Below are 128,762 nucleotides of genomic sequence, written 5' to 3'. Positions count from 1 at the left end.
ACTCGCAACCTTCCTCTTACGACAGCTTCTCGTAAGTTGACTCCGCGGTTCATTGGTCCGTTCCGTGTCTCCCAGGTCGTCAATCCTGTCGCTGTGCGACTGCTTCTTCCGCGACATCTTCGTCGCGTCCATCCTGTCTTCCATGTCTCCTGTGTCAAGCCCTTTCTTCGCACCCCCGTTCGTCTTCCCTCCCCCTCCCGTCCTTGTCGAGAGCGCACCTATTTACAAGGTACATAAGATCATGGACATGCGTTCTCGGGGACGGGGTCACCAATACTTAGTGGATTGGGAGGGTTACGGTCCTGAGGAGAGGAGTTGGGTTCCGTCTCGGGACGTGCTGGACCGTTCACTCATTGATGATTTCCTCCGTTGCCGCCAGGATTCCTCCTCGAGTGCGCCAGGAGGCGCTCGGTGAGTGGGGGGTACTGTCATGTTTTGTCATTTATTATCTTGTCTTGTCCCTGTGCTTCCCATTCTATTCGTTTCCCTCTGCTGGTCTTATTAGGTTCTTTCCCTCTTTCTATCCCTCTCTCTCCCCCTCCCTCTCTCACTCTCTCGCTCTCTCTTCTCTCTATCGTTCCGTTCCTGCTCCCAGCTGTTCCTATTCCCCTAATCAATCATTTAGTCTTCCCACACCTGTTCCCGATCCTTTCCCTGATTAGAGTCCCTATTTCTTCCTTTGTGTTCCGTTCCTGTCCTGTCGGTTCCTTGTCTAGAATTCACCGTGCTGTGTTTGTGTATCGCCCTGTCGTGTCGTGTTTTCCTCAGATGCTGCGTGGTGAGCAGGTGTCTGAGTCTGTCTGGTTCAAGTGCCTTCCCGAGGCAACCTGCTGTTCACCTGCTGTTCAAGATCGAGTCTCCAGTTTGTCCTCGTCATTTCGAGTGAAAGTTGTGTTTTTTGTTTGTATTTACTTTACTGGATTAAAGACTCTGTTTTCGCCAAGTCGCTTTTGGGTCCTCTTTCACCTGCATGACAGTATGTAAACTTCCGACTTCAACTGTAAATTTTTAAAGTAGTGGAGTATGACTTGCTATTGTGTTATTTCTGTTGTTTATTCTGGTACATTACTGCCTGCCTTCTATCTGATAATACACAGTAACAGAGAGGCCTATTCCCTTGCTTTCCAGAGGGATGGAGATCATTTCAATATTAATTGGAGGAGGGTTTGGAAGAGCTGTGGCATGGTGCGTTAACGTACAGAGCCTGACGTCATTCCCAGAAGCTTTGTAATTCTATACGATCACACAAAGATCTGCTGTGGCCTTGCTATTTGTGTCTGAATGTACATGACCTTACACTGTCCAGTTCATATTAGCATAGAACAACTTTGAGAGGTCAGGAGATAATATGTATATTTGTATTGTTAATATGTCATCTTTATGTTCTCCTTATATCTTGCAAGGTCACATAGAAATATAAGGTGAAAAGCCTGCTGTTTTTATGACAATGTTAGCTACGTTTTGATGTTCTACATCTGCATTGCTTGCTGTTTGGGATTTCAGGTTAGGTCTCTGTATCTGCTGACGTAAAAAGGGCTTTATAAATATATTTGTTTGAATGATTGATTGATGCTGGTCTTGGAATAATACACGCTGCAAAAAATGTACATCCTTTATTTGAGTCTGAAATAAATGTTGATCCAAAAAAAAGAACGCCTCTCCTCACGCACTGTTTACCTTTGAAGATCTTGTTTTTTACTTTGGTAGTTGTTGCCGGTATTTTTGACGTCAAAAGTGAAAGAAAAGCAGTTGACACTGTTTGTGTAACAGCAGGTTAGAACTGTGAACATAGGTGGCCTGTGCTTTGCGGGAATAAGCACAACTTCTTATTGAAATCCTGTTCAACAACAGGAAGAGATGACAACTCTGCTATTCTCCTCAGCTCAGCCCACCGCTCAGATTAGCCTTGTGCTCTGTTTGAGTCAGGTGTTCCCTATATCCCACCCCTCACCTTTCCTCTTCCCCATTCTTTATCGCTCTCCTCATCCCATCTCCCCCATCTCCCCCCTCCTTACCCCAATCTCCCCCTCAACCAGATGTCCCCTCCCTTCACCCCCATTTTCCCCTCTTCAACCCCATCTCCACCACACACCCTTCCTCATCCCATCTCCCCGTCTTCACCCCCACCACACCCCATCTTCCGCCTCCTCGCCCCTGTCATACACGTCAATCCAGTGCATCCCAAACATGCTCAATGGGTGACATGTCTGGTTAGTATGGGGCATTTGCACCTTCCAGGAATTGTGTACAGATCCTTGCAACATGGGGCAGTGCATTATCATGCTGAAACATGAGGTGATGGGGGTGAATGAATGGCACGACAATGGGCCTCAGGATCTCGTCATGGTATCTCTGTGCATTCAAATTGCCATCTCTAAAATGCAACTGTGTTCGTTGTCCGTAGCTTATGCCTGCCATACCATTACCCCAGTGCTATCATGGGGAACTCTGTTCACAACGATGGAACATTTTTGGGATCTTTTATTTCAGGTCATGAGACTTGGGACCAACACTTTACGTGTATAGTTTTGTTCAGTGTAGTTAGCTACCCGGACCATCTGCATTCACCCTTTTTACACTAACTATTTTGACTCATCACATACACTGCTGCAACTGTTTCTTATCTATCCTGTAGCCTTGTTACTTTACCGCTATCTATATGTACATATCTTCTTCAATTACCTCATATTACAGAACTCTCTCTCCTTGGCCTCCCTGGGTGATCGTGCCTGTGTTTTCTCACACACTAATTGTTCCCATCATGTCTCAGCAAGTTATACGCCACAATGCCTTTGTTTAACCTGTGTGTGTGATGTGCACAAATTGAACTGGCATACAGTGATGTGAGTGATGATGACTTCCTTGATTCGCATACTCATCACAGCCCAATTTAGCCTTGTTATTTTGAACAATACCTACTGAATTATACAGTTGTTGAAGAGTTGAAGCTGTGTTTGTGGTGGGGTTAGGCACCGGGAACTATACGCACTTCAGGATAATCTTTCTGGTCGCCATTTTGTCATATTTTCTTTGTATTTGCCCCTCCCAAATCCTTGTTAGCGCACTGATCAAACAGGAAACTCCCTGACAGGTAAGTCTACAAGTCTTCTGTAACCGTAAAAGCCTTGGTTTCATGCATGTTAACATCAGAAGCCACCTCCCTAAGTTTGTTTTACTCACTGCTTTAGCACACTCTGCCAACCCTGAAGTCCTTGCAGTGTCTGAATCCTGGCTTAGGTATCCCACAAAAAATTCTGAGTTTTCCATCCCCCATTACAACATTTTTCGTCAAGATAGAACTGCCAAAGGGGGAGGAGTTAGTCTGAAAAGTTCTGTCATACTTTCCAGGTCTATGCCCAAACATTTCGAGCTTCTAATTTTAAAAATGAATCTCTCCAGAAATAAGTCTCTCACTGTCGCCGCCTGTTATAGACCCCCTCAGCTCCCAGCTGTGCACTGGACACTATATGTGAATTGATTGCCCCCAATCTATCTTCAGAGCTTGTTCTGTTAGGTGACCTAAACTGAGATATGTTTAACACCCCAGCAGTCCTACAATCTAAACTAGATGCCCCCAATCTCACACAAATGATCAATGAACCCACCAGGTACAACCCTAAATCTGTAAACATGGGCACCCTCATAGATATTATCCTGACCAACTTGCCCTCCAAATACATCAATAAGGATTTCAGCGATCACTGCCTCATTGCCTGCATCCGCTATGGTTCCGCGGTCAAACGACCACCCCTCATCACTGTCAAACGCTCCCTAAAATACTTCTGCGAGCAGGCCTTTCTAATCGACCTGGCCCGGGTATCCTGGAAGGATATTGACCTCATCCCGTCAGTCGAGGATGCCTGGTTGTTTTTAAAAGTATTTTCCTCACCATCTTAAATAAGCATGCCCCTTTCAAAAAATGTAGAACTAAGAACAGATATAGCCCTTGGTTCACTCCAGACCTGATTACCCTCGACCAGCACAAAAACATCCTGTGGCGGACTGCACTAGCATTGAATAGTCCCCACGATACGCAACTTTTCAAGGAAGTCAGGAACCAATACACGCAGTCAATTAGAAAAACAAAGGCTAGCTTTTTCAAACAGAAATTTGCATCCTGTAGCTCTAACTCCAAAATGTTTTGGGACACTGTAAAGTCCATGGAGAATAAGAGCACCTCCTCCCAGCTGCCCACTGCACTGAGGCTAGGAAACACTGTCACCACCAATAAATCCACGATAATCAAGAATTTCAATAAGCATTTCTCTACGGCTGGTTATGCTTTCCTCCTGGCAACCCAACTCCGCATCCCCTGCAGCTACTTGCCCTGCAGCTACTTGCCCAAGCCTCCACAGCTTCTCCTTCACCCAAATCCAGATAGCAGATGTTCTGACAGAGCTGCAAAACCTGGACCCGTAAAAATCAGCTGGGCGAGACAATCTGGACCCTCTCTTTCTAAAATTATCCACCACCATTGTTGCATCCCCTATTACCAGTCTGTTCAACCTCTCTTCGTATCATCCAATATTCCTTAAGATTGGAAAGCTGCCGCAGTCATCCCGTTCTTCAAAGGGGGTGACACTCTAGACCCAAACTGTTACAGACCTATATCCACCCTGCCCTTCCTTTCTAAAGTCTTCAAAAGGCAAGTTAATAAACAGATCACTGACCATTTCGAATCCCACCGTACCTTCTCCGCTGTGCAATCCGGTTTCCGAGCTGGTCACGGGTGAACCACGGCCTCGCTCAAGGTACTAAACAATATCATAACCGCCAACGATAAAAAACAGCACTGTGGAGCCGTCTTCATTGACCTGGCCAAGGCTTTCAACTCTGTCAATCACCACATTCTTATTGGTTTCTCAAAAGATTGCCTCGCCTGGTTCACCAACTACTTCTCTGATAGAGTTCAGTGTGTCAAATCGGTGGGCCTGTTGTCCGGACCTCTGTCAGTCTCTATGGGGGTACCACAGGGTTGAATTCTCAGGCCGATTCTTTTCTCTGTATATATCAACGATGTCGCTCTTGCTGCGGGTGATTCCTTGATCCACCTCTACGCAGACGACACCATTATGTATACATTATGTATACATGTAGTCCATCTGTAAATAGCCTACCCAATCTACCTAACTCATCCCCATATTGTTTTATTTACTTTTCTGCTCTTTTGCACACCAGTATCTCTACTTGCACGTCATCATCTACTCATTTATCACGCCAGTGTTAATCTGCTAAATTGTAATTATTCACTCCTATGGCCTATTTATTGCCTACCTCCTCATGCCTTTTGCACACACTGTATATGGACTTTCTTTTTTTTCTACTGTGTCATTGACTTGTTTATTGTTTATTCCATGTGTAACTCTGTGTTGTTGTCTGTGTCACACTGCTATGCTTTATCTTGGCCAGGTCGCAGTTGTAAATGAGAACTTGGTCTCAACTGGCCTACCTGGTTAAAGAAAAATAAAAACATTTAAAAATGTAGTCACAGTCAAACTGGTCAAAACACCGGACTAGATCTGCATAACCGCTCAAATTCCTCCAAAATCCTGGCATTCTGTATCTCCTAGTGATAGACTGGAAGCATTTCATGGTACGTTGTGCAGGTGATTGATCAGAATAGTGTGTCTAAATCTATTTGATCCAGCCTTTTGTTCTTTCCCTCTAACTGGAGGGAAGAGCATTGACACGCACCATGCCACTCTAGGCCCTGTCATTATAGCCTAGCCTTCTTAATTTACATGAATTATTCCTGTTGTTGAAGAGTTGAAGCTCTATTTGCGGTGGGTGGTGGGGTTACCCACATTAAAAAATACTACAGTTTACTCTAGAACACTATAGTACTTACTATAGAATTCTGTAGTAAACTATAGTATACTGTAGAATACTATACTCCACATTGTAGTATCCCTGATCACGTGTGGTACTTACTATATCATTTTGTAGTATACTGTAGAATATTATACTACTGTGGTATCCCTCAATTGTGTAGTACTTACTACAGAATTTTGAGGTACACTGTAAAATACTTTAGTAAATACAACAGTATTATCTGGAAAAAAAACATGAGTAACTGCTCCAGTAATGTCCAAAATAGTATAGTCCACAAAAACACTACAGTGTTTTTACTATTGTAATGCTACAGTATTTAATTTGCATATATTCCACCCATTCCCATCCCCCATATCCCAATTTGCGCCACCCATGAATGGCAAACCTACATGCCAAGTGTACAGCATGTACTGTATTATGCTCAATACAAGTTATGTAAAAGAGCAGAAGCACTGAATTATCTGTACAGAATCCAGCCTCACCCAAGCGCCACAGTAAATACTACAATCCGCAATAACAAACCATTAACTACATTGTTTAGTTTATCCTCTTATCCAGAGCAGTGTCTTGGTCAGGGCACATCTCCAGATGTTTCACCTATTCAGCTTGGCGATTTGGTTACTGGCCCAACACTTAACCACTAGGCTACCTGCCGCCCTAATACTACGGTTTTCTTTCACTACAGTATTTAACTATAGTTAACTTAAGTCTGCAAAAACAGCACAGTGAATACTACAGCAAAGTCTGCAAAAACATATAATACTATAGTATTTATATCATAGTACACTATAGTATTTGTTCATGTGGGTAACCCGAGGGAAGTGGATTGGCCCCGTCGTTCAGTTTAAGGGGCATAAAGAGCAGCATGTTCAAACAGGGAGGAGGAGAGAAAGCAGAAGTAATAGTAGAGTAGTACTGATTGTGGTTTCCAGTATTTTATTGCCTAGCAGCAGAGTTATATGTGCTCAGGTGTAATTGAAGCTGAACTGTAATTGTCTGATGATTAAAGTGTAGCTTCTACCTTCCAGCTGTGCTGAGAAGAAGGTTAGTAGGGGACTCTCCCTAGCAAGGTGTGTTTTGGAGAGAGGGAGGTGGTTGAGGCAAATATATTGGGTTTGTTTAGGAAACCATCTGTTGCTTAGGCCCTATTGCCTCTCTGCCATTGGCTACTGTACTATTGCCTCTCTGCCATTGGCTACTGTACTATTGCCTCTCTGCCATTGGCTACTGTACTATTGCCTCTCTGCCATTGGCTACTGTACTATTGCTACCTGTGGGAACAAAGACATATACAACAGACACTCCCCTCATCCTGCTGTTGACTGGAAACACTGTAATACCACCCCAGAATGAATGAATCACTGTATGGTACAACATTTTCACAATATGGCAAATAGAGTGAAATAAAGTTTGGGCTATTCCATTCATAAACACATCAAATACAGTCAATAAATACACTATATCATTCGGTTGTCTTTGTAAACAGTCACACAAAGCATAGTTTAACCTTATGTTGTCAGCCCTGTGTCTTTTCCCTGAACCCAAACTACAATTATGCTACCTTCTAGCGTTGGACTTATTTCCTAATTAAATGAATGTCATTGTATATAATGGGATAATCAATTGTCTCCTTTCTGGTGGGATCAATGTCCATCCTTTGAGCGTGTGTCAGTGAGGGTTGTGGGACAGGCACGGTAGCCCACTCATTGTGTGGTCGCCTGGTCGCTTGTACAGTCCTTCATCAGTCTCTGGGAAACTTTGGAAACATATAAAAGTCAGCCAACACCCAAAACATGAATAGAAAGGGTTCAACAAATCATAACAGGCAGGATCTAATTACGGAAAGACGCTGGAATACGCCTTATGGCAGGGGTAGGTAACTAGATTTAACCGCAGGACGATGTTTGTTGGAGTGAATGGTCGGGGGAGGAAAATATTTATAATCATTTGTACACTGCAAATTCATTACAACTAAGGCCAAAAAGAGACTGTATTTGAAAATAACAATTTAATTTCCTGATTAGGTTGAGACACGATCACTTCTGTTTTTTTTATAACTTTGGAACAGATATCCAACATTTCTTTTAATGAATTCCTGGTGATTATTTAAAAAAAATCAAATGTTTTACTCGCAGGCCGATTTGGCCCACGGACCACTTGTTGCTGAACCCTGCCTCATGGGTTTTTAAGTGTTTCATTGTTAGACAGTTATGGGGATAGATAGGAAGTGAGTCAAATCAAGTAAAAGTTGGGATAAATATAGACTCAAACAAGTGAATAGTTATTGTATCAACTGCGTTGTTTACTTTAACAGCATATACAGTGCATTCGGAAAGTATTCAGACCCCTTGACTTTCCACATTTTGTTCCGCTACAGCCTTATTCTAAAAGGGACAACATTGTTATTTTACCTCATCAATCTATACACAATAGCCAATAATGACAAAGCAAAAACAGACTTATAGAAATGTTTGCTCATTTATAAAACAAAAATCTCAAATATCAATATCAAGTATTCAGACCCTTTACTCAGTACTTTGTTGAAGCACCTTTGGGAGAGATTACAGACTCGAATCTTCTTGGGTATGACCCCACAAGCTTGGCACACCTGTATTTGGGGAGTTTCTCCTATTCTTCTCTGCAGATCCTCTCAAGCTCTGTCAGGTTGGATGGGGAGCGTCGCTGCACAGCTGTTTTCAGGTCTCTCGATAGGGTTCAAGTGCGGGCTCTGGCTAGGCCACCCAAGGGCATTCAGAGACTTGTCCCGAAGCCACTCCTGCATTGTCTTGGCTGTGTGCTTAGGGTTGTTGTTCTGTTAGAAGGTGAACCTTCACCCCAGTCTGAGGTCCTGAGCGCTCTGGAGCAGGTTTTCATCAAGAATATCTCTGTATTTTCCCTCAAAACGTACTAATCTCCCAGTCACTGCCGCTAAAAAACATCCCGACAGCATGATGCTGCCACCACCATGCTTCACCATAGGGATGGTGCCAAGACATAAAGACATAGAAGCATAAGCTGAAAAATGAGCTCCTGTATATATTGAGATTTAAATGGTTTTTTAGAGTGAAGTACATCAAAAAAATCAAGAGAAAACTGCAAGACTCAATAGAAGACAAAACAAGGAACAAACCAAAAAGACAGGCTTTTGAAAAATTAACTATTTTTCATAAAATTGTACAGTTATCTTAGCTAGCTGAATTGCTAGCAGAATTGTTTACTTGTTGCTAAGCAGTTGCTAGGGACTCTCCTGGAAGAAGCTAGCTAGCTTACAAAGAATAACAACAAAAAATATCTAGTTAACAGAAGAAAGGAAGACAAAATAAGGACAAAAGAAGGACAGAAGAAAAAGGAAAAGAAAGAGGACAACATAGTGAAACAGTACTTCTATTGCAACTTGTATTTCGTCGTCCTAACGTAGTCTACACTGCTATCTGCCCAGCAGCTAGCCAGCTAGCATACGTCCACCGTCTACCGAATTGCAGCACTGTAGAAACTATTACACTCAACTGAACGACTTGATTAGTGTAGTGTTAGCTAGCTACATAGTTGTCTTTGCTGTCTTCGTATCCAAGATAATTGTGTAGTTTAGAGCGTGTAGTCTTAGAGTGATTATCTTAATTTACTGAGGTTAGCTAGCCAGCTATTTGTCGTCCTTAACGTAGGAGACACTGCTAGCTAGCCAACAGCTAGCCAACGTCTACTGAATAGAACTTCCGCACTCAACAACCCGGTCGCATTCCGCTCGCTCCACAGGTAGTATCACATTTTTCATTTCATTTCATTACAGCACAACGGTTTGATTTGTTTGATCGTACTAGCTACATAGCTAGCTACATAGCCGTCTGTGTATCAAAGATAATTGTTGTCGTTCTTTTAACGTAACATAATCAACACTGCTAGCTAGCCAGCTAGCCCCGAATAGCAGCACTGTAGAAACTATTACACTCAACGGAACAACTTGATTAGTGTAGTGTCAACAACGCAGCCACTGCCAGCTAGCCTACCAAGTCAACAACGCAGCCACTGCCAGCTAGCCTACTTCAGCAGTACTGTATCATTTTAATCATTTTAGTCAATAAGATTCTTGCTACGTAAGCTTAACTTTCTGAACATTTGAGACGTGTAGTCCACTTGTCATTCAATCTCCTTGCATTAGCGTAGCCTTTTCTGTAGCCTGTCAACTATGTGTCTGTCTATCCCTGTTCTCTCCTCTCTGCACAGACCATACAAACGCTCCACACCGCGTGGCCGCTGCCACCCTAATCTGGTGGTCCCAGCGCGCACGACCCACGTGGAGTTCCAGGTCTCCGGTAGCCTCTGGAACTGCCGATCTGCAGCCAACAAGGCAGAGTTCATCTCAGCCTATGCCTCCCTCCAGTCCCTCGACTTCTTGGCACTGACAGAAACATGGATCACCACAGATAACACTGCTACTCCTACTGCTCTCTCTTCGTCCGCCCACATGTTCTCGCACACCCCGAGAGCTTCTGGTCAGCGGGGTGGTGGCATCGGGATCCTTATCTCTCCCAAGTGGTCATTCTCTCTTTCTCCCCTTACCCATCTGTCTATCGCCTCCTTTGAATTTCATGCTGTCACAGTTACCAGCCCTTTCAAGCTTAACATCCTTATCATTTATCGCCCTCCAGGTCCCCTCGGAGAGTTCATCAATGAGCTTGATGCCTTGATAAGCTCCTTTCCTGAGGACGGCTCACCTCTCACAGTTCTGGGCGACTTTAACCTCCCCACGTCTACCTTTGACTCATTCCTCTCTGCCTCCTTCTTTCCACTCCTCTCCTCTTTTGACCTCACCCTCTCACCTTCCCCCCTACTCACAAGGCAGGCAATACGCTCGACCTCATCTTTACTAGATGCTGTTTTTCCACTAACCTCATTGCAACTCCCCTCCAAGTCTCCGACCACTACCTTGTATCCTTTTCCCTCTCGCTCTCATCCAACACTTCCCACACTGCCCCTACTCGGATGGTATCGCGCCGTCCCAACCTTCGCTCTCTCTCCCCGCTACTCTCTCCTCTTCCATCCTATCATCTCTTCCCTCTGCTCAAACCTTCTCCAACCTATCTCCTGATTCTGCCTCCTCAACCCTCCTCTCCTCCCTTTCTGCATCCTTTGACTCTCTATGTCCCCTATCTTCCAGGCCGGCTCGGTCCTCCCCTCCCGCTCCGTGGCTTGACGACTCATTGCGAGCTCACAGAACAGGGCTCCGGGCAGCCGAGCGGAAATGGAGGAAAACTTGCCTCCCTGCGGACCTGGCATCCTTTCACTCCCTCCTCTCTACATTTTCCTCCTCTGTCTCTGCTGCTAAAGCCACTTTCTACCACTCTAAATTCCAAGCATCTGCCTCTAACCCTAGGAAGCTCTTTGCCACCTTCTCCTCCCTCCTGAATCCTCCCCCCCTCCCCCCTCCTCCCTCTCTGCAGATGACTTTGTCAACCATTTTGAAAAGAAGGTCGACGACATCCGATCCTCGTTTGCTAAGTCAAACGACACCGCTGGTTCTGCTCACACTGCCCTACCCTGTGCTCTGACCTCCTTCTCCCTCTCTCTCCAGATGAAATCTCGCGTCTTGTGACGGCCGGCCGCCCAACAACCTGCCCGCTTGACCCTATCCCCTCCTCTCTTCTCCAGACCATTTCCGGAGACCTTCTCCCTTACCTCACCTCGCTCATCAACTTATCCCTGACCGCTGGCTACGTCCCTTCCGTCTTCAAGAGAGCGAGAGTTGCACCCCTTCTGAAAAAACCTACACTCGATCCCTCCGATGTCAACAACTACAGACCAGTATCCCTTCTTTCTTTTCTCTCCAAAACTCTTGAACGTGCCGTCCTTGGTCAGCTCTCCCGCTATCTCTCTCAGAATGACCTTCTTGATCCAAATCAGTCAGGTTTCAAGACTAGTCATTCAACTGAGACTGCTCTTCTCTGTATCACGGAGGCGCTCCGCACCGCTAAAGCTAACTCTCTCTCCTCTGCTCTCATCCTTCTAGACCTATCGGCTGCCTTCGATACTGTGAACCATCAGATCCTCCTCTCCACCCTCTCCGAGTTGGGCATCTCCGGCGTGGCCCACGCTTGGATTGCGTCCTACCTGACAGATCGCTCCTACCAGGTGGCGTGGCGAGAATCTGTCTCCTCACCATGCGCTCTCACCACTGGTGTCCCCCAGGGCTCTGTTCTAGGCCCTCTCCTATTCTCGCTATACACCAAGTCACTTGGCTCTGTCATAACCTCACATGGTCTCTCCTATCATTGCTATGCAGACGACACACAATTAATCTTCTCCTTTCCCCTTCTGATGACCAGGTGGCGAATCGCATCTCTGCATGTCTGGCAGACATATCAGTGTGGATGACGGATCACCACCTCAAGCTGAACTTCGGCAAGACGGAGCTGCTCTTCCTCCCAGGGAAGGACTGCCCGTTCCATGATCTCGCCATCACGGTTGACAACTCCATTGTGTCCTCCTCCCAGAGCGCTAAGAACCTTGGCGTGATCCTGGACAACACCCTGTCGTTCTCAACTAACATCAAGGCGGTGGCCCGTTCCTGTAGGTTCATGCTCTACAACATCCGCAGAGTACGACCCTGCCTCACACAGGAAGCGGCGCAGGTCCTAATCCAGGCACTTGTCATCTCCCGTCTGGATTACTGCAACTCGCTGTTGGCTGGGCTCCCTGCCTGTGCCATTAAACCCCTACAACTCATCCAGAACGCCGCAGCCCGTCTAGTGTTCAACCTTCCCAAGTTCTCTCACGTCACCCCGCTCCTCCGCTCTCTCCACTGGCTTCCAGTTGAAGCTCGCATCCGCTACAAGACCATGGTGCTTGCCTACGGAGCTGTGAGGGGAACGGCACCTCAGTACCTCCAGGCTCTGATCAGGCCCTACACCCAAATAAGGGCACTGCGTTCATCCACCTCTGGCCTGCTCGCCTCCCTACCACTGAGGAAGTACAGTTCCCGCTCAGCCCAGTCAAAACTGTTCGCTGCTCTGGCTCCCCAATGGTGGAACAAACTCCCTCACGACGCCAGGACAGCGGAGTCAATCACCACCTTCCGGAGACACCTGAAACCCCACCTCTTTAAGGAATACCTAGGATAGGATAAAGTAATCCTTCTCACCCCCCTCCCCCCTTAAAATATGTAGATGCACTATTGTAAAGTGGCTGTTCCACTGGATGTCATAAGGTGAATGCACCAATTTGTAAGTCGCTCTGGATAAGAGCGTCTGCTAAATGACTTAAATGTAAATGTAAATGTGCCAGGTTTTGGTTGGTTTTGCTTCAATCTTGGTTTCATAAGACCAGAGAATCTTGTTTCACATGGTCTGAGAGTCTTTAGGAGCCTTTTGGCAAACTACAAGCATGCTGTCATGTGCCTTTTACTGAGGAGTACTCTACCATAAATGTCTGATTGTAGGAGTGCATTTCCGCAGAGATGATTCTCCCATCTCCACAGTGGAACTCAGGAGCTCCTTCGGAGTGACCATCGGTTTTTTGTTCACCTGCCTGAACAAGGCCCTTCTCCCCCAATTTCTCAGTTTGGCCAGGTGGCCAGCCATAGGAAGTGTCTTGGGGGTTCCAAACATATTCCATTTAAAAATGATGGAGACTAGGGTGTTCTTGGGGACCTTCAATGCTGCAGAAATGTGTTAGTACCCTTCCCCAGATTTGTGCCTCGACACCATCCTGTCTCGGAGGTCTATGGACAATTCCTTCGACCTGGTGAACGGAAAGGCTCTGGAGCAACGAACCGCCCTTGCTGTCTCTGCCTGGCCGGTTCTCCTCTTTCCACTGGGATTCTCTGCCTCTAACCCTATTACAGCGGCTGAGTCACTGGCTTACTGGTGCTCTTTCATGCACCCCTAGGAGTGGTGCGTCACTTGAGTGGGTTGAGTCACTGATGCGATCTTCCTGTCTGGGTTGGCACCCCCCTGAGTTGTGCCGTGGCGGAGATCTTTGTGGGCTATACTCGGCCTTGTCTCAGGATGGTAAGTTGGTGGTTGAAGATATCCCTCTAGTGGTGTGGGGGCTGTGCTTTGGCAAAGTGGGTGGGGTTATATCTTTCCTGTTTGGCCCTGTCTGGGGGTATCATCGAATGGGGCCACAGTTTCTCCTGACCCCTCCTGTCTCAGCCTCCAGTATTTCTGCTGCAGTAGTTTATGTGTCAGGGGGCTAGGGTCAGTTGGTTATATCTGGAGTTCTTCTCCTGTCTTATCTGGTGTCCTCTGTGAATTTAAGTATGCTCTCTCTAATTCTCTCTTTCTTTCTCTTTGCTGATGACTCCTTGCTGTCCGCAGTCCACCTGGCCGTGCTGCTGCTCCAGTTTCAACTGTTCTGCCTGTGGCTATGGAATCCTGACCTGTTCACCGGACGTGCTATGATTTGATTTGATGACAAGCATACTCATAACATGATGCAGCCACCACTACGCTTGAAAATATGAAGACTCGTACAAAGTGACGTGTTGTTTTGAATTTGCCCCAAACATGACAATTTGTATTCAGGACATGGTGTTTATTTCTTGAGCAGTTTTACTTTAGTGCCTTATTTCAAACAGGATGCATGTTTTGGAATATTTTTATTCTGTACAGGTTTCATTCTTTTCACTCTGTCAATAGGGTTAGCATTGTGGAGTAACTACAATGTTTGGAATATTTTTATTCTGTACAGGTTTCCTTATTTTCACTCTATTAATAGGGTTAGCATTGTGGAGTAACTACAATGTTTGGAATATTTTTATTCTGTACAGGTTTCCTTCTTTTCAATCTATTAATAGGGTTAGCATTGTGGAGTAACTACAATGTTGTTGATCCATCCTCAGTTTTCTCCTATCACAGCCAATAGGTGCCCTTCTTTGCGATGCATTGGAAAACCACCCTGATCTTTGTGGTTGAATCTGTGTTTGAAATTCACTGCTTGACTGATGGACCTTACAGATAATTGTATGTGTGAGGTGCAGAGATGAGGTAGTCATTAAAAAATCACGTTAAACACTATTATTGCACACAGAGTGAGTCCATGCAACTTATCATGTGACTTGTTCAGCACATTTTTACTCCTGAACTTATTAAGGCTTGGCAGTGTAGCCTAGTGGTTAGAGCGTTGGACTAGTAACCGGAAGGTTCTGAGTTCAAACCCCCGAGCTGACAATCTGTCGTTCTGCCCCTGAACAGGCAGTTAACCCACTGTTCCCAGGCCGTCATTGAAAATAAGAATATGTTCTTAACTGACTTGCCTGGTTAAATAAAGGTAAAATTTTAAAAAAAAGAACAAAGGGGTTAATTACTTATTGACTCAAGACATTTCAGCTTTTCTTAAAAAAAAAACATATATATATATATATATATATATACAAACATAATTCCACTATGACATGATAGTGTATTGTGTGTAGGCCAGTGACACAACATTTTAAATTCAGGATTTAACACAACAAAATGTGGAAAAAGTAAAGAGGTGTGAATACTTTCTGAAGGCACTGTAGTAGTACAATGCAGACGTGGTTTATAGTTTCCTGCTGGGCAATAACTAACGTTAGCGCACCAACAGAGCGCAGCCGTGAGTCGCAACCAATGGTAGTGTGGAAGAGGGAAATTTAATTTGTTATTTTATATGGCCTGAAGAAGGGACAGGTTATGCTGTTCCTCTTTCTGTAAAATTGCTCCGTTCGCTGATATGCTCTCAATCGCACTGTTTCAAGTCACCCTTTTCTTTGTCACCAGTCTATAACTGTTTCTAAACTGCGCTGTTCTAAAGTTCTGTGAAACAATGCCTGATAAGAATGACTGATCGATGTAGGCTACGAAAAGTTAGGTGATATGATGAAACATGGTCTATAATATTTATGATATATATTAAAAAGGCTAAATTACCCATAACAAATGCTATATGAAGCTGCATAGACAGGAACACACAGTAAATAAATAAAAAACGAACTATGCACTTCAAGAATGTACTTTTTCCCCTCAACTTCTGAATGCAATAATGTATTATTATAGTAAAGTCGTTATCGGCCATAGGGCTACATTCATTATCGGTGTTCAATGTAGTAAGATATAGCCTACATATTTGTGGTGCAATGTTGTTGATTGCTCCGCCCTGTTCAGTAGTTTCAGCTGAGCGAAACTATGCAACTTGATCCCAAGCCCAGTGACGAGCTATGGGGGTTTTCACTCCTGCCTCCAACCATGTGTGATGTGATTGAGTTCCCAATCGCTGAGTGCATTGAGAATACGAGCTAGAGTGAAGAGAATCACATAGAGAAAGACAGCTGCTCTACAGAGAAGCAATGGTAGTTTTATAATACATTGACAATCGTAGACAACCGAAATCAGTGTTTTATAGTATCGATTTCTAATTGTTGTTTTAGATAGCTTCCTGGGAATGCAAGCAATGGATCCAATAACGAAGTGGACACCAACGCAAGTTGTCGACTGGATGAAAGGTAAATTTGGAACACTTTCACTCACCGCCCAATTCACAATAATTGTCCATGTTAACCGCTATCTGAAACTTGAAACAACTCTATCCGCCTCATTCGCGGACCCCTGCAATGCATGCGTTTTTTGTTAAAGCTCATGTTTCGTAGAAACTGCCTCTGTGCTGCCGCCAACTATCGTCGTTGTCAACTTCTTGCACAGAGAACAAAGGGAAATAATATATTGCTAATGTTTGTGAGTTTAATTTAAAAGTGTTAACACGTAACAGCTGTGTGATCTTTGACAAACACTCAGAATTATGACAGGTGGACCAACGTTTCCAGACAAATTGCCTCTGCTGTGCCTCTTGCACTGTTCTTTAAGGAGACAACTTTTGCAATAACAGTATTAACCAAAAACAGTGCAGTTATTTTTATATATCTCTATTTGGCAAGCACAATCTGTTACAACAGTTTTTTACTGGAGGCACAATGGAGCTGAAGATTATAAACGGAATTAATTGAATCATAATTGTCTTAATTTTGTCTGGCTGACAATAATCTCTAACACTGGAAACCACAAACTATTTTCCTGTAATATTTGGTTAAACACACAGCACAACTCGCACACTGCTGTATTGGTACACCAAGCATATTCTTAATGTGAGAATCAAACCTGGAATGCCGGTTATGGAAATGAATGACAACACCTAAAGACTATTTTCTTTTAACGACCTGAACCCTGTCACAGCATTGGCATGCAAAGTGACTCTGCTACTACTGGCATGAGAAGTATCGGCAGTCACAGATACACAGCAACACTCCCCTATATGAAACATCATAGGAGGATAAAGTGCCTCTTCTGAATAATCTTTGTCAAAAGAAACAGCATCTGAAATGTTGTTTGATATATCCTAGGGCCTTCATTTTCCAGAGTAAAGTAATTTGATAGTTCCTACATATTTCATTGCCCTAGACTGAACACCCACATCCGTCTACTCTTCAGTAGTTGCTGAATGATGCAAACCTGGTGTGTAGGCCTTCTAGTGTTTCTGTTCAGTGCCTGTGTGTAGATAGATGTGCTAAAGGGATTGTGGGGGGTTACCCTGTGTGCCCAGTGGATGGAGGGACAATTTGTTCAGTTGACAGGCCCTACTCGTCAGTCTTCACTTTGGCTATCTGACTAGGCAGTTCTCTATTGGAGGGTCTTACCACTGGCTCTGTTCACTGGACTGCCATAAGACAGCCTCTGTGCCTAAAATGACAACAGGCCATTGGTGCTTCACATGCAGTATAAATTCAGCAAACACCAATGCTGCCTGTGCTAATCGCCCTACGGTTGTTTTCTTCGGAGGGATCATGGTTACGTTTGTGTGTGTTGGGTCAAAAGTAGTCGGTTGTCTTAATTTTATGAAGCTGATTAGTAATGGTCCATTAATCTACACTGAACAACACTATAAACACAACATGTAAAGTGTTGGTCCCATGTTTCATGAGCTGAAATAAAAGATCCCACCAGAAATGTTCCTTACGCACAAAAAGCTGATTTCTCTCCAATTTTGTGCGCACATTTGTTTACATCCTTGTTTGTGAGCATTTCTCCTTTGCCAAGATAATCCATCAACCTGACAGGTGTGGCATATCAAGAAGCTGATTAAACAGCATGATCATTATTCTGGTTCACCTTGTTCTGGGGATAATTTGCAGTTATAACATAACACTATGCCACAGATGTCTCAAGTTTTGAGGGAGTGTGCAATCGGCATGCTGACTCAGGAATGTCCACCAGAGCTGTTGCCAGATCATTTATTTTCTCTACCATAAGCCGCCTCCAACATCCTTTCAGAGAATTTGTCAGTATGTCCAACTGGCCTCACAACCACAGACAACATGCATGGCATCGTGTGGGCGAGCAGTTTGCTGATGTCAAAGTTCCCCATATTGGTGGAGTTATGTTATGGGCAGGCATAAGCTATGGGCAATGAACACAATTTCATTTTATCGATGGCAATTGGAATGCACAGAGATACTGTGACGAGACCCTGAGGCCCATTGTCGTGCCATTCATCCACCGCCATCATTTCATTTTTCAGCATAATGCACGGCCCTATGTCGCAAGGATCTGTACACAATTCCTGGAAGCTGAAAATGTCCCAGCCTGCATACTCACCAAACATGTCAACGATTGAGCATGTTTGGGATGCTCTAGATTTACATGTACGACAGCTTGAACCAGTTCCTGCTAATATCCAGCAACTTAACACAGCCATTGAAGAGGAGTGGGACAACATTCCACAGTACACAATCAACCTGACCAACTCTCTGCGACGGAGATGCATGAGGCAAACAGTTCTGATCCACGCCTCTACCTTTTTAAGGTATCTGTGATACATAGATCTGTGATATACAGATGCATATCTGTATTCCCAGTCATATTAAAGCCATACATTAGGGCCTAATGAATGTATTTAAATGAACTAATTTCCTTATATGAACTGTAACACAGTAAAATATTTGAAATTGTTGCAATTAAAAATATTTGAAATTAATATTTTTAAGTATATATATATATATATATACACACAAACATGTTGTATATACATACAACACAATGTAACTCCAAGTCAATCACACTTCTGTGAAATCAAACTGTCCACTTAGGAAGCAACACTGACAATAAAGTTCACATGCTGTTGTGCAAATGGAATAGACAACAGGTGGAAATTATAGGCAATTAGCAAGACACTCCCAATAAATGAGTGGTTCTGCAGTTGGTGACTACAGGCCACTTCTCAGTTCCTATGCTTCCTGGCTGATGTTTTGGTCACTTTTGAATGCTGGTGGTGCTTTCACTCTAGTGGTAGCATGAGACGGAGTCTACAGCCCACACAAGTGGCTCAGGTAGTGCAGCTCATCCAGGATGGCACATCAATGCGAGCTGTGGCAAGAAGGTTTGCTGTGTCTGTCAGCGTAGTGTCCAGAGCATGGAGGCGCTACCAGGAGACAGGCCAGTACATCAGGAGACGTGGAGGAGGGCAACAACCCAGCAGCAGGACCACTACCTCTGCCTTTGTGCAAGGAGGAGCAGGAGGAGCACTGCCAGAGCCCTGCAAAATGACCTCCAGCAGGCCACAAATGTGCATGTGTCTGCTCAAACGGTCAGAAACAGACTCCATGAGGGTGGTATGAGGGCCCGACGTCCACAGGTGGGGGTTGTGCTTACAGCCCAACACCGTGCAGGACGTTTGGCATCTGCCAGAGAACACCAAGATTGGCAAATTCGCCACTGGCGCCCTGTGCTCTTCACAGATGAAAGCAGGTTCACACTGAGCACATGTGACAGTCTGGAGACGCTGTGGAGAACGTTCTGCTGCCTGCAACATCCTCCAACATGACCGGTTTGGCGGTGGGTCAGTCATGGTGTGGGGTGACATTTCTTTGGGGGGGCCGCACAGCTCTCCATGTGCTCGCCAGAGGTAGCCTGACTGCCATTAGGTACTGAGATGATATGCTGGTGCATATCATGGTGCGGTTGGCCCTGGGTTCCTCCTAATGCAAGACAATGCTAGACCTCATGTGGCTGGAGTGTGTCAGCAGTTCCTGTAAGAGGAATGCATTGATGCTATGGACTGGCCCGCCCGTTCCCCAGACCTGAATCCAATTGAGCACATCTGGGACATCATGTCTCGTTCCATCCACCAACGCCATGTTGCACCACAGACTGTCCAGGAGTTGGTGGAAGCTTTTGTCCAGGTATGGGAGGAAATCCCTCAGGAGACCACCTCATCAGGAGCATGCCCAGGCGTTGTAGGGAGGTCATACAGGCACGTGGAGGCCACACACACTACTGAGCCTCATTTGGACTGGTTTTAAGTACATTACATCAAAGTTGGATCAGCCTGTAGTGTGGTTTTCCACTAAAATTGAGTGTGACTCCAAATCCAGACCTCCATGGGTTGATAAATTTGATTTCCATTGATAATTTTTGTGTGATTTTGTTGTCAGCACATTCAACTATGTAAAGAAAAAAGTATTTAGTAAGAATATTTCATTCATTCAGATCTAGGATGTGTTATTTTAGTGTTCCCTTATTTTTTTGAGCAGTGTATATTGAGTGAAAGGTCAGTTAAATCTCTCAATTTAACATTGTTTTTGACTGGATGTCCTGCAGCACCTTTCTCGCCAGGTCTTCAAGCAGGCTATCCTACTATGCACTAATATTGTGAAATTCACTTTAATACATTTTTATATTTTCCTTAGCAATTGTTCCCAATAACACTAGCAGGACCACACTGGGTGTTGAAGTTGATGGCAGACTAGTCATTTCCCAAATATAATCTTGAATCCATTCACATTACATTTAAGAAATTTAGCAGACACTCTTATCCAGAGGGACTTAAAGGAGCGGTTAAGTGCCTAGCTCAAGGGCACATCGACAGATTTTTCACCTAGTCTGCGCGGGGATTCTAACCAGCGACATTTGGGTTACTAGCCCAATGCTCTTAACCACTAGTCTACCTGCTGCTCCTAATGCCCAGACTGAAGAGAGCTAGTGCTGTTCAGAGAATGTTTAGTCCAAATCTCAGCTGAGTAGTTTCTCACTTACAAACTCACTTTATTTTTTTATCCTCCTACTCACAGCAGAGTCTACCAGGTTTGCTCAGGCATTCCAAATATGCAATCACAACTACTGTTCAAGTTGGTGAGTAAGAAGAGTCTTTCATAGTAATGTGAGTTTTACTGACTTTAGTTTAAGAAAGACATCAGCAGGATAGTGTTACAGTATGTCTGATGTTTTCAGTGTTTGACAATACAATACTCCAATCACAAAGACTCTTGCAAGCAGACTGTTGTAATTGGTGTGAGAAATGTAGCGACAGGTTTGTTCTTAAGCAATGGACCACGATTAGAGAGCAGATGATCTAGTGGCCTACATCTGTCCCAATGTGGTCACAGGATGGAAGTGTCAAATATCAGGACTGTACCAGCCAGAGGAGGGTGTCATTTTTTTAGAATAGCACTGACATGCCAAATTGGTGTTGTGTGTGTGTGTGTACTTTAGTGTGAAGTGCCCATTGCCCAGTGGCTTTGCCTCTGGAGGATGTCCGAGGCCTTATCTTGTGAGGTGATAGTGAGGTGTTGGCATTGATCTTCATGTGGCGGTGTGAACAGACTCGGAACAGAGAGCTTATTGAGCCATGTGCCTCTCTCTACTACACATGATAATGCCTATATCTACTCCACATGATAATGCCCCTCTACTGCACATGATAATGCCTATCTCTCGCTCTTCTGTACCAGCATGGCTGCATAAAAAAAAAAGTCCTCACAATGACCTATGCTTTATTAATCCCCTGTAATAACCTGCATCGACTATGTATACAGCCAGTAGAGAAGCATGTGTTCATTTGAACTAAACTGGTCTAAGTACCACAGGACTGCCCCCCCCCCCCCCCACACACACACACACACACACGCGCGCACACGCACACGCCAGGGTGCATGTTCAAAGAAGGACGTAAAGAATGAGGCAGGTTATTCCATGGAAATCATTAAGATAACTGTAATTTTGGCAGAAACGAATGTCCAGTAATCCTCTCATTCTCCTTTTTAGGGTGGACCTATTGTAATCTGTTGATCTAGAGATATGTGCAACTTCCCTTTTTTTAAAAGGCTTTTAGACTTCAGGGAAGCTGTGTAAGGGGATTCTCCCTGAGGGACAGGAACCTGAAAGTGGTCGCAGTGGTTTCGCCCTGCCTGTCCTGTTTCTGACAAGCCCATGTGTTAACCTGATGTGGAAGAGCTTGCAATATGGGGACTTCTCAATCAGTCGCCAATAGATTCTATTTCTCCATTGTCCAGTTTATTGTGTGCAACAGTATTGGGTTGGTGGTTAGGCCAAAGATTTGAATTAGAACGTACACAATGAAGACTATATTGTCTGAGAGGCTCATAAAAGGTTCCAAACTGTAAACCAGGATTGGTTGACACTCATTTTATAATGCTTTGGAAGGTTAGAGGGGGTCACCTTCCTTGTGCCTCTGTCAAACTGGGCAGGGCAGTTAGCTTTTCATTCAAATCCCAATGTGAATTGCAAATCTCCCAGATCATCTGAGCTTAGTGGTGCTTCTAGAGGTTTGGCCCCAGTCTGCCCTAAGAGCATTGGCCTCTGAAACACACAGAGCTTAACATTGTGGGAATAATCGCAACCGTAGGTGGCACTGCTCTGGGCACAGATGGGTCACTGCAGCCATAGTGGCTAACTGCCCATGCAGAGAGCTGTGAGAGAGATGGTGTACCTCAACTCCGGAATCATATGAGTGATATTCCTGGACTGTTGTAATCAGAATGGTTGGTATTTATTTTGACCTCACCGTAGAAAGTCTGTGTTAACGACATGTTTTGTATCGGCATGATTTTGCTGCGCCAGACAATTTCCACGTTGTGGGCGAACTCTTAAGTTGCAAACAATTGTCGTGGTCTTTGCTCGTTCCTCGTGACGATTTTGAAGTACCACTACGTACTGTCATAGGCTCCGACAAAGTTCCGTCAGCCATTTTGAGCCTTTATGGTGTAGCTGGTGTGAGGAATCCAACGTACAGTGCAGGCAGGCCTGTAAGGCCTCAAAATGCTCACTACTGTGGTGGTGGTGTTGGTACTATTAAAGCACTATGGAGTGAACTATGCTCTAACAGCCACTGGATATGACAGGAATGTGTTCTGCTACTGGACCGAACTACTGCCTCTGTGAATCAGCAGTGAAAACAAGAATGATGTCCTTTTATGCACTTATGCCACCAGTTTCATTTTTTAAAAGGATTTAAATGCCTGAGCTAGAATGACTGTTCAGCCTCTCTCGGTTAAGGACACCATAACCTGTTGGTGTTAGCCCATTTATCTTAGGTGTTCTCATGCTAAAACAAAATGAGCACGTTGTATAATTGAGAAATATTTTGTAGTTCTAAAATAGGCGTAAACAGTCATTCTTTCACCACGGTTGTATGTGATGTTTAACCGCATGTTAAAGGGGCAATCTGCGTTTGCTTCATCCATTGAAGTCAAACTGTCGGACCACCAGAACCTAAAATATAAGCTGGTTTCACTCCGATGTTTGTAAGGAAAGGAAATGTCAATAAACACTAAAGCCTCAACATGGTTAACTGTCATTTTGATATCATGGGATGGTCAGTCATTGCATCCATAGCTCTGTCTATGAATTTGAAAGTGATTTACATTTCTCCAGCCCCATCTCTCTGCTTTTTACCGGAACAGGGGTGGGGAGATGCATGGTTATTTTTTAAATAGTGGATTACTGCTTTAAGGGCAGATAGGCACATCTACATTCTACCAAACACAGGCAGTAACCTAGATTGCATTCCTCAGGTTGGTTGACATTAACCCATGTAATGTCTGCCTTTGTAGTATCACATGTAATGTATTACTGCTCAAACTACTGGTATCTCCCATCTCAAGGAAAATAGTCCAACACAATCCTATAGCTAGGACTCTTTTCACCTAGTTTTACCTCTGTTTGTAATTTTAGAACAATTTCCAGTCAACAGTACATTTTATGTTGACAGGATTTCTGTGGGTTAAAATGACAGTAACTCGGTCAGTCACTCTTATTCACAACAGTATTGGGTGACGCGGAACAGGAAATGAACAGGGTGTGTTTTGTTGTGAAAAAGGATTGCTGTGTGTCTGTCCTGCCGTCACAAGGAACTACTCAATCATTCATGATTTGTGAGAGTATATATTTTTTTGTCACTAACATATCATAAGAGATCCAGAAACACATTATTGTGTGTGTGTGTGTCAAAGAGGGAGAGAGAGACAGGTAGGTCATTAACATGGCAGAGTAGGAGTCTGTGGTGCGTCACTGCCTTGCAGTGGGATAGCTCTCTGCGTCGTGCACTGTGGGTGTCACACTGGCTGGTCACGCTGTCGCTCACAGATGACATCCCACTGAAGATGACTCACCTTCAGTCTCTCCCACACGGAGAACAGGATCGACTCATCTCAACGCCCCGCTCTCTTTTGAACTCGTTCTCTCTGTTCCACAGGATCTGAGTGCTAGCTGCGGGGGATTCCTATTGCGTAGTTTCTATTCAGCTGTAATGTACAGCATGTAATCTGAGGAAGAGAACATTTGGGTGGCTGCGAAATCTCAATGAAAGCAGTACAACCATTGTGGTGTGTTGGTTCTCAGCTTATTGCTTGTTGTGTTTGTGTGTGTGTATGTATGTCCTGTGTGTGCTAATGACTTAATGGTCTTCAGTGGGTGGGACGACAGAGTAAAGTTACTCAATCTCTTTGACCCTTGTCTCCTTCTCTGACCTGGATGCGTGTAGGCTGTAAATCTTTCTAAACGGAATGTCCGTTCTCTTTCCACCACCCCCCGTCTCAAGTCTCCAACTCCCCACCAGATCCGTTATCATGGCTACTCTCCCGTTGTTTGTTTACCGGGGCCCAGCCGTGGTTGAGGGCTGCGCTGGCAGTCATTGTGAGTGTTTGGGACCGGCACAAAGAGCAGGGTTACTGCTAAAGCCTGGTTTAGCTGAGAGAATGCACATCGTGGCTAAAAACAAATAGTGTGTGTGCCTGGGCTAAGCGGGAGGCAGGCGTGCCTGATTATGGGGAGGTCAGAAATGGGATGCCAGGTTCATTTTTAGATTTGGTTGAGGAAATACTCTCTTCGCTTGGCAGTTAATGGCAGATATTTTTTCTTGTCCTTTCTGACTGTTTAACAGCCTGTTAGAACTGAACTAAAAGCCAGATTTGGAGGTTTGGAAAGTTGTGTACTCCCTTTGTTCCCCTTCAGAGATAATCTTAAAGGTACTCCCATGACAACCCTGTTAAACTTGCCAGGCCACCATGATCATACACCTGACATGAGGAGTGAAGATCACTCACTCACTACACAGCCAGTCTATGTCTGTCTATAAATAAAGGTCACTCACTATACTGTACAGGCAGTCTGTCTATTGTCCATAAATAAGGGGCAGGAGTGTTTCCTGGTCAGGTCCCTTTTTACATGGCTGGGCATGATAGGTTTCCTCTGGCTCGCTGGGATGCGACATGGTGTTCTATCTCTGTGAAGACTGAAGAGACAACCTCAGCGAAGAATACTACATATGTTTTAGCCAGGCTATATAGTGACAGTATATAGGTGCCTTTTTGGGGGAGGTGGGGGGGTTTGAGTGAAGTTGACTTAAGATGGTTTTTCAGGTGACTTTGGCAAGCTCTGGGAGGTGAGTTACAATTGCACAAAGACTTTGTTAAAAAACAATCGTCCCAGGACAAACAAACACAAACAACATAAGCATGGAGAAAGCTGGGGCGTGGTGGAGTGAAAGGGAATTTCTGCCATTTTTGTGGCCCTTTGTTACTCTCTTTAGTGGTTGTTTACGTGCGAGGTAATGAGCAGCGTGGCTAGCTGGCTGGCTGCAGTGCAGTGTTTAGTAGGCGGGAGAGGTAGTTCTAGAACCACAGCATTACACACAGCTCCTGCTCCAGTCCGAGACCCAGACCTCACTGAATAAGAATGCCCATAGAAATCATTCTGCGCATGGACGTGTATGACCTCTGATTGTTGTACACAAGCTTATGCAGGGGCAGCCTCTCTGAGCTGTGAGAAAGGACTTCGTTGGATCTCCATTACAGGAAGCAACTCAGCAACCCATAACTGGTCTTTCCGTTTATGTCCTGTTGAAACGTGGATGTGACTGACTCGTTTGGTGCTTGGGAACTCAGCCAGGAGTGACTGTCAGTTTATGAGCCTGTGGCACTTTCTGTTGTTCACTCCCCTTGGTGTAGTTCTCTATCGTTCCATCTTTGTCACATGCCTGCAGGTCAGCAAGTATATCCACAGGTCAAAACTCCCCTTCCTTTTTCCCATCACAGCCCTATAATCCAACCTCCTTGACCTCTGTCAGTGTCTCGCCACCTTATCTACTGAGTGAGGTATCCCCAGTGTGACTGGAGCCTGCATGGGGAGTAGGGCCAGGATGAGGTTGTGTTTATCTTACCACACGAAAGGAGTGTGATCTCTGCGCCGTCATCGTCCATCTCCCCTCGACAGACGGCTTTTTTTTTGTCACTCTCCTTAAGACATGTATCATGTTGGAGAACCAGGTTAAAAGTGTAATCTTTGTTCAAGATAAGCCCTGCAAGGCAAAAATACACTTTGTTAAACTTAGGACCGTACACAAATAGCCTACAGAAACACACCAATGAATTAACTGATGAGGGCACACATTTGCTCCTGGTGATGGTAACTTCTAAGCTTACAGACAGTAAACAGGATGGGCCATAATGTGAAATTGTACTCTTGGATAAAGTCCTCCCCAAAAATGTTCTTTATAGCCCAGGGGGCATAGCTTATAGATAGATACTCAATGTGCACAGTTGGTTAGATGCTCAGTGAGGATGGTAATGTTGCACAACTGTCCCTTTCACACTAGCTACTGTCTTGTGTATGGACTTTGTCTTGCTCATGTGAAGTAAAGTCCTGCATCAGAGGAAGGCTTAGCACTTTTCTTTGAGTTTCTTTTCTAATTACAACCCAGGCTGCCCAGAGCCATTGTGCTGGAATGTTGGAATTCCCACAATGGCTCGGCTCCTGAGAACAATGGCTATTCCTCTGATTCCCCACAGGTTTGCCGGGTTAAATAAAATGGGGAGAGTTACAGTGGCACTGCTATTGTACGCCCAGCAGCTTTCCCGTTGCCCAGGCAAGGTAGGACCAGGGAGGAGACAACAAGGGAACAAACAGATGGCCAGAGCCTCCCTGGAAAACAGTGAGGAGAGGCAGGGCTTTTTCTGTGGGAGGTGAAAGACTCTTCTCTCTCATGTAATCAAACCCCTGAGAACCCAAGCTAAGCCTGCCAGAGTATCACCGGGCTTGGTGGCGGATGTGAGCCTGGCGTTGGGAGGAGCGAGAGGAGTGCGGCTATGTGCATGCAAGTGGACGTGCACCAGTGTGTTTATATACTGTTGTAAGGAACAGATGTGCATGTCATCCTAAATCTGCAGCACATAATCAATTATGTAGGATTAACCGGTGTTTTGATCAAGGTCTGCTTCAGATAAGAAAAAGATGTAGTGTTCTCTTGTAATAGAACCCACAATCTAAGGCATTTGGATTTCATTGTAAAGCAAATAACCTTACACATGATATCTGCTTCCAAAAGTGTTGCAGTAGTATACTAGCGAGTCTACATGCTGTGGGGCTCTGTGCAGCCTTTTTCTTCTATACTTGTTAGCATTTCCAGTGTCTGACTCACCTGATTATTCTTTGATTCCCCATGGACTGTCATGTTCTGGCTTCTGAAAGGAAACCTGCTGTTTTTTGTGCTTCAGTAAGGATGTGAACCAGGAATGTTAGGATTATCACAGAACTAGCCAGGCTGTTGGCTGCCAAAATGACAGTGTTTACATGGCCAAAAACTTGTGCTTAGAGCCTTAAAGGGATACTTAGAGATTTTGTCGATGAGGCCCTTTTATCTACTTCCCCAGAGTCAGATGAACTTGTGGATACCGAGTGTATGTCTCTGTGTTCTGTTTTGAGGTAGTTTTTGAGTGAATGCTAACTAGTGTTACCCGTAGACTTCCAGCCATTGCGCTAACGCTAGTTAGCAACTTCCTTCAAAATGCACGCAGAGAAATAAAAATGGTATCCACGAGTTCATTTAATTGCCAAAATCTCTAAGTATCCCTTTAAGAATGCCTTATATTTACGTTTTAGTCATTTAGCAGCTCTTATCCAAAGCAACTTACAGTAGTGATTGTATACAATTCCGTACTGTGTCCTCCCCCCATGCTCTACCAACTGAGCCACACAGGACTTTCAGTGGAATCCAGATCTGTTTCTAAAGTCCAAACTGAGCCTCAGCCTCTCTGCTTTTCCCCAGCTGTCCAGAATCATGCCTGTCTGTGTCAACTCCTGTCACCTCTGGACTGAAGCTGTTTTGTTGATAACCTGTTGTACATAGTTCCAGGTCTGAATGACTGGATGTAGTGGGTGACAGCAGGATCTGCACAGTAACAGCAGGTGCCCGTCCATCCTGCCCCCTGCTCCAGAGTGGGTGGGGTAATGATAGACTGTGGGCATCAGGTCGAGCTTTGTTACTCATCCCCCATATTGTGAAAATAGATCACTCAGTCTAATTGCTTTGAAATGGAACTTCCTCCTATTATGTTACATTGAAAACACACTTGGCTTCAACCATATGTTTGGCCTCTCGTGTAATGAGTCAATTGGATTGTTGGCTCTAATACATACACACTGATGTTCAAATTAGGAGAAACCTGGGTTAGTGAGACAGAATTAGTCAGTTTATGCATGTTGCTTCTCACTTCATCTCAGCTTTTGCATTTAAGTGTGTGTTAAGTGTTGATTTCAGGATGGCAGTAAAACATTTCTAAAGCATTTGAGCCTGGTTACCCCTTTGAAGAGCTTTCACATACTCTGAAAAGACACCCCCACTCATCTCCTTCGTCATTTCACAATGTGACATCCAACCTCCTCACTTGTTTTTATGTCCTTAATGGAAATTGATAGTTGTGTGTGTGTGTGGAAAAAGGGCATATTTTCTTCTGGTTGTGGCAAGGGTACAGGCCAGAGAACATGGGGAAAGGGTGATAAACTAGTCAGTTGTATAACTGAATGCCTTTAACTGAAATGTGTTTTCTGCATTTTAACCCAACTCCTTTGAATCAGAGAGGTGCGGTTGGCTGCCTTAATAAACATCCACGTCTTCGGTGCCTGTGGAACAGTGGGTTAACAGCCTTGCTCAGGGGCAGAAAACATATTTTTAGTACCTGAAGCCTCTGGGAATGAATGCTGTGTGACTCCACTATGTCTTATATGACTATAGGGATAGTGCTGTGTGTGGTTCCAATGGGAATAATGGAATCTGACTGGGGGAACCCATGTTCCCACCAGGGTTTCCAGTAGGAAAATTTGGCAATGTGACTGACAATGTTCTTATGTAAGGCTTGTCCATTGAGAGAGCTTGTTTTCCAATGATCCCATGAAATGAGGCCTGCGCCATGCATTTATGAAAGCACTTTTTTCCAAAGTTCAAATTTATATCGCACTTAAAAAAAAAATATATTATTGTTTATTGTCATTGAACTATCGTGGGGTTGTGACTCATGTTGTGTAATATACGTGTCTTATTGATAACTCTGGTTCCTACGATAGGCAGTTGGCTGCCTAGTGATTGCAACGTAACTCTATGTGAATAGTTGGCAAAGAATTTTGTTTCCAAGTGCTACTGAATAAGTTTAACTGAAATGCACTAATTGTGCATGATGCACATCATTACTCTACTCGAGTCTATCGATCCATTCCAAATCTTTCTACTATACATGACACGGGCGGCATATGTTTATCTTCCCTAGGGTGGCAGCAGAACTACTAGGACTTGGCCCGACCCACACAATTTGCCTCTAAGTTACTTCCGTTTCCGGTGTACCTTTGCCTGGTCAGTGACCCGCTGCTGTTGGGAAGTCAAAATGATCCAACCACCTGGAGCAGCTCGATGCACATCAGCCTTGTTACTTTGTCTTCGAGAAGGCGCCATCTTGAGGCAGTCTGTTTTGGAGAAGGAATCGCCTCTCGGGAGTCACACTGACAACGGGGATGGTCAACACAGTCTTTGGCAATTTTGCTTAGCCAGGGTACACTTGAATGAAGTCCCTTATGAGGAACGTGTGTATTTTGCGTGGGTGAAAATAGAAACACACTAATACTTGAGGATTTATTAGCCTATGAAGTAGCCCATATTTGGAGTTGGAGCACATCGACTGGTATTTACATCAATGAATAAAAAGCATTATTTTGATATGGATTTCCTTTCTTCTGGGCAATATGCCCGGCAACATTTTTATATTTATTGGCTTTAAAACATTTTTACTGGCTAGAAGCCGGCACCTACCAGTACCCACTCTTTCCCCAGCAGGATCCTCTGTTAGTCCCATTAGAGGGGATTGTCCCCCCCCCCCCCACACACACAGGCTATTTGAAGTGGCAGACTAGTTCACACTGTCCATGACATGATCCAGGATTCCAAATTCAAGGCAGTGCTCATAGAAGGATTTTGGAGGCATTTGAAAAATAATGAAACAACACAAATCAACCAATTTCTATATTTGTGTAACAAAAGTTCTCCTTTGGGAAGGTTTTTTTTTTTTTGTCTACCCAAAGCTTTGTAATTGGCTCTTACATGGGCTGTTCAGGAGAGGTTAATCTGTTTAAATCTAGAATCCTTAGTTGCTACATACATTTTTGTACTTATGAATAAATTATATACCCATTGATTTTTGAAGAATATAACTTATAAATTCCCCTTGAGCTTAGTTCACCTGTCATACCCCATCAGAACCCAGAATATATATGCTTGTTTTACGCCAATGTTTGTCAACAATGTAATGTAAACAAACAGCCTTTGAACATGGTTAAAGCTATCCTTTTGATATCATGGATAGTCAGACCAACAGATGAATGGATTATATATGCATTTGAGTGTTATCATTTTCTCCAGGCCCATCCCTCAGCTTTTTACCAAAACAGAGGTGGGAAGACCGCTTTGTTATTGATTCAACTAAGGATTCTAGCTTTAAGGATGGGAAGGAAAACAGGCACTGTCTGAGCCAGAGCAGGCCTGGTAACCTAAACCTCAAGCTTGCCTTCCCCTCTACCCTTCTTTACTCATCCGTGGAGATATTCCGCAGAAGGATGGAATCATTCCACAGGAAATGCCTTTTAACACGGCGAGGGTAATGCAGGAAGGAGAAACCTTAGCCCATGGTTTCCATCCTTTTTTGTTTCTCTTTAATCCCATTACCAGTGGCTGACCCAGTCAGAGGCGTAGTCTGTGTTGGGCTGGGTTCAGTCCTCCTGCCAACACGGCAGCACAGCGCTCGCTGGGACCCACTCATAGTCTCCTCCACTGGGTCCATGATGTGAGTTCCCTCTGTGCTGCCTGAACCCGGTTAATCTAAGGGGTTAAGCCAGAACTGTCAAGTCTGCCCTGGGAATTCTCAACATAGGAATGGGAAAGCTGTTTAGACAGTAAATGTACTTGACTGGTTGTGTTATACTTGAGCAGTTTGATAGATTCATTTGCAGAAGCCTTGCAGCCTTTCCCTAAACATTTTTGTGTTTTATATGTTGTTAAAAATGCAATAAAGCACAGCTAATGGTATATTAAAGAGATTCTTCTGCACATTTGTAGTATTTAGTTTTTTTGTGTAAGACTTGGCTGTTCTGAGTTGTTTGGTTTGAATGTAGGTCTAATGTCAATGTAATTGTTTCTATGAATGTACAGAATGTGTGTGTGGTTGCAAAGTGGACATCACAGCAGCATGCACACACTACTCTTGCTACAATCCAGTAGATGTGATTGGCACAGCAGCCTCTGTGGTCAGTCTTGGGAGCCCGTGTCTGTCTCTCTGCCAAACAGATTAATAGTCTGCTCTGGTATCTGTAACCGGATCTCCTGCAGCACTGAACCATTCAATACGCTGACACACACACACACACTTTGCCTTAGCAACAGTACACCACACACACACACACACACACACACACACACACATTGATTGTCACACAGGCATAAATATGAGGTGCCATTCATAAAGATGGCCCCTGACCACAGAACACACCCTGTCTGCACACACACATGCTCTACATACACTATATGTAGTATATTCCTATATGGAGTGTGGTTATTATGGCTGCAGTTTAGACTGGAAAGAATGCTCGAATCCAAAGTGCTCTGTGTGTGTGTTGTGCAGCTGACAGGCCATTCAGGGGACCGGGGCTCAGGGCCTTAGCTCTGCAGCTGCCCCTCTCTGTGCCCTCTTTGATAAGCAAGATGGTGATTCCTCCCTTCCTCTCTGGCCCATGCCTCCTCTCCCACACACAGGCCTGTTCTTCACTCTGTTGTCACAACACTGCTTACCGGCCCAAATGAGAGGGGGTTGTGATTGTTGCAGTCAGGTTTTTATTTAGAACAAGAATCATTTTTGTTTGGCTCTAAGGGAGACTTATTTGCTGGAGCTGTTTTTTCCTTTCCCCCCCAAAATAATTTTAATTACACATGTTTTATTATCTAAATCACTCCACATTACCCACACAGACTTCTGCGAAGAGTGCTTGTGACGATTATCATAATGTCATCCGTCACTTAATCTAAATGCATGTCTATATGAAGAACCAGACATTGATTATGGAACACATAAAAAAAAGCCTCACTGGGCAAGAAAAGTCTATTGCCGCCTCACTAAAATCCAACCGCTGGTGTAACGGATGTGAAACGGCTAGCTTAGTTAGCGGTGTGCGCTAAATAGCGTTTCAATCGGTTACGTCACTTGCTCTGAGACCTTGAAGTAGTAGTTCCCCTTGCTCTGCAAGGGCCGCGGCTTTTTGTGGAGCGATGGGTAACGATGCTTCGAGGGTGACTGTTGTCGTTGTGTGCAGAAGGTCCCTGGTTCGCGCCCGGGTATGGGCAAGGGGACGGTTTAAAAGTATACTGTTACACTGGGTCAATCCCACAGGCCTGTAAAATATGAACCGCGTTTCGTTGGTCCAATTGATCCAGTTGAGACCTTACTAAGTGTCACTGTAATGTAGTATGGATTTCTTATCCTTTAGTGGGCAGAATGGCTGGTATTGTGATCGTTACAACTCATCCAACAGTGTAGGGATTTGAATAGCAGACGAGACATTCTCCAACTGTAATCAGACCCAAGAGCCATCTATTGTTTAACTGGCCAAACAGACTTCAGTCAGGTTTAACCTCTTCTGTTTATGGTGTTTATCTTGAGGATAGATCTGATGCACCTGTTTTTCTCTCTGCTGTTGGTTTGTGTACACACAGCCGCCTGTATGTTGTCCGGTGTCAAGTCTGCAATTAGAACTGGGCTTGTCAATACAAGGCTGTTGCGTCTTTACAGGGATTAATGAGGTGTCTCAAACGAGGAATCGGTACTGAATGCTATAGGGAGCCAGGAGGCCTGCATCAAAGCAGGATTAATGAGGAATCGGTACTGAATGCTATAGGGAGCCAGGAGGCCTGCATCAAAGCAGGATTAATGAGGAATCGGTACTGAATGCTATAGGGAGCCAGGAGGCCTGCATCAAAGCAGGATTAATGAGGAATCGGTACTGAATGCTATAGGGAGCCAGGAGGCCTGCATCAAAGCAGGATTAATGAGGAATCGGTACTGAATGCTATAGGGAGCCAGGAGGCCTGCATCAAAGCAGGATTAATGAGGAATCGGTACTGAATGCTATAGGGAGCCAGGAGGCCTGCATCAAAGCAGGATTAATGAGGAATCGGTACTGAATGCTATAGGGAGCCAGGAGGCCTGCATCAAAGCAGGATTAATGAGGAATCGGTACTGAATGCTATAGGGAGCCAGGAGGCCTGCATCAAAGCAGGATTAATGAGGAATCGGTACTGAATGCTATAGGGAGCCAGGAGGCCTGCATCAAAGCAGGATTAATGAGGAATCGGTACTGAATGCTATAGGGAGTCAGGAGGCCTGCATCAAAGCAGGATTAATCAGGAATCTGTACTGAATGCCATAGGGAGCCAGGAGGCCTGCATCAAAGCAGGATTAATTGCTTTACTATTTTCTCATGTTATCTTTTCACACGAATAGATCTTCCTTATAGGCAACGTTCCCTCATCATCAAATCTCAGTTTTGCTCAGCGCCAACTTGAACATTGTGAACATTGTGAACATTCTTTGCAACTTTCTTTGTGTTTACTGTGAACATTGAGGTACCCACTTTGTTAGTTTTAGCACTGGTCAAGTGGCTATTTGATCATAGTGTACAATTTATTTATTTTTATTTTTAATTGTACCTTTATTTTACTAGGCAAGTCAGTTAAGAACAAATTCTTATTTTCAATGATGGCCTAGGAACAGTGGGTTAACTGCCTGTTCAAGGGCAGAACGACAGATTTTGTACCTTGTCAGCTCGGGGATTTGAACTTGCAACCTTTCGGTTACTAGTCCAATGCTCTAACCACTAGGCTACCCTGCCGCCCGTCGAAGATGCTTCAAACATTTTAACATGGAAATAGCTGTTCTATCATTCAGCCTACAGTAGCAGCCAGTGTGTGCTGTTCAATGTAGGCCTACATTCCATTTAAACTTTTGAAGCATGCATGCAGGGCTTTGAATTAACCGGTTTATCCACTTGTCCCTAAGACAAGGTGACTGGAAATGGTTGTTTGACGCAAGAAACCACTACAAAATATGCATTATTTATTTCCATACCAATATTAGAGAATCAGGCAAATTATGCTACCCTCTGCCCATTGGCTACTTGGCTTATTCAACCCTGTCTCAAAATACAACACTACAAATGGAGCAAAGCTCTTTACCTGACTCTTTTCAAAGATTTCTAGAAATGCACACAATTTGTGCTCTTGTAGGAAGCAATCACTTCCCTATTGCTGACTACAAATGATATGAACACGTACAAATGTGCACACGTTGCTCCATGTAGCTCTCGCTTTGATCTCAAAACGAGAGCATCTACTCATAACCGCTCATGCTGTAAAAACAGTCCAGTTCAAAGTGAAAGGCACAGATCCATATGTGGCAATGGTCTATTTGCATACAGGCCTACTGCAGCTCTGATTGGTTATGGCGCACCTGTCTGTGTAGAGGTTGGGTCTGTCAATACAATAGAATCCTACTCCGGTGCGTTCTAGAACAGAATTTCTTGCTTGGTTCGTTTTGTTTCAGTATGTTGCATGGAAAATCACTAATATTGTGTTGAATCTATCACAATTCCCACAGTAAAATAAACGTTGATAGTGTTCATGAACGGGGAAAACTCTATAAAGTTAAGTGAAGTTCAATCTCTTGCTTCTGTGCAAGGGCTGTTTAGAGGGATTATTGCTGTAGGTGATCTTTGTCTAATCAATGGATTCTCCCCCCCCCAGGGCTGGATGACAGCCTGCAGCAGTATGTAGCTAACTTTGAGCAGGAGAAAATCAGTGGGGAGCAGCTGCTGAAGATCTCCCATCAGGACCTGGAGGAGCTGGGTGTGGCCCGCATTGGACACCAGGAGCTGGTTCTGGAGGCTGTCGACCTGCTCTGTGCTCTGGTATGGGGTGCTCACACCACATCTTTCTCCCCCCCCCCCCCCCCCCGACATGTCAATAGGTTGTTTCTAGTTTAAGATAAAACAGATGGTGGGACCATGAACTTGCTGGTTGTTTAATGAGTCTCATGGAGCTTAGGTCATCAGCCCTGCTGCCACCCTGCTCTCGCAGTGCTAGCGTGTGTTTGAAATATGCCCAGAATATAGTTGGCAGCCAACAGATCCAGTGTTGCAGAACCTCTCATTTCCCACAGAGCTCAATGGGATGTGGAACACTGCTCCAGGATATTAGGGTAGGAAATACTATCAGTTTCACTCCAGAGATGGAGTCAAATCAGGCTGTATGGGTCCCAGGTCTGGTGTGGTGGTTGAATGTGAGCTGATGATTAGTAGTGCATTTACATTTTAGCAGACGCTCTTGTCCAGAGAGACGTACAATTAGTAAACATTCCCACAGATAGGGAGGCAGGACATGAAGTGGCGAAATGGGTTAATGTTCTCGCTTTCGGTCTCTGTTTCTCTCTCTTTCTCTCTTACACACACACACACACACACACATGCAGAGAGAAATGTCAGGTCAGCTGTACATTCCCAGTGCACTCCCGGCCTTGGCCTCTTGTCTCTTACCCCAGTGGCTCATGGGAATGGAGTTACAGCCTACTAGCTGGGCTGGGATCTGACTGGGAGATGGGCCGTCCATCAGAAGAGCTGCCAGGTGAAGAGTTATGGTCAACACTGTTGTATTAAAGCTCCTAGAGAGGAGAGGGAGGGACCAAAAGACTGGGATAGAGCCTCTTAAAACACAACCTGGTTCTGTTTGTCTGATCTTTTCAAACAGATGGGATTGATTTGGGTTTTTATCACTTCCTGTGTCATATAAGCCCAGATTGCGGTCTTGAGTTTTTATCAGTGTCAGCGTTCTTTTGTCAAATCCTTATGCTCCTTTTAAATTAGCTCACATTAATGATTTGTCCTCTCAAGTTGCTAAAAAGAGCATATCATTTAGATTTTTATCCTCACTGATCTTATTTATTCTATAAAGAAGGAAGTTCAGTAGACCAACAGGTTACTGTGCCCAAACTGATCTAATTTGGCAGGCACTGGCCCACCATCTAAATTCCTGAGGAGCCTAGTGTGGTTTAGAAAGGTCTTGTGGGAGTGTGTGCTGGTCTGTGGTTAGACACCAGTCTTGTTCGTGCCCTTTAACATCTGATCCTGGTTAGTTTGCTCCTGGTTCGTTTGCTCCTAATGTTTAAGTTTGAGATTCAAATGAGGAGATTAACCTCAGCATGGTAGCTGCCAGTCTGAGTGTCCTGAGCCCCATGTCTGTGTCCAGCTGTGAGACCCTTATCCTGGGATTGACCTCTGAAGTCTGGGGTTCACTGATTCATCATCTCTCGGGAATATTCCAAGGGAAGTATTGTTGGACAGTGTCTGAGCATCCCTTTCTGAAGACTGTGATGGCAGCTTGAATAGATAAGACCCTGGGCGGTAACATTTCTGTGATTATTGGGAATGGATGGACACGTGGAAACGCTTATTACAGGGGTGAGAGGGTATGTCTAATGGTTTGATTAATCTATGTGTCCTACCTTATTTACCATACCGTACATCCTGCATCCCTTCCTCTGCTCAGGGTAATTGGGCCCAGATTTCTGCTCATCCCCTGCAATTTACTGAAGCCTCAAATGGTTTTGTCTTGATGGGCTTCATAAATTTAACCCGTGCTTCCTTGTTTCTCCAGTGTGTGTTTGTTAGCTTTAATAGGTCTTCCCCCAATGCAGGGCGTCTTGTTATTTCTCAAAATAAATTGAAAGTCTGTTGGGAGAGGATAATTATGTTATGGACGACTGAGAGGATGTTTAGTCGGACTTGGTTTGGAATGCCTGGAACTGCTCTCACACCTGTGATTGAAGAACCCTGGGTAAACGTGATCTGCTGTGGCTCTCCTTATTAATAGGGATGGGAATTTTAAATCATTTCACTATTACAGTAATATGCATTTTTTCAGATATCTGGATAGTCGAAATGCATTTTAAAAAATATAAAAATTGTTCAACGGAAACTTACTCGCGTGACTCAGGAGAGGCTTGTTTCAACAGAGATGGGTGGGGAAGGGGTGCAATGGGGACACCTAGTCAGTTGTACAACTGAATGCATTCAACTGAAATGTCTTCCGCATTTAACCCAATCCCTCTGAATCGGAGAGGTGCGGGGCTCTGCCTTAATCGAAATCCACGTCATCGGTGACCGGGAAACATTGGGTTAACTGCCTTTGCTCGGGGCAGAACGAGAGATTTTTACCTTGTCAGCTTGGGGATTCGATCCAACAACCTTTCGGATCCTGGCCCAATGCTCCAACCCTCCCGGCTACCTGTCGCCATCTCTCTCTCTCTCTCTCTCACTCTCTCACTCTCTCACTCTCTCACTCTCTCACTCTCTCACTCTCTCTCTCTCTCACTCTCTCACTCTCTCACTCTCTCACTCTCTCACTCTCTCACTCTCTCTCTCACTCACTCACTCACTCACTCACTCACTCACTCACTCACTCACTCACTCACTCACTCACTCACTCACTTGGGCCGGGGTGTCTGACACAGAGAGGGAGAAAGTAGCCAAACCGACTCACGCAAGTTAGAAACTCACCTGGTAGTGTCTGTCTTGACGGCATCAAATTGATGTAAAGAAGCTAGCTAGCTAAAATAGCCAGCTAAGTTGGTTAGCTAGCTAGCTATTTGAGGCTATTTTGCCGCGCTCTACGTGTACTTGTCTACAATAACTCCATTCATATTAAATAGCCGACATTTTGGTTGATCATTGTAGCCTACTCCTCATTTAACTAACTTAATTCCATTTAGCGGAAATCTCCCACTTCACTTGCCATACATGGAGCCTCTGACGGTAGTGCTGCTTTGATTGACCAACAATGACAAGCTACACATGTGAAAAGTGTTTAGGCTACCGGTATGTCTTTTATTTTACAGGGCACACTCATAACTGTCATAACTTTGAATAACTGTGCCCATCCCTACTTTATTAACATAGAGGCCTCTCTCTCATTGGTCCCGGGAGAGGTCATGGCTCATGACTGGAACACACAGCCGACAAATACCAGACCCCCTCACTTTGGCAGCCAATTCCCACCTCATTAGTGTCTCTCTGCTGTGGGGTCAAACGGTTCAAGTCCAAATCTTCTCTTTGTGTTCACACCGTCCTTTCAGGGTAGACAGGATACCCCCTGTATCGGTCATGTAGCCATTGAATAGATGATCAGGAGATGAGATGCTCTGAACCTTCTCTTTTTCTGTTGAATACTCTTGGAGAGCATGTTCTTACGTCAGCGCTGTGCATTTGTTTTCATCTCATAAATGAGTAGAACCTTGTATGACACGTGTCTTAGCTTGACTCTCATAGAGTTCCTTCCCCTCAGCAGGATTTAGACAGACTGACATACTCCGATTAAAGCTCACACCAGCCAAAAGCCATCAGAGCAAACTAGTCTCTGTAGACCGACGAAGGACATGTTGATTAATGAAACTGGGACTCTCGTTAAAACCATGATGACTTCTGCAGAGACCCATCTTGAAACCCAACACCTCTGATTGTCTTTGGAAACCCAGCGTCCAGCTCACAGGAGAAAAGCCCAACTATTGTCTCTCAGAGCCATGGAATAGATATTCAAGGCGCAGCAGCCAAGTAGTGTGTGGAAACTGCTATGATTGGTGTTTTACTGTCCACTGTGGACTTGTCCCCTAGAGGTGCGTACCTATCTCCTCAGGGGCAGAAAACCGATGTGGGCCCCCACCTGTCAACAGCCTCCTGTCTGTGGTTGAGAGTTGTGGGAACGCCCTTCTTGGGCCATGTTCCTCTGGTCGTGTCAGGTGATGCGTATCGTTGGGCCCATGTGGTGAGGGGCAGGAAGAACCTGTTGCGATAGCCCTCCTCTGGTCTCCTGAGAACACTTGTTCATGTCAGAATACAGGACCAATCTGGAGGCCCAAGCAGATCCTGCTCACAACAGTCACTTTGAAATGGAGTGAATTTGATTTAAAACGGCCATTATTTACCTGGTCCCTGTTCCTATAAGTTGCTACAGCTATGGAACAAAGAGGTGTTTCCACATCTGCCTACCAGTCAGAGCTGGTGTTTTCTATGTGTTATTGGCTCACTAATGACATAGCCAGCAGTGCTGTTTGATGTTGATTGGCTCTCCATGGCTTAGTTTCAAAGCCACTCTGTTTTGGTTCAACACAGTTGCTGTGTCTTATAATGGACAAGTGTGGGGTTTTAGAGCATCTGAGATAGTTATATGCACCTTCTCTCCATCTCTTCTCCTAGTATAAATCTGCTTAAGGTAACATGTAACATGCTCTATCAGTTTGCACATATGGCTTCTGCCTCAGCTCCATGCAGCTCCGTGGGGACGACTTTAGGGTGAGGTAATATATAATCGGTTCCTGAGTAACTGCTCCTGATATAAAACGGCAGCTGAGTGGAGTTAGCCGCTGATCACTTGCAGGTTTCCTCAGTGTGGAACGAGGCCGAGCGAGCGCAGGCTATTTTCTGCTCTTTAGCGCGTTTAGCCGTTAGCGTGCCAGTCAGGCTGAGGCTGGCAGGGATGCAACACCATGTGAGCTGATATTTGCCAGAACAGGAGTTTAAACTACCCCCCCCCCCTCTCGTCTCCTTTAACTAGCACTCTACTCCAAACACATTCTTTCCGCAATATTTAAGTGGAGCGTGCATGAGTTGCCAGGATTAGTTGCTAAATTAAGCCATCCTAAATTAAGCCACTAAGCAGAGCCGGCAGCTGACTGACGTCACAATGAATGTGGCCATCGTGGTGTTTGATGAGAGCATTAGTCTGAAGCTGACCATAGGTCAGTGTTAAATCCAATTCTCCCTGAGATCAGACACATTGCCCGCAGTGAAATGTACCGCACAATCCGATGTTAGGTGATGAACTCACCATATGACTAACTGTAGCTATGCGCTATGATGAAGGCTTTGTGAGGCGCTGCGGATGCTTACGTAAAGAAATGCTACTTAGCCTGCTCATACTGTACTAACAATGTACATCTAAAGCTTTATTTCATACAAAATATCCCTGTGGTAGGAGCAGAGCTAGAGACCAGCAGGTACAGGACACAACTTTGGCCTCAAATAAGGGATTTCTTTGGCCATTAGGAGGAATTATATATTATAGGAATTTTCTGGGTCATAAACTCAAAAGATAATATTTTTCTACACAGTTGGAAGTAAAAACTAGGTTGGGTGTGTCAGTCAATCATTTTCCTAATCACTTCCCCTAGAGCAGCTCAGCGAGGTCAGGGTTGTAAGGGCAGTAGGAATAAACAGCCGACAGAGCAATAGCCTAAGCACACACAGATCTGTGGCCAGGCTTACACGTCTGCCCTCAACTTACTGGCTCAGGAATGAAAACTTTGCTTGATGGGAATCAGGTGATGGCACGTGCACGCCTCTCTCCCGAGGGTTGAGCCAGACGTGCCTGAAGAATGCAGGGGAATTTCTCCCCAGAGGTGCCGGTAGAGACATGGCCTCTTAAATCATGCGTCCTTACAATTACAATTAATAACCCACATTTACTCTGCAGGAAACATGTTTGTCTGTGAAATGAAATCCAGAGCCATAAAAATCTGGAAAAACTGTTTCTGATCAGGAATGCTTTGTCCCAAAAAATGATTTGACGTTCACTGTAATTACATAAAAAAAACACATTGTTTTATGACAAACTATAACTTTGATATATCGAGCTCAATTGTTCTGCTCTTTCTTCCCCTTTCAGAACTATGGAGTGGAGACAGACAATCTGAAGGGTCTGGTGGTGAGGATGAGAGCAGCCACCAACAGCCTGCACATGTCCACGTCAGACCGCAGGAAGAGCCCGACATACGACGGCAGCACCTCCAGGAAACCCCCCAACGACTTCCTCACCTCCGTGGTGGAGCTCATCGGAGCTGCCAAGAGTCTCCTGGCCTGGTTGGACAGGTAAGGCCTCGCACAGCATTCTGGGAAGGCTGTCCCCATGAGGAAAAAACATTCAGTGTACTCGTATGTACAGAGTAGGATTACCATGGTAACTTTGCATAGCTGTCCTAGCTACATATAATCTTCTATATACATTCAAGCTCCTGGACTGCCGTTGAGGTTAGCTGTAATGTTATTTTTTCCAACGCATAGGAGTCATTAAGATCACTGAATCACCTCATGACTAGAATATACTGCTACGCTACACATTACAGGCATTGGTTTTTCCTCAGCCTCTACAGACTATAGCAGAAACACAGCTCTTCTCTCTCAGGAGAGCCTTCTAGAAAGGGTTTGAGGACATATACATGAAATTGGATACAGTCTGGTGGGTTTCCTCTACCTCTGTCTAGAGAATATCCAGATGAGCTGTAAGAACCTCCAGAATATCCACATACTCTACTGCTCATGTACAGTGCTTGCTTTATTTTCCTACATTTGTTTTAAAGATCTCTCTCCCCTTCTGTCAGTTATAACTAAACCAGGAAGTAGTATTAATGTCACCATGTTGACCTTCACAGCTGAAAGGATTTGTTTATTTTCTGAGGTTTGTTTCAAGATCATAAGTGTGTTGTGATGACTTCTCCCAACATATTTGGGGGTGGCATGGTGTTGAGGGGCTAGCGGTAGGAGATGTGTTTTGGAGTTCAGGGGTGGGTATTTTAGAGAAGGAATGGAGGAGGTGGCCCAACATGGAGACAGACTGTGTTCCTTCCAATCATTGTCTGTGGCCGCAGAGCCTTCTATCCTAGGCACACGCAAAGTAGAGCAAGGTTCACCAGTACTGTTTTCCTTATTAACAGCCTCCTAGAGGTGGCTCTGTCACACTGTTGTCCCACTGTGATGTTTACTCCCTTATCCAGCTCTCCTGACTGCTACTGAATATCAGTACGGTCAGGGACAAGACACGGACCTTAGAATGTCATGATAAAATGGCATCTCAATCTTTTCTCCCCTCTCTTGTTGCAGGACGCCCCTGACTGGGATCAGTGACTTCACCAGCATCAAGAATAAGATCATTCAGCTGTGTCTGGACCTCACCACCACAGTTCAACAGGTCGGCATGTTGCTCTCTTGCTGGCTCTACCTCCCCTCTCTCTTGCTCCAGCTCCCTCTCAACAGTGCACATGCAGCATGCCCCTGGAAAAATCACACCATAGCTCTTTCCACTCAGGGCAGCCTGGCCTGAGGGCAGACACATGTGGGATTTAAGTCGAGGGGCAGGGTGTTATGAACATCGCAAGCCTGCTTCTGCTGTTTTGTTTTTAGTCTGTTTTTGCCCCCCCCTCAGGTTATTTAATGAGGATACCCCAACCATGGTGGTGTTTTAACGGCAATTACAGCCACTGAGTTTACACTTTAATGAAAACCTCTGGCGCTCTTTTAAAAGCATCTGCCAACATTATGCGTGCTGCATTATTCCCCCTGCCATGTGGTTTCTGTTTGCCTGCTGCAAAATGTTCTCTGCGGGAGAGCATACTTTCTGTGTTTACGTCCTCTGGAGGGTTAATGCACAGTGGGTTGAGGTGGTACATTGGTCTCCTTCTGACACACATTAGATGTTTACCTCTCCTTCACTGACACACATTAGATGTTTACCTCTCCTTCACTGACACACATTAGATGTTTACCTCTCCTTCACTGACACACATTAGATGTTTACCTCTCCTTCACTGACACACATTAGATGTTTACCTCTCCTTCACTGACACACATTAGATGTTTACCTCTCCTTCACTGACACACATTCGATGTTTACCCCTCCTTCACTGACACACATTAGATGTTTACCCCTCCTTCACTGACACACAGATGTTTACCTCTCCTTCACTGACACACATTAGATGTTTACCTCTCCTTCACTGACACACATTAGATGTTTACCTCTCCTTCACTGACACACATTAGATGTTTACCTCTCCTTCACTGACACACATTAGATGTTTACCTCTCCTTCACTGACACACATTAGATGTTTACCCCTCCTTCACTGACACACAGATGTTTACCCCTCCTTCACTGACACACATTAGATGTTTACCTCTCCTTCACTGACACACATTAGATGTTTACCCCTCCTTCACTGACACACATTAGAGGTTTACCCCTCCTTCTCTGGCGCACATTAGAGGTTTACCCCTCCTTCACTGACGCACATTAGAGGTTTACCCCTCCTTCTCTGGCGCACATTAGAGGTTTACCCCTCCTTCTCTGGCGCACATTAGAGGTTTACCCCTCCTTCTCTGGCGCACATTAGAGGTTTACCCCTCCTTCTCTGGCGCACATTAGAGGTTTACCCCTCCTTCTCTGGCGCACATTAGAGGTTTACCCCTCCTTCTCTGGCGCACATTAGAGGTTTACCCCTCCTTCTCTGGCGCACATTAGAGGTTTACCCCTCCTTCTCTGGCGCACATTAGAGGTTTACCCCTCCTTCTCTGGCGCACATTAGAGGTTTACCCCTCCTTCTCTGGCGCACATTAGAGGTTTACCCCTCCTTCTCTGGCGCACATTAGAGGTTTACCCCTCCTTCTCTGGCGCACATTAGAGGTTTACCCCTCCTTCTCTGGCGCACATTAGAGGTTTACCCCTCCTTCTCTGGCGCACATTAGAGGTTTACCCCTCCTTCTCTGGCGCACATTAGAGGTTTACCCCTCCTTCACTGGCGCACATTAGAGGTTTACCCCTCCTTAAAAATCAGCAAACATTCCATGTTAAATGTGTGTTTGATTTGACCATGGGTTGTCGGGTACTATTTTTATCAGATTTATAGAATTAATATTTCTAGTTTGTTGTCCGAACTGGTTATGTAAGTCAGCTCTGAAAGAAAACAAACTAAGCCAGTTAAAAACCCAAGCACAAAGTGCCGATCTGCTTTTTGACCATCCCCCCAGGGTATCCCAACAATTGCCAACCGCCTTTACATTTTACAGCCATAGTGAAAGTGGCTATTGAGATTGCAGGTACTGTTTTTGAAGGGTTATTTTATAGAGTACATTATGTTCCCAGGGTGCTGATTGTCTTGCTGACATCTGGGATTTCAGAGCTTGGGTGATTTACTGTGGTGAGTCTCACCCTGGGTGTGGAGGAGAAGGAGTGGGGAGTTGAGGGGAGGCATTTCCCACAAAGGTGTTTGAAGTGAAGGGTTTTTGTGTGGCGTGAGCCTTGTACTCCAGGGCTGCCTGTTGCAGCTTTACTGTGGTGTACTGTAGCAGACACCTTGGCCTTGATGGCACTCAGCTGTGAGAGACCCAGGTGGATAGGTCTTCAGTCCATCCAGGGGCCACCTTATCCTGTCATAGACACATGCAGGAAGATGCCTCCAATGCTATTACAGACCTGTGTATCTGACATAGGCTTTACACACTCCTGGACTCTCTCATCCCAACAGATTTTGGGTAGGTGTTTGTCTGCTGAAAGACCAGACAGGTGCTGAGGGGGAGTGTAACTGTGATTTTTATGGTGTGGGCATGCTTCGTGAGGTTACACAGCCTGTTAATTAACCTCCGCCAAGAACAGGGCTTTAAAGATGATCGCTTTATGTCCTTCTGCCTGAATGAACTCAATGTATACACACACAATCGAGCATAGCAATAAAACGTCAAACATGCTGCCATTGCAGCCACCTCATCTGACCCGTGAGGTCAGAGCTTGCCCTGTCTTCCTGCATAAAGGATCAAAAAAGGTGTGGGTAACACTCCGTAAAGAGGTGGAGAGACATTGTAAGAGGAAGGGAAGTCTTGAGGGCAGGTCTGAGTCCTCACATTGTGTTTTGATTTCTTGTTCTGTCAGATCCTGTTCATTTGTCCAGTCTGGTCAGCTGTGTAACTGGCTCCTTGTTGAACTGGTGTCCAGCAGCCTTCTCTTTTTGCCACTTCATCGCTCGGCTGGACAAATTGTCTCTGGTTACAGATCAAAGGCTGCAGGGCCGCCTGGGGAGTCATCTGATCCTAGTCTGCTGTGGGAGGACCACCATGGCATGAGGAGGCTGAGGATCGGCTGCTTTACCCAGGGAATCTTTCCTCAGTCTTTCACTCAGATCTTGGTTTCCATCTGGCTTTTGTATGAATACTGCTTCTGTTCTGTTTTTGAAAATTTGATACTTCAAGGGGATTGTCAAAAACCACAGATCTGAAAGATTATGCCAACAAGCATTATATTCACATTGTGATCATTGGCTACTTTTGATATAAAACAGTCTGCATGTAAGAAAGCAGTTTATTATGATACTGCTTTTGACCTCAAACCTACTAAATCTGTCTTTTTAGCATATCCGTTTTTGGAATGAAAAATGCATTTCAGCTTGACGTATTCATCCAAATGTAGACCTATGTATGGCAAATGTATGCCAGCTTCTGATGGAGGTCATGCTAAATTCCTTTCAGAACCACCACACGTCCTTGGCCGTGTTGGACAGTAATTGAGGGGAAACATAGTTTTGGTACCAAAACTGAAACCGTATTTTATGCTTATTAGTTTTCCTCCGTTTGTTCTGGTGGTTTCACTAGTTACATTTTTATTTATTCATGTGCATCGGTATCCCGAAAGAAAACATTCAGCTCAGTGCGGATCATAAGATGATTCCATAGGGAGAGACTGCTGGAAAAAACTCTTGGCCCTAAAGGACAAACCAGTGCTGTAGTCCGCCTCTTTGGTTTTCACAAATAAGCTTGTCCAAACCTTGTCCATTCACCCTATCCCAGTCTCCTGTCCCCATGTGCTTCAAGGTGGCCACCATTGTTCCTGTACACAAGAATGCAAACGGAACTGAACTGACTATCACCCCGTAGCACTCACTTCTGTCATCATGAAGTGCTTTGAGAGACTAGTCGAGGATCATATCACCTCTACCTTACCTGTCACACTAGACCCACTTCAATTTGCTTACCGCCCCAATAGATCCACAGACGATGCAATTGCCATCACACTGCCCTATCCAATTTGGAAAAGAGGAATATCTATGTAAGAAAGCTGTTAATTGACTATAGGTCAGTATTCAACACCATAGTACCCTCCAAGCTCATCTTTTAAGCTCGAGGCCCTTGGTCTGAACCTGGCCCTGTGCATCTGGATCCCAGACTTCCTGATGGGCCGCCTCCTGGTGGTGAAGGTAGGAAACACCACCACCACTTTGCTGATCCTGAACACTGGAGCCCCAGAAGGATGTGTGCTCAGCCCCCTCCTGTTCACCCATGACTGTGTGGCCAAGCATGCCTCTAACTCAATCATCAAGTTTGCAGACGACATAAGTGGTAGGCTTGATTACCAACAATGACGACACAGCCTACAGGGAGGAGGAGAGGGCTCTGGGAGTGTGGGGCCAGGAAAACAACCTCTCCCTCAACGTCAACAAAACAAAGGAAATGATTGTGGACTTCAGGAAAGAACAGAGGGAAAACCTACCTATCCACATCGACGGGACCGCAGTGGAGAAGGTGGAAAGCTTCAAGTTCCTCGGCGTACACATCTATCAAGTGTTATTGGTCACATACACGTGTTTAGCAGATGTTATTGCAGGTGTAGCAATGCTCAGACAGTGCAGTAATATTTAACAAGTAATATCTAACAATTTCACAACATATACACACATCTATGCAAAGTAATGGAATTAAGAACATATAAATATATGGATGAGCAATGTCAGAGCGGCATAGACTAAGATACAGTAGAGTAGTATAGAATACATATGAGATGAGTAATGCAAGATACTTAAACAGTCATTAAACAGTCATTTAGAGAAAGAAAGAATACCGACAGCATACATTATATGCAACTAGGTAGTGAGCATAGAGCTATCAGAGAATGAGCAGATATACAGTGGATTATAGTGTCAGTATGACTATTTAAATGCAGAGAGATGAACAGAGTGCAAGTGTAGTTATTTAGTGTACAGTTCAGAGATTGCTTGATGTGGTATGCAGCATAGAGTGCATAGTCCTCTGGTCTCTGTGGGCCAGATGGTTGGTTGGTGAGGTCCACTGCCCAGGGAAAGAAACTTTTCGGATGGTGGGAGATTCTGGTCAGTGACCTGAACCGCCTGCCAGAGGTCCATTTTTAGAGTAGGTGGTGGGAGGGGTCAGCAATGTAGTACATCCGCTTGTGTGCCTTCTTGGTGACTCTTCTGATGTTGTCCTCCCACTTGAGGTTGTGGGAGATGATGCTTCCCAGGAATTAGAGTTTTTTTCGCCGTGGTAACAGCTGAGCCATTCATCTCGAAAGGGAGAAGGTGAGGGATGTTTTCTGAAGTTAACCATCTCCACGGTTTTGTCTGTGTAGAGTTCTAGGTTATTGTGACTGCCATGTGACTGTTATTGTGACTGGTTATTGTGACTGTCATCTCTCCGGTACATGGACTCATCGCCGTCGGTGTTGAGACCGACCAGTTGTATCATATGCAAACTTGAGTAGTTTGACAGGTACAGTTATCGTGTTGAGGTGAGAACACATGTCCTTGTGGCCCTCCGGTGCTGAGGGATAAAGAGTCCGAAAAGGTGTTTTCTCAGCTTCACGTGTTGCGTCCTTTTGGTCAGGAAGTCGATGATCCTCTGACCGATGGAGCCGGACACATTCAATTGGGAGAGTTTGTCTTGTAGTGGTTCTGGGATGATGTTATTCAACGCAGAGCTGAAGTCCACAAACCAATATCCTTGCGTATGTCTTTGGGTTATCAAGGAGTTTTGAGAATGTAGTGTAGGCCCATGTTGACAGTGTCGTCCACAGACCAAGAGAGGTTTTGAGATGGGACAGTACCAGGCGATCAAAGGTTATGATGACTGAGTTGTTAGAGGATGAAATGCATGGGAACCCAGTGCTAAACAGTGTTTTTGTTTTTTTTGTTTACGGAAGTCAATTGTAAAAACTAAAATGGTATAATATTGGGATTGGATAGGGGTTTTTGGTCACCTTGAAGTTAGATGATAAGGTTTCTACAGTGTAACACTTTGCTGCCTCCAAGTCCTGTTTTCTAGATGCAAGGTTCCTTCATTTACACTACTCTATAGTTTACTGTAACACCACACCACGTTTTGCAATTATATTGTCCCCAAATTCATATGGAGATGTAATTTGACTCAAAGCTATTTATTTGAGGCCATTCTCCATCTCCCACAGTCCTATATCTGGATCTTTGATTATATCATATTTACTGACTCACTATACTTAGTAAATAAAAACTATATATTTGGGGAAAGAACCTCTTCCTGTTTGTTGATGGAGTATTGAGAAGGCCGCCTATCTGTCTACTCCTCCACAGGACTATACTGTTTACGAGATGGAAGAAAAGATCCTGGAAGTTGTAAGTATATCTCATCTCCTTTTATGTCAACTTTAGAATGAGTTCCCACCTCCTATGGGAGCACTCAGGTCAAGTCTGTTTGAACGTTTGTGTAGATGTTGATCTCTAATGTCTTATATGGAGATTAGGTGGCATGCTTTCAGCGCAGTCTCCCTCTGAGTTAATAGTACAGGCAGGGCCATGGGCTTGGGCCCTCTGGTAAAAGAGGTGGCTAAAATACACCCCGGCCATCAATCAGTGTTTCCTGTCACTGACAGTCCAGACTCTACAGCTCACACTGAACTTCCTCCCTCTCAGACACTGTCGGTGAACTCTGTTGCAGGAACACACACACTAGCTAGATCTCAATCTCTTCACTGTTTAGATGTCTTCTCCATGTTGAACTTGTTGTTCAAATAAGTGCACCAGAAAAACTATTGTAGTTACAGACTGGTCCCCATCTATCGTGAATATTCTGAAGTGTGTGAGTAGCATTTCATTGATTCTGGTTTGTTTACAAATTCCTGTCAAGGGATCTAGTTATAGACTTGTGTGGTCAACACAAAATTAAATTAGAGCTAAAATAAGGTTGGTTCAGTGCATCAGTTAGTTTAACTCGTGTCCCGTCCGCATCTGTATGTAAGCACAAATGTGTTGTGCGTGTTTTAGGCATGATGCTTGTTACTCGCCTGAAGAAAAAGCAACTTTTTTCTCAGAGCATCACTAAAATGCCCCCACTAATGATGACAAGGTGGTGAGATTGTCCATAATGACCTAGAATGGAGAAAAGGGGCGTAGGCGGATCCCCCGCATGTTCTCAGTGCTGTATCTGAAGCTGAAGAACCAGCTAATGTTAACGTTAATGACCCTCACCCCTCATTTCTCCCCTCTTCCCTGGGGGAGTGTGATAATTGCCCCAGAGTGACTGACTGTTCTTGTCACCTGACTGCCTGGCCGACCTGCCAGCCCACCCCTCTAACACGGCCACAGACACAACACCTCTTAGGTGTCAGGCGGTAGCTACAGAATCAGTCACGTGACGGGACATTACATTACTGGGTTGGTCGTGTAATCACAGCCATCAGGAAAGCACATCGAGTCACTGGAACAAGCAACGAGATGAGATTCCATTTGATTTTGTTTTCATTCTTTGGGTTGTTTGTTTTGGTTTTCTTGCGTTGCTTAAAAGGGTCCCCTCCGATCTTTCTCGTTCCAGTCCAAGGTTTTGAACAGCATCTGTGACCAGACCGTGAGAACCACCTCTGACCCTCTGATGAGCCAATCAGCATGCTTGGATGAAGTTCAGCTCAACAACCTCAAGCCTGGGGAGGGACTGGTGAGGAATGCTGCCTGTTTTCAGTTTAACCCCAAACCATCTGGACTACTAGCTCAGTGTGTCTGGACTACTAGCTCAGTGTGTCTGGACTACTAGCTCAGTGTGTCTGGACTACTAGCTCTGTGTGTCTGGACTACTAGCTCTGTGTGTCTGGACTACTAGCTCTGTGTGTCTGGACTACTGGCTCTGTGTGTCTGGACTACTGGCTCTGTGTGTCTGGACTACTGGCTCTGTGGGTCTGGACTACTGGCTCTGTGGGTCTGGACTACTGGCTCTGTGGGTCTGGACTACTGGCTCTGTGGGTCTGGACTACTGGCTCTGTGGGTCTGGACTACTGGCTCTGTGGGTCTGGACTACTGGCTCTGTGGGCCTGGACTACTGGCTCTGTGGGCCTGGACTCCTGGCTCTGTGTGTAAGACAGTTGAGCACCAGACAAACTCAACCATCTCACAAATAATAATTAATGTTCCTCGTGTTCATATTTGTACAGGGTATGTACATCAAATCCACCTATGATGGACTTCATGTCATCACGGGCACCACAGAGCATGTAAGTATAGTGGCCACAGAGGAATACCTGAGTATATCCTAGTGAACACGCCGTCCTAGTGAACACCATCCTGGTCAACGCACCATCTTTCAATATAAATCCAGTTGGTATAGCAACTCTTAATATTATGCGTAAATACTGGCTGCCATGTGTCAAGTTCTGAGGGAGAGACAGTCAGTGGTATAAAGTACTTAAGTAAACATAATTTAAAGTACTACTTATGTAGTTTTTGGGGGTACCTGTATTTTACTATTTATATTTTTGACAACTTCTTAATTTGATTTCAATACATTCCTAAAGAAAATGATGCACTTTTTACTCCATACAATTTCTCTGACACAAAAGGACTTGTTACATTTGGAATGCTTAGCAAGACAGGAAAATAGTCTAATTCACGCACTTATCATGAGAACATTCCTGGTCGTCCTTACTGCCTCTGATCTGGCAGACTCACTAAACACACATGCTTTGTTTGTAAATTATGTCTGAGTGTTAGTTAGTGTGCCCATGGCTATAGGTACATTTAAAAAAATGGAATTTAATATAAGGAATTTGAAATGACTTTTGATACTTATATTAAGTATATTTTTAACCAAATACTTTAACTCAAGTAGGAATATTACTTTTACTTGAGTCATTTATTTGATCTTTTTTTAAAGTATGACAATTGGGTAGTTTTTCCACCACTGGGGACAGTTAAGGGTGGGCTTCAAACAATCCATCTGCTTTACAACCCACCCTGCCGCCCTCCTCCCATGTGAAGGGTGGTCGAGGGCAGAAGTGTTTACCCCAGAGCAAGGATACCAGTGTAAATGTGTTTACCAAGCAGTGAAGAGAGGGATTGAGTTTTGTATGGGTTGAATAATATAGCTGTTCCCATCTCCGTCATCCATTTTAGAACCCCAAAGTCCAACAGTAAAATATCCTCCTAGTGTTCCGCATCAGAAGAACACTGAGTAATGTGGCAGCGCTAGCTAATACAGCCTAATTATCATGCCTTCCGTCGTTTATCAAACCCTAATTCATCATATATCATGACTCATTAATTGCTTTGACGTTCTCATGCAAAATGTGTCATGTATAATGTGACAACCCATTCATTAAGAAGGGTGTTTGTGTTGTGTAGTCAGAATTATATTGAAGGTATATTTCCTCAGGGGCTTATGAAGTAGGTCTGTTTTGTAACAAGCCCATACGTGGCACTTCTGACAAAGCAAACACAGATACATGTGGAATTATCCAGGAGCTAATATTACATGTAGGTGATGTCTGTTGGTAGACTAATCTTCTCCTTTGTGTTGTCAGTCTCCCGCGGACATGACTAGGAAGATCCATGGAGGTGACGAGGTGATCCAGGTCAACCAGCAGACAGTGGTGAGCACCCAGCACCTGTTATATCTGACACCTGTCACACACACCACTCCTCCAATTGACTATAGTGCTATAGAAGGGTTGAGACTGTCCACGGCTCACACGTTCACTTAAAACCACACATTTGTGTCTCAAGTTAGAATCTGGCCCTTGTCGTTCACTACACAGCTACAGAAGGATATATTGCTGACACTCTGTGTGTTGTCAGGTGGGCTGGCAGCTGAAGAACCTGGTGGGGAAGCTGAGAGAGGACCCTAAAGGTGTAGTCCTGCTGCTGAAGAAGAGACCTACAGGCACCTGTGGGTTCACACCGGCCCCCCTCAAGAACATGCGTTGGAAACCGCCCATGGCTCAGGTGAACCTTCTAAATCCCTTCATATTTTACTTTGATGTACTAAGGCAGTGTGATTGTTATTGTTCATATTACCTTTTGTTAAATGTGCCTTATGGGGGAGTAGGGAGATGTGTTTGTAACAAGTCTAGACAAGTGTAGGAACCACCCAGAGAGAGGGCCACAGGGCTGAGGACAACTACTGTACTCTCACAGTGATGATGATGTCCCTCTTACTGGGTCATCAGTGGCTGTAGCCAGCAGTCTGTGAGTCAGTCTGCAGAGACAGGAGCTCTCCACCACTGGGGTAAATGGTGAGTAGAAGAGAGTAGAAGAGAGAGGAACAAATGTCTTGAGTGGTTTGTGTATGTGGTGGTGGTTGTAGAACCAGATCAACATCTGGCAGTAATGTAGGGTGGGAATCACTAGTGATCCATGCTTTATTTATGTGGGTTAGGTTGGCTAGTCGGCGAGCTTCCATGGAAGACAAGTCTCTCAGTGGGCCGCTCAATGGTTCAGCTCACAAAGGGCTTGGGTACACCCTCTTTTGAGAAGGTCAAAACCACTAAGATTTGAGTTAGTGGAGACGAGGAGAATCAAGTCTCCGAAGGTCCAGACAAATCCTGTGTTAATGAAGTTATGTAATGGTAATCGAATTCACCACTCTCTCATATGTGGACAATGATGACTTTGCTGAGCTCTTAGCCACAGCCAAGCACCTGAGCCCTGCCTGCAGTGACTGGGTCTCCATAGGGAACAATACACTGTTGTAACCCAACCTGTGTGCTGGTCCTGGCACTGCCTTGTCATGCCTCTGGAGGCTTCTTCTGCCCTGGAAAGATCAGATCACATGATATCAAAGCAGAGCTGGTTTCACTTAACAAAGAACCTCTCATCACAAAGATACTGGATCATTCGGGACTTGTTCACCTGTCGTGTTTGAACAAGATGTCAGGAATCAAAAGCGCCACATCTTGGGTTTTATAATGAGATGTGTCAATGTGTTAAACAATGATGGAACACACAGTGATTCAGGAGTGACACTGGATTCTACAGGTAGGCTGTTTATTGGGGGAGGAGGAGAGGGGAGACGTACTATGATCTGCTTGATGGAGAGTGAAACTGAACATGGTCAATTTACCAAGTAGTGTGGCTCTAAAATGCCGACATAGCTGTGGTAGAATGGTATAGTTTCTTAAATGTATGCCGCAGCAGCTGTTTTGAATTCCCATTCAAATCCTTCCATTCCCCAAATATAATTATTGACCCCTTCACTTTTTCCATATTGCTATGTTACAGCCTTATTCTAAAATTGATTGATGAGGAGAAAAAAACAAATCACTCTACACACAATACCCCATAAAGACAAAGCAAAAAGTTTTCAGACCCTTTACTCAGTACTTTGTTGAAGCACCTTTGGCAGCGATTACAGCCTTGAGTCTTTTTGGGTATGATGCTAAAATCTTGGTACACCTGCATTTGGGGAGTTTCTCCCATTCTTCTCTGCAGATCCTCTCAAGCTCTGTCAGGTTGGATGGGGAGAGTTTCTGCACAGCTATTTTCACGTCTCTCCAGATATGTTTGATAGGGTTCAAGTCCGGGCTCTGGCTGGGCCAATCAAGGACATTCAGTGAATTGTCCCGAAGCCACTCCTGCGTTGTATTGGTTGCGTGCTTAGGGTCGTTGTCCTGTTGGAAGGTGAACCTTCGTCCCAGTCTGAGGTCTTGAGCACTCTGGAGCAGGTTTGCATCAAGGATCTCTCTGTACTTTGCGCCATTCATCTTTCCCTCGATCCTGACTAGCCTCCCTGCCGCTGAAAAACATCCCCACAGAATGATGCTGCCGCCACCATGCTTCACCGTAGGGATGGTGCTAGGTTTCCTACAGACATGACGCTTGGCATTCAGGCCAAAGGGTTCAATCTTGGTTTCATCAGACTAGAGAATCTTGTTTCTCATGGTCAGAGTCCTTTAGGTGCCTTTTGGCGAACGCCAAGTGGTCTGTTTTGTGCCTTTTACTGAGGAGTGGCTTCCGTCTGGCCACTCTACCATAAAGGCCTGATTGGTGGAGTGCTGCGGAGATGGGAGAACCTTCTAGAAGGGCAACCATCTCTACAGAGGAACTCTAAAGCTCTGTCAGAGTGATCATTGGGTTCTTCGTCACCTCCCTGACCAAAGCCCTTCTCCCCCGATTGCTCAGTTTGGCAAGCTCTAGGAAGAGTCTTGGTGGTTCCAAACTTCTTCAATTTAAGAATGATGGAGACTACTGTGTTCTTGGGGACCTTCAATGCTGCAGACATGTTATGGTACCCTTCACCAGATCTGTGCCTCGACACAATCCTGTCTCTGAGCTCTATGGACAATTCCTTCGACCTCATGGCTTGGTTTTTGCTCTGACATGCACTGTCAACAGTGGGACCTTATATAGACAGGTGTGTGCCTTTCCAGATCATGTTCAATCAATTGAATTTACCACCGGTGGACTCCAATCATGTAGTAGAAACATCTCAAGGATGATCAATGGAAACAGGATGCACCTGAGCTCAGTTTTCGAGTCTCATAGCAAAGGATCTGAATACTAATGTAAACATGGTATTTTTGTTTGTAAAAAAGTTTTTGCTTTGTAATTTTCAGTTGTTGTGTGTAGATTGAGGATTCTTTTCATATTTAATCCATTTTAGAATAAGGCTGTAATGAAACTATGTGGAATAAGTGAACCTGTCTGAATACTTTCAGAATGCACTGTAGATGTAAAGAGACGCATGCAGCTATAATGTAGGACCGGCCATATCTTGAGCCACCTCTTTCCTAACAAGTAGTGTTTACATTTCCTTGGCCAGGGAATGTAAATACAGTAGCAGACAATTGAGATAATAAGACATCAATTCTGATGATGAATGTTGGAAGTTTAAAAAGACAAAAGCAATTAGCTAGAGTAGACAATAGGATGTGACATATGGGAGAAACGCTGTTCCTTGCCAACAAGTTAGTAGATTTCCTAGAAAGTAGATACCTCTTGAGACATCTATCCATTTGCTGTAGCTATGTTGCTGACCGTTTGCCCACCAACAGTTACAATAGGTTCTGAGGGAAGCATTTTCTGACTGAATGTTTTTTTTTCAGAGCACGCCTTCCCTGAACAAACCCCAGTCTCCAGGTTGTTCCACGGACAGCGCCACCAAGAAGGAGAAACCCGCTATCCTGGACCTGTACATCCCCCCTCCCCCCTCGGTACCCTACACCCCACGCTGTGTACCCCTGTAAGTCCTGCACCCCCTTCTCCAATCACTGCCATACACTAGGGTCAGGGGTCTTCCTAGGCATTTAACCAGGCCTAGTCATAAGCCTAGAGTACTTTGGGTTCTGTAAAAATTCCTAGCCTGAATCTACACCTCAGGGTGAGTTAGAAGTATTTGTGGGTCCCTGTAACCCTGCATTGAGGGAGCCGTGCACCCATAGACAGCCGGCGCTCCATTCTCCAGCACTTTCTCCTGCTCCATTTCCCTGCCTTTGAGGTCTGGAAAAGGAGTGTTTCAGCCCCCGATCTCTGGCCTTTCACCCATAAACCCCTACAACAGAGCACATTCATCCCTTTCCGCTCGACACGTTATGCAACAGCCTTTGTTTCATCTGCCTCCATCTCTCTCGCTCTCTCGCTGTCTCTCTCCTTCCCTCTGTGTATGGCAGTGACCAGGCTGTTGCTATGTTCAGATGGTGAATCATATTCAACAGGTTGTTGATTTTGTTGTTTGCATCTTGAATTTAAGTTTTAGCGATTTATCAGACTCCTATATCCAGAGCAACTTTAGTTAGGGACTGAGCAACAGCATAAAACAAATTGTACTAATTTGATCTCCTTCCTTGTGCTCTCACCTATTTGAAATGGGACGTTAATGCTGATCATTTTCTTTCCACAGAGAGGGTAAGATCAGCTCTTACTCCAGTATCAATAAGAACAGACCAAAGGGTTCAGAGTCGCCCAATTCCTTCCTGGACCTGGAGAGTCAAAGACGCTTCACCATCGCAGACTACGACAAGCTGGGCGTGGTCTACCCTATCGAGGCCAATGTCATTCAGCCCAGGATGAGGCAACGCAACACCTCATCTCGTGGTTAGTGTTATCCCCCCACAATGACGACATACCCACTCATTCTAGAATTCAAGCCAATATTCAAAACAATTCTGTTCTTCCTGCTTAGGTAAGCCACGCCCCCTCTCCATGCCAGTGGACACGTGTCTTGGAGTTGCAGACCCCTATGCCAAGCCCTGGGCACAAGGCCAGAAAGGTAAGAAACACATGCCAGCCACCCATCTTCTGAGTAATTTCAGAACAATTGACAGTAATCAACCAACAGTAAACTAATTGACCACAACCTCAGATTATCCAATTCATACCTTCAACGGTTAAATAATTGAACCCATGGTAGAATTTACCCCTCCGATGACCTTGGAGGACTGGTACCTCTACTTAATTGACCAATGAATGAACCATGTGATTAGTGTCAACAGAGCCTGAGAGATTTACACTAGGGATTGGAACTACCATGTTGTTCCCTTTCTTCCGTTTCACCGTTCAAACCTGCAAAATAAAGTTATGAAATGGTTCGAACCAAAAAAACGTTTGGGTTTATTCGATTCTTTTCGATTCCTTTTTTAAACCTCTGAAATCAATTTATTTTTTAAAGTTAGCTTGACATTAAATTACTTCACCAATCAGTGCAGAAAGAGCCAAGCAGAGCCGAGCGAGCAAGCAATATTTGTTTAAATGCGCGATGGACAGACAAGTTTATGGTGAGAGGGTGTTGGAGGAGGCTTGGCCTGAAGCGCTGGGCATCTTATGACATGCATTAACTGAATTAGGCCCACAGAAATATACCTACGGAGTGGAGACTTCTACACAGGACTTTTGAACGTCTTTGAACTTCAGAGAGTTGGCTTTATGTTGGACCAGAGCTAGCTAGCTAACAAGCTTGTGTGTGCAGAGCAGTACCTGAATTAAAAACACGTCTTGCTTTATTTTAGTTAGAAAATCCAAAGTGAAACAGCTATAGTACCTTAACTAGCATTGAAAAAGTTAATCCATTCTTCTGTAATTAAAACCTCTCTCCCTAATTTCTGAATCACGCTACTGTAGCCAATGCTTGAGGGGGAGGAGCAGGTAGCCAAAACACACAACAAACACTGGCAAAGATTTTCATTTGGCAGGCAGTAAGTTTGGGTGGTATCCAGATTTTCATATCCTAGTTATTTTCCACCATAATTTGCAAATAAATTCATAAATAACCCTACAATGTGATTTTCTGGACTTTTTTTCTCGTTTTTCTGGCATGCTGTCAATGAACTTCTGGGCCACATCCTGACTGATGGCAGCCCATTATTGCATAATCAATGCTTGGGAGTTTGTCAGAATTTGTTTTTTGTTTGTGTGTCCATCTGCCTCTTGAGGATTGACCACATGTTCTCAATAGGATTAAGGTCTGGGGAGTTTCCTGGCCATGGACCCAAAATATTGATGTTTTGTTCCCCGAGCCACTTAGTTATCACTTTGTCTTATGGCAAGGTGCTCCATCATGCTGGAAAAGGCATTGTGGGTCACCAAACTGTTCCTGGATGGTTGGGAGAAGTTGCTCTCCGAGGATGTGTTGGTACCATTCTTTATTCATGGCTGTGTTCTTAGGCAAAATTGTGAGTGAGCCCACTCCCTTGGCTGAGAAGCAACCCCACACATGAATGGTCTCAGGATGCTTTACTGTTGGCATGACACAGGACTGATGGTAGCGCTCACCTTTTCGTCTCCGGATGCCCCAAACAATCGGAAAGGGGATTCATCTGAGAAAATTACTTTACCCCAGTCCTCAGCAGTCCAATCCCTGTACCTTTTGCAGAATATCAGTCTATCCCTGATGTTTTTCTTGGAGAGAAGTGGCTTCTTTGCTGCCCTTCTTGACACTAGGCCATCCTCCAAGTCTTCGCCTCACTGTGCGTGCAGATGCACTCACACCTGCCTGCTGCCATTCCTGAGCAAGCTCTGTACTGGTGGTGTCCCGATCCCGCAACTGAATCAACTTTAGGAGATGGTCCTGGTGCTTGCTGGACTTTCTTGAGCGCCCTGAAGCCGCCTTCACAACATTTTGAACCACTCTCTATGAAGGTCTTCATGATCCGATAAATGGTTGATTTGGGTGCAATCTTACTGACAGCAATATCCTTGCCTGTGAAGCCCTTTTTGTGCAAAGCAATGGTAATTGCTCGTGTTTCCTTGCAGGTAACCATGGTTGACAGAGGAAGAACAATGATTCCAAGCACCACCCTCCTTTTGAAGCTTCCAGTCTGTTATTTGAACACAATCAGCATGACTGAGTGATCTCCAGGCTTGTCCTCGTCAACCCTCACACCTGTGTTAGCGAGAGAATCACTGACATGTCAGCTGGTCCTTTTTGTGGCAGAGCTGAAATGCAGTGGAAATGTTGTTTGGGGATTCAGTTCATTTGCATGGCAAAGAGGGACTTTGCAATTAATTGCAATTCATCTGATCACTCTTTAACATTCTGGAGTATATGCAAATTGCCATCATACAAACTGAGGCAGCAGAGTTTGAACATTTGTGTCATTCTCAAAACTTTTGGCCACGACTATATACAGTGCCTTGCGAAAGTATTCGGCCCCCTTGAACTTTGCGACCTTTTGCCATATTTCAGGCTTCAAACATAAAGATATAAAACTGTATTTTTTTGTGAAGAATCAACAGCAAGTGGGACACAATCATGAAGTGGAACAACATTTATTGGATATTTCAAACTTTTTAAACAAATCAAAAACTGAAAAATTGGGCGTGCAAAATTATTCAGCCCCCTTAAGTTAATACTTTGTAGCGCCACCTTTTGCTGCGATTACAGCTGTAAGTCGCTTGGGGTATGTCTCTATCAGTTTTGCACATCGAGAGACTGAAATTTTTTCCCATTCCTCCTTGCAAAACAGCTCGAGCTCAGTGAGGTTGGATGGAGAGCATCTGTGAACAGAAGTTTTCAGTTCTTTCCACAGATTCTCGATTGGATTCAGGTCTGGACTTTGACTTGGCCATTCTAACACCTGGATATGTTTATTTTTGAACCATTCCATTGTAGATTTTGCTTTGTTTTGGATCATTGTCTTGTTGGAAGACAAATCTCCGTCCCAGTCTCAGGTCTTTTGCAGACTCCATCAGGTTTTCTTCCAGAATGGTCCTGTATTTGGCTCCATCCATCTTCCCATCAATTTTAACCATCTTCCCTGTCCCTACTGAAGAAAAGCAGGCCCAAACCATGATGCTGCCACCACCATGTTTGACAGTGGGGATGATGTGTTCAGGGTGATGAGCTGTGTTGCTTTTACGCCAAACATAACGTTTTGCATTGTTGCCAAAAAGTTCAATTTTGGTTTCATCGTGTACCTACCATAGGTCAATGGTAGACTTTAAAAAGACTCCTATGTATTGGCCCAGCGTGCGACAGAGCTGCAAGAGTTGTGACCCATTTTTGTTGGTTGGTTGTTTTTTGTGCCACTGAGGGCCTCCCCAAAAGTAGGATCAATGGCTCATTCGAGAGAAGACAACCTACTGCGTTATGACACCGGCCAGTATTGAAATCTGACATGTATGATAAGTTTTCGTAATCTAAAAGTTGTATTGCTATTAACTTCCAGTGTAGTGAGAGCGACTATCACGGTGCTACGTCAAACCGGACAGATTTCTGCCTTGTTGAACAGCAATATCTCAGATATGCATGAAAACATGAATTGACCCAGGGAATCGATAGAACATCGTTCAGAGATGCACAAAACCAATATAAACATTCAAAATGGGTGAACCGTTCCTTTTAATTAAAGGGAAAAACTCTAGAAATTTGAGTGTTCAATCTCTCGTGCTTCTGATATTTTATTTTTGCACTAGTCCTGGAGGAGCTGCGTGCTTAGAGGGAACATTGCCTGTGACATTATTTCAGCCACTTATACTGAACAAAACTATAAATGCAACATGCAACAATTTAAACTTTTACTGAGTTACAGTTCATATAGGAAATTGGTTAGTTTAAATAAATTAGGCTCTAATCTATGGATTTCATATGACAGGGCAGGGGTGCAGCCATGGGTGGGCATAGGCCCACCCACTTGGGAGCAAGGCCCAACTGCAGATTTAGTGGCCTTTTATTGTCCCCCAGCACAAGGTTCACCTGTGTAATGATCATGCTTTTTAATCAGCTTCTTGAAATGCTCACTAACAGGCATGTAAACAAATTTGTGCTGAACATTTGAGAGAAATATGTTTTTTGTACGTATGGAACATTTCTGGGATCATTTATTTAAACTCATGAAACATGGGACCAACACTTACTTAACATGTTGCTTTTATATTTTTGTTCAGTATAGATAACGAGCAAGTTAAACTTAAGGGTCGCCCTAACTCATAGTACTTTGTTTTTCACGCAGGAAAAAAAGATTTAAACGCCTAAGAAATATCTTGCTGCGTTTTGTATATGCAGATCTAAAATTTGTGTTATTGTAATTTTTGCTCAGCATCAAATACATTTTGTGCTTAAGTTGCACTTCTGCACTCGGATGATAATTCACGAATGGGCATTCTATCAAAAGATAGCCCTCTGACTGATGTGTAGCTACTTTTCTCTGGTACTTTTCTCGGTGTAGCCAGCCTACGTTTCTCTGGTACTTTTCTCGGGGTAGCCAGCCTACTTTTCTCTGGTACTTTTCTCGGGGTAGCCAGTCTACTTTTCTTTGGTACTTTTCTCGGTGTAGCCAGCCTACTTTTCTCCTGTAAAATGCAGGATTAAATTTAAGCAAAACATAAGGAAATGTAGCTGGTTCCTCTCTTTCAATGATAAACATGACAAAATATGATGGCCATGCATAGTTTTTTTTCCATTGTAAGTTCATTTACTTGTGTGTCCGCTAGCCAAATAGTGTTGCACTTCTGTTGTCATCTGATGACAATTAAGCTATTTTCTGCCGAATGTGTTGGGCTAATGTATTTTCTGTGAAGGAAGACTTTAGTTACACGTCCCTGATCACTCTATTGAAGCAAAAAAACATACTTTCAATATAAAACACGACCCCTGTCAATACACAGCTGGACTCACCTGCTACCCACTTTCTCCCATTGTGCGATTTACAAAAACACGTGTTCTGGGGGAGCTTCGGTAAGCTTCATTATGTATAAGAATGTGACCGGTGAAATGAAGGCAATCTATCTCCTGACGTATTGCACAAGTTGACTGCAGGTATTTATTTAAAGTAGCTACAAATATGACAATTTTACAGAAGTTTAGAAGGTTATTGAAAAACCATCCTGTGGCTGTTTCCATATATCCTGGTATAGAAGGTAAAATAACATTGTTACGCAGTTCCCATTTTAAAATAACAGTTCTGTTCCGGTATAGATCAACAGTATAGATCACTTTTGTTCCCGCTTCTGATCTTAGTTCTTTTCTGTTTTTTTAAACCCCTGGTTTACACCGAGAAGATCAGTTCTTCATCCCCTGGAGAGGACCGACAGTTGTGAATGCAGACAGAGCTATCAAACAGTCTCTCACTGCTGGAAACCCAATTACACTGCAATGGTAGAGGAGAGGGAGAATGATTTAATTGGCCTAGATGCCTGTGCAGTGCTCTGTCATTGCATGGCTAACACATGCTGTAGAGATCAATTGTACTCATTTTATTTAATAGTGCTTCTCTTAATGCAGTTTAGGCCTACTGAAGATATGCCTTAAAATCAACAACCTATTCTCAGTAATGTGTGTTTTGTACATTACATTCTAATCAATTGTACTAAAGATGTGTGTTTCCCTCCGCTCCCCTCCAGGCGAGGATCTACTGTACAGATACCTGAGTAATGAGCGGATCCCCACCATCGCTGAGGAGGTCACATCAGTGGCGCAGCCCTACAGGCCAGTGGGGGAACGGCAGCTGGTCCGTGGGGTGGACCACATCCGGGGCAGCCGCTACTTTGCCAACCAGGACCTCCACCACAGCGCCACCATCCCCTACCAGGACCATGACCTGGACAGCAAAAAGACACCCATAGCCCCCGCCTCCAAACGCCCCCCGGCAGAGCCCTCGCTTCTGGTCAGTTGGATCACACGGCTTAAGCTATTGACTCACTGATGGGCTTCCTGTTCCTATCTTTGTCCTCCTCAGTGCTTTTTTTGTCCTCCGACTGTTTGCAGTGGGCTCTCCTTCTCTCTCACTTTTTCCCTGCCTTCCCGGTGTTACTACTACTGTACTGCTCCACAACCAAACTGCTTTAGTAGTTAACTCACTGCATTCTGATACATCATCTCCTAACCAATCCCAGTCCCCTACCGACTACCAACCAATCCCAGTACTCCACCGACTACCAACCAATCCCATCTCAGCCACACAATCAGATAAATATAGGAATATTTAATGCGCTGGCTGCCAAACCCAGGACATGCATGAGAACAATAATATTTGGAGCTAGATGTTTTACCAAAAGGAAATGTCTGTCTATCTGTCTACAAATGGACAAGAGGAATGTTTTGGGACATATCAGCCTTGTATCTTCATGGGAACTTTTTAAAATATATTTGTTTTTACTTAGTGCATTCGGAAAGTATTCAGACCCCTTCCCTTTTTCCACATTTTGTTACGTTACAGCCTTATTCTAAAATGGATTCATTTTTTCCTCAATCTACACATAATACCCCGTAATGACCAAGCAGAAAAAGGTGTTGACATTGTTGCAACAAAAACAACACAAAAATAACATAAGTATTCAGACCCTTTCTGAGTACTTTGTTGAAGCACCTTTAAAAGTGATTACAGCCTCGAGTCTTCTTGGGTATGACGCTACAAGCTTGGCACACCTGTATTTGGGGATTTTCTTTCCCCATTCTTCTCTACAGATCCTCTCAAGCTCTGTCAGGTTGGCTGGAGAGAGTTGCTGGACAGCTATTTTCAGGTCTCTCCAGAGATGTTAGATCGGGTTCAAGTCCGGGCTCTGGCTGGGCTACTAAAGAACATTCAGAGACTTGTCCCGAAGCCACTCCTGCGTTGTCTTGGTTGTATGCTTAGGTTCGTTTTCCTGTTAGGTGAACCTTCATCCCAGTCTGAGGTCCTGCGCGCTCTAGAGCAGGTTTTTGTTAAGGACCTCTCTGTACTTTGCTCCGTTCATCTTTCCCTCGATCCTGACTAGTCTCCCAGTCCCGGACGCTGAAAGAAATCCCCACAGCATGAGGCTGCCACCACCGTGCTTCAAAGTAGGGATGGTGACAGAATTCCTTCAGATGTGACGCTTGCCATTCAGGGAAAATAGTTCAATCATGGTTTCATCAGAACAGAGAATCTTGTCAAGGGGTCTGTATACCTTCCGAATGCACTGTATAGCACTATTTTTGAGAAACAATCAAACACTTTTGCAGGGAGTTTTAGATTTGATTTTTATTTGAGATACAAAGAAAAGAGTTTCCAGGTTTCTATTGTACTTGTATTTCTACTGTTTGTCTTTACATGTCAGGCCCTTGTTACCTTTCAGTTAAATTACACTGCCAATGGTGGCCTTTTTAAAAGCTATGCATATCGGAACTCTCTACAGTCACAGATTGATGCTGCATGGCAGGTGACAAAATACTGTTTCAACATCACCAGCAATTATTATCTCTGGGTTCAAGGCTATGCACTCCTCTGTACAGTCCCATGTCCTGCCTTGTTCTGTAGACGCACTGCTCTGTGATCACCCTGCTCAAAGGATGCGAACAGCTGCTTGTCTGGATTCACTGGCCAGGCAGTCTTCTGTAATCAGCACAGATAGCTTAGTAAGACTATGGATAGCTTATAACAAGCGTATCAACACCAGAGTTTAACTGACAGTATTATTCAATACCACGACATGTCAAGAAATGTAACAAACACAATTGTACCTTTTTTGTAACATTTTGATAGTATATTATTAAAGGTCCAGTTGATTCCATTTCTTATTTGTTTTGTCTTTATTTAATTTATTTTTACTGAAGAACTAGATTAAACATTGTTATAGGTTGGTGATCTGTCAAATCTCCACACCAACCATTTGCATGAAAGGTGTTAGCATTGTTACTTTCAGTGGCTATTCACCTTGGAAGGGGAATTTAAAGCTGTTATGATCTGGCCTAATTTGCTTTGACCTTTTGAGAATGAACTCTACTTCTGTTTTTTTGAAGCATGTGGTGAAACTGGATAGTCAAGCTAAAGTTACCTTGTCTCTCTCTCTGCTGGCCATGCTTCTGCAACTGCCTTATTTCAAACTTAAATGGACCCTACGTTCTAATTAAGGAGAGTGAAGCATATGTCTTATTGTACTGTCAAGATAGCTTGCTTAAAATATACTCTTAACCTCTGTACGCCTTTTCACCTACATCTGAATTGCACTCGGGACTCACTTTATTTTATTTGTTACATTTGATCAAAAAAGCTGGCAGACCAATTTGGCTTTTGAAAATCATAATACTAGACAAGAAGAACAACATTGACTTTGTCATATTTCCACATTAATCTCACAACTTTCTCCCCCTCTACCTTTTTCCCTGCATGATTATACTGGTTGTCTGGGTGCCCCCTGTCTGTTTGTTTTAGTCTCTCTTCCTTCTAACCTTCAGTGCCCTGCCCTAGCCTGCCTAGCTATGGCAACCTGCGGTCCTTAACTAATCTGCATGTTTGTGGTGGGGGAAAATACAGCCTGCTCTTTGCTTCTCCCTGCACTGTTTGCTCACTTCTAACAAAAGCCACAGCCATGCATTATGTTCATGTGAAAAGGGAAAGATGTTATGCATGTTGACAGATTTGTATGTATTACTTTTCACCATTTTCTTTGAAGGAAATAATGTTGGTGTGTTTAATGACGTGCTCTCTATTTTTCTTTTTTACATGTTAAGCTTTGGAGGCGAATGAGCGATTTGTCCAACTTAACACATTTAGTAAATCAAAACTTCTAAATTAGCCACATAGATGTTCTTAAAACATTTAAGGATTTTTAAGTGACTGTAGAGCAGGTCTTGCCTCTAATGCCTTTCTACGATATGGGCAAGACAGACTAGTGTTGTCTCTAATGCCTTTCTACGATATGGGCAAGACAGACTAGTGTTGTCTCTAATGCCTTTCGACGATATGGGCAAGACAGACTAGTGTTGTCTCTAATGCCTTTCGACGATATGGGCAAGACAGACTAGTGTTGTCTCTAATGCCTTTCTACGATATGGGCAAGACAGACTAGTGTTGTCTCTAATGCCTTTCTACGATATGGGCAAGACAGACTAGTGTTGTCTCTAATGCCTTTCTACGATATGGGCAAGACAGACTAGTGTTGTCTCTAATGCCTTTCTACGATATGGGCAAGACAGACTAGTGTTGTCTCTAATGCCTTTCTACGATATGGGCAAGACAGACTAGTGTTGTCTCTAATGCCTTTCTACGATATGGGCAAGACAGACTAGTGTTGTCTCTAACCCACAAGAACAGAAGATGCAGAGAAAGTGACTCAGAAGGCCAGTAACTGTTGATCAGTGCTGTCTGGGTAGTGAATGAGTTAACTTCGTTCTTTGTGTCCGTCACTCACAGGTGTCTGACAGGCGCTCCAGCAGTGGCTTCCCCAACAGGTGGGTGGTCACGTTATTATGTCAACCATAACACTCATAACAACCCATTCTCAATTGCTTGTGTGTTGTACTGTAAGCATGTGAAGTACGAGGTCAGATAGGACAAATACCCCTGATATTTGGTGACATCTGACTGGAGCCCCCAGTCAGTCAGGGAGTAGTGGCATGTTTTTAACCAAGCCAGGGGTGGGTGCTCTGAACTGGATTTGAATGACAAATGAAAAAAATTGTGGAAGAAAACTAACCTCAGCCTCATGGTGTCAGATGACCAGACAAGAAGACCAACAGACTACTGGGATACCACATGCTAGATCAGACAGGTAGTGTTACAACCGCAAGGCATGACTTTCTTTGAATGATTAAGACCCAGAAGGAATAGGGCAGATCCTTCTGTGTTGAAATAGAGGGCTCTGAATGAGGATAGTTCTTATTTTAGGGATTTGGGTTTAATCTTTGAAGACACCACCAATCATATTTTATTCCCCTTATTGAAATGAAATTGACCTCACTTCGGTGACCTCCTACAAGAGGAATCCCAAATGATGACAGTGTTATAACAAAACATGATTTTCCAAACAAACTATAAATACTGTAGCTGCTCCAACCTACTGACTGACGATGGTAGAAGGATCACCCTGTCTGTTTGGTAGAGCCTCTCATTGGGCCTGAGGAGGTGTGACTGCACTCATTAACACTGGGATTGATGACTAATCCCAACACACTCGCACACCCCAAACTGCTATTTTAAGACCCCCTCATTCTCTGCTTGTTTGTCACACATGATGCGTGCCCACATATTAAGACCCTTATCTGTCCTAATTGCACAGATTTCAGATCACACTGTTACACAATATAGTAGACAATTGAGTGATTATTTGCATGTAACAGCAGAAACACTTGATTATGAATATTCAATAAATTTAGGACACTCAAGTATCTAGCTAATCCACTTACAGACAACAAGTTAATTATTTTCAGTAGCCCTTTCTAAAAAATCAGAGGCGGGCACATCCACAGACGTATTAGCTGAAGGACTGATCATAAATCTCACCATGTCTCAGCCATCTTAAACCAACCTTCTGAGACCATCAAACAAGTTTTGAATTTACTGCCACTGGGGGGAAAGAATCATCAGACAGGGAAAAACACGTGGCTCTTTGCCTGTCTGTGTCCTCCCGACACAGAGAGAAAATAATCTGGCCACAATACCCATTTTTGTCTGCGTATATGAAAGTTAACTGAAATGGAGGCTAGATAAAGACAGTAAGTGCCTATGTATGAGCCAAGGATGCACTAAGTATGTGTTGGTGATTTTCAACTTCCTGTATGTGTCATCCAAAACCAAAATGGTATAGTAAGTGTATGTTGAGGTTGATGCAGGGGGTAGAATGAGTGGTTTGGACAAGTGAATATTACCCATGTGCCCACGGACTAATTGTCATTAGTCTAGATTCTATGCTAGATGCTTTGTTTCTAATCTTGCCGCCTCCTCTCTTCTCACCAGATACAGCCAACCTCATATTCGATCCTGGTCCTTCTCCCAAGCGGTAAGGACATGTCTGACCCCTGAGCCTTAAAATAATCTGGTTTGTGTCCATGAACTCTCTCTACCCCACTGGTTCAGAGTGGCTCCTGGTCTCCATCCCCACATCCCAATCCCCCATGATCCTGTTAATGGTGATGAGAAGCCCTGGAGTACTCATGTGATGAATGAAGCACACATACTTAGCATTGATTTCACAATTCAATGAACAGTGATAGATTTATAACTCTGCCATACTCTATCAATTAAAGGGTCGTTTTTGGAGGAGAAGAGTGAGAACGAGTGTGAGAGAGAATCGACCACAGATTAACAAGCGACCTGGTACAAACACTAAACCATTATCCATATCCTTCATGGTCTTCATAATGGTGGCAATTTCATTGCCAGTTTAATAATATCAGTTAATAGCTAACCTTGAAAGTGGCGGGAGATTTAGCCCAGAATGCTGTGACAAATCTACATTCCCAGGAAGGCTATTGGACTCTGACATGAGTGGCGGACGGCTTACTTAATTTCCCCCACTGTGCTTTTTTATGTTACAAAACAAGTTCAGTGCTAAATCATTCTAATGCGACATGCTAAGACTTTTGTTCTAGAAGGAATGAGAACAGTAGCAGCAATCTTTTCCATTTGAAAACAAAAAAAGCCATGGCCCAGTTCATTTTACCTTAATGACAATGGTGTTACTTGATATGGGAGGGAGAGACTATGGGAGGGAGAGACTATGGGAGGGAGAGACTATGGGAGGGAGAGACTATGGGAGGGAGAGACTATGGGAGGGAGAGACTATGGGAGGGAGAGACTATGGGAGGGAGAGACTATGGGAGGGAGAGACTATGGGAGAGACTGAGGGAGGGAGAGACTGAGGGAGGGAGAGACTGAGGGAGGGAGAGACTGAGGGAGGGAGAGACTGAGGGAGGGAGAGAGCATCCATAATGGTATATTTTGTGAAATTGATTCAATAGTGATGGCTTTAGTAGAATGTAATACCAGCATGATTATGGCAAGTGTAATTGTTTGCGCAGACTGTGGGTATACTGTATATGGTCCACAGCAAAGAGTGTGATAATTCAATGAATGTCAAGTCAACAGGATGACGTATTATACACAAGTGTTGCCTGTATGTCCCTATATTATGCCTGTCACTTTTTGGGCACAATGGGGCATGAAATGAGCCCCATGAGAGTTGAGGTCAGGGGGGACACGAGGAGGAGGGTAACCTCTATATTATAGTTGTCCTCTCCAGGAATATGTCTGGTTTGCCACTAGTCTCCCAGCACTGGGAGAACCCACCACTTTCAAACCTCGGAGCAGATAGCAGCTTCCATCCACAAACATTACAGCCCCAGTCAGAGCGCTAGATCTGCTCACGCATGCAGACAATGTTATGGCTACGGCTTGTGCTCCCCACAGGGAGAGAAGAGTTTTGATTTCCCCACATACTTCCTCCCAGAAAACCATAAGTGGACCAAGAGGGAACTCTCTGCCTGTGATCTAGTGTTTTATTATCTGTTGCTGAAGCAGCGGCTACTCTTCCTGAGGTCCACATAAAACATGACATAATACATATCAATAGGCAAGGACTGAACTACACACTTTTTATAAGAACAATATTACTAAAAAAGGTCTGACGGACAGTTTCATGCATACATACAGTGAGCTCCAAAATAATTGGGACAGAGACCCATATGTTGGGGGGTGGGGCTCTGTACTCCATAGAAATGATTGGTAAGTAATGTATTGTTGCATTTTGGGGTCACTTTTATAGTAAATAAGATTAGAAAATATTTCTAAACACTTCTACAATAATGTGGATGCCTCCATGATTACGGATAATCCTGAATAAATCGTAAATAATGAGTGAGAAAGTTAGACACAAATATCATACCCCAAGAAATGCTAACCTCTCACCATTACAACAATGGGAGGTATGATATTTCTGCGTCTACCTTTCTCATCATTATCTACGATTCCTTCATGATTATCCGCAATCATGGAGGCATCCACATTATTGTAGAAGTGTTTAGAAACCGTGTATATTATTTTTTCAATAAAAATGACACCGCCACATCAGTCATTACCAAATTCAGCGGAGGCCTAGAACTTGGGGAATGATTTGTACCAAATACAACGCTTTTAGTTTTACAAATGTTCAGTGCTAGTTTATTACTTACCAACCATTCCAAAACTGACTGCAACTCTTTGTTTAGGGTTGCAATGATAGCTGTGGTTGCTAACGTGTATAATGTTGAATCATCAGCATACATAGACACAGGCTTTGCTTAGTGCTAGAGGTAGATCATTAGTACAAAAAATCGAGAACAGTAGAGGGCCAAGAGAGCTGCCTTATGGAATACCACACTTTACATGATTTACTTTAGAGAAGCTTCCATTAAATAATACCCTCTTTCTTATATTGGGTAGATAGCGCTCAACCCAATATATATCAGAGGATGTAAAGCCAAAACACACGTTTTTCCAATAACCGATTATGGTCAATACTATCAAAGGCTGCACGGAAGTCTAACAATACAGCTCCCGCAATATTCTGATGATCTGACACATTGATTTCATTTTTCCTAAGGCACCTCCGTTATAGTATATTTTATGAAATTCATTCAGTAATGATGGCTTTGATAGACTGTAATATCCGCATTATTATGGCAAGTGTAATTGTTTGCACAGACTGTGGATATATATGGGCTACAGCAAGAGTTTGACAATTCAATGAAAGTCGAGTCAACAGGTTTGGCGTATTATACACAAGTGTAGGCGGTCTTTACACATTTTATGCGCTGGCTAGAGGGACATCTAGTGGTTACTGGGTGGTGGCGCACACACACTCAAGTGGAAGAATTCTGAATCACTGATACTTTAAAACGACCCTAATTTTCGACAACGTTTTAGCGGAGTTTCGACGTTGCAAACTCTCCTTCAACAGAAACGTTATCGTTAAAATACGCATTTTCAAATCTAGGTTGCAGGTATGTTTTGGGGTGATATATTTGAGTACTTGACTCAATTTAATGTTTAACATCAATTGTTTTTTCGTTGCCCTGTTAGTTAAAACTGCATTATTATAGGCCAATATGATCTTTACAAACACGGGGTTTGGTTAAACAATTTAACTAGTCAATACACCATAGAAAGACACATTTTAGTAAATGGCTAGGCATAAAAAGGTTCACTGAACCCAGGATTAGTCGAGTCAATGTTTTGCTTGGCATTTGGACATAACAAATCCTACTAATTAGGCGTACACCGTAGTTTTGTGATATTGTATTCAGTTCCAACCATGGCCGTTATTGGTCCTATTCGGGATTCTTGGGAGGTCCCTACCCTATTGAAATTGAATATGGTTAGAGTTAGGTTAGGTTTTAGGGTAGGGAAGTCCCATGGATCCCCCAGATAGCACTAACCAGCAGTGATTGAGTGTGGAAGCATGTTGCCCCTCTTGACCTCTCTGATGTGGTTATGCTGCTCTCTAGAGCTAGTTGTTACATAGTTTCTGTTAACTGATAACTGGTGCAGTTAGTTAATCTGTTTAGCTGTGGTTAGTGGATCCATAGAGTGAAGTTCATAGACCTTGCATAAGGCTGCAGCTGTGTTAACAGTGAGTTATCATTCAGTTCAGCTCATGGTCACCAACCGGAAACATGTTGCTGGCTGAAATGCAGGAGTGTTGAGCAAGACTGAGGGAGAAGTGTATGCTGGGTAGGTTTCCTTTCTGTGGTATGTGTCATTTGGTGAGGACCAGCCTTAGGATGCAGGTAGTTTAACTGAAGCAGGACTCTGAAGTGTATATATCTTAACCTGGTTTGAAAGCAGCAGGTACTGATTTATAAACAATGTATCATCTTGATATAATTTATGTTGTATTATTAATGTAGTATGGTATTATAGGAATGGGATTTTTGAGCTGCCAGTACTTAAAAATAGTTTTCAATTCATACATCTTACTGAATTGGATGTATTTACTATGGATCTGGAATGACTGTTTCCTTAGTTGACATGCTTTTATCACTGGCAAGGTACCTTTTGGTTTGTGTGGCTATGGGGTCTGTTAGGGTCCCACCATCAACCTTCAGTTATTCTGTTTGGAACCCAGTTCCCTTGAGGGAGTTGGTCAATAATGTCAATGCAAAGGACTGTGATTCTGCCTGTGACAATGTCGGTTTCCATGTTTGGTTTGAAGATGTTTTGCTGTAATGAAAAGAACTGTGATTCTGCCTGTGACTATGTCGGTTTCCATGTTTGGTTTGAAGATGTTTTTCTGTAATGAAAAGAACTGTGATTCTGCCTGTGACAATGTCGGTTTCCATGTTTGGTTTGAAGATGTTTTGCTGTAATGAAAAGGACTGACTGCACTTTTATTTGTCCGTTAGCAGACACTTTTATCCAAAGTGACTTACTGGAGCAATTAGGGTTAAGTGCCTTGCTCAAGGGCACATTGACAGATTTTTCACCTAGTCTGCTCAGGGATTTGAACCAGCAACCACTAGGCTACCTGCTGACACAATCATGTGAAAATTGACCTATGGGGGCAAAATGCAACTTACAGTGTACATGCTTTAAATGGCTACCTACTCATCCATGATGTAGGTAGCCATTTATGATGAATCCAGAGAGAGCAAGTTGACGTTCTGACATTTATAGTATTGTACTCAGTCTATTGATTTAAAATGGAGGGTAAATAATGTTTTGTTTCTTGTTGCATCCAACGACGGTGCATTTAGTATTTTAAGGTCTGTGAATAAACTAAAAAGGTCTCTCTCTGCAGGCTGCCTTCCCTATATCTCTGGCTCCCTCCATGGCAGCTGATGACTACAACCCTGTAAGTACTGGAGATGATCTATAATTCTTTCTCATATGATGTCATCATTAAATATAATTTAACTTTATACACTGAACAAAATATCAACGCAACATGTAAAGTGTTGATCCCATGTTTCAAGAGCTGAACTAAAAGATTGCAGAACATTTTCATACACACAAAAAGCTTATTTTTCTCATTGTGCACAAATTGACTTCCCTGTTAGTGAACATTTCTCCTTTGCCAAGATAATCCATCCACCTGACAGGTGTGGCATATCAAGAAGCTGATTAAACCTCATGATCATTTTTTATTTTATTTATTTATTTCACCTTTATTTAACCAGGTAGGCTTGTTGAGAACAAGTTCTCATTTGCAACTGCGACCTGGCCAAGATAAAGCATAGCAGTGTGAACAGACAACAGAGTTACACATGGAGTAAACAATTAACAAGTCAATAACACAGTAGAAAAAATGGGCAGTCTATATACAATGTGTGCAAAAGGCATGAGGAGGTAGGCGAATAATACAATTTTGCAGATTACACATGTGCAGTTTTGTCAAACAACACATTGCCACAGATGTCTCAAGTTTTGAGGGAGCAATTGGCATGCTGTTTATTTCTCTACCGTAAGCTGCCTCCAACGTGGTTTTAGAGAATTTGGCAGTACCAGACTCCCTACCACAGGCCACGTATGGCGCTATGTGGGGGATCGGTTTGCTGATGTCAACGTTGTGAACAGAGTGCCCCATGGTGGACAAGCATAATCTATGGGCTACGAACACAATTGCAGTTTATCGATGGCAATTTGAATGCACAGAAATACCGTGACAGGATCCAGAGGCCCATATATATATTTTTTTTTTAAAGATATCTGTGACCAACAGATGCATATCTGTATTCCCAGTCATGTGAAATCCATAGATTATGGGGCTAATGAATTATTATTAGGGGCTAATTAATTTATTTCAATTGACTGATTTCCTCTTATGAACTGTAACTCAGTAAAATCTTTGAAATTGTTGCATGTTGAGTTAATATTTTTATTCAGTATATATAAAAAAATGTTTATTTCTTGTAAATACCACATTTACAATATCAGAGAGAGAACGAGAATGAAAACATGAAAGAAACAGAACAGTATGTTTGAGAGAGAGAATGCACGTACAACAAATAATTATTTTCAAGAGAGACTGAGAGCGAGAGAGACACATGTCACACTGTTGGTGTGAAACAGGATGTTCCAGAGACTATATTTGAGGTAGTTGGGTGAGGGACTGTCTGATTGAGCACTACCTTCAATCACCTATCTCCTGAACTAGTGACTATCTGACCTCTTACAACCTTCTGTTCTCCAAGGTTTCCCTGAGACAGAAGTCCAGGAGGAAGACTCCAGGAGGTAAATTGTTATCCAGGCTGCTTGCTGTTATGCTGCTGCTTGCTGTTTGTGCAGCTCAATTGTAATTTGGCCCCTTGATGTGGGCGTGTGTGAAGTGACAGGATGATTAGAGTGTGTGTGTGGAGGGTTGTGTTGCAAATGCCTTAAGACCAAGCTCAGCAAGAGAGCCCAGTATTATTAGCCTTCTGTTCATGGGCAGTTACTGTATGCTGAGCAGTCTGTGCTTCATTGTGTGTGATATAATCCTTTGGAAGACCTTTTTGACTACTTCCTGTCTGACAACTTACATGTGACACAGGTAGGCTGAAAGTGGTTAAAAGAAATTCTGAATTTGTTGTACATAAAAATAATTTATGAGACCAATCAAAGTGTCGTATTAAAATGCCTGCATTGCAATACATTGAAATGGAGGGTTTATTGTTGCATCCAACCACGGTGCATGAATTCAGGAACCATCTCCTCTGTGTGTGTTTCTATGTTCAGGCAATGTGGCAATGAGCAGGCGGAGGGTCTCGGTTAAAGAGCTGGGGGAATCTGACCACCAGGGCTGGCTCTACAGGAAGAAGGAAGGAAAGGGCTTCCTGGGCTTCAAATGGAAGAAGTACTGGTTTGTGCTGAAGAAGACTTCTCTGTACTGGTACACGAATCCGCTGGTGAGTAACGCTCACCACTTAGCCCGCTACGCAGAGTCATCCTGTCATTGCCACAGCTGCCTGCAGCCTCTCGTCACTGTTGGAGTTTGACATGGTGTTTCCTGAAGCTGGAAATGTCAGTGTGTCAGTTTCTTCTACAGAGGCTGATGTGATCTGCATGACTTATTGGCGTGATGGAGGAATTAATAAAGCCTGTGTTTACCATGTGTCAAAACAAATTTGAGGGAACTAGAAATTGCGGAAAGGTGACGGGTGTTTCAAGTTTTAATGTCACGTGCACAAGTACAGTGAAAAGCCTTTCTTGTAAGCTCCAAACCCAACAATGCAGTAATCGATATCAAGAATTTAAGGTGTTATGAATTAGGTGATGGTGCATGGAATCGTGTTTTTAATTTTTTTATTGCTTTAATGCTAAGAATCTGTCAATCCGGTCTTATTTTTAGGCAGAGAAAGCAGAGGGATACATTAACCTGACTGACTTCATGATCGACAGAGCATTGGAGTGCAAGAAAAAATTGTAATTAACATTTTTCTTATTTTATAAAATCATGCTACTGTTGGTGTAAAAATGTCAATGAGTCTATTCCAAGAAATCATTGAACATTTACTGACACTTTTTCAGTCTGAGCAGCGTGTGAGTGATTGAACACAGTGAGAAAGTAAATGTTCACCTCTCTCTTGCAGTGCCATCAAAGCATGTCACCCACAAGTCATGATGTTTCACTTTGCAGCTGATACCTACGAGGAGATGAACATGTAAGTCACATGAAGAGAGTCATGTAAGTCAAGTTCAGAGTGTCATCATAGAAGCAGTGTGAGAAATGTGACCGTTTCTCTTTTGTCTTTTGCAGATGGTTGAATAAGCTTGGACTCGCTTCAATCCAATATGAATTGGCAGAGGGCAACACTGCTGGTAGGTTTTCATGTTGATCAGTCAGAATGGTTTATCATTTATCAGTCAATTCCACCAACTGACTCACTCTGTTCTTTACTACTATTGCCTCAGTATCACTGCTGATTATTGTTTGTCAAGCCGAAGACTGGGGAGTATGTAGTCTAATGGCATTTTGACTCTGTCCAGAGTGCTACAGCGAGGCGAGTGATCACGAGGAGGCTGAGACAATAGAGGCTCCCCCTCCCCCATACTCAGAGCAGATGAGCCAGGACTCTGCGGATGTGGGTGGTCCACATGGCAGTGGACATCAGGTCAGTAGGCACTGGGTTGTTGAGGAAGCCCTGGTAATTAGGGCTAGGAGTTTTTCCTAATTGTGTGACCTGACCAAGAAAAACTTTGGGCCCTAGTTACACTGTGTTGCATTTCTTTCTGCAAAGTGTTGAGCGTTAAAGTGGCACTCCAGTCGTTTCACCTCATTTAACACCTGATTTACTTAACAAAAGGCACATCTCAATAGGTGGTCCAGATATGTCATGACATCACAAGTGGGGCTTTACTTTTGTTGTCTATTACTTAAGGGGGAGGCCGATGACATCACAGATTCCCATCAGACCAACTCCTTGAATGCCCTACTCCTTAAAGTTTGCAGTTGTCTTAAAAACATGATTTTCCTTAACATTTTTTTTTACCCTTTTAGTGGGTGTACTTTACTGTATTTATACTTGGGTTATCGCTTTTCAACAGTAAAAGTAAAAAATAATCACTCAAGGACATCTATTAACCCTGCTGAAACACCCTTAATGTTCATGTCTCCCAGGGTAGCCTCCTTCCCCCATACTCCTTCTCCCCTCCCAGCGAGACCAATGGATCCTTTTCCTCACCTGTCAGCACGATAACATCACAGAGTTCCGTGTCCTCTCTGGCCAAGCATCGTCAGTCCTGGCTGGACCTGGTCTCGCAGGCCTCTCCTGTTGCCGGGGAAACGGTGGTGTGCTCTGTGCAAGTCCACACAAATTGGCCCCCACAGCATCAGAGGAACGAAGGGCCCCTACAGCACCACCAGGAGGCTTCGTCCTTCCAGGACCCCCCAGGGAGCACAGCCAGGGAAGACTTTAACTCCAGGGAGCAGACAGAGGAGTTGGCTGTGCTAGAAATAAGGACAGAAAATGGTGAGGAGGCTTCTTTAGCTGTTTTTTTCTAAACAATTGTTGACTTAAATAAGGGGAGCATATTAGTTAATTAATTGAGAAGGAAATGAAAAATCCACCCATCTCACAATTTCTATGATATTAAGGAAAAGTGAGAGCAGTAGTTGTGCCCTTTGGATGCCTTTTGTTCTTATGTTATCAGACCTGTGGATAAGAGAAGTGCAAGTAGACCACACTTCATGTTGCCTCTGGTTGTATAATGTTACAGCTTTGGTCTTTGGGAGCACATTAGAGCTGACAGTAAAAATACACTATGTGACCAAAAGTATGTGGACACCTACATGTCTAACATCTCATTCCAAAACCATGGGCGTTACTATGGAGTGGGTCCCCTCTTTGCTGCCAAAACAGCCTCCACTCTTCTGGGAAGGATTTCCATTAGATGTTGGAACATTGCTGCGGGGACTTGCTTCCATTCAGCCACAAGAGCATTAGTGAGGTCTGGCAATGATGTTTGGTAATTAGGCCTGGCTCGCAGTCGGCAGTCCAATTCATCCCAAAGGTGTTCGATGGAGTTGAGGTCAGGGCTCTGTGCAGACCAGTCAAGTGTTTCCACATGGATCTCGACAAAGCATTTCTGTATGGACCTCATTTTGTGCACGGGGACATTGTCATGCTGAAACAGGAAAGGGCCTTCCCCAAACTGTTGCCACAAAATTGGAAGCACAGATGTGTCTAGAATGTAATTGTATGCTGTACAATTAAAATTTCCCTTCACTGGAAATAAGGCGCCTAGCCCGAAACATGAAAACCAACCCCAGTCCATTATTCCTCCACCAAACTTTACTGTTGGCACTATGCATTCGGACAGGTAGCGTTCTCCTGGCACCTGCCAAACAGATTCGTCCGTCAGACTGCCATCTGGTGAAATGTGATATGTCACTCCAGAGAACGCGTTTTCACTTCTCCAGAGTCCAATGGCGGTGAGATTTACACCATTCCCGTCGACACTTTGCATTGCCCATGGTGATCTGAGGTTTGTGTGCAGCTGCTCGGCCATGGAAACCCATTTCATGAAGCTCCCAACAAACAGTTGTTCTGCTGACATTGCTTCCAGAGGCAGTTTGGAACTTGGTAGTGAGTGTTGCAACCGAGGACAGATTATTTTTATGTGCTTCAGTACTCGGTGGTCCCGCTCTGTGAGCTTGTGTGGCCTAACACTTTGCGGCTGAATAGGTTGTTGCTCCAAGACATTTCCACTTTACAATATTAGCTCTTACAGTGGACCGAGGCAGCTCTAGCAGGTCAGGCATTTTAAAAACTGACTTGTTGGAAAGGTGGCATCCTATGACGGTGCCACGTTGAAAGTCACTGAGCTCTTCAGTAAGGCCATTCTACTACCGGTGTTTGTCTATGGAGATTGCATGGCTGTGCGCTCGATTCTGTACACCTGTCAGCAACAGGTGTGGCTGAAATAGCCAAATCCACTAATTTGAAGGGGTGTCCACATACCTTTTTGTATATACACTGCTCAAAAAAATAAAGGGAACACTAAAATAACACATCCTAGATTTGAATGAATGAAATATTCTTATTAAATACTTTTTTCTTTACATGTGCTGACAACAAAATCACACAAAAATGATCAATGGAAAACAAATGTATCAACCAATGGAGGCCTGGATTTGGAGTCACACTCATAATTAAAGTGGAAAACCACACTACAGGCTGATCCAACTTTGATGTAATGTCCTTAAAACAAGTAAAAATGAGGCTCAGTAGTGTGTGTGGTCTCCATGTGCCTGAATGTCCTCCCTACAACGCCTGGGCATGCTCTTGATGAGGTGGCGGATGGTCTCCTGAGGGATCTCTTCCCAGACCTGGACTAAAGCATCCTCCAACTCCTGGACAGTCTGTGGTGCAACGTGGCGTTGGTGGATGGAGCGAGACATGATGTGCTCAATTGGATTCAGGTCTGGGGAACGGGCGGGCCAGTCCATAGCATCAATGCCTTCCTCTTGCAGGAACTGCTGACACACTCCAGCCACATGAGGTCTAGCATTGTCTTGCATTAGGAGGAACCCAGGGCCAACCGCACCAGCATATGGTCTCACAAGGGGTCTGAGGATCTCATCTCGGTACCTAATGGCAGTCAGGCTACCTCTGGTGAGCACATGGAGGGCTGTGCGGCCCCCCAAAGAAATGCCACCCCACACCATGACTGACCCACCACCAAACCGGTCATGCTGGAGGATGTTGCAGGCAGCAGAATGTTCTCCACGGCGTCTCCAGACTCTCACATGTGCTCAGTGTGAACCTGCTTTCATCTGTGAAGAGCACAGGGCGCCCGTGGCGAATTTGCCAATCTTGGTGTTCTCTGGCAAATGCCAAACGTCGTGCACGGTGTTGGGCTTTAAGCACAACCCCCACCTGTGGAAGTCGGGCCCTCATACCACCCTCATGGAGTCTGTTTCTGACCGTTTGAGCAGACACATGCACATTTGTGGCCTGCTGGAGGTCATTTTGCAGGGCTCTGGCAGTGCTCCTCCTGCTCCTCCTTGCACAAAGGCAGAGGTAGCGGTCCTGCTGCTGGGTTGTTGCCCTCCTACTGCCACCTCCACGTCTCCTGATGTACTGGCCTGTCTCCTGGTAGCGCCTCCATGCTCTGGACACTACGCTGACACACAGCAAACCTTCTTGCCACAGCTCGCATTGATGTGCCATCCTGGATGAGCTGCACTACCTGAGCCACTTGTGTGGGTTGTAGACTCCGTCTCATGCATTTATTGTCAATCAGTGTTGCTTCCTAAGTGGACAGTTTGATTTCACAGAAGTGTGATTGACTTGGAGTTACATTGTGTTGTTTAGGTGTTCCCTTTATTTTTTTGAGCAGTGTATATCTGAAGATGTGAGTTAGTCTGCATGTCTGCCTGCACATCCTGCCCCCTTGGAGTTTTTCTTCAATAGATTTGAATTCCAAAACATCCAAGTCTTCCATTCAAAATCAAATCAAAGTTTATTTGTCACGTGCTCCGAATACAACAGATCTTACAGTGTAATGCTTACTTACAGGCTCTAACCTATAGTGCAAAAAAGGTGTTAGGTGAACAATAGGTAAGTAAAGAAATAAAACAACAGTAAAAAGGCAGGTTATATACAGTAGCAAGGCTACATACAGACTCCAATTAGTCAGGCTGATTAAGGTAGTGGCTACATGTAGATATGGTTAAAGTGACTATGCATATATGATGAACAGAGAGTAGCAGTAGCGTAAAAGAGGAGTTGCTGGGTGGTGGGTGGTGGGACACAATACAGATAGCCTGGTTAGCCAATGTGCGGGAGCACTGGTTGGTCAGTCCAATTGAGGTAGTATGCACATGAATGTATAGTTAGTGACTATGCATATATGATAAACCGAGAGTAGCAGCAGTGTAAAAATAAGGTTTGGGGGGGGGGGGGACACACAATGCAAATAGTCTGGTTAGCCATTTGATTACCTATTCAGGAGTCTTATGGTTTTTGGTTAAAAACGGTTGAGAAGCCTTTTTGTCCAAGACTTGGCACTCAGGTACAGCTTGCCATGTGGTAGCTGGGGTCTTTGACAATTTTTAGGGCCTTCCTCTGACACCGCCTGGTGTAGAGGTCCTGGATGACAGGCAGCTTAGCCCCAGTGATGTACTGGGCCGTACGCACTACCCTCTGTAGTGCCTTGCGGTCAGAGGCCGAGCAATTGCCGTACCAGGCAGATGTTGCAGCTGTAGAACTTTTTGAGGATCTCAGGACCCATGCCAAATCTTTTTAGTTTCCTGGGGGGGGAATAGGCGTTGTCGTGCCCTCTTCATGACTGTCTTGGTGTGTTTGGACAATTCTAGTTTGTTGTTGATGTGGACACCGAGGAACTTGAAGCTCTCAACCTGCTCCACTACAGGCCTGTCGATGAGAATGGGGGCGTGCTCGGTCCTCCTTTTCCTGTAGTCCACAATCCTCTCCTTAGTCTTGGTTACGTTGCTGGATAGGTTGTTATTCTGGCACCACACGGCCAGGTCTCTGACCTCCTCCCTATAGGCTGTCTCGTCGTTGTCTGTGATCAGGCCTACCACTGTTGTGTTGTCTGCAAACTTAATGATGGTGTTGGAGTCGTGCCAGGCCATGCAGCAGTGGGTGAACAGGGAGTACAGGAGGGGACTGAACACGCACCCCTGTGGAGCTCCGGTGTTGCGGGTCAGCGTGGCAGATGAGTTGCTACCTACCCTCACCACCTGGGGGCGGCCCGTCAGGAAGTCCAGGATCCAGTGGCAGAGGGAGGTGTTTAGTCCCAGGATCCTTAGCTTAGTGATGAACTTTGAGGTTACTATGGTGTTGAACGCTGAGCTGTAGTCAATGAATAGCATTCTCACATAAGTGTTGCTTTTGTCCAGGTGGGAAAGGGCAGTGTGGAGTGCAATAGAGATTGCATCATCTGGATCTGTAGTCATTTAAGCAGGTTGCCTTTGTGTTCTTGGGCACATGGACTATGGTCATCTGCTTGAAACATGTTGGTATTACAGACTCAATCAGGGACATGTTGAAAATGTCAGTGGAGACACCTGCAAGTTGGTCAGCACACGTCCTGATGATCCGTCTGGCCCCACAGCCTTGTGTACGTTGACCTGTTTTTAAGGTCTTACTCACATCGGCTACGGAGAGCATGATCACACAGTCGTCCGGAACAGCTGATTCTCTCATTCATGCGTCAGTGTTGCTTGCCTCGAAGCGAGTATAGAAGTGATATAGCTCGTCTGGTAGGCTCGTGTCACTATGCTTACCTTTGTAGTCTGTAATAGTTTGCAAGCCCTGCCACATAAGACAAGCGCCTGAGCCGTTGTAGTATGATTCAATCTTAGTTCTGTATTGACGCTTTGCCTGTGATTGTTCATCGCAGGGCATAGCAGGATTTCTTGTAAACTTCCGGGTTAGAGTCCCGCACCTTGAAAGCGGCAGCTCTACCCTTTAGCTCAGTCCGAATGTTGTCTGTAATCCATGGCTTCTGGTTGGGGTATGTACGTACAGTCAATGTGGGGACGACGTCCTCGATGCACTTATTGATAAAGCCAGTGACTGATATGGTGTACTCAATGCCATCGGAAGAAACCCAGAACATGTTCCAGTCTGTGCTAGCAAAACAGTCCTGTAGTTTAGCATCTGCTTCATCTGACCAATTTTTTATAGACTGAGTCACTGGTGCTTCCTGCTTTAATTTTAGCTTGTAAGCAGGAATCTGGAGGATAGAGTTGTGGTCTGATTTACCAAATGAAGGGCGAGAGAGAGTTTTGTACGCGTCTCTGTGTGTGGAGGACAGGTGATCTAGAATTATTTTTCCCTCTGGTTGCACATTTAACATGTTGATAGAAATTTATTTAACTTAAGTTTCCCTGCATTGAAGTCCCCGGCCACTAGGAGCGCTGCCTCTGGGTGAGTGGTTTCCTGTTTTCCTGTTTTCTTACAGCCATGAAAAGTTGCTGTTTAACGTCCTGTTTTCGCAGTTTTGGATAATCACATAAGGTTGGGGGCACCTTAAATGGGGAGAATGGGCTCGTAGTCATAACTGGAGCGGAAATAAGTGGAATGGTATCAAACACATGGTTTCTAGGTGTTTGATGCCATTCCATTTGCTCTGTTCCGGCCATTATTATGAGCCGTTCTCCCCTCAGCAGCCTCCTGCACTAAGAATACAGTGCATTTTCTAATGACTGTCAATTAACCAGTTGGAAAAAAAGATTAACCGAAGCAGTTATAGTCAACTATTTCAATACTGTCAATGAGCTTTAAATCACTTAACATTCTGTACCATTTTTGAGTAAGGAAATTGACCCCAAACCTCATCCTACTTTATCTTTAGGGATTTTTGAAAAGTAGTAAAATACCAATATTTTTCTGCTAAAATGTAAAGTTGTAAAGGTCCATTTTATTCTTGCAGTGAACCACGAAGCCTCGTCTGATGAGATGGAGAGATTGTACATCCACCTCAAGCAGGCCAGCCTCTCTCCCATAGGAGACCGCAAACCATCCACCAAGAGGGACTTCAGAGCCTCCTTTATAAAGCGATGCAAAAACCAGGACGTTAACGAGAAACTGCACCTCATCAGGACCCTCAACAGCACGCTAAAGGTATATCCGCCAACTTGACTAGAATTATTGTATGCTTTTGTTTTTATCAGATTATCACCACATAGGTGGCAGTATCAAATTGTTGTCCTTGTTTTCTGCAGAAATTGTATGTGCTATTTATGCATCATTTTGAATAGTATTGAGACTCTTGAGCATAGTTACTCTCTCTCACTCACTCACTCTCTCTCTCTCTCTCACACTCTCTCTCTCTTTCTCTCTTCCCCTTTGACTCAGGCCAAGGAGGCAGACCTGTTGACCATCGAGCAGGTGCTGTCAGACCCTGACCTCACCTCGCCCAGATTCAGGGAATGGAAAGACGCCAACACACCTTTGCTCCAGGAGATCTGTCTCAAGCATGTACACCAGGTGGCAGCACAGGTAGAGCCCTCCGCAGCAACAGCCAATGCCATCGCTGTCTCCTTTGTGGAGACCAGTTTATAAGGGAGTAGGATGAAGTTGCCCCTAAACTCTGATCTAATGTCAGTTTTGAGTTTCTCCCACTAATGCTTATGAATAGGATTTGGGATGGATGAGCTGATTGTGGACCTGTGCCCAAGGGCAACTTTTACTCAGAGCGTTTTATAAGACTCACTGTCATTGTGTACCCATAACCCAGTAGCACTAATAGTTGTACTTAGGCTGCGTTTTTATCAAACTATATACAATAGGAAGCAGCTCATGTTGTCTTGCCACTAAGTGGACTCATGATAAGAATAGTGTATATATAATTTTAAAGTTCTAAAATGGAGTTGATGCAAACATTTGGTTGATTGGATTAAATTATATGGTTTTATATTGTTAATGTTGTAATTTATCTTTTTATGTTTAGAGATCTAACAATTTTCCGTTTTTTTTCCCAATTCTGTTTTAATGTGTACAGTATTTGTGTGTTTGCTTGTTTTTGTGGTATTTTAAGTAGTGAGTGATGGAACATTGGGTACATGTAAACCATCTCTCAGAAAATGTATTTCCAAGTGTTTATTTTGCAACATGGTCAGTAGCCCATAGGACAAAGTTTTATTTTCTAACAGTGCCACAGACATGCACTAGTACTGCCTTTACTAGTACTGTGACTTAGACTTATCTTGTTTACTTTAGGATCATGATACTTTTGTGGGTTTGCTTAGATACATTTTCATTCAACATTGCTGTATGTGATAGATGTTACATTCAGATCCATGGAGATGTTGTTATGCAATCATAACATTTTGTGCCAGCAACAATTCATCACGAATTGTAATTGCGATGATTTAGCTGTGGTAAATATTTTGAATAAAATAATTGTACATAAGTGTAAGGTGTGTACAATTCTATATTTTCATTGGCAAATTGTCATTAATTGCCTGTAAGAGTATTAAAGCGTTTAAATGCTCTGCGTTATAAATATATTTGTGTCTTTGTATTTTATTCCTCTGACAGAGTATGCTTTTTTGAATAAACTATCGAGGTGTTATAGTATTTTTTGGCCACGAGTCGTCGCCAATTACTTTCATTTGTCTACTGGACCTGCAATGCCAATGTGTGACACTAGGGTTCGCTGGTTTCTGTGTACTGTTCGTATTGGATTTCGTTGTGGTTGTGCGCCATATTGGCAATTTCCTCCATCTCACCAAGCCAGAGCATGTATGCATCAAGCCGGTTGTTGAGAACAATATAAACATTTTACAGCGAACCCAAAATACAACACCATGGAGGCAGTCAAAGCATTCAACGACGAGGTTTGTATGATTTCTCCCCCATTTCAATGGAAGTGACTGTTAGCGAATTGTATGATTGGCGTCAAGTAGAAAATGGGGAGAAGGGCAACTAGATACAAGGCCTCATCCTTTCAGTAGACACTGTTTGCTTCGCCTATGAATATTTACCACCCATTTAGTATTTGTACGTGTAAGCGAAGCTATCTCGTCATTTGGTCAGAAATAACTACGCTAAATTATGCTAACGGTAGGTAGGTACTGTACCAACTACTGTACTGTTAGCCACATTGTAATCTGACAGAGTGCGCTAAGAATGTTTAGCTAATGTTTGTTAGCTGACGTAATAGCGAACTCACTCAGCGAAGCTAACTCAAAAAGCGTAAAAATAACTTGCTTACAACCCGTGTACACCGCCCAATCTTATTTAGTTAACTAGTTAATTTCTTAGCTCGCCAGCAAACCTTCACAGTTGAATGTGACAGCTAACTAACAATGTTAGCCAAGCTGTGCCTAGCAAGGCCGGGTAAAATGGCTAACGTTAGCCAGGTAGCTAATGTTATGTTTTAGCGTGGTGGCCGTGTGCAGTTAGCTAGTAAATTATGCAGTAAACCAATAATTGACTTTGTACGACTTAGGTACCTACACTATATGTAGAAAGTTAGCAAATCTATTTTAATCCAAATGTATTTTGCCTGGACATCGCGCGTGCGCCAGCGCCTTGCCAGTTTGCGCACACAATTCGTGCAGCCAAGTGGTCGAGTCACAATTCGTCTGACTGGAATGTAATTTGATGGGACTTTTGGTTTCTCAAGTCCCAACTTTACATTTTCCTCATTCTTATTCTTCTGCACGCGACTCGTTTTAAACTATTTAAACTGGAAACAAAATTCAAACTTTAAAATGTGAAGACTGGTCTGGAATAGTGTGCTTGTATACAACTTTTTGATATTTATACATTTTAAACACTGTCTTTGTCCATATTAACTTTAATAGGCCTTTTTTCAACATGTTAAAGCTCCCCATTGTTACATAATCACTTCCAACACTCACTGTAAACAATGCAACTTTTGACCCCTCAGCTTTGATCACTTCGCGAACGATTTAGACAAAAAAAAGCATCAACATTTTCTCTAACTACAGTACATTAGGAAAGTGTTCAGACCCCACGACCTTTTTCACATTTTGTTACTTAACAGCCTTATTCAAAAATGTTTTTATTTATCAATCTACACACAATGCTCCATGGTGACAAAGCAAACACGTGTAGTTAGTCCCTTCCGGGATCCATGGGACATCCCTACCCAAACCTCCACCGTAACCCTAACCATTTTAAATGTCATATCCAATACGGTATGGACCTCCCAAGAATCCCAGATGGACCAATAACCAATTCAGACCTTTTCCACATTTTGTTGCGTTACAGCCTTACTCTAAAATGGATTAAATAGTTTTCCCCTCATTCATCTACACACAATACCCCACAATGACAGAACAAAAACAGGTTTTTATACATTTTTACAAATGTATTTAAAAAATACATTTACATAAGTATTCAGACCCTTTCGTCAGTACTTTGTTGAAGCACCTTTGGCAGTGATTAAGTCCTTGAGTCTTCTTGTGTATGACACTACATGTTTGGTATTTGGGGATATTTCTTTTAATTTCCAGCCTCTGTCCCCGCAGGAGGTCTTTTGCCTTTTGGTAGGCCATCATTGTAAATAAGAATTTGTTCTTAACTGACTTGCCTAGTTAAAGGTTAAATACAATAAAAAATCAAATATCCTCCCAAGGTTGGATGGGGGAGCGTCGCTGCACAGCTATTTCAGGTCTCCCCAGAGATGTATGATCGGGTTCACGTCCAGGCTATGGCTGGGCCAGTCAAGGACATTCCGAGACTTGTCCTGAAGCCACTCGTGCTTTGTCTTGTTGGAATGTGAATATTCGCCCCAGTCAGGTCCTGAGCGCTGCGGAGCAGATTTTCATCAAGGACCTCTGTACTTTGCTCCATTCATTTCTCCTCGATCCTGACTAGTCTCCCAGTCGCATAAAAAAACACCCCACAGCATGATGCTGCCACCACCATGCTTCACTGTACGGATGGTGCCAGGTTTCCTCCAGATGTGACGCTTGGCATTCAGGCCAAAGAGTTGAATCATCAGACTAGAGAATCTTGTTTCTCATGGTCAGAGTCTTTTAGGTCTTTTGGTGAACTCCAACTCCTTTCCAAATCATGTCCAATCAATTGAAATTACCACAGGTGGACTCCAATCAAGTTGTAGAAACACCTCAAGGATGATCAATGGAAACAGGATGCACCTGGGCTCAATTTCAAGTGGCATAGCTAAGGGTCTGAATAATTATGTTTACATTTATTTTTATTGAACCTTTATTTAAATAGGCAAGTCAGTTAGGAACCAATCCTTATTTACAATGATGGCCAAACCCGGATGATGTTGGGCCAATTGTGCGCCGCCCTATAGGACTCCCAATCACGGCCAGATGTGATGCAGCCTGAATTCGAACTAGGGACTGCAGTGGAAGCCTTTTGCACTAAGATGCGGTGCCCTAGACCGCTGCGCCACTCGGGAGCCCAATGTATAAAAATATAAAAAATTTATTAATTGCTACAATTTTGAAAAAATAAATAAATAAATAAATAAATAAATTTTTGCTTTGTCATTCTAGGGTATTCAGTGTAGATTGAGGGGAAACAAATAATTTAATACATTTTATATTAAGGCTGTAATGTAACAAAATGTGGAAGAATTCAAGGGGTCTGAATTCTTTCTGAATGCACTGTATTTTTGAACACTACTGTTTTGACCACTCTAACAAGTCAGACAAACTCCTTTACTTCAATGCTATTCAAAACTGGCGTTTGAACAAAAATATCTTCTACCAATAAAAAGTTCCAGGTGTTTGTAGGAGTTTAGAGTGCCAAAAAAATAAGCTTTCTTATGTCTCATCAATTGAGCAACTCAGGCGGAGCTGTTGCAAAGGATACTCTCACAAACTTAGGGTAGAGGGTTACAACTGTTTGTCAGAGTTTAGAGTGACGAAAAGCACATAGCTAACGTCAACTAACACCTCTCTCATATTGCGTCATTAAGCAGCCCTTGCTATGGCAAAAAGAGGGCCATAGACTAGAATTGTAAACTAATCTAATCACTGTTTCAGTGCTTAAGCTATTAACTCCAGACTAACGCTCTCTACTCAGATTGCTTGTCAAAATATTTTTGATGCTGTATATAATTTAACTATAAGCTTAAAGTGTGCATAAATTAACATGAGTTTGAATGAGAACCACAGGAATACAGAGGTAGCAATTCATAAAACAACTCACCAACAGTCAATCTTGAACTGTTCAAGCTAGGGACACCAAACCAACTTTCACATGTTCAGACTATCCCAACTAAACATGTTTTCCAGACTGTCCTATATAAATGTGCATAAATTTGCATAACATAATCCACCAACAGTAACCTCCAACCGTTCAAGCTTGGTACAGCAAACCAACTTTAATATGTTCAGGCTATCCTAACTTTTCATCCACCTACTTTTTCAAATATACCCAGTCACCAACACTACCACTACTATGACATTTTTCAAAACCATAAATACTTTAATGCGGCTTTGCTTTAAATAGTACATTTAACATTTTTAAAATTCTACCACAACAATAATTTTAAAATAGTAAAGGAAGTCCCACTAATTGTACTTCATGTACAATTACCATCTAGTTCACACACAGCTATCTGGTTGAGAACTCTATAGAAATAATGCATGTCTAAACTAGTCCTACAGTGCACAATTCAACTGGTGTTGAATTGTGGTGTAGCTTACTAGCTTGCTAGCACTCAATAGCTAGATACTCATGATCTGGATAACGGACATGCAAAATTAGGACTGATGTTGCAACAAGCCTTACAACTGGGGATGTGGCCACATGACATGGTGTGCCTGTGTAGAATTACATAACATGAACCATTAAATCAGATACCATCGACAACATACAGAAAATTAAAAGATCAGCATCATCCCCAATAGTATCAACACACAAACTACGTTTTCAGTTACTGAAAAAAACAAGTAAATAGTAGACAGGTGACTATTTCTTGATTGATCTTTGTGTTCATAATAAAGGAAGCCCCAAGTGTCTTAAAACACTTGACTACACTCCTTCCCTGGCCTATGTAGCCTACTGTACAAACTCTTCAAATGCATTTCAAGTTAAATATTTGCCATTTCTCTGAAGCCTTAGCCCTGATAATTGTTTCTTGTCTGATTTAATGACTGTATATTATATTAGATGTTTAAAAGGTTTGTTTCCATCGCTTTTTGTGTTTCAGCTCTACTCTCTGAATGAGTACAAGCCTCCGATCTCCAAGGCCAAGATGACCAATATTACCAAGTCTGCAATAAAAGCTATAAAAGTAAGTATGTAGAAATGAATGAAAAGAGACAGAGTTGGGGTGATCGCGGACAGGGAGCCTCTTTCCCAGCTATACAATGATTGGGTTTCAATCAATCCTTGTCTTACCCAAACTAACTAAGCTCCTAGTCATTCTGACATGTTCATGCAATGCACTCTTTGGTTAATTTGCATAAACTGATAAAACCCAATCTTTGGAAGTAATACAAATGTCAGCCGGTGTGTTTGGGAGTTTACCAGTTGTCCTATTCACTCTAACCAAAAGATATGTATATAACACTCAGCCATTCATTTAAAAAAATTAATGCAGCGCCTTTTTGTCAGACTGGCCAATTGTGTGTCATTTGTATTTGATAACACTAATTTCAAAATGCGTCATAAACTGTGCTGTCACTAACGCTGGTATAACATGCTTATAATTAGGCCTGATGAAATACAGTTGAAGGTGCCACTGAAGAATGTGCCACAATGTTGATCATTCCGTTTGAGGTGGTAGCTACTTACCAGTAGCTACGTAGATAAGCTAAATGTTTGGTTGGTAATGGAGAGGTTGTTACACTTTTCCTGTGAATCCATGCATTTTCCTCCAACTGAGAGCACTATCTGTAAACCTAATTATAATAGTGTGATACTGTCAGGTGTTGTTGGCAGTACTTAAACTCCAACTCGTGTTCGCCACGGCGCAAACATTGTTCTCAAATAGAAGCGATTGTATTTTCTTATGCTAGATAGTAATTTACTTCTGCTGTCTGAGTTAGCAAGAGCATGAATAAAACACCAGGACGGGTGAACTTATGAGTGCTTCAATAGGCCTAAATCACAACCTTATTTCTCATGAGATCTCACCTTTTATGGTATCTGTTCAAGTCCTCTTGTTTTCTTTCCATACTGGAATGACAGACAGTGCCTAATGCTGATTACTAGAAATGGGTGGAAACACTAGTGTAAGCAGATTTTTAGCTTGACATGCAGATTAATACTGATAAGCTGCTTCTCTTTGATTGGACATTTCATATACCTTCATAACCTTTGATGGTAGATTGTGTTGCCAGCTCCTGCCCAGCCATACTTTGATAACTCATCTGTGAAGTTAGTTAGTGTCTGTGATGTGAGCCCAGACACCACAGGATGTGTGTTGCTCTCTGAATAGAGAGACAACCAGTTGACAGGCTCTCCTGGGTTTTGCATGGCATGTTAGACAGTAGGAGTAGCTTTTCACTCTGGGGGGCATCATCTATTGCAGAGCATTACTCAAACTTCTACCAAAAACAAACACAGGCAATGAACATTCAGGAGACAGAGGAGAAAAGGGAGATGAACATAGCATCAACTTTGGAAATGTAGTCCCAGCACAAAATATGCTTTCTTTTTTGTATTGGCTACAATCTAAGAAGGATGTCCTCTTCCTAAGGGCTCCCATACTTTCACAGTGCTAGTAATTCACTGCTGGCTGAAACCTTGAACCAAACTCTTTCATAGCAGTCATCTGTATGCATCCTAATCAATAATTTCCTGGGTAGTTACACTTAAACAGAAAGAATCCTTGACTTTCAAGTCATAGACCCATCTTACAAAGACATCTTATCGCTAAAATAATCTTATCGCTCGTTGCCTTCTCCATCTTTCCAATGTCTTTTGCTATACCTCTCGCAGATTTCTCTCAGTTTCTATGAACAGCTCCTTTACCTTTTGACAACGGATAACAAAATAAGCTGTACCACGATGAAGTGCATTGCTAACCACTTTTGGGGATGGTCAACCAATGTTTATTTTTGTTTTGTTTTTTGAATCTGTACGAATTAGTGTGATCTTGGTGTTGCTGTGCCTGTGTTGCCTGTGAATAACTCCTGTTTCCCCTTCCCTCAGCAGCTCTCGCAGCTCCCCCAAAGCACTGAAAGTGAAGCAGGAGGATGGGGTGGAGAGAGTAACAGAGATAAGGGAACCCCTAACCAGCTTAGGTAGGAGATGGGCTGTTTCAAACAAGGAACATGGAAGAAGCCAAACCAAGGAGACACAAATGTCTCCCTCATAGAGAGAGCTTGGGATGGCTGGGGCGCTCTTGGCTCCTCGAGTCCCTGCTCTCTACCCCAGCAACACTTTCTCTTTTCTCTGGCTTTCATACGTGGTTCAGTTCTGACTGAGGTAGAACAGAGTTGAATAGACCGAGCTGTTTCGGGCTCTTTTTAAGTTGTTTGAACTTGAAAAGTTGTCCATCAGTGTTCTGTCTGTAGTGTAGGCTAAATAATGTTATGCGGGTGTCTGAGTTAAACTGCCCAGCTACTGTTTCCCCACTTCTTTAGAGTCTGTTAGACCAAGGTGGTCTAAGAATGGTATCTTATTTAAAATCCTGTTACTAATGCAAAGTAGCTGTTTGAAGCCATGCATTGCACAGTGGTGGTGGTCACCGTTGGCATCAGAACAATACTGCAGATGAATGGGATGTTTTATCACTGACAGATGAAACATGTTGTTAGTTCTCCATGAGTAATGGTACAGTGCCTTCGGAAAGTATTCAGACCACTTGACTTTTCCACATTTTGCTACGTTACAGCCTTATGCTGAAATGGATTAAAAAAAACATGTTCCTCATCAATCTAAACACAATACCCTGTAATGGCAAAGCGAAAACAGTTTTTTAGAAATGTTTGTAAATGTATAATATATATATTTTTCTAATACCTTATTTACATAGGTATTCAGACCCTTTGCTATTAGACTCGAAATTGAGCTCAGGTGCATCCTGTTTCCATTGATCTTCCTTGAGATGGACTCAAGTCAAGTTGTAGAAACATCTGTTGTAAATTAAATTGATTGGAGATGATTTGGAAAGACACACACCTGTCTATATAAGGTCCCACAGTTGACAGTGCATGTCAGAGCAAAAACCAAGCCATCAGGTCGAAGGAATTGTGTATAGAGCTCTGAGACACGATTGTGTCGAGGCACAGATCTGGGGAAGGGTTCCAAAAAATGTCTGCAGCATTGAAGGTCTCCAAGAACATAGAGGTCTCCGTAATTCTTAAATGGAAGGAGTTTGGAACCACCAAGACTCTTCCTAGAGCTGGCCGCCCGGCCAAACTGAGAAATCGGGGGAGAAGGGAGGTGACCAAGATCCCGGTGGTCACTCTGACAGAGCTCCAGAGTTCCTCGGTGGCGATGGGAGAATCTTCCAGAAGGACAACCATCTCTGCAGCACTCCGCCAATCAGTTCTTTATGGAAGAGTGGCCAGGCGGAAGCCACTCCTCAGTTAAAGGCACATGACAGCCCACTTGGAGTTTACTAAAAGGCACCTAAAGACTCTCAGACCATGAGAAACAAGATTCTCTGGTCTGATGTAACCAAGATTCAACTCTTTGGCCTGAATGCCAAGCTCCACGTCTGTAGGAAACCTAGCCCCATTCCTACGGTGAAGCGTAGTGGTGGCAGAATCATTCTGTGGGGATGTTTTTCAGCGGCATGGACTGGGAGACTAGTCGGGATCAAGGGAAAGATGAACAGAGCAATGTACATGGATTCTTGATAAAAACCTGCTCTGGAGCGCCCAGGACCTCAGACTGGGGTGAAGGTTTGCCTTCCAACAAGACACAGCCAAGAGGAGGAGTGGCTTTGGGACAAATCTCTGAATGTCCTTGAGGCCCAGTCAGAGCCCGGACTTAAACCCAATCAAACATCTCTAGAGACCTGATAATAGCTGCGCCGAGGCTCCCCATCCAACCTGACAAAGCTTGAGAGGACCTTCAGAGAAGAATGGGAGAAACTCCCCAAATACAGGTGTGCCACGCTTGTAGTGGCATACCCAAGAATACTTGAGGCTGTAATCGTTTCCAAAGGTGCTTCAACAAAGTACTGATTAAAGAGTCTGAATACGTACACTACCGTTCAAAAGTTTGGGGTCACTTAGAAATGTCCTTGTTTTTGAAAGAAAGGCATTTTTTTTGTCCATTAAAATAACATCAAATTGATCAGACATATAGTGTAGTCATTGTTAATGTTGTAAAGGACTATTGTAGCTGGAAAAGGCAGATGTTTTAAAATTGAATATCTATATAGGCGTACAGAGGCCCATTATCAGCAACCATCACTCCTGTGTACCAATGGCACATTGTGTTAGCTAATCCAAGTTTATCATTTTAAAAGGCTAATTTATCATTAGAACTCTTTTGCAATTATGTTAGCACAGCTGAATGTTATTATTTGTTAAAGAAGCAATACAACTGGCCTTCTTTAGACTAGTTGAGTATCTGGAGCATCAGCATTTGTGGGTTCGATTACAGGCTTAAAATGGCCAGAAACAAAGAGCTTCTGAAACTTGTCAGTCTATTCTTGTTCTGAGAAATGAAGGCTATTCCATGCGAGAAATGTCCAAGAAACTGAAGATCTCGTACAACGCTGTGTACCACTCCATTCACAGAACAGCGCAAATTGGCTCTAACCAGAATAGAAAGAGGAGTGGGAGGCCCCGGTGCACAACTGAGCAAGAGGACAAGTACATTAGAGTGTCTAGTTTGAGAAACAGACGCCTCAAGTCCTCAACTGGCAGCGTCATTAAAAAGTACCCGCAAAACACCAGTCTCAACGTCAACAGTGAATAAGCGACTCCGGGATGCTGGCCTTCAACGCAGTTGCAAAGAAAAAGCCATAAGGCCATCATCCCGGGGAATTGTGTGTAGATTGATAAGGGGATACGGCCATTTTTAAATAAGGCTGTAACGTAACAAAATGTGGAAAAACTCAAGGGGTCTGAATACTTTCTGAATACATTATGTTGTTTGTAGTTTTGAAATAGTCAGGCTGGCATGGCTTGATGTTCATTGGGGATGTAGTGCTGCCGAAGTGCGAGGGAGCGGCTTTCCCGCACTTTTTTCAAATTGAGAATACACCGAGCTGGTAAAATATTTAGGAAAAATTATTTCTGAAACTGAATCAATGTCCCTCAAGATCACATGATGATGAATTTGAGTATTTTACATAACAGAACCGAACAGAATAGCATAGTAGGCCTAACGTTAATTTCTAGTGAGATTTTAGGAGCTGAAGCTGAGTAGTCTCATTTCTTTTCTCATTCGGCCAAAACTCAGCAGAGTCCGCCACTGGGCAGGATATATGCTTTGATTAAAACAAACACCATCAGCTGTAATTCGCTCACGAAGCAGTAATTCAAGAACATCTACATGTTCCCATGAAACCGCCTGAGATCAAATGATTGTAAATTGTCATTTTTGATTGACAGTGATAATGGCCTATTTTGAAATAATGTATGCCTAACTTGATGTTTGGGGGTATAGAAAAGTACATTTTCTTGAGACAATATGTATTGCCATAGGCAGACGTTGCAATTGGAGGATGAATTTAATGCATGTTATATATAATATATATAATTATATTCAACAGACTGTCTGTATAAACTTTGAGAAATTATACTTTTTTTTGAGGAGATCCCATACCTAAAAAAGAATGTCACTACACCACTGGTGTTCAAGAAAAGGGAAAGGGGGACACCTAGTCAGTTGTACAACTGAATGCATTCAACTGAAACGTGTCTTCCACATTCAAACAAACCCCTCTGAATCACAGAGGTGCGGGGGGGCTGCCATAATTGACATTCACGTCTTCAGCGCCCGGGGAACAGTGGGTTAACTGCCTTGCTCAGGGGCAGAATGAAACATTTTTACCTTGTCATCTTGGGGATTCGATTGAGCAACCTTTTGGTTTCTGGCCCAAAGCTCTAACAACTAAATTGTAGTCTGTTGTCAGGAGATTCCTTCTAGTGATGGGGCAAACATTGCCAACCCCTTACTGATAGTTATAGATGCCCAGTTTCCCTTATGGCTCAGTTCAGGTGCCTGCATACACCATAGACATATTCATAATTTACACAGACACACAGTTTGCTCAGACAGATCCAGTTCAGAGAGGCAGCAGATTTGAGTTCAGAATAGAAAATGAATGTGTTTATGCAATAAATGTTAGTGCATCGAAGACTCGTTTGCTAGTTTCAACTCAACCAGCCATCCAGTCTTCAGTCAGCTGTTCGCAAAAATAAAATCTTCATCCATAATTGTCAGTTATAAGGAAATTGTGCCAGCCCTAGTTACATATTGGAATATTATTTTTGATTATGTATCTTATTGTTTTGACAATATTGCAATTTAAAAAATTGCACTAGTTGGCTGTACCTGCACCAAAACTCCTGTATTTTTTCTTCATAGCTTGTTGTCATCTTCTTTTTAAATAGGGAGCCAATTTGTTTTCAGCGTTTTTGTTTCAGCTATTATTTTTGTTTTTGCATGGGACAGCTTACATATAGTGAGCAATATGTTTGGAACGTTGAATCGCAATAAAATCCCAGTATCGAATCGCAATACATATAGAATTGTGAGAATCACAATACTTATTGTATTGCCACAGTCATATCATTTTAATATAGTATCATGAGGTCCCTGGCAATTCACAGCCCTAATTCCTGCACACTGCACTAACAAAAGATACCTTTTTGCTAGCATTGTGCAGACATTTCAGCCTTTCAACCAGAGGAGGCTGGTGGGGGCAGCTATAGAAGGCTGTGCTCATTGTAATGGCTGGAATGGTATATCAAACATATGGAAACCACGTTTTGCTCTGTTTTAATTATTCCCTTCCAGCCATTACAATAAGCCTGTCGTCATATAGCTCTTACCTCCTGTCGAAAGACTGTCGAAAGGCCGGAACCAAAGTATCATAAGTTATACTTTGCAAGAGCAGTGCGCGGGAGTTTTTTTGCAAATCTACAATGCACCTACAAATAATGTACTCTGATTGTCTGTGCCTTTCACTTCAAATTCCTGTGGATGTGCATTCTACTGCTCTACTCTTGCACACTGCTGCTCTGCCTTGACACAAGGCTCAACTTCCTCAGTAAACATCCAGCTGTAGATATGGATAAATGTTGGCATTGTAAACACTTACAAAGGAATTTCTCTATTATTCCCAAAGCCTGGCGCATTGAATGGAAGTTGTAGTTAGTTGTATGTTCAGTCACACAATATGTTTGGGCAGGATATTTGATGCCTCAGATGCAGATATAACATCTTGTTTTGATGTACGTTAGATTCAATTTATGAGCTACTGTCAGAGCCTATACTTAGTAAGCCAATATCCGACAGCTGAAGTTGTATTAGCCAGTATTGAGAGTAATGTGGGTCAAAGGTGACCTAAATATCTGAACCCTTGAAACATGTAGTCTACAAAATGATTGTAGTACAGCAACAATGATCAGAGTAGGCGGAGTCTTGGTCAGTTTGTTTAGTCTTAGCAGTTTTGAAGAACTTGAAACAGTCTACTCAGGCTGAAAGATAAGCAAGATAATTTTATTGGAATACAGCATTGAGAGAAGAACCTTACATGTCAGTTAATTTATTTAACATGTATTTGGGTCTCTTCTTAATTGGTGTGATGCTGCAGAATATTAGTTCAGCAATTGTTTAGCTATCAAGTCTCAAGTTAGTCGGCTTCATAATAGTTCTAACAAATGCATAATCAGTGGCTACAGCATGAGCAGCAGATGAGTCATGTCAAGTTTCTTCCATAAGAACTCTCCACACAACACAGCCATTTCAGGCTGCTTCAATTATTAGCTGACTGTAGCCATTCATATGCTTCATTACTTTGTTACTCAAAAATGTTGCTGAATAAGCACTGCATATGCTGCTCCCAATTGCTTTCATCTAACCATAGTAACATTGTGCTTCAGCACTAGACTTGGGCGGTATCCAGATTGTCAAACCTTCATTCTGACCTTGTGCCATCCCTGGATATTCGTTAATACCAGCACTGAACCCAAGGGGTGCTATTTTCACTCCGAATGTTAGCAATAATAACAGGTACATGTAAAATCCCATAGCGAATTCTAGCTAAATGCTAACGAATGCGTGCAAACATTTCATACAGTCTCTGATATAAACTATTTGCAGGACAGACATTCCAGCTCATAAAGTTATTCAAGGAACTCAAAATGCTACTCACTGTTTGCGGCACAGACAAAACGAATATTAGATGGCAAGGCTACTAAGTTAGCAAACCAAATGCACAACTGCAGAGAATTTAGCACATTTTAGAAAATTCACTTAAGTTGTAAGATATCTAGCCGGCAAACATTTAGTTGTGAATTCCATACTCTAACTAGCTAGCCATTTCAGATCGGTTACACTAGCCTAATCTCGGGAGTTGATAGGCTTGAAGTCATGAACAGCGCAATGCTTGAAGCATTGCGAAGAGCTGCTGGCAAACGCACGAAAGTGCTGTTTGAATGAATGCTGGTGCCTGCCATCGCTCAGTCAGACTACTCTATCAAATCATAGACTTAATTATAACATAATAACACACAGAAATACAAACCGTAGGCCATTAATATGTTCAAATCCGGAAACTATCATTTCGAAAATAAAACGTTTATTCTTCCAGTGAAATACGGAACCATTCCGTATTTTATCTAACGAGTGTCATCAATAAGTCTAAATATTCCTGTTACATTGCACAACCTTCAATGTTATGTCATAATTGCGTAAAATTCTGGCAAATTAGTTCACAACGAGCCAGGCGGCCCAAACTGTTGCATATACCCTGACTCTGCATGCAATGAACGCAAGAGAAGTGACACAAATTCACCTGTTTAATATTGCCTGCTAACCTGGATTTCTTTTAGCTAAATATGCAGGTTTAAAAATATATACTTGTGTATTGATTTTAAGAAAGGCATTGATGTTGATGGTTAGGTACACATTGGAGCAACGACAGTCCTTTTTCGCGAATGCGCACCGCAACGATTATATGCAACGCAGGACACGCTAGATAAACTAGTAATATCATCAAACATGTGTAGTTAACTAGTGATTATGATTGATTCATTGTTTTTTATAAGATAAGTTTAATGCTAGCTAGCAACTTACCTTGGCTTCTTACTGCATTCGCGGAACAGGCAGGCTCCTCGTGAAGTGCAATGTAATCAGGTGGTTAGAGCGCTGTACTAGTTAACCGTAAGGTTGCAAGATTGAATCCCCAAACTGATAAGATAAAAATCTGCCGTTCTGCCCATGAACAAGGCAGTTAGCCTACCGTTCCTAGGCCGTCATTGAAAATAAGAATGTGTTCTTAACCAACTTGCCTAGTTAAATAAAGGTGTAAAAAAAATCGGTGCCCAAAAATACTGATTTCCAATTGTTATGAAAACTTGAAATCGGCCCTAATTAATCGGCCATTCCGATTAATCGGTCGACCTCTAGTTGGTTTATACCACCCGATGAAAATGAAACCCTCCAAATGTTCAGCATAGGATGTTTAGTTCATGGACAACACCATGACTTTTGACATTACAAAATGATTTAAGAATATACTGCTCTAGGCAAGACTAGGCTATATTATCCCTCATATCCCTGTATATAATCCCTCATATCCCTGTATATTATCCCTCATATCCCTGTATATAATCCCTCATATCCCTGTATATAATCCCTCATATCCCTGTATATAATCCCTCATATCCCTGTATATTATCCCTCATATCCCTGTATATAATCCCTCATATCCCTGTATATAATCCCTCATATCCCTGTATATAATCCCTCATATCCCTGTATATTATCCCTCATATCCCTGTATATTATCCCTCATATCCCTGTATATTATCCCTCATATCCCTGTATATTATCCCTCATATCCCTGTATATTATTCCTCATATCCCTGTATATTATCCCTCATATCCCTGCCAGTGTTTCTCCTATATTCATTTTGGCTCAATGACTGGACGTCTATGGGAACAGCTAGCTAACACTAGCAGCAATGTGCAGCTCCCCTCCTAGTAGGAAATTCCTAGTGGAAACACTGCCTTCTTCACACACCCTACATATATCCCACCTGGAGAACAAGAAGGATTCTGTATCTCAGAGACAAATATCACCTGCCAGTATAGTACAGTATCAACAGCATTCCATGGCAGCACCTGCCAGTATGGTATAGTACCAAAAGTATGCCTTGGCAGCACCTGCCAGTATAATACAGTATCAACAGCATTCTGTGGCAGCGCCTGCCAGTATTTAAGTACAGTATCATCAGTATTCCTTGGCAGCACCTGCCAGTATAGTACAGTATCAACAGCATTCTGTGGCAGCGCCTGCCAGTATAGTACACTATCAACAGTATTCCATGGCAGCACCTGCCGGTATAGTACAGTACCAGCAACATTCCATGGCAGCACCTGCCAGTATTGTACATTACCAGCAACATTCCATGGCAGCACCTGCCAGAATAGTACAGTATCAACAGCATTCCGTGGCAGCACCTGCCAGTATAGTACAGTACCAACAGCATTCCATGGCAGCACCTGCCAGTATAGTACAGTATCAACAGTATTCCCTGGCAGCACCTGCCAGTCAAATATCAAATATTTGGGGCGGCAGGTAGTCTAGTGGTTAGAGCGTTGGGCCAGTAACCAAGAGGTTGCTAGATCGAATCCCCGAGCTGACATGGTGAAAATCTGTCTTTCTGCCCCCGAACAAGGCAGTTAATCCACTGTTCCTAGGCCGTAATTGTAAATAAGAATTTGGTCTTAACTGACTTACCTAGTTAAATTAAATAAATCACCCCCTAGTAACAGCCTGTAATGTGGGTAGTGGTTTGGCATTGTGTGGGTATCCAGTAATCCAGCTGATGCTACTGTGAGTCACATTGGAATGCTGTTGATACTGTACTATACTGTCAGGTGCCATGTTGGAATGCTGTTAATACTGTACTATTAACAGCACTAGGTGTTGCCATGGAATGCTGGTGATACTGTACTATACTAGCAGGTGCTGCCATGGAATGCTGTTGATACTGTACTATATTGGCAGGTGTTTCCATGGAGTGCTGTTGATACTGTACTATACTAGCAGGTGCTGCCATGGAATGCTGTTGATACTGTACTATATTGGCAGGTGTTGCCATGGAATACTGTTGATACTGTACTATACTGGCAGGTGCTGCCATGGAATGCTGTTGATACTACTATATTGGCAGGTGCTGCCATGGAATACTGTTGGTACTGTACTATACTGGCAAGTGCTGCCATGGAATGCTGTTGGTACAGTACTATACTGGCAGGTGCTGCCATGGAATGCTGTTGATACTGTACTATACTGGCAGGTGCTGCCATGTATTGCTGTTGGGACTGTACTATAATGGCAGGTGCTGACATGGAATGTTGTTGATACTGTACTATACTGGCAGGTGCTTCCATGGAATGCTGTTGATACTGTACTATACTGGCAGGTGCTGCCATGGAATGCTTTTGGTACTGTACTATACTGGCAGGTGCTACGTTGGAATGCCGTTAATACTGTACTATACCGGCAGGTGCTGCCATGGAATGCTGTTGATACTGTACTATATTGTCAGGTGCTGCCATGGAATGCCATTGGTACTGTACTATACTGGCAGGTGCTGCCATGGAATGCTGTTGATACTGTATTATACTGGCAGGTGCTGCCATGGAATGTTGGTTGATACTGTACTATACTGGCAGGTGCTGCCATGGAATGCTGTTGGTACTGTACTATACTGGCAGGTACTGCCATGGAATGCTGTTGGTACTGTACTATACTGGCAGGTGCTGCCATGGAATGCTGTTGGTACTGTACTATACTGGCAGGTGCTGCCATGGAATGCTGTTGGTACTGTACTATACTGGCAGGTACTGCCATGGAATGCTGTTGGTACTGTACTATACTGGCAGGTGCTACCATGGAATGCTGTTGATACTGTACTATACTGGCAGGTGCTGCCATGGAATGTTGGTTGATACTGTACTATACTGGCAGGTGCTGCCATGGAATGCTGTTGGTACTGTACTATACTGGCAGGTACTGCCATGGAATGCTGTTGGTACTGTACTATACTGGCAGGTGCTGCCATGGAATGCTGTTGGTACTGTACTATACTGGCAGGTGCTGCCATGGAATGCTGTTGGTACTGTACTATACTGGCAGGTACTGCCATGGAATGCTGTTGGTACTGTACTATACTGGCAGGTGCTGCCATGGAATGCTGTTGGTACTGTACTATACTGGCAGGTACTGCCATGGAATGCTTTGTTAGCAGCGAATATATGAAAATGATTTGACAGTCAATGAAAGGTATGCATATAGACCTAGTGAATTGAATATCAATTTATATTTTCTAGAAGATTGTTCATGTTTGAGATATATGATGCAATGGGAAAGATATAGAGAACATTGAAACTGGATATTTTGACTGGAATTGAAAGTTGATGGAGAAAGCGTCAATGAAATGTAGCCAATTGTTAGGGCTGGCACAATTATCACATAATTATGTAACCAACAATTATGGGCAATAACCTTAGTTATTTTAGGGGGGGGTTGTACTTTATTTTCAAGTAGATTTAGTTTATCGGATTAGCAGTTTTTCTTATTTTTACATAAAGTGAGTAAATTTTGTGGCAATCATTATTCTAGCAGAACGGCAGGGTTGGGAAGAGAAACGTCATTTCCTAATGTTGCCAACAGTCAAAACTATTAGTTTTTGAGACAAGTGTCTTCAAAGCTGTGTTGTATTTTGTAGGACATTTTTGAGCATTACAAGCTCAAAACATTTTTCAACAAAAATGACAATTGTGAAAATAACCGTGGCGATTTGCATGACAATTAGATACTAGCTATAATCTTTATCCAGAATTTCATAATCATCACAGCCTTACTTGTGTTACAATTTGAGCTTGAGTCACTCCTTGATCAGCCAGTTCTTGTCACAATGACATTTATTTTTATCATTCATGATTTAGGCAGTGTTCATTCACTGTTATCAAATGAATTACATGTCGCATTTGAGCTGGCTGTCTTTCAATACAGGCCTGTGCTTGTCCCGCTTGCTCTCTAGCACGTAAACACACACACAAACCCTTGCAGCGAGAAGCATCTTGAGTATACCATTTACTGCTTACCAATTGCAGCTAAATACAGTGAGGTAATTTTTCTCTTGGCACTTCTCCATGTGCTTGAGGTATATTTAGTGTCCTATTATAGCTTGTATCTACTTTTGTGTCAAATCTTGAATAGGAAACCTGTATGAGAGGCCTGAGTGGAGCTTGAATAATATACAGTATTCTGCAGTAGTCTACACTCAGTCCCATTGCTCCTTCTTAACCCGTTCTAAATGTACAGAAAGCAAACAGTGAGTACGGATACATGCACGCAATAATACACTGAGTATACAAAACATTAAGAACACCTGCTCTTTCCATGAAATAGACTGACCAGGTGAAAGCTAAGGTCCCTTATTGATTTCACTTGTTAAATCTACTTCAATCAGTGTAGATGAAGGGGAGGAGACCGGTTAAAGAAGGATTGTTAAGCATCGAAACAATTGATACATAGATTGTGTATGTGAGCCATTCAGAGGGTGAATGGGCAAGACAAATATTTAAGTGCCTTTGAACAGGGTATGGTTTTTGTCAAGAATTGCAATGCTTCTGGGTTTTTCACACTCAACCGTTTCCTGTGTGTATCAGGAACCACCCAATGAACATCCAGCTAACTTGACATAACTGTGGGAAGCATTGAAGTCAACATGGGCGAGATTCCCTGTGGAACGTTTTCAACACCCTGTAGAGTCTATGCCCTGACAAATTTAGGCTGTTGTAAGGGCAAGGGGGGGGTGCAACTCAATATTAGGAAGGTGTTCGTAATGTTTGGTATACTCGGTGTATGATTATTGTGGATAGTTGGATTAATATAGCCCCAATAGTTTGATTTAAAACGTCAACATGCTTTGCAAGAAGAGCTGTTTACATTGACACATCTGAAATCAGGCTACTTGATGGGATAAATGCAGAAAGTCTGCAATCAAAATAAATGTTATACGACAGCGACTATGTTATTTTTGGGAAGCCTATTTGATGCTAGCATAAGGCATGTACTCAGTAAGTGCATACTGACCTTCCACCACCCAGATAGTGGTTCATCATGTACTGAGGTGTCCTAGTCATACAGCAGTAATCCCTTCACAAACTGTTACTGCAGTCTGCAGTCACAACACTAGGTTACTACCAGGCCTGTTTGTTGAAGACCGTGCTACTATGTTTGCACCTGGGGAGAGGAGTGAGGTCTGCACTTTGCCGTTCAGACGGTCTCTCTTCCGGGTTTGCAGGGCTAAAGCGTGTGTGTCTGTGAGTAGGTATTACATGCCTCTTTGACATGGGAAGAGGCGGGGGGGGGTTGAGGGAAGCCCTGACTAATATACTCCCTGACTGCTCTTCAACCCTACCCCATGACCCTACTCCTCTAATATACTCCCTGACTGCTCTTCAACCCTACCCCATGGCCCTACTCCCTAAACCTCTAATATACTCCCTGACTGCTCTTCAACCCTACCCCATGACCCTACTCCCTATACCTCTAATATACTCCCTGACTGTTCTCTTCAACCCTACCCCATGACCCTACTCCCCATACCTCTAATATACTCCCTGACTGCTCTTCAACCCTACCCCATGACCCTACTCCCCATACCTCTACTATACTCCCTGACTGTGCTCTTCAGCCCTACCCCATGACCCTACTCCCTATACCTCTAATATACTCTCTGACTGCTCTTCAACCCTACCCTACTCCCTATACCTCTAATATACTCCCTGACTGCTCTTCAACCCTACCCCATGACCCTACTCCCTATACCTCTAATATACTCCCTGACTGTGCTCTTCATCCCTACCCCATGACCCTACTCCCCATACTTCTAATATACTCCCTGACTGCTCTTCAACCCTACCCCATGACCCTACTCCCTATACCTCTAATATACTCCCTGACTGTTCTCTTCAACCCTACCCCATGACCCTACTCCCTAAACCTCTAATATACTCCCTGACTGTTCTCTTCAACCCTACCCCATGACCCTACTCCCTATACCTCTAATATACTCCCTGACTGCTCTTCAACCATACCCTACTCCCTATACCTCTAATATACTCCCTGACTGCTCTTCAAACCTACCCCATGATCCTACTCCCTATACCTCTAATATACTCCCTGACTGTTCTCTTCAACCCTACCCCATGACCCTACTCCCTAAACCTCTAATATACTCCCTGACTGCTCTTCAACCCTACCCCATGACCCTACTCCCCATACCTCTAATATACTCCCTGACTGCTCTTCAACCCTACCCCATGACCCTACTCCCTATACCTCTAATATACTCCCTGACTGTTCTCTTCAACCCTACCCCATGACCCTACTTCCCATACCTCTAATATACTCCCTGACTGCTCTTCAACCCTACCCCATGACCCTACTCCCTAAACCTCTAATATACTCCCTGACTGCTCTTCAACCCTACCCCATGACCCTACTCCCTATACCTCTAATATACTCCCTGACTGCTCTTCAACCCTACCCTACTCCCTATACCTCTAATATACTCCCTGACTGCTCTTCAACCCTACCCCATGACCCTACTCCCCATACCTCTAATATACTCCCTGACTGCTCTTCAACCCTACCCTACTCCCTATACCTCTAATATACTCCCTGACTGTGCTCTTCAACCCTACCCCATGACCCTACTCCCCATACCTCTAATATACTCCCTGACTGATCTTCAACCCTACCCCATGACCCTACTCCCTAAACCTCTAATATACTCCCTGACTGCTCTTCAACCCTACCCCATGACCCTACTCCCTATACCTCTAATATACTCCCTGACTGCTCTTCAACCCCACCCCATGACCCTACTCCCTATACCTCTAATATACTCCCTGACTGTTCTCTTCAACCCTACCCCATGACCCTACTCCCTAAACCTCTAATATACTCCCTGACTGCTCTTCATCCCTACCCCATGACCCTACTCCCTAAACCTCTAATATACTCCCTGACTGCTCTTCAACCCTACCCCATGACCCTACTCCCCATACCTCTAATATACTCCCTGACTGCTCTTCAGCCCTACCCCATGACCCTACTCCCCATACCTCTAATATACTCCCTGACTGCTCCCTGACTCCATTGGAACCAGTTCAACTTGGCCCAAATTCAAGCAATAACAACACACATAGTTTAACTTTTTGTTGTTGGATTATATGGCTCCCGTCCAGATTCTGTGATAAATATAAAATTCATGTCATAGATACAGGCGTCCTTCCTAACTCAGTTGCCGGAGAGGAAGGAAACCTCTCAGGGATTTCACTATGGTGAAATGGTGACTTTAAAACAGAGTTTAATGGTTGTGATAGGATAAAACAAGGATGGATCAACAACATTGTAGTTATTACACCATACTAACCTAATTGACAAGGGAAAAGAAGGAAGACTGAACAGAATGAAAATATTCCAAAACATGTGTCCTGTTTGCGACAAGGCACAAAAGTAAAACTGCAAAGAATTTGGCAAAGCAATTAACTTTTTCTCCCGAATACAAAGTGTTATGTGTAGGGCAAATCCAATACCACAAATTACTGAGTACCAATCTCCATATTTTCAAGCATAGTGGGGGCTCCATTTTATGGGTACGCTTGTAATTGTTAAGGACTAGGAAGTTTTTGAGGATAAAAAAAAACGTAATGGAGCTTAGCACAGGCAAAATCCGAGACGAAAACCTGGTTTAGTCTGCTTTCCACCAGACACTGGGAGATGGATTCACCTTTCAGCAAGACAATAACTTAAAACAGAAGGCTAAATCTACACTGTAGCTGCTTACCAAGAAGACAGTGAATGTTTCTGAGTGTCCGAGCTATAGTTTTAACTTAAATCTGCTTGAAAATCTATGGCAAGACCTGAAAATGGTTGTCTAGCAAATGATCAACAACCAATTTGACAAAGCTTTAAGAATCTCAAAAATAATAATGGGCAAATGTTGCACAATCCAGGTGTGGAAAGATCTTAGAGACTTACCCAGAAAGACTCACAGCTGTAATCGGTGCCAACGGTACTTTGGTTGTTACGTCCGTACCCCAGTTGACCCCATGTGATCTCCGCGAAACCTCTTCCTGTGTGTCCTTGTCCCATTGGCTTGACCAGCTGTATTGTCTGAATGTTGACATATAGCATGGGCTCTATTTTGTTTTCTTTGAAAAACTTTACTTCGTGTTTAGATATAATTGTATTATATTTCTGCTCTGCATAATAGGTCAGTTGTGAATAACACAGTAATACTTTCCATTAGTGTGTTTCATTTGGTTAATGACATTCATTTATGTTTATTAGTCAACCCAGTCTTGCTCATGTCTTCAAAAATGAACGTGTACCAAGATTGAAGTCTGATGAACTTGAATAAATGTCATCATGACATTTGACACGAGATCTCTCCCCCTAGCCTCGGTCTTAACTTGGGGGCGTCACTCCAGCCAGAATCATACACAGGCCCACAGAGAGTGAAAAAGAGTCTCATGTTGCATCAAATTCTATAAATCAATATTTTGACCTTACTGTAGGGCTATTCTCAAGGGGTTACAATTACTAAATGTAACCCAGTTTGTCCAGATTTCCAATGAAAGATAAGGCCTTGCTTTTCCAAACTTAATGCACACAGAAGTTGAACCTTTGCATAAACCATGCATTGATTTTAGTGGAAGATGTTTTGCAAATATTTGAATTGTGTGAATTGGAAGTTGGCATTCAGCCATTTTGAGAATGTGATTTATTCCTAGAACATGATAATGATAGCCTGGGCTAAATATATGGAGTTTGTTGCTCCACACTAGCCTACATTGTGTCATGCTTGTGCTACAATACTTGACTGAAAGCAACTAAGGGAGTGAAAAACAACTCTTAGGCTGCATTTACATAGGCGGCCCAATTTGGATATTTTTTCCATTAATAATACTTTTCCCCCACAATTTTGTGATATCCAATTGGTAGTTACAGTCTTGTCCCATTGCTGCAACTCCCGTACGGACTCGGAGGAGGCAAAGGTCGAGAGCCATGCGTCTACGAAACACAACTCTGCCACTGCTCCTTGACACACCGGTCGCTTAACCACGTTCACCAATGTGTCGGAGGAAACACTGTACAACTGGTGACCGTGTCAGCGTGCATGCACCCGGCCCGCCACAGGAGTCGTTAGAGCGCGATGGGACAATGACATTCCAGCTGGCCTAACCCGCACGACGCCGAGCCAATTGTGCGCCGCCTCATGGGTCTCTGAGCCAATTGTGCGCCACCTCATGGGTCTCCCGGTCATGGCCGGGTGTGACATCCCGGGATTGAACCTGGATCTGTAGCGACGCCTCAAGCACTGCAGTGCCTTAGACCGCTGCGCCACTCGGGAGTCCCCTCATGAATGTTTTTTTTGACCAATCACGTCAGATCTTTTTCAGAGCTGATCCGATTGCTCAAAAGACCAATTAGTGGAAAAAATCACAATTGGTCTGCACAATTGGTCTGCCCATATAAACGCAGCCTTACTGTGTTGTAGTGATGGGGGAATACATCGATGCGGTTACATATCGGGATATATTATTTTTTACAAGACAATTCATTTTTATACTATCACAATATTACTTTTGCTCTAGTTGGCTGCACCTGCGCCAAAACTTTGCATAGTTTGTTCGCCATCTTTTTAAAAAGGGATCAAAACTTGTTTTCTCATGGCTCTCTCTTGTACCTCTACCGCAGACATGGGTAGCAATATGTTTGGAACAGCAAATCGCAATAAAATCACCGTATCAAATCGCAATACATATACTATTGTGACAATCGCAATTCATATGGTATCGGCACCTAATTATCGTGTTAATATTGTATCGTGAGGTCCCTGGTAAATCCCAGCCATACTGTGTTTGCATTGCATTACATATATCAAAGTTTTGAAAACCCAAGTACAAGAAACATTGGCAGGATTGACCAAAACAAATGTAATTTTTACATTCCATACAATCATTACAGCTCAAACTAGACAGACCAAATTCGTCCAGAATGTCTTTATGTATAAACTCCTTTTCATAACTTTCTCACTGTATGTTGCATTGCTGGGGTGATTGTAGCCATCTGCCCCTCAGGCTCACTGACACTGAACCAGTTTCAGACAGAGCTATGAGCTCATCCAGCCTACATGTTATCTGCTTCATTGGTTTGCAGTTATTTCAACGTTTTAATGGCCTATGGAGATTGTAGTTGAACAACATTCCTCAATCATACAGCTGAATTGTTATTTAGCAGCTGTGAGCAGTGTCTGTCTCAATTTTGCGATACTTGCATTCTGTCCCATTCAAAGCCCTCCCTCAATGTAGCCTAGCTATTCTACATGGCTACCCTGTTGGGAATTCCACTCTCCGTTCTTATGCATTTAATGTATTTTTTTATCATTCTGTGATGTTCCAAGTCTTTTTAAAATATGTGTGCCTCCGTGTCTTTTTTAGAAAGTGAAATCAACCAACCAAATATTAGCCCAAACTATTGTAATATGATGTCTAGCAGCTCTGGGAATGGATGTGAACTTGGTTGTGGAATGTGTGCAGGTTACTGAGATGTGTATTTGCTGTCACAGTCTTGGAGATGATCTCACAGTGCGGTATAAACCTACTAGCTCTAACTAAGAACAACATGCAGGCCAAGGTATCCAAGTATTAATTACTTGGCACTTTGTTATAGCACCTTTGTGCCCAAAGTGCCGACACTGTTATACATGTTTCTCAAAGTATAGACAACCTATGGAGGTAATTTTGTCTTACAGTGATAAACTGTAGTCTGAATTATACTGAAAAAAATATAACAAACAAAGCTGCACCTTTTAAAGTGGCCTTTTATTGTCCCCAGCACAAGGCGCACCTGTTTAATCAGCTTCTTGATATGCCACACCTTTCAGGTGGATGGATTATCTTGGCAAAGGAGACATGCACATTAACAGCGGTGCAGTGGTGGAAAAAGTATAAAAGTATTTGGTTTTAAATATACTTAAGTATCAAAAGTAAACGGAATTGCTCAAATGTACTTAAGTATCAAAAGTAAAAGTATAAACCATTTAAGATTCCTTATATTAAGCAAACCAAATGGCACAATACATTTTTTATTTTTTTTATGGATAGCCAGGGGCACACTCCAACACTCAGACATAATTTATAAACGAAGCATCTATGTTTATTGAGTCCTCCAGATTAAAAGCAGTAGGGATAACAAGGGATGTTCTCTTGATAATTGTGTGAATTGGACTATTTTCCTGTCAAAATGTAATGAGTACTTTTGGGTGTCAGGGAAAATGTATTGCGTAAAAAATACATTATTTTCTTTAGGAATGTAGTAAAGTAAAATATTAAATAGTAACGTAGAGTACAGATACCCCCAAAAGCTACTTAAGTAGTATTTTTAAAGTATTTTTACTTAAGTACTTTACACCACTGCAGGGATGTAAATACATTTGTGCAAAAAAATTGAGGGAAATAAGCATTTTGTGAGTGTGGAACATTTGATTTCTTCTCATGAGACATGGGACCAAAACTTTACATGTGGTGTTTATATTATTGTACAGTATAGTACCATAGAGTAGTCTGTACTCCCTACTGTGATCTGGAGAAATAATGCAACTTTAGCACCACATGCTGGCAGTTCTAGTGCTGGTCTCATGACCCCAGTTATCCCATATAGCCCTGTGGTCCACTTTGACTTGATGAGCTTGTATGTTTGAATCACTTGTTTTTGCCCTCATACAAGCTATTGAGAGCTTTCACTTATTAAATAAATGTTGCACTATATACTTTTTTAGTCTGTAATAATATGAGTAAAAATGCTACTGTGTGTGTAAAGATGGTAGAAGGGATGCGTGATTAGATCATAGGTCTAGTCTATTTTTATTTATTTACACACCAATATGAGAATATGCCTTTTGCTTCACCACACAGGGGGGCGTTCACTGATGTTGCACTATTTACTTTTTTATTCTCTAATAAGATGGGTAAAAATGCTACTGTGTGTGTAAAGACATTGTGTGTAATATAGACATCACAACTGATGCACACTGTATTATTGATTCCTAATTGCCAGAAGCACAGTAGTTGAGCACTGGTGTCCCATGTAGCTCAGTTGGTAGAGCATGGTTCTTGCAACGCCAGGGTTGTATGTTTGATTCCCACGGCGGACCAGAATGGGGGAAAGAGGTATGAAAATGTATGCACTCACTACTATAAGTTGCTCTGGATAAGGGCTTCTGCAAAATGACTAAAATGTAAATGCTTTCCTACATATTTTGATCCCAGCAGCACTGCAGTAAACACACCACTTGCTGTGAAGGGACAGGTGTAGTGCATCATGAGTTGGCAGTAATCTATTACAATGAATTAGAAATACTCATTAGTTCAAACCAATTATGATGTTAATATCTCTATTATTTGCTATGGCCCAAAATCTGTTTCTATTCTCTCCATTATTATTCTCTTCTCTCTTTTTGTGGTGTGATAATTCCTGTGAAATGATTCTGCACAATAGCCTACGTTCTGTGGATTCTTCAATTACACATGCTGCATTATGTTTAAGGCAGCATTGTGTTTAAGGCAGCATTGTGTTTAAGGCAGCATTATGTTTAAGGCAGCATTGTGTTTAAGGCTGCATTATGTTTAAGGCAGCATTGTGTTTAAGGCAGCATTATGTTTAAGGCAGCATTGTGTTTAAGGCAGCATTGTGTTTAAGGCAGCATTATGTTTAAGGCAGCATTGTGTTTAAGGCAGCATTGTGTTTAAGGCAGCATTATGTTTAAGGCAGCATTGTGTTTAAGGCAGCATTATGTTTACGGCAGCATTGTGTTTAAGGCAGCATTATGTTTAAGGCAGCATTGTGTTTAAGGCAGCATTGTGTTTAAGGCAGCATTATGTTTAAGGCTGCATTATGTTTAAGGCTGCATTGTGTTTAAGGCTGCATTATGTTTAAGGCAGCATTATGTTTAAGGCAGCATTGTCTTTTTCTATTTTTTTTATTTTATTTCACCTTTATTTAACCAGGTAGGCTAGTTGAGAACAGGTTCTCATTTGCAACTGCGACCTGGCCAAGATAAAGCATAGCAGTGTGAACAGACAACACAGAGTTACACATGGAGTAAACAGAGAAAAAAAGGGGAGTCTATATACAATGTGTGCAAAAGGCATGAGGAGGTAGGCGAATAATTACAATATTTCAGATTAACACTGGAGTGATAAATGATCAGATGGTCATGTACAGGTAGAGATATTGGTGTGCAAAAGAGCAGAAAAGTAAATAAATAAAAACTGTGGGGATGAGGTAGGTGAAAATGGGTGTGCTATTTACCAATAGATTATGTACAGCTGCAGCGATCGGTTAGCTGCTCAGCTAGCTGATGTTTGAAGTTGGTGAGGGAGATAAAAGTCTCCAACTTCAGCGATTTTTGCAATTTGTTCCAGTCACAGGCAGCAGAGTACTGGAACGAAAGGCGGCCGAATGAGGTGTTGGCTTTAGGGATGATCAATGAGATACACCTGCTGGAGCGCGTGCTACGGATGGGTGTTGCCATCGTGACCAGTGAGCTGAGATAAGGCGGAGCTTTGCCTAGCATGGCCTTGTAGATGACCTGAAGCCAGTGGGTCTGGCAGCATTGTGTTTAAGGCAGCATTATGTTTAAGGCAGCATTGTGTTTAAGGCAGCATTGTGTTTAAGGCAGCATTGTGTTTAAGGCTGCATTATGTTTAAGGCTGCATTATGTTTAAGGCAGCATTATGTTTAAAGCAGCATTATGTTTAAGGCAGCATTGCCTACCTCTCGCTATACTTGAGTCATCCCAAAAGTGTTTGTAGTCCCCATCTCTCCTTCCCATGTTACCAGGATATAGCTTAAATGCTACAGCAACAATCAATCAAAGGAATCGATTACTCTGTAATCTTGCGGAAGGCAGCTGAGAACATGGCTTGAATGCAAAGGAATTCATTTTGTAACAGTGCATATTGCATTGAGTCAATGCCAATGAACATATAACAACTATTTTTCGAGCTGTGGTCATTCACACTAACTGATTCACACTATGCAAAAATCAAGTTATTGGGGTCTCCAGTGTTTTCCCTTTCAAGGAGCGAGAAATAACTCGGCTGAGACATCCAAACATATAAGTCTATTTATATCATTGTTAGAAAGAAAAACATTAAATTAATTTAATTCCCCGTCAATTGTTTTGTTTTTGTGTTGGAATTAGATTTATCTAAAAATATTTCAGTATTTCACAAAATGCTTGATTACTCAGATGATGGAGTAAAGCAGCTCTAATGTGGATACTTCCGTGTTATGTGATTTTGTTTGTGTCACTTGACATGATGAAATTGCTCATGGTTTCACATACTGCTGTTGATAATGCTATAACCGCCATCTTTGACCAGTTTCAGGTCTTTGTCTCCAGGGATGCTGTGGTTGTAGTTTTGGTGGGGTATCACAATGTCTTTTCTTGTGTTTCTTCTCTTTCAGTACTACAAACATGTTGTCCAGAGCGTGGAGAAGTTCGTTCAGAAAGTGAGTTTATTTTGGTTTCACCAGTCAAGTAGAATACAAATCATGTTTTGAAATTGTTTGCCACTCATTTGCCCATCACCACAGAGATGCTAAACGCTCACCTTGTTTTGTGCAATCCAGTGCAAGCAAGAGTACAAGGTCCCAGGCCTGTACGTCATGGACTCCATTGTGCGGCAGTCACGACACCAGTTTGGCCAGGACAAGGATGTGTTCGCCCCGCGCTTCAGCAAAAACATAATCGGAACCTTCCAGCACCTCTACCGCTGCCCCTCAGATGACAAGGTGTGTCACAGTGGGAACATAGACGGCTCTCTGGTTTCTCTATTCAGAAACACTGTTCTAGTTTACCACCTTCTATTCTACCTTTGACTACACATCCTCTATTGTTGTTAGTGATAGATCTGATCTGTAGCATTGTTTGAAAAACATTATTATTCAGTGTCAGTGGGGAATGAAATCAATGAATATACTATTTTAATACTCCACATTTGTAGAGTATACAGCATCAACTTTAGGCGGTGACTCATTCGCTGCAGTGGTCTTGTTTTGATTGAGTGGTTGTGTGTGTCAGTCTGTGATCTTCCTTCTGTTGTGTTCCAGAGTAAGATTGTTAGAGTCCTCAACCTGTGGCAGAAGAACGCCGTCTTCAAGAGTGACATCATCCAGCCGCTGCTGGACATGGCTGCAGGACTACCCCCTCCCAGTGTCACCCCTGTCATGACCAGCAGGGATGCTCCGGTCAACAACGCTACGCCTGGTCAGTCACCCAACATATAACATGCATACACATACAGCTCTATACTGATACCTGGTGGCGAAATACAGTCCTTCTCCTGAACTGACACAATGGACTGAGGCCTTTTTTGTGACATTACATTACATTACATTTAAGTCATTTAGCAGACGCTCTTATCCAGAGCGACTTACCAGGCATTGCTCTCTAATCAACATCAATTGTAGATGTTTGTTGAATTATTCATATTGATTTCTCATTATGGATTTTCTCTGTGTGTTTGTGTCCAGGTACCCCAGCGACCCCGGCCACTCCAGCCAACATTGTGTCCAGTCTGCCTGACTGGGCGTCTCAGTTTTCCAACACAGACACTGTAGCTGCTGTGGCCCAGATCCTGCAGAGTCCACAGGGACAACAGGTCAGTATATAGAAGATCCATGGTCCTCAAACAGTCAATTTAACTCAACATCCAATTTGAAGCTCAAAGAATGACACTGCATGTCTCTTTGCATCTTTAGTTTTGTTTTGACTTTTACACTTGTTGAGTCTGTGTTCTGACCTTTCTGATGCTCCTTACTTTCCAAATGACCAACTGTAGCCTTTTTGTGCATCATTCTCTATGACTGTCTTTATCTGTGTGACAGCTCCAGCAGCTGGTGCAGAGTCTGCAGATGCAGCAGCAGAAGCCCCAGCCGTCTCTGCTGCAGGCGCTGGATGCAGGCCTGGTGGTCCAGCTACAGGCCCTGACGGCCCAGCTCACTGCTGCCGCCTCAGCCAACCCCATGCACCTCAACCCCCTGGACCAGAGGGTTTCCTCCTTCAACAAGGTGAGGAATCAAGGCCACAGACACAGAAATGGAGTGGATGTATGTCCCCGTGATATTAAGGGTACATTTCTTTAAATTGTTAATGCGCATTTGTGTGTGTTTTGTGTGATGTTGGTAACTATCTTCTACTACGTGTGACGCTCAAATCTATATTTTAACGACAATCGTCTTTCTCCATTTGTTGCAGAAAATGTTGGGTCATTTTGACTTTGGGAATGATTCAGAACGCTCTGAAGAATCCAAAAAGGACTCGCAATCATCCCAGATGTAAGCATGCGGAATATGTCACAGGTTCTGTGTATGGACTTTCACTCCCCACTACCTGTGTGACGCACAGCAGTTAACTGAACTCTTGACCCCTGTCTGTCTCCCTGTTTCCCTCCAGGCCCATGGTGTCTGACTCCATCTTCCACCAGCTGGCAGAGCAGCTGCAGCAGCAGAACCTAGAGCAGTTACAGAAGCAGCTCATGGAGCACCAGCAGCACCAGCAGAAGGTACCTACACAACACACACCTTCACAGACACCCTTAGTCCCTTCCTTTACGGCCCACCCTATCCATACCGGAGCACTAGCAGCACCAGCAGAAGGTTGCTATACATCACCTCTATAAGCACAGGAATTGACTTCCCTAAACAAAGCTGCCCTGGTTCCTTTCTGAACCCCTACCTGTTTAATTTCCTACTAATTTCCTTATACATTCGTCTCTTGAGACCATTGTGAGGAAAGTAGCTAGGACACTAACCAATCCGGTATTTATCAGGATGGAATCTTTGGGTCTGAGAACACACCCCAGCAGAGCAGCAGCCAATCACAGCACCCGGAGCCAGACAACAAGATTGATGACTCCATTGAAAACCAGCAGCAGGTAAGCCTTTCTTCCCTCACTGACTCATGAACTTCTCTGTGACTAAAACGGATATATAACTGCAATTGTAAGAGCTCTGTGGTAGTTGTATTTGTAAGTAGAGCTCTGTGGTAGTTGTATTTGTAAGTAGAGCTCTGTGGTAGTTGTATTTGTAAGTAGAGCTCTGTTGTAATGATGCCTGTGTTATAGGACATGGACATGGACCTGGATGACGGGCCAGAGATGGACGAAGAGATCTTCGAGCCAGCGGACAAGAGGTCCAAGACGATTGACATACAGTCAAGAACACGGTCCAGGTCACGAACGAGGTGAGTCTAAGGACCCATTCTGAGAGAAAGCGTCCACAAGGCATCTTGAGACGCCTTGTAGAGGCGCATGTTGATTTTACCACAACTGCTGGCATCAAACTACCTTCAAAATAACCCTCTACTCTAGATCTCCCAGGAAGAGACGGTCCAGATCACGGTCAGGCTCTCGGAAACGGAAACATCGCAAGCGATCGCGGTCACGCTCCAGAGAACGGAAGAGGAAGTTGTCGCGGTCCTACTCCAGCGAGAGACATGCCCGCGAGCTAGAGAAAGAGCGTCAGAAGAAAGGACTGCCTCCAATCCGATCCAAGTTTCTCAGTGGTAATACCAGCCCCCGATTAGCGCTTCACTGACCTTTTAATGTTTTAGTGTATCACTTACTCATGAAAATCTCCAAACTCCAATCTCCTTTTACTGTTTATCATCCTTGGTACCTTAAATGTGTTCTAAGCCTCCATCTCTTCTGTGTGTCCCCAGTGTGCAGCACCACTCTGTGGGTGGGACAGGTAGACAAGAAGGCCACTCCGCAGGACCTCACCAATCTGTTTGAAGAGTTTGGTCAGATTGAGTCTATCAATGTAAGTAGAGAACTCGCTGTCTGTCTGAGCTTGACTTCATTAACTGGTGCTCATTATGTGGGTACGCAAGCTCTGTCACCTCTGACCGGAGGGAAATATGTATTATCTTGACAGTCCACTTTAAAGGACTCACCCGTTGCTCTTTAAGCCAGGCCAGGCATTTCTCATTAGCAAGTTCTGACCATCTGTCTTTCTGTACATCCCTTTCTCACTCTCCTTCTATAGATGATCCCTCCCCGTGGCTGTGCCTACATCTGTATGGTCCACAGACAGGATGCCTACCAAGCCAGACAGAAACTCAGCACTGGTTCACACAAGATCGTCTCCAAGGTCATTAAGGTAAAGTCTGGCGTGATGTGATTGCCACTTCACTGCGGTTAGGGTATGTCCTCTGTGTGTGTTAATGTTTTTAAATCTCTTGGGTAGCTCGCTAAGCATACCACTGACCGCATAGCAACCCAGCCGTTACATATTTCCTACTCTCCTGTTTCTACTTAAATACCCTTGAAATTGCTGCTCTTTCATGTATCCGCTGACATTTGTGTTCAGATCGCTTGGGCGCTGAATAAGGGAGTGAAGCAGGAGTATAAGCAGTTGTGGGACATGGACCTGGGGGTCACCTACATCCCCTGGGAGAAGGTCAAGCTGGACGACCTGGACGGCTTCGCTGAGGGAGGCATGATCGACCAGGAGACTGTCAACGCCGGTGAGCAGACGCAGCAAAGGACACAGGCACACACAGAAATGAACACTACGTGTGTTTCTCAATATGCATACTACCGTGCACCACACTCATGCTCCGAGTGCATTCTCAGAGGACATTCTCTTGAGAATGCATAAAACATTCACTACTGTATTACCTCACGCTGCACCTCTCCATTCACTGGACCTTCTTCCGGCCAAGACAATGGCAACAATAGAGACGACACAAGATATACACAAAGCTATCAGCTAGCTAGATGTGAACCGTAATAATCGAACTAACCAGATAGTTTAACAGGCAAAAATTATTTAAAACTAATGCCATACAAGGTAATTCGTTGTGGCTACCTAGCCAGCTAACAATAGTAGCTAACCAGTAAACATGAACCCTATTAACTTGGGCTTGCGTTCTATGCACACGACAGTGGGTATTGTAGGCAGGTAAACATGCCAAAATGAACAGAGTATGTATTAATGTATCAAAATAAAATATTGTAGTCAGGAAACATATGAGATGTGAATGGGCAACATTTAATTCAGTCAGTTTATTTTCTCACTTCAGCTTAAATAATGGCCGCCATTGATTTCAATAAATGTTGTGTTATTTTTTTTACATGGTTGAATCATATTTCTGTGGATACTTTCAGTTGAAGCTTGCATCGATGCATGCTTCAAAATACTTACAACGGAGTACGCGTCCAAATAGCGCACAGTTTCACATACTTTGATTTGGACTCATACTCCGACCCTTGTATGCATTTTGAGAAACACCCTCATGCTCACTCATATATACAAACAAAATACATACACACTAGACGGGCACAGGAATTACAAGCCCAACACTACTGCTCACTCATAAACAGGCGTCACACACTCACATTAACTCTGAACAACAACCACAAATATTTACTGCCGTTTGGTTATCTGGAGTTTATCAGAGTAGGAAGTCCCACGGAGAAATATAGTACTGGAGAGATACAGCCCAGCAGGTCAAAGTAAATATGACTGTGTCGTACAGTGAATTTTCTTCTCTAATCCCCTCTGTTTTTCTTAACTGTAGAGTGGGAAGCAGCCAAAAATGCACCAGAGCCAGTGAAGGAAGCGGTGAGCCAGGCTGTTAGCGCTGAACCCATGGCAGCCACTAATTCCCAACAGACCCAACAAAATGCCTTCATCCAACAAGTCTCCATGATGCCTGTGCAGGTACCCAAACATCTAATATAAAACTAGAGTTGTGTGTTTTTGTGAGAAAGCGTGCTGGAGGGTGGAACTTGCTATCAATCAACTCTTTACAATTCCCATGCACACATGATGTGGCTGTAAAGTTGGTTATTTTACAAGATAACTGTTAGGGTACAAGTTGATCGCACATTAATTCACTGGGCCCTTCACGTTTCTATGGTTCCTCTCCCATTTCCTTTGTACTGAGTGTCTTCCGTGGAGCCAGTCAGTCAGTGATGTGAAACTGAACACCATAAACTTCCTGTGATTGGTGCCAGCTCCTGCCCTGTCTATGGGGGGCTTAGCCTCAAGTATTCAGTCCTTTGTGACTGGGTTGATAGGGTTGTTCAGTGAATGCAGGATGCACGGCCTGTGTTTGTTTGCTCGTGGGTGGGCCTAATGAGAAGGGTTGGCTCGGTGGGTGGGGGAAGTGTTTAGGCTGGGGATTAGTATACAACTCAGCTCAGAGAAAATCACCTCTGTCTGAGTTAATCTGTCTACTAAACTCATTCATGCAATTTACCCACACACGCCTTATTCAACTCGTCAGTCAGATATTTAAGTGATAATGCCCTCGAAGCCGGTGTTTGTAGAATATATTGGCACGGGTGTTGTTGGCACTTGCCAATATATCCTCCAAACACCAGCTTCGAGGGCATTATCACTTTTATACAACCGGTTACCAACATATTCAAATATTTATTGACATATTTTCATAGAATTTATTTATACTATTTCATCCTTCCACAAGATATAGGCCCAACACAATTCTAGGGTTGCTACCCAAGCCGGATGGTCGTTCGTTCTATCGGTTAGGTTGCCAGAGATGGAACACCGTCGTTCAGTCTTTTTGTTCTGAATCTGTGGATGCAACCCAGTCGTTCGCTCTAAATGTTCCATTGCCATACTAGCTGGCAACATTCTTATCCCTTGTTTGCCAACTAGCTAACTACGGCTAATTTACGGTCACGTCAAAAAGTGCAGCCACAATAACAGCAAAGTAGCCGCATTTGTTTAAGCTGTTTTCTGGTGACATTTATTTGCATACATCAATAACAATGAGCTAATGAGGCACAATTTCGCCTGACAAAGAAAATGTTCTCACTCATCAGGACACTGTTGTTCAGAGGAGCTAGCCAACAACACAGTGAACACAATCACTTCAAACTGAGCTGGAAAGACTACAAACTAGCTACACTTCGTTTTTACCTTTCTTTGTGTATATTCATAAAAATTATGCCAGCTGATTCATGATTTTGACTGGCTGTGAAATGCTGCCTGCCTGTCTCGTCCCGACACGTTATTTACTATGGGACAGCTGGAGATCGAATTTCAATAATGAAACAATGTTGCAAATGTCGGAGAGACAGGTTTATACAAATCTCCGCTGTTGATAACTAAATGTTAGTCTAAAAGAAATGTGAGATAATGTCTAGATGCTTTTTATAGTGATCTTTTTTATAAATTGCTTGGCTGGGCTGATGAGACAGTGAATAGCGCAGTCAGATGGAACAGAGTAAATAAGCATTTTAACGTCATAGATTTAGCCAGTGGTAACTTATGTAAGAGACACTGGCTGGAATGTGCTTTTAACCCATCAGCATTTAGGACTAGACCCACCCGTTGTTTAATACATCTCAACTCTCAAAGCATTTAAATGTTGTTGTTTCTCATAGTATTTGTCTTAAACCACGATTATTAGTGGGAAAATATTGTTCCTCCAAATTCTTTGATTGATTGTTAAATGATATTACAGTGATCACATCTCAACCATGCGTATTCATCCCAGCACTCATTTCACTGGTTTGCTCTCCTCTCTATCCTCTGTCTCAGCTCCCTGTGGCCCAGGCTGTCCCTGCTGGAGGTCTTGTGCCTCCATCCTTCCCTGTTTCCATGACAATGCCCCCGCCAGGCTATGGCCCCCCGCCCACCTTCCTCAGAGCAGGGTTCAACGCCTCCCAGCCTCCTCCAGGTAAGACACAGCAGTCTGCCAGTAAAGAGTATTGCACAAAAAAAGTAGGGTCTATTGAACAGATTGTGAGCGAGCTAAAAAAATATATAGAAACCCCCACATTTGCTAGTGCTCTGCTGCTCAGTGCAGTCATATCTGGCTAAGATCATAACATTGTCAGAAGTGCTTCAATCTCGTCAAATATGAGACAGGATACATTATTTCACCGACAATAATGTTTAGAATGACGAAAAGTAGCTAACAGCTAACTGCTCTTATGTCTCTTCATTGAGCAGAGCAGCCCAAGCGGAGCCATTGCTATGGTTACACAGACTCAGAGCACCATGAGCAGAGCGCATGCAGAACAAGCTGCACGCAGGGAGTGAGTGACCGACAGAGAGGAGCAGCTAATGGATTTACTAATGGAGGAAGTTATTTTGGATTTCAGGCAGGGCCTTAAATTTGGCAGAAGCAATCAGGCCTAGGTAGGGTAGGGCCTTAAAATTCATGCCCATGCAGGGTGTCATGTAAAGCTCTTCCCAGCGTGAAATAGTTCCCAATCGTTCTGATTGTGACGTCATGCTGTAAAATTTCTCCCAGCGTGAAAATGTTCCCAGTTCGTTAATTGCACGTGCGTCTCTTCATATGGGTGGCTGAGCTCATCTCTTTATATGTGGGTGGCTGAGCTCATCTCTTTATATGTGGATGGCTGAGCTCATCTCTGTATGTGTGGATGGCTGAGCTCATCTCTTTATATGTGGATGGCTGAGCTCATCTCTATGTGTGGATGGCTGAGCTCATCTCTTTATATGTGGATGGCTGAGCTCATCTCTTTATGTGTGGATGGCTGAGCTCATCTCTTTATATGTGGATGGCTGAGCTCATCTCTTTATGTGTGGATGGCTGAGCTCATCTCTTTGTGTGGATGGCTGAGCTCATCTCTTTATGTGTGGATGGCTGAGCTCATCTCTTTATGTGTGGATGGCTGAGCTCATCTCTTTATGTGTGAATGGCTGAGCTCATCTCTTTATGTGTGGATGGCTGAGCTCATCTCTTTATGTGTGGGTGGCTGAGCTCATCTCTTTATGTGTGGATGGCTGAGCTCATCTCTTTATATGTGGATGGCTGAGCTCATCTCTGTATGTGTGGATGGCTGAGCTCATCTCTTTAAATGTGGGTGGCTGAGCTCATCTCTTTATGTGTGGATGGCTGAGCTCATCTCTTTATATGTGGATGGCTGAGCTCATCTCTATGTGTGGATGGCTGAGCTCATCTCTTTATATGTGGATGGCTGAGCTCATCTCTTTATGTGTGGATGGCTGAGCTCATCTCTTTATATGTGGATGGCTGAGCTCATCTCTTTGTGTGGATGGCTGAGCTCATCTCTTTATGTGTGGATGGCTGAGCTCATCTCTTTATGTGTGGATGGCTGAGCTCATCTCTTTATGTGTGAATGGCTGAGCTCATCTCTTTATGTGTGGATGGCTGAGCTCATCTCTTTATATGTGGATGGCTGAGCTCATCTCTTTATGTGTGGATGGCTGAGCTCATCTCTTTATGTGTGGATGGCTGAGCTCATCTCTTTATGTGTGAATGGCTGAGCTCATCTCTTTATGTGTGGATGGCTGAGCTCATCTCTTTATGTGTGGATGGCTGAGCTCATCTCGTTATGTGTGGATGGCTGAGCTCATCTCTTTATGTGTGGATGGCTGAGCTCATCTCTTTATGTGTGAATGGCTGAGCTCATCTCTTTATGTGTGGATGGCTGAGCTCATCTACATTTACATTACATTTAAGTCATTTAGCAGACGCTCTTATCCAGAGCGACTTACAAATTGGTGCATTCACCTTATGACATCCAGTGGGACAGTCACTTAACAATAGTGCATCTAAAACTTAGGGGGGGTGGGGTGAGAGGGATTACTTAACCTATCCTAGGTATTCTTAACCTATCCTAGGTATTCCTTAATACTTCTCTTTATGTGTGGATGGCTGAGCTCATCTCTTTATGTGTGGATGGCTGAGCTCATCTCTTTATGTGTGGATGGCTGAGCTCGTGCAGATGTTTCTCTCACACCCTTCCTCGACCTCGAAAAACTGTTCTGTGGGCATGTGCATTTGCTTCACACATTTGCCAGTCAATGGTGGCCATGAGTATTGATACTAACCAATTCAGAAGCTTGTTGATGCGTGAGGTCAGTATATAAACACCCAGACCTGCGCGTCTTAAGTGCTGAGGGTTGATGTCAGTGGTGTTAAAGTACTTTAAGTTTTTTTTAAATACTTAAGTTGTTTTTTGGAGTGTCTATACTTTACTATTTATATTTTTGGCAACTTTTACTTCACTATGTTCCTAAAGACAATAATGTACTTTTTACACATACATTTTTCCTGACACCCAAAAGTACTCGTTACATTTTGACTGGAAAATTGTCCAATTCACACACTAATCAAGAGAACATCCCTTGTGATCCCTACTTCGTCTGATCTGGAGGACTCACTTAACGCAAATGCTTTGTTTGTAAATTATGTATGAGTGTTGGAGAGTGCCCCTGGCTATCCGTAAATTGAAAAAATATATAATATAAGGAATAATATAAGGAATTTGAAATTATTATTTTTAGTAGCAATTCCATTTACTTTTAATACTTAAGTTTATTTAAAACCAAATACTTTTAGACTTTTACTCAACTAGTATTTTAATGGGTGACTTTGACTTGAGTCATTTTCTATTAAGGTATCTTTACTTTTTATTCAAGTATGACAATTAAGTACTTTTTACACCACTGGATGGTGTGAGGAGAGATTTTTGGCAATTGCAAAGACTTGAGCGCTACGGTAGAGTGTGAGAGAAATACGAGCTCAGCCATCCACATAAAGAGGCGCACGTGCAATTATTGAACTGGGAACATTTTCATACTGAGAATTTTTACATGACGTAACAATCAGAACGATTGGGAAGTATTTCACGCTGGGAAGATTTTTACGTGACACAGGGCTCTAATCTCTGGCCAGTTGTTTTGTTCCATGATGACGTTGTTGTTTCAGGTATTAATTGCTTCTAATAGGTCAGAATATGATGCATTAACCGTGAATTTAACCGACTGTTTATAACGAGGGATGCCACACCACGTTTATCCTGGACACATAAATACTAGGAATTTGCGCTGGCCTCAGCTACGCTGGCATGCGAGAGAAATGAAACATCTCCACAGTGTGTACCACTGTCCAATCCAAGGCCCAAACATGACAAGTGAGTGATCTGAGGCAGTTTGGTCTTTGATTCTCGCGCATCAGCTTGGGAAATCCTCAAGGGAAAGTGGACAGTGCATTATATGAACAAAGCACTGCATAAATTGGCGAGAAACGAAGAGGGGGAGATAAAGGGGAGAAACGTGAAGCAGGGCATCCGTTTAACAGTAAAGGAAGTTTGAATGGCCTAAATAGAGATTTATTGTTAAAGTAATGATAATGGTGTGTTGTATCTCCCCCCTGTAGGTTTCATGCAGGCAGCAGGTGTTCCTCAGCAAGCAGGCATGGGCTCAGCTCCTATATGTAAGTATAGCATGTCTATAGAAACCATGATGTTGCATTACTTTTTGAGTAAATATTGCCAGATAATATTAAAATGTTATGTGATATGCTTTATTTAAAATAGACAAATCTGATAGATGGTTTGTTCTGTTCCTCTTCTGCAGCTCTGGTGCAGCCCTCCATGTCGCAGGCTCAGGACAGCATGAAGGACTCCCCGTACGGAGCCACTGTCCCAGGAAGCTTCATGCCCTCTGCCATCCCTGGACAAGGGGTCTTCAACCCGCTTCAACCTGGAGTCCAGACGCAGCAAGGAGCCAATGACAAGACGGGCCAATCTGCTGATGGCATGGACGCTGCTGCAGAGTTAGTACTGCAAGGTAAATTATAATCTAGGGTTCAGGTGAAAGCTTTGTCATTCTTTTGTCTGTTCTTAATGACCCATTTCGAAATCTTTTGAAAAATGTCTCACTTTCTCAAGACTTTGCTGCTGATACCTGTTTTTTGCCATTAAATAACTTTTTGTGTTCCTTTTCTCTCTAGGTATGCAAAATGCAATGAGTCGTCGTATGGGTCTTCTGGGGATGCACCCCTCAGCCTCCCTCACCCACCCCCTACAACAGCAGGGCCTGCCTGGCCAGAGGATGCCTGGGCTAATGCCGCTGGACCTCCGGCCTAGTATGCTCCAGGGAGCCGGGGCCCGCTTCCCCCTCCTGATGCAGCAGGGCCTGACCCAACAGAGTATCCTGGATGCGTCCCTCCATGCACAGGCCCGCGCCAGAGCGGCCTCCCAGATGGACCACTTCAACAGGGCCGAAGGGGCCTTCAACCGGGGTCCCAACCCCCCAAATGAAAACATGTCTAAGGCTGAAGACCAGCCTTCCTCTCGGGCAAACGAGAGCCAGCAGGGGAGGGACCAAGACTACCGCTTCCCCCCGCCCCAGGAGAAGCAGAGCACAGGCCTGCTGAGGACACCTCCCCTGGAGCACAGAGAGTCCATGGGTGGAGGTGGACGTGGTGGGGGAGCTGGTGGTGGGGGTGCTGGTGGTGGGGGTATGGGCGGAGGAGGAGGCAGACCTGCCCTGCTGCAGACCCCAGTAAGGGAGCCAGCTAGAGACAGCGTGGTAGGGCGGCTTCAGGCCCTCGCCGGCTTCACCCCCCAGACCCAGAGTCGCTGGGGGCCACCTAGAGGGGACTTTGATGAGCGTGACATGCGGGGCTCACCAGCCGGGATCTCCAAGGGCTTCCAGGAGGAGCGCCCTGTCTCCAACCAGGGGCAGAACTTTCACAACCGATTTGAGAACCAGAACCGCGCTGGGGCAGGAGGAGTAGGTGCTGGTGGTCCTGGTGGCGGGGGTGTTGGAGGGGGCCCGGCGTGGAGTCGTGGTGGAGCTGCAGCCCCGTTCGCTGATGCTGACATGCCACAGGACTTGGATGAGCGCCGGCGCGCTTGGGACAGGCAGCAACGGGAGAGGGACGACAGGGAATTTGACTTAAGGAAGGAGATGAACGGCAACCGCCGTGAGAGAGATAGCCGCGAGAAAGACCGGGAGAGGGAGAGAGAGAGGGACCGGGAGAGAGAAAGGGACCATGGCCGTGAGCGTGGCAACCGTGAACGAGAGCAAGAGTGCGACCGGGAGAGAGAGCGTGAAAAGGAGAGGGAGAGGGATCGGGAGAGAGAACGTGAGCGGGACCGTAACAAGCGTGGAGGCTGGACACCTCTTCTCCCTCTACCACAACCCCTACTTCCTACTCCTGCCCTGACCCCAACCCTCTCCCTGACCCAAGGCAAATCTCAGGCCCTGCTGCAACTACAGTCCAGGCTTCAACCTAAACCTGGATTCCTACCTAAACCGGGTCTGCTTCAAACTCCAATCCTCCTAACTCGGTCAACATCTCAAGTCCCAACCAAGTTCCTTCAAGCCCCATCCCAGTCTCCAACTCAGGCCAAGAATGAAGCCCTCCCCGGGCCTGAGCCCCAGACAGAGTCCCAGTCCTCTACCCAGACCCATGCTTCCCCTAAGTCTGAGTCCTCACCCCAGACCCAATCCTCTCCTCAGAACCAATCATCACCCCAAAACCTGGTTTCCCCTCAGGCCCAATTGCCGTCCCCTCCCCAGGCCCAGTCTCCGCCATGGGCACAGCTCCCACCACAGGCCCTGTCCCCACCACAGGCTCAAACACCTCCCCAGGCCCTGTCCCCACCACCTGCACAGTCGCCCCCCCAGGCCCTGTCCCCACCACCGGCACAGTTGCCACCCCAGGCCCCGTCGCCACACCAGGAGATCACTGACACCCAGGAAGAGCCAGAGAAACTCCAGGAAGAACCCATGGAAGAGCCTGAACCCATAGAGGAACCTCCATCTCAGTTGGTCTATGGGACGGGGTTGAGGATGGACACTGACGTAGTGGCTGAGCCCACACCTGAACGGGCTCCCACCCCTACCCTCTCCCCCACTCCAGCCCCACTCTCAATGTCACTTGTCCTCACACACCGCTCTGAGGAACCCCAATGCCTGCCGGAACCCCTGGACGTGCAGCAACCACCACAGCATGCCTCCTCCTCCCCTAAGGACAATGGACTGAGTGAGCCGATGGAGGAAGCTGAGAAACAGCCAGTGGTAGAGCAAACTGACACTGAGGGGACATAATCATCACTCAGTAGGTAAAGATCATTTTGTAAAGTTGTCTCTTCTCTGTACTCATGTCAGCCACCCACGGGACCCTGGGTAGTAATTTGCATAATATTGTCTGATGACCTAACAACTGATTTTATTTCTCACATAACGGTGTACTTCAATAGATGGCTCGCTAGCTGATTAAATGGTAGGTGATTATGTTTTTCAATATTTTATTTCTTTCTTTTTTTAAAGTTGTAATGCCACCCCACGATTTAAAGCTTGGTGAATTTTAATGAAAATTGCTTGCCAAAATGTTTGAATTGTAAATGAGAAAAAGAGCTTTGACCTTCCTATGGAAGAGTGTACGGATCCTGGCTGTTTCCACTGAATTGAATCCAGATGAGGGAATACTTGAAAACTGCAGTCACTGGCCTGTTTTTTTCTCTTCTTTAAAATATGCTGCAGCAAAGTTTTAAATGAATGCCTTTGTGGTGTCCTATATGCTTCTGTTCTATAAGCAGAATATAGCCTACATACAGTAAGAACCGTACAGTTGCTTCTAAAAAGGAACATCCTAAAAGATTAAAAACATTTACCTGTGTTATCCCCAAACGAAATGTCTGTGATTTGTTCATCATAATGCAGTGATTCAAAGGACAAAGTAAGCCAGAGAGATAAAAAAATATATATATATATAAAAAAATATATATATATATAAATATATATATATATATATATGTATTTTTTTTTTTAAGGATGGTGGATGTTGGGTGCATTCTGTTTTAGTTTGAAATAAACATGCTTTGTTTGTTGACAAATGCTTTAGGACTGTATTTTCTGACCCAGGACCAGTGGAATAATGTTTTACACACAGTCTATAATCTTTTTGCGGTGGTGTCACATACAAACAGCTGTGTCACTACAGTAGTTAGACCATTGACTTGATGTTGTCGTACCCCATTAAGTCAGGCAGGATGTTAAAGTGCCTGTACTTTGACATCAATCTATTCTATCTAAACCGCTCTTAAATTTGTTGTTTGCGACCATGGGTTTAATTTGTTATGTTAGCTTCTGCGCACTCTGTACTTCCCTATACTTCTGTTTGGTGGGTGACTTTGGGATCGGATTGTGCCTTCTTGATTTGATTATTGTTCAGCATAATGTCACCAAATACACCACACTATGCTCAATGTGCTGCTTTGGTTTCCCTGAGGCTGTACAACCCCTCAGAGAGACAGCAGTCTATCTAGCAAGCTGACAACACAGACAATGATCTCCTTTGTCTGTGTGATCATAGCTGAGCAGCCTATACACCATTTAGCCTATGTATACGGGGAACCAACCAGTCTGTTTACTCCATCGTTGTGTGCATGCCGGCCTGTAGCCATTTATTCTCCTTTGTCTTGTTCACTTCATACTTCTTCAGTGCATTTCTGTTGAGACACTATACTACCAGGACAGGTTCAATAGTCTGAAGTTCTCTCAGAGAAGCAAATGTTATAAGAGTTGTGAAGTTGAATAAAGTTGAAGGTAAATCAGCATTTTTTCCCTTATTGTCATAAATCCTAATCTGGGTAGATTAGGGACCAGGATCCTTGTTCCACACACCATTACACCCCCTGGTTTAGCCTCTGTACTATAGATCAGGCTGCACAGTTAGAACACAGAAGGCATTCCACATGTTTTCATGGCTGGCATTTTAAATTCAAAAGGCCCAATCAAGGACATTACCAAGAGTTTGACTTTTATTCCGTATCGTATAAAACTTGGCAGAAATATACAAAGGTAAATTCCACACTGTTTACATCAGGGATCATGAACTAGATTCAGCAGAGGGGATTTTTTTTCTTCTTGAACAGATGGTCAGGGAGGCTGGAACATAATTGCAAATAATTTTGTAGACTGCAAATTGACTGCAAGAAGCCCAAACAGATATATTTGACTGAAAACATAATAATTTCTAACGTTGTTTACATTTGTATACAATCACATATACCTCTATTATGTGTGGGAATACTGTGGAACATATCTTCAAAATTAAAATCACTTGGAGCTGATTTGCTGGTGTTTTTACCGTTTTTGTATGTTCAACAATAAAAAATAAATACAAAACTTGGCCGCCAGTTAGGTAGCCCTGATCTACATCACACCTACATCAATAAAGGTGTCTCAGTACTGTCATGTTTTAGCAGTGAGACAATACTGACCTATCACTCAGACTGTTGCAGTGTGAGTGATAGGTCAGTACATAACACTAGCTACAGTACATAATGCAGAAAGTTTTATATTGACATGGCAGAGAATGATTCCTGAGTGATCTGAAGATATGCATAATCTAGCTATCTGGTGTTGGCAGTAGACATATGCATGCAGAGCAGAAGGAAGACTGGGAGGGATAGAGACTGCGAGGGATGGGGGTGGGAGTGGGGGTATAATAATGATGGCGCCAACGGAGAAGGGGTTCCAAACCAAGAAGAGTTCCAATGTTCAGGTGTGCTGGCACTTTGTGAAAATTCTGTGCAACTTCTAGCGCTCCTTTACTGTGAACACTGAGGCTGTACCTGCTTTAAGTTACAGTTTCAACAGAGGCCAAGAGGCCAACTACTGTGGCTATTTGATCATAATGTAGGCCTACCAAAGTGGCCTACCATCAAAAACATTTCGATGTGGAAATAGCTGTTCTATCAATTTATATATATATATAATTTTTTTTTCTTCCTTTAACTAGGCAAGTCAGTTAAGAACAAATTGTTATTTTCAATGCTGGTCTACGAACAGTGGGTTAACTGCCTTGTTCAGGGGCAGGACAACATATTTTTTACCTTGTCAGCTCGTGGATTAGATCTGGCAACCTTTCGGTTACTAGTCCAATGCTCTAACCACAAGGCTACCTGCCGCCCCTATGGTAACAGACAACGTGTGGTGTTCAACGTAGTCCACATTCCATGAGACTTCAGAAAAAAACTTGCACGGTTTGACATTAACCTGTTTATCCAATTAGTGTGTGTTTGATGCAGGAAACCACTTTACAAAGTAAAATGCATTATTCCCATATCATTATTAAAAATAATCAGACATGATTCTACCGTCTATTGGCTACTTAGCTTATTCAAGCCTGTCTCAAAATACAACACTGCCCCTTTAATATAAAAGAAAAAGCTCTTTACCTGACTCGCTTTTCAAAGATGTCTAGTATACTCTTATAGGAAGCAATCACTCCCCTATTGCTGACTACAAATGATCTATAACTGGGCTAATAACTCACTCACTAACTAGCAAAGGATATTA

At 43.5% G+C, this 128,762-nt stretch overlaps 2 protein-coding genes across 5 annotated transcripts; both read left to right on the top strand.

The window, feature by feature from the left end:
- Positions 1-15,953: 15,953 nt before the first annotated feature.
- On the top strand, positions 15,954-83,941 carry LOC124001508 (connector enhancer of kinase suppressor of ras 3-like). 2 transcript variants are annotated; one of them, XM_046308335.1, is made up of 26 exons: positions 15,954-16,138; positions 16,217-16,291; positions 35,239-35,402; positions 41,206-41,408; positions 42,417-42,504; positions 48,697-48,738; positions 49,934-50,053; positions 50,544-50,603; positions 51,909-51,977; positions 52,183-52,329; positions 55,428-55,564; positions 56,222-56,415; positions 56,504-56,590; positions 62,158-62,420; positions 65,907-65,944; positions 67,449-67,491; positions 72,268-72,321; positions 73,661-73,700; positions 74,184-74,353; positions 74,797-74,870; positions 75,038-75,109; positions 75,205-75,266; positions 75,435-75,559; positions 76,066-76,417; positions 82,353-82,543; positions 82,778-83,941. In XM_046308335.1, exons 2-26 carry the CDS (start codon positions 16,231-16,233, stop codon positions 82,982-82,984), a joined length of 3,063 nt encoding a protein of 1,020 aa, XP_046164291.1. In that variant the 5' UTR covers positions 15,954-16,138; positions 16,217-16,230; the 3' UTR covers positions 82,985-83,941. The 2 variants fall into 2 exon arrangements, with proteins under 2 accessions (XP_046164291.1, XP_046164292.1); XM_046308336.1 differs by lacking the exons at positions 15,954-16,138; positions 16,217-16,291; positions 35,239-35,402; positions 41,206-41,408; positions 42,417-42,504 and adding an exon at positions 46,940-47,670.
- A 184-nt stretch (positions 83,942-84,125) lies between these two features.
- LOC124001304 (SR-related and CTD-associated factor 8-like) lies at positions 84,126-127,525 on the top strand. Of its 3 annotated transcripts, none has more exons than XM_046307987.1 (21): positions 84,205-84,261; positions 88,590-88,673; positions 90,542-90,630; positions 112,092-112,136; positions 112,257-112,418; positions 112,737-112,893; positions 113,160-113,287; positions 113,514-113,696; positions 113,884-113,963; positions 114,082-114,190; positions 114,458-114,562; positions 114,752-114,870; positions 114,998-115,191; positions 115,348-115,448; positions 115,674-115,787; positions 115,998-116,154; positions 117,211-117,353; positions 119,205-119,343; positions 122,821-122,877; positions 123,021-123,233; positions 123,397-127,525. In XM_046307987.1, the coding sequence occupies exons 5-21, from the start codon at positions 112,293-112,295 to the stop codon at positions 125,502-125,504; spliced, it is 4,233 nt and encodes a 1,410-aa protein (XP_046163943.1). In that variant the 5' UTR covers positions 84,205-84,261; positions 88,590-88,673; positions 90,542-90,630; positions 112,092-112,136; positions 112,257-112,292; the 3' UTR covers positions 125,505-127,525. The 3 variants fall into 3 exon arrangements, with proteins under 3 accessions (XP_046163941.1, XP_046163943.1, XP_046163942.1); XM_046307986.1 differs by having other exon boundaries at positions 84,219-84,261; positions 90,539-90,630; XM_046307985.1 differs by lacking the exon at positions 90,542-90,630 and having other exon boundaries at positions 84,126-84,261.
- The last annotated feature ends 1,237 nt before the right edge of the window (positions 127,526-128,762 follow it).

Source organism: Oncorhynchus gorbuscha, linkage group LG17 (assembly GCF_021184085.1).
Source record: "Oncorhynchus gorbuscha isolate QuinsamMale2020 ecotype Even-year linkage group LG17, OgorEven_v1.0, whole genome shotgun sequence".
In the NCBI taxonomy this organism is placed as follows: Eukaryota; Metazoa; Chordata; class Actinopteri; order Salmoniformes; family Salmonidae; genus Oncorhynchus; species Oncorhynchus gorbuscha.
The sequence above is the reverse complement of the archived record's forward strand: the minus strand, read 5'-3'. Positions and strand labels throughout refer to the sequence as shown.

What these genes read in the sequence shown, in the direction of transcription:
- LOC124001508 (XM_046308335.1), top strand. Translation starts at nt 16,231, where the DNA reads ATGCAAGCAATGGATCCAATAACGAAGTGGACACCAACGCAAGTTGTC. An exon ending in AGTTGTCGACTGGATGAAAG is followed by an intron (nt 16,292 to 35,238) that starts GTAAATTTGGAA and finishes TCCCCCCCCCAG; the next exon opens with GGCTGGATGACAGCCTGCAG. An exon ending in CGGCAGAGCCCTCGCTTCTG is followed by an intron (nt 62,421 to 65,906) that starts GTCAGTTGGATC and finishes CGTCACTCACAG; the next exon opens with GTGTCTGACAGGCGCTCCAG.
- LOC124001304 (XM_046307985.1), top strand. Translation starts at nt 84,232, where the DNA reads ATGGAGGCAGTCAAAGCATTCAACGACGAG. An exon ending in CTGCAATAAAAGCTATAAAA is followed by an intron (nt 88,674 to 112,091) that starts GTAAGTATGTAG and finishes CTTCTCTTTCAG; the next exon opens with TACTACAAACATGTTGTCCA. An exon ending in GGTCAACAACGCTACGCCTG is followed by an intron (nt 112,894 to 113,159) that starts GTCAGTCACCCA and finishes GTTTGTGTCCAG; the next exon opens with GTACCCCAGCGACCCCGGCC.